The sequence below is a fragment of the Pipistrellus hanaki genome (assembly GCF_964339955.1).
Source record: "Pipistrellus hanaki genome assembly, chromosome: 15".
Classification (NCBI taxonomy): Eukaryota; Metazoa; Chordata; class Mammalia; order Chiroptera; family Vespertilionidae; genus Pipistrellus; species Pipistrellus hanaki.
This window is the reverse complement of record NC_140517.1, coordinates 31414044-31558222: the sequence shown is the minus strand read 5'-3', so window position 1 is coordinate 31558222 and position 144179 is coordinate 31414044. Positions and strand designations below refer to the sequence as shown.

Genomic DNA, 144179 nt, shown 5'->3' with positions numbered 1-144179 from the left:
CACACCATTCTCTGTGGTAACTACAATATTATTGTCTGGATGTATAAATTTCATTTTTATCTCCTACATATGACTGAAATCATATGGTTCTTAGCTTTTTTTGATTGATTTATTTCAGTTAACATAATAATCAGAAGGTAAATTCATGTTGTTCCAAATGCCAGTATTTCATCTTTTCTTATGGCTGAGTACAGTAGTATTCCATTATATATGTATACCACATTTTCTTTTTCCTTAATTATTTAATTGTTGACATTATTGCAGATGCCTCCCATTCTACCTCCTTTGCCCACCTCCTCCAGCCTCTGCCACTCCTTCTTTGTCCTTCACCACACTATTGCCTATACCCACGGTCAAAGCATATATGATCTTTAGCTAATCACTTCACTTTATTTTATCCACACCCCTCTCCCCTGACATATGTTAGTTGGTTTGCTGTATCCATGTCTCATCAGTTCATCAGTTTATTTTGCTCATGAGATTCCACATATTAGTTGTTCTCTGGCTGGCTTATTTTACTTAGCATAATAATATACAGTTTAAAAAATAATATATAGTCTATCCACATTGTCACAAAGGGTGAGAGTTCTGTGTATTATTCCATTGTGTAAATGTACCAAAGAGTTTTTATCTACACATCTACTGATGGGCATTGATCTTGTGAGTTCTGTGTATTATTCCATTGTGTAAATGTACAAAAGAGTTTTTATCTACACATCTACTGATGGGCATTGTCTACAGATCTTGGCTATTGTAAACAACACTGCTACACTGCTATGAACACAGGGGTGCAGATATTATTTCTGATTGGTGTTTTGGGATTCTTAGAATACATACCCAGGAGAGGGATACCTGGGTCAAAAGGCAGTTACACTTTTAATTTTTGGCTATACTAGTCTTCATTCCCATCAGCATTGCAGAAGGGTTCTATCTTTCCCACAACCTCACCAGCACTTGTCCTTTGTTGATTTATTGATAGCCATTCTGATAGGTGTGAGGTAATATCACATTGTAGTTTTAATATGCATCTCTCTGATGATTAGAGACCTTGGTCATTTTTTTCACATGTCTATTGGCCATCAGTATGTGCTCTTTGGAAAAGTGTCTACCAGGTCCTTTGCCTATTTTTTAAAAAAAGGTATTTTATTGATTTTAAATTTTTATTTACTTACAGTGGTGCCTCGCATAAAGAACGCCTTGCACAGCGAACGCTGCACACAACGAACTTCATTTCATGATTCATACAACGAACTTCGTTTCACACAACGAAGTCACCCGAGCTTCCACGACCACTTTGCCCGAGCTTCCACGATCACTGCCGATGTATTGCATCCTTCCGCGCAGGGACTGCAGGCAGTCGTTAGTCACTGCGCTTAACTTAAGCACGTATCGCGGCAATCGTTCTTCATTAAGAATTAAATCACGCACGTATCACGGCAGTCGTCCTTTTAAGTTAAACTCAATATTTTTTTTATATCATGGCTTCTAAAAAAAGCAGGAAGGTGATTTCTGTTGAAATGAAACAGGAAATAATTAGAAGGAGTGAATGTGGGGTAAAACAGTGTGACCTCGTCAAAGAGTTTGGCCTCAGCAAGACCACCATTTTCACCATTTTGACAAATAAGGATGCAATCAAATCAGCCAAAGTAGCCAAAGGAGTATCAAAACTATTTCATGAAAAACATAGGTCTTCAATCCACGAGGAAATGGAGAGGCTATTAGCGATTTGGATTAAGGACAGGCAGGTGAAAGGTGACGTAACAACCCAAGATATTATCTGTCACAAAGCCAAGAGAATTTATGACGATCTAAAGAAAAACGTCCCTGGAAGTAGCAGCAATCAAGATAATGAAGAAGAATTCAAAGCCAGCAGGGGGTGGTTTTTTAGATTTAAGAAAAGGTGTGGAATCCACAGCGTTACTATGCATGGTGAGGCTGGCAGTGCTGACAAGAAAGAAGCAGAAAAGTTCTCTATTAACTTTCAAAAATGTATTAAGGATGAAGGATACTGCCCACAACAAGTGTTCAATGCCGATGAAACGGGTCTTTTCTGGAAAAGAATGCCGAGCAGAACCTTCATTACAAAAGAGGAGAAGAAATTGCCAGGACACAAAGCCATGAAGGACAGACTTACCCTTATGTTTTCGTCTAATGCCAGCGGAGACCTCAAGATCAAACCTCTATTGGTTTATCACTCTGAAAATCCAAGAATTTTCAAGAAAAATAACGTTATTAAGTCCAAACTGCCCGTCCATTGGAAGTCCAATCAAAAAGCCTGGGTGACCCAAGTTATCTTCAAGGAATGGATTCTGGAAACCTTTGCTCCTGCTGTGAAGAAATTCTTGCTGGAAAAAGAACTGCCGCTCAAAGCCCTTCTGATACTTGACAATGCCCCTTCTCACCCAAAAGACCTAGAGGAAATATTGCAGGAAAATTATCCTTTTATCAAGGTGCAGTATTTGCCACCAAACACCACATCCATTCTTCAGCCAATGGATCAGCAAGTTATTGCGAACTTTAAAAAACTCTACACTAGAGCCCTCTTTAATAAGGTGTTTGAAGAATGCGAGTTTGGTGGAGACAATATGACTGTCCGAAAGTTTTGGAAGGAGAAATTTGATGTCCTTATGGCAATACGACTTATACAGAAGGCCTGGGAAGAAGTGTCACAAAGGACCCTCATTTCTGCTTGGAAGATGCTTGTGCCTTCGTGGACCCAGGAAGAAGCAGTAGTTGATGACACAGAAGTGGTGAAGGACATCATCACAGTGGCCCAAAGGTTGGAATTAGAGGTAGAGGAAAAGGATGTAGAGGAGCTTATTGAGGAACACGAAGAAGAGCTGACAACTGAAGAGCTCCAAGCACTTCTGGTCCAGCAACAGGACAATGCTCAAAGGGAAGCGTCATCTGATAACGAGGAGCAACAATCAAACAATCAACCAATCCCAACTGCTGACATCAAGAACATCCTGGTCAAATGGAAAGCAGTTCAGGAGTTTACCAATGCCCACTATCCGGATTCAGCTGAAGCAAACAGGATCAACGATCTTTACTCCGATACTCTTGTCCATTATTTCCGGCAGATGTTGGAGAAAAGAGAAAAACAAACGACTTTGGACAGGTTTTTCATGAAACCATCGGCCAAAAAGCAGAAAATGGATGAAGATGTGCAAGATTCAGTAGACTCTACTTAGTCTGTCTTAAAATTAAAAAAATGTGTGTTTTTTTTTTAAAAAAATTATGTTTTTAGATGTATCTAAATAAAAATAATAACAAAAAATTTATCTTTTTTTATGTCATCTTAGCATATTTTATGCTACAGAACGAATTATTTTTTTTAACATGTATTGTTATGGGAAAACGCGTTTCACATAACGAACTTTTCGCATAACAAACTTGCTCCTGGAACGAATTAAGTTCGTTGTGTGAGGCACCACTGTATTTTCAATTCTCCATCTGATAAATCCATTTAATTTTGTTCTTTTCCTGGAGTTTTCTCCTTTTTTTCATTTGTGGCCTATTTCTTTGTCTCCCTATTTTGAGGGTATATTTATGATCATGTCTATGATTTAGAAAGGACTACCATTACTCCAAGTCTTGTTGGGTAGACCTTTTGTTTTAGGTGTCCTGTGACTCCCAGTGACGCAGTCTCCTTGATTTCTTGAGCTAGATGCTCTAGGAATATCTCTCTTGTGGGTTATTTTGCCTTCCTATTGCAATTGGGTCTTGATAGCTGATGGCATGGCTTTTAATGGCTGGGAATTAAACCCTCATTCTGGCTGTCTATGAGCCTCAATCCTGCCCAAAGTGTTCAGTTTGCTTTGCAAGAGCAGTTTCAAGGTGGCTTGATGGGCTCAGTGGTACAATTGGTAACCCTTCATGTTGGTGTGTATGAGATACCATGTATTCACTGTTTTGTCTGCATGTGCTAGACCTGTATGTTCATAAGAGGGAACTGAGAAAAGATCTATAGTTGGTCTGAGGTTTCTGATGTCAGTCTCATCTGGTCAGTTACTCTGTCTCTGCCCTCCGCCCCTCCCCCCCCCCCGAGGTTGCCTGAAGACTTCCAAAGAGTGTCTTTACAGGGGATCCAGTGTAGCCTAGCTCAGGATAGCAGGCTCTGGGCTTGTAGATAATGCAACAGGCTACCCTAAGGGGATCAAGAGTTGGAGATTTGAGTTTGGCATTGAAGCAGAAAATAATTTCCCCTATTGAGAGCCTACTGGGGATGTGCCTGCAACCAAGGTACATGCCCTTGATTGTAACTGAACCTGGGACCCTTCAGTCCACAGGCCTATGCTCTATCCACTGAGCCAAAATGATTAGGGCTCTCACCTCATTGAATAGACACTTTCTTTATAGTGTCTTTATCTGGTTTTGGGATTAGGATAATACTGGCCTCATGAAAAGAGCTTGGAAGTCTTCCCTCCTCATGAATTTTTTGGGAATACTTTGAGTAGCGTAGGTATTACTTCTTCTTTGAATATTTGGTAAATGTGCCTGTGAAAGCATCAGGTCCAAGAATTTTGTTTGCTGGGAGGTTGGTCTTTTTTATATATTTTTTTTTATTGATTTTTTACAGAGAGGAAGACAGAGGGATAGAGAGTTAGAAACATTGATGAGAGAGAATAATTAACCAGCTGTCTCTTGCACACCCCCTACTGGGGATGTGACCACAACCAAGGTACATACCCTTGACTGGAATCAAACCTGGGACCTTTCAGTCCACAGGCCAACGCTCTATCTACTAAGCCAAACTGGTTTTGGCAGGAGGTTTTTTTAATTTAATTTTATTTTTTGTTACTGCTTCAATTTCAATAGTTGTTATTGGCCTATTCAAGTTTTCTGATTCTTCCTGGTTCAGTTTTGGAAGATTGTATGGTTCTAGGAATTAGTCTATTTTACCAGGTTGTCCAATTAGTTTCTAAAATTCCTTTGTATTTCTGTGGTGTCAGTTGGTACTTTGTCTCTTTTTTAAAATTTTAATAAATATTTATTGTTCAGATTATTACAATAGTCTCTACTTCCCCCCCACACACACACACACACATAGCTTTCCTTCACCCAATTCCCACCCCACCCTGTGCCTTTATCTCCCCCACACTGTCCTCATCCATAGGTGTACAATTTTTGTCCAGTCTCTTCCTGCACTGCCCATACCTTTACCCCTGAGAATTATAAGTCCACTTGCTTTCTCTGCCCCTGATTCTATTATATTTACCAGTTTATTCTGTTCCTCAGATTTTTAATTAACTTGATTTTGGGGATCATTTGTTGATAGATATGTATTTGTTGTTCATAATTTTTATCTTTTCTTTTTTCTTTTTCCTCTTCTTAAAGAATACATTTCAGCATTTCATATACTACTGTTTTAGTGGTGGTGAACTCCTTTAGCTTTTTCTTATCTGTGAAGCTCTTTATCTGAACTTCCATTCTGAATGATAACTTTGCTGGTTAGAATAATCTTGGTTATAGATTTTTGCTATTCATCACTTTAAATATTTCTTGCTACTCCCTTCTGGCCTGCATAGTTTCTGTTGAGAAATCAGCTGAAAACCATATGGGTGTTCCCTTGTAGGTAATTAACTGTTTTTCTCTTGCTGCTTTTTAATATTTTCTCTTTGTCTTTTGCCCTTGGCATTTTAATTATGATCTGTGTGTGGTCCTCCTTGGATTCCTTTTGTTTGGGGTTCTGTGCACTTCCTGTAAGTCTATTTCTTTCACCAGGTGGGGAAAGGTTTCAGTCATTATTTCTTCAAATATGTTTTCAGTAACTTGCTCTCTCTCTTCTGGCACCCCCATAATTCTGATGTCGGTACACTTGAAGTTGTACTAGAGGCTTCTTACACTATCTTCAACTTTTTGGATTCTTTTTTCTTTTTGTTTTTCTGGTTGAGTGTTTTTTGCTTCTTTGTATTTCAAATCTTTGACTTGATTCTTGTGTTCCTCGGTCTGATGTTGGGTCTCTGTAAAATATTTTTTTTTTATTTTAGTCGGTGTATGTTTAATTTCTAGTTCTTCCTTTTTCATATGCTCGAGGGTGTGGCTAAATTTATTGGCCTTTTCTAGGAAAATCTTGAAAAACCTTCTAACCGTGGTTTTGAACTCAATATCCAGACATTTGTTTTCCTCCATTTCTTTCATTTGTGATCTGTTACTTTGTCTCCACATTTTTGCTGCTTCCCTGAGTTGGTAGGGTAGCGTTGTGTGCAAGGTTTTCTATATGTCCCAATGGGTCAGCCTCCTCAGTCACTTGAGGTGGATACTCTTGATGCACCACTTTGTGAACTTTGTACAGTCTTGTTGTAGTTAAGTCTTGATTGTTGTTGGTATCACTGGGAGGAATTGACCTCCAGGCCAATTGGCTATGAGTATCAGCTGTGTCTACGTCAGAAGACCTGTGCTGGTAACAGCCTTATAGGACAGACTTGAAAAATTGCAAAATCCTCTGTGCTCAGCTTGCATGGGGTGGAGTCTCAAGGATGAGCAGACAGTTTTGGCTTCTCATCAGTCCTGCCCTTATACGTACGCCTCCAGACCTCTGCCTTCCAGGGCTTCCCTGAGTTTCCATCTGATAGTCCAGCTTACTCCAGGCTTTCCAAGAACAGGGGTTCAGTGCAGTCGGAACTGGGGGTCAATGTAGTCAGGAGCTTTCAACTCCCTTCCACTAGGGAGAACTAGCAACAACCACAACTGTCAGTCTTTTCTGCATGCATAATCCTCCAGACCCCTTCCCACCACAGCTCCTCTGAGTCTCCAAGTCTCTTTGTGCCTTTCTCTCTGACAATTCAGACTCCCCAGTCTGAGCCTGGGTCCATGGGATTTTGGCCAGAACTGGGGTTCAGTGCACTCAGGAGCTTCCTTCTCTCTACCACCAGAGAAAGCCCGCCAGACACTCAGCCACTCTTCCTCTTTGTTTGCATGTCTCCATACCTCAGTCCTTTGCAGCTCCTCTGATTATCCATGTGCTTTCCTCTTTCCTTTCAGTTGTAGAATTTCCACTCAGCCAGCTTTTCTGTGGTTCTGGATGATGTCCATTCTGTCTTTTAGTTGTAGTTTTGAAATTGTTGTGGGAAGCAGCAGTTAAGGTGTTTACTTATGTCACCATCTTGGTTTCTCTTGCCTCTTTCATTTCTGATTTTATTTATTTGGGTCCTCTCTTTGTATTTTTGTGAGTCTGGCTAAAGATTCCTCAATATTTTTTATCTTTTTAAAGAACAACTCTTGATTTTAAAATCATTTTTATAGACTCTCATTTGTTTTCTCTCTGATCTTCATTATTTCCTTTATATGATTCCTCTGGACATTTCTTGTTCTTTTCCTACTTCATTTAGGTGTAGGGTTAGATTATATATTTGAGATTTTTCTTGGTCCTTGAGATAGGCCTGTAATTATATAAACTTTCCTCTCTGGAGTGCTTTCACTGTATCCTACTGATTTTTGTTTTCTGTGTGTTCATTTTCTTTTTTTTTTTTTCTAGGTAACTTTTGTTTTCTTTTTTGAGCTTCTTGGTAACCCATTCATTGTTTAATAGCATGGTATTTAGCCTCCATACGTTCAAGTCTTTTGAGGTGTTGTTGGTTTTTTTATAGTAGGTGATTTCTAGTTTTATGCAATTATGATTCAAGAAGATGCTTGATATGATTTTAATATTCTTTGTTGTGGGGTCGAACCCTAGGTTCAAAATAAGACCACCAGAGGCTCATAATTTATTTAAAAAAACAAACAAGGATTTATTGAACTGGCCAGGTCAGCTGTAAGAGTACCACACGCAGGCAGACCCTACGCGACTGCGAGGCTTTAGGGGCAGGTAGTTATTTTTAAAGATTCTGAAAAGGAAAACCCTCATTCTACAACAAACTGTTGTTTGGAATTTTCTGATGTCTTCCTAGATAAAATGTTGCTTTCTAGTTTGCTTTAGCCCATTTGAAGAATGATGAAGATAAACTTAGCTGTCTGACCTTGCAGGCCAGAGACCAGATATACCCACAGTCTCAATACCATGCCAGGTGCATTTTTTAATTGGATAGAACAGCATTGTTTTCGAGGCCAGCATCAAGATAACCACTAAGTTTACATAGGGCTGGCTCTTTAATGAAAAAGAAAGTTCTGCCTGTAACCTTGTACAGAACATGAACTCATCCTCCCTAGGCCCATTGCGCGATGAACAAAGCAAGTAAATGAAGGTCAAAGTCAGAATAGTAGGGTTAAAATTCAAACAGTAGTTTTTACCCAAGTATGATTGCTACCATATTTCATTCTTGAACTTGTTAAAACTTTTTTGCATCCTAACATGTGGTCTATCTTTGAGAATGTTCCATGTGCACTTGAAGAAATGTATATTCTGCTTCTTTAGGATGAAATGTTCTATAGATATCAATTAACTCTATCTGATCCACTTTGTCCTTCACGTTTGCTGTTTCCTTGTTGATTTATTTTTATTTATTTATTTATTTATTTATTTATTTATTTATTTTACTGGAAGATTCATACAGTGATGACAATGGGGTGTTAAAATCCCCTACTATGACTATATTTTTACTTTATTCCATTCTTATCTAATTTTAATTATTTCCTTTCTCCTGCTGACTTTGGGCTGCTTTGTTCTTTTTCTAGTTATTTAAGATGTAATGTTAGGTTGTTCACTTGAGATTTTTCTTATTCTTGTGATAGACCTGTAATGATATAAACTTCTCATATTACTGTTTTTCCTGCATTCTAAAAGTTTTGCTATGTAGTATTGTCATTCTCATTTGTCTCTCTCTATATTTTTTTTATAAATTCTTTTTTTTAATATATTTTATTGATTTTATACAGAGAGGAAGGGAGAGAGATAGAGAGTTAGAAACATCGATGTGAGAGAGTCATCGATCCGCTGCCTCCTGCACACCCCCCACTGGGGATATGCCCGCAACCAAGGTACATGCCCTTGACCGGAATCGAACCCGGGACTCTTCAGTCCCCAAGCCGACGCTCTATCCATTGAGCCAAACTGGTCCCGGATCTCTCTCTATATTTTGATCTCATCTTTTCTTTCTTTTTTTACACAGTGATTTTTTTTAGTACTATGTTGTTTAATCTTCACATATTTAATGCTTTTATTTTTTTACTTATCTTTTTCAGTTGACTTCTAATTTTAAAATATTGAGGTCAAAGAATATGCTGGGTATGACTCCAATCTTCTTAAATTTGTTGATGCTAGTTTTGTGACAAAATGTGTTATATATACTTGAGAATGTTTTCCCTGTGCACTAGAGAAGAATGTATAATCTGATGTTTGGAAATAAAATGTCAATTATGTCCATTTGATCTAATGTGTCATTTAAAGCCACTGTTTCTTTTTTAAAATACATCTTTTAAATTTTTTTACAGAGATGAAGGGAGAGGGAGAGAGAGTTAAAAACACCGATGAGAGAGAAACAGCAATCAGCTGCCTGGTGCACACCCGTACTGGGGATGCGCCTGCAACCAAGGTATGTGACCTTGATTGGAATCAAACCTGTATCTACTGACCCAATCCAGTTAAGGTAAGGCCAATAATATTTATTGATTTTCTGTTTGGATGATCCAGCTATAGCTGTCAATGGAGTGTTTCAGTTCCTTAGTATGATTGTGTTTTTGTCTGTTTCTCTCTTTAAATCTGTTAGTATTTGTTTTATATGTTTCAGTGCTCCCTTATTGGTGCACATATATTGAGAAATGTTAGGTCTTCTTGATGTAGTGTTCCCTTTATAAAATGTCCATATTTTATTCCTTGTCTCTTTTCTTATCTTAAAATTGATTTTGTCAGGTATAAGTGTGGCCACACCTGCTTTTCTGTGAATGCTATTTGCTTGGAGAATGATTTTGTACCCTTTCACTTTAAGTGTGTCTGTCTTTATATCTTAAATATCTCCAGAAGCCAGCATATGTCTTTTTTTTTTTTTAACAATCTGCTACTCTGTTCCTCTTTACTGGTTAATTTAGTTATTTAATATATTTTATTTATTGATTTTTTACAGAGAGGAAGAGAGAGGGATAGAGAGTTAGAAACATCGATGAGAGAAAATCATTGATCATCTGCCTCTTGCACACCCCCTACTGGGGATGTGCTCACAACCCAGGTACATGCCCTTGACCGGAATTGAACCCGGGACCTTTCAGTCTGCAGGCTGATGCTCTATCCATTGAGCCAAACAAGTTTCGGGGGTTAATTTAGTTATTTAAAATTTAGGATAATTATTGATGTATGAGGATCTCTTTTGGCCATTTTATCTTTTGTTTTCTGGTAACTATGTACTCCATTGGTTCTTTTCATTTGTAATTGTGTCTGTTATTTTTGTTTGGGGGTATTCTATATATACTCTCTTTCTCTTAAAAATCTGTGTTTTATTGTTTTTTATTTTAGAAAGAGGGAGCTGTAGAGAGAGGAACAGATTTGCTGCCTTTTTCACACCCCCTACTGAGGATTGAGCGCACAACCTGGGCATGTTCCATGATAAGAAATCAAATTATGACCTTCTGGTTCATGGGTCACTGCTGAACCACTAAGCCACACCAGCTGGGCTCTTTTCTTTAAGTTATGCATCTCAATGTTGGTTTATGTGTGTGTGGTTACCATTAGGTTCATAAAAAACAAAGTTTTATATATACAGTGGTCCTTTTTCTTTTGAATGTATCTGATATGTATTTTTCTTTGCAAATTGAGACCTCTACCTCTTCCCTTTTATGTTTCTGTTGTCATTATCCCTATTTATGCTGTTTGTTGGTGAACTTACTCATAGCCCAATACCTTTAGTTATCTGTTTCAGATAGAATAAGCTCCTTAGGTACTTTCTGCAATGAAGGTCTTCTGTATATTTAAAAAAAAATCTTCATTTTTACTTTATAGCTAAGGGATGACTTTGCTGGATATATTATTTTTTGCTGGTAATTTCTCTCTAGTAGTTTGAGTATTTTATTCTACTCTCTTCTAGGTTGCAGAGTTTCTGCTAAGAAGTCTGATGGTAATGTAATGAACTTTTCTTTACATCTTGCTTTCTTCTTTTTTCTGGCTGCTTTGGGAATTCTTTGTCATTAATTTTGTAAGTTTTAATACAATGTGCCTTGGATAAGGACTTTCAGATTGAGATAATTAGGTGTTCTTTCTGCTTCTTGTATTTCAGGGCCTAGCTATTTTCATAGGTTTGGGAAGTTCTCATCAACTATTTTTTTAATAAGCTCTCTGTTCCCTTCTACCTCTCTTCTTCTGGTATGCCTAGTATTCTCATATTGCTCTTTCTAATGGAGTCAGATAGTTCTCATAGAGTTCTCTCATTTGTTTTAATACTCAAGTCTCTATTTTCTTCTGCATAATTTCCATATTTCTATCTTTAACATCACTAAATATTTCCTCCATTTGATTAGCTTTATATCCTATGCTCACTAGTTCATTCCTGATCTCTTCTATTGAGTTGTTCATCCCAGGAACTGGTTTGGCTCTTAAAGTCTTAATCTCTTTGGTAAAGTACTTATTTTGTTCATTGATTTTGTTTCTGAGTTCATTAAACTGCTTATTTGTGTTTTCTTGCATCTTGTTGATTTTTTTTAATAACTTCAATTTTGAATTCTGTCATTCAAATCACATATTTTTTATACTTTAAATTTATTTTTCAGAAAATTTTCTTTTCTTTCTGAACTGCCTCTTTAACTTGATTATTCATATTTATTGGATTTCTTTTCTCATCTAGGCATTTATGAATGAGTCGCACTTCTCTAATACAGTGGTCGCCAGCCAGTGGTCCATGGAACACTGGTGATCCATGAGGTCTGAAATATTGGTGACCACTGCTCTAATATGCCAGGGCCAGCCTGACAGGTTGAACCAGGCTGAGGTAGGAAGGTAGGAATTGAGAAAGAAAGAAAGACAGGAGAGCGGAGTCGGGAGAACTACAGGTCATCGAAGGACTGCAGCAGCTTTATTAACTGCGTAATGCCTTTTATACACAAACACTTGAATAGGAAGTCTGTCAAAAGTAATGTACTTTTTGATCTTCTTAATTTCTAGGGGAGAGACAGAGTAGAAAGACAAATTCTTGCTACAGTAAATCTCAGTAAATAGTTACAGACTTCTTGGCAAGCCATGAAAAGTTGCTCTCATTCTACTGATAGAAGCCCTCCAAACAAGTCTGGGAAAACTGTGTGGGTAGGGGGCTAGCCTCGCTAGCCCCTTCTAGTGCAAGGACTGTGTCAGCTTACACCTGGTCTCCAACATATCCCCCTTTTTTGTTTCTTTAGGCTACTAATAAAAGTAAAATTTAAACATTAATAATAAAGCTCTAATATCAAAACAATTGCAAACAATGCCAATACAAAACTGAATTACATACATGTTATCATTTTAAAACTTGAATGTCATGAGCAAAACTTTAGCTATTAAATAATAACAAAACAATAAGAAAGAAATTAAAACTATGGGTATGTTAACATTTTTAGTTACTAAATGAAAGAAAGTCTCTTGCTGCTGGTGTATATTTACTTAGAGTCCTTGGACTTGGCTGCACAAGATTTTGCAGACTGGCAGTTAACAGATGCTAGTATGAGTAGGAACATGGTTGAAGAAGTAGCTTCAACTTCTTGCTTTTCTACAATCTGCTGCATTTCAGTTGTTAACTTCTTCAGATATCTCTATGTTGGTACCTCAATCCCTTGTGTAGCTTTCGGTTTTCTTCTTCCACTCTGTTGTCATTAGGTCAGTTCTTAGTCCTTCTGAGTGAATGGACACAGGAGCTTGTCTGAGTCCATTGTGGTGACACACATAATGCTCTGGCACCCGAATTGGCTGCATTGCTCCTTATGGAAACATAAAATACAACCTCTTCCCCACATTATTATTGAATCTGACAAAACTCTTTTCTTGTTTATGCTTCCTTTCACCTAGCTGACTCAGTGGAGGCTATTGTACAGGAGGCCTGATGCCTTTCACCTGCATCACAATTTAAAAAAAAATTAAGTATTAAAAAGCATAACTGAGCTTCTCTTGAGGTGACACAAAACATATATCTCCCCTTTTTTGTTTATTAGTAAATGATTTTAAGAGTACAATTGGCTCTTTCTTCAATTGAGTGATAGTTATTTTGCTAGATTTGATTAGGTTTAAGTCCTCGAGGATTTACCCCTAAAGTTGGTATAGGAAGGTAGATAATATACTGAGGACATTGCTTCTAATAAAAATGGAAATTGTCATTCTCAAATGATAATTTAAAGACTGAAAATTAAATGAAAAGTTCTTATGAATTAGTGTGCCCTATAGAAGCTGTTTTAATAATTTTTGCTATACTTACCATATAAGTACTATTACTATAGGTTGATGGACTCCATAGTAAAGTCTGTTAAGGTATAAATAAGAGCTTGTATTTCTACTGAAATATAAGGGGTTTGAAGGATCTCTTCTCTTCTGCTGCAGTAGATCTAGCCTTTTCAGAACTGGATCTATCTTTAAAAATGGTTAATGCCTGAGGTATAACATTTCTTTTAATGTGGTAGTTCATACTATTCTCTGTGTTAGAAATAAAGCAAGCCCCTAAGCCAGGGTTCCCAGTAGAATATAAAATATTAAATATTTTTACTTTTATGTAGAAGGGTGGGTACACATGATCTGAAAGTATGTACACCAACTTTCCTTGCCCTTCATCCTGGGCAACCTGTAGCAATATACAGCTGCTGACTGCCAGCATGGCAAGGATTCTTCACTATTTTTTATTTCTGGACTATTTCTCCTCTGCTCTTGTGGGCCACTGCCTATTCTGTGGCTGGAAAAGTTCTATCAGGTCCTGTCTGGGATCCGTTGTTGCAGGAATCTACATGGGCTTTTCTGGAAATATACAAACATATTCTCAATCAGCGGTTAATAAAGAAATCTTTTCTATAAATTAGACTTGGGATCATTTTGATTTTTGTCTAAATGATTTTCTTTTGGCTTATTTTGACACTATAAGATTCTATGGGTGTCTTGTTATTAGTATTATAAATGAAAATTAATATTTGAATAAAATTTTTAAAATAATTAAGGCTTGATGTAATTTACTTACAGGATATTTCTTTTAAGATATTATTCTATTAATCTCCTTTTTTGTATTATTATGAGGCTTTTGTAAAATTTTTAATGTAATCTTGATAACCTTTTACTTTTAATTTTTGTATATAAATATGGCTGCTTTGGATTTATTGTATATTAGGTAATTTTAGTATGAGATGAACTATCAATAAAGTTTTGTTAAATTTTAGAAACAATTTTTTGTCTAGTATAATTAAGTTTTTATAAATACTTATTTCAATTTGGTAATTTAAATTAATCTGAAATAAACCTTAATTTATTTATTAATTTTATTTGTCTTAGATTATAGACAATAAACGATATTAAATTTCTGCTATTAATATTTAATTTTATATAAAACTTATTAAAGAGGAAAAACAAATTATTTATCTTAGTTTAAAAGGCTAAACATATAGACTTTTAATTATAATTCCTATAATATTTGAAGGAAACCTCTTAATTTTCTTCTAAGAATAATTTTAAGGCTATAAAGAGTTTCATTTAAGAATTTTTGTCTGTCTTTTTATAATATGTAACCTTATAGGACTTTAGTCTAAAGGTCAAGCTTACAGGCAACTAGCTAGTTATATTACAAGTACTTTTATAGTAAGGCTGACTACTATTGGGTCGGCAAGTAAGTAATTGCGGGTTTCACACACATATGGCTTCAGTTGAATTTTTAGGTTTGCAGACGTAGTACAAATGTAAAACACATTTTGTTATTTGATAGTTGGCTATTCAGCTGTTAATCAGTAAAAAAAGTTTTTTGATCTGTTTTGTAGTTTTCGTTTGGCGTTCGTTGAAAAATGGAAAATCAAAAGGAACATTTTCGTCATATTTTGCTTTTTTATTTCCGCAAAGGGAAAACACATCGCAAGCTCATAAAAAGTTATGTGCTGTTTATGGTGACGAAGCCTTAAAAGAACGGCAGTGTCAAAATTGGTTTGCCAAATTTCGTTCTGGTGATTTTTCACTCAAAGATGAAAAACGCTCTGGTCGTCCAGTTGAAGTTGATGACGCCCTAATCAAAGCAATAATCAATTCGGACTGTCACAGTACAACACGTGAGATTGCAGAGAAGCTTCATGTATCACATACATGCATTGAAAATCACTTAAAACAACTTGGCTATGTTCAAAAACTCGATACACGGGTTCCTCACGAACTGAAAGAATCACAGTTAATGCAACGCATTAGCAGCTGCGATTTGCTAAAGAAACGTAATGAAAATGGTCCATTTTTAAAACGACTGATAACTGGCGATGAAAAATGGGTTGTTTACAACAATATCAAGCGGAAAAGATCGTGGAGCAGGCCAGGTGAACCAACTCAAACAACATCAAAAGCTGATATTCATCAAAAGAAGGTTTTGTTATCAGTTTGGTGGGATTACAAAGGAATTGTCTACTTTGAACTCTTACCACCCAACCGAACGATCAATTCTGATGTCTACATTGAACAACTAATGAAATTAAACAATGCAGTTGAAGAAAAGCGGCCCGAATTGACAAATCGAAAAGGTGTTGTATTCCATCATGACAATGCAAGGCCACACACATCTTTGGTCACTCGGCAAAAATTAATGGAGCTTGGTTGGGATGTTTTGCCACATCCACCATATAGTCCTGACCTTGCACCATCTGATTACTTTTTGTTTCAATCTTTACAAAACTCCTTGAATGGTAAAAATTTCAATAATGATGATGTCAAATCGTACCTGATTCAGTTTTTTGCTAATAAAAACCAGAAGTTTTTTGAACATGGGAATAATTTACTTTTAAATATACCATTTTAATAACAATCTTAGTTTACACTGTAAATATTACTGAAAGAGAATTCAAAATTTTTAAATTTCTTCTTTTTATAAAAATTATAATTGATAGATGCTCCCTTCCTCCAGTTGATGGACAGACGTAAACCCCACCTGGAACCAGACATTCCTGAGCTCTGAGCCACCAATCAGTAGCTGCCAAATACCCTAAGCCCTGATTTCTAAGTCCTAGGTCCATAATCACCAATCAGCATGTGCTGAGTGCCCTAACCCCCACCCCTTATCCTTAAAGGGGCTTGTACCCCCAGCGCTCACTCTCTTCCGCCCCCCTCTCTGTGGAAGCAGCCAGCAGGGGTACTCTTCTTTCCAACAAAGCCTGTGTGTGTCCTGCCATCCTGGTCTCTGGTTAACTTCTCTATTTAACTATCATGATGGTGCTGAACTTGGGTGAACATCGATGATCCTTTGTGATCCTGCTTGGTGGCAGGTTCCATAGTTGATTGGCCTGTTCAGAACACCTCTGGAACCCTGCCATACCAGGACACGTGGGAATCTCAGCACTTCCTTACTGGTAGGCCTCAGAGACCTCCTCTCTCCCCCATCCCGATTCCCTTGACCTGGAAGGGCCTCAGAGTTTTCTCGTCTATTCGGCTAAGTGTTGTACATTCTACGTTCACATTCTACGTTTTACGTTATACAAAAGCTCAGGCGCCTGGCTAGGGAAAACCCTGTTCTACTCCATGGGAAAGGTTTCAGGGTGATGACCTTGGGACCTTTTCTTGTCTCTTTATCTACAGGTTGGCTAGGGGGAAAAGAAGGACGCTTCTTATTCCCTCTCCAACTTCTCAGTGGCCCTTTCCACTCCGGTCAAGGGAACCTCTCAATCCAGACGCCCCTAAGGTGTCTTCTCGCCAATCTCTCGACCCTTGGTCTTTCTGGCTTCATTGAACCAAAAAAGCTAATTTAAAACGGCACCTTGGATTCCAATATCCTTCGCCAAACCACCCAGCAAAACGGCATTCTGATATCCTTGATAATTTTGCCACTGGACAAGGAAGCCTCAGAAATTCCTACGAACAGGCTGCCCCTCTCCCTCTCACCCTGCTCTCCCATCTCGCTTTACTCCTCATGTTCCTCTATCAGCTGGAAATCCTCTCTACACTCTCAAACCTGTTCTAAAACCTCTTTCTCCTTACAACCTTAAACCTGTCCCTCTCTAACTAAGCACTTTTTCCCAGGTCACGCCGGCCCCTGAGTTTGGGAGTCCTTGACGGATTCCGGGAGTAGTTTTAACATTTTTTTCCCTTCAGCTGCGGTGGCCACGGAGCCAGAAAGCAGCAGCATTTGCAGGCCTCTCCCTGTGCAGCTCCTCCTAGTCCCGCCTTTGTAGTGTGGGGCATTCCTACCTGAGAATACTAAACACGCCCACCTTCCCCTGGGCTCTCCGCCTAATCTCTGCTCTTGTGGCCTCCAGCAAAGGTATTCACAAGTGGTTGAATTCTCTTCTCACTCTCTGATCTTTCTCAAATTTTACCAGCAGCTGCCTTCTCCCCAGTCTCTGAGAATTCTAATCCTAAAAACCTGAACTCCAAACAGCTAAATGTGATTTTCATGTGGCCACCGCCACCTTAGCATGGCGAGTTCCACCCCGTTTCCTCCAGTTTCCATGGGGCCACCGCCATCTTGGTGCAACAAGCCCCGCCCCTCTCCAACACATGGTCTCAGGTAGATGGCCGCCATTTTAAACCAGTAAGTCCCACCTCTGCAGGCCCCGCCTGGTATGGCCATCCACCTCCGCCCTCCCCCTCCACCTCTTCCTCCTCCTGAGTCTACATTCCATTCTCTAGGACACATGTGTCAAACACAAGGCCCGCGGGCCAAATCCAGCCCTCCAGGCCTTGCAATGTGGCCCGCACCGCGCTGTCATCACTGCACTCCGCTGTCAGTTTATGACATTGTCAGTTTATGACTGTTTAGGAAACCATTCGGCCCGCGATTTAGGCTGGATTTTAGATTTTGGCCCCTTCTCTGATTGAGTTCGACACCCCTACTCTAGGAGGTCCAGCCTCACAGATTGAGAGGCATCTCAGGTTTCTTTTTCCACTGACTGACCACCTTTAGTCCCCTACATAGGCCACAACTTCAGGTCCCAAACCCCTCAAAAAGACCTCGTTAACCTGACCTTTCAGGTATTTAATAATAGAGACAAGGAGACCCAAATCCAACAACAAAGTGAGATCAGGCCAAGGCTGAGGCCCATTAGCAGGCCTTCCAGCTCCTAGCCACCACTCTCACGAACCCCAAACGAAGTGCCAGTTCTCCCTCGGGTAAATCAGAGGCTAAGCCTCCTCCGGGCCCATGCTTCACATGCAGCATGGAAGGACACTGAGCCAAGTCCTGCTCAAACCTGAGATCCCAAGGTGCGGAAGGGAAGGCCACTGGAAATCAGACTGTCATCTGGCCCTCTGGTCTGGCCTCAGCCAGTCCATCATGGCCACCCTCTGGATCCAGTTTGGAGCTCCCAGACCTCCTGGGACTGGCCACTGAAGAAGCTGCCCAGACCCGGACAGGGCCCCACAGACTTACATCACCAGGACAGAGCCTCGGGTAACGACTGTGGTGGCAGGTAAGCCGATCTCCTTTTTAATTGACACTAGGGCCACTCATTCTTCCCTCTGAATTTGCTGGGACCTTGTCCCCTCTTCAGTCTCTATTCTGGGGGTTGACAGATAAGTCTCACATCCATTAGCCACCTCAAATTCCCCACTCACTCTTTACCTCCGTGCCCTGCCAGGGCTACCATGTATCCCCTCATAAAACTCAGTTTTCCTAAACCTCAGTCACCTACCTCAGTTTCACTCTCTCAATCCAAAAGGCCAAACCATTTCTTGGACTGTAAGCACCTTATCTCCTCTATCTCTAGGAAGAATGCAGGCAGTTTAAAAACTCAAGTGGCTAGAGGCCTGGCTAGCCTACAAACGGATGTGGAATCTGTTCCCTCTCTCCCCCCAACCTAAGCCTTTTAGAAATACTTAATGGAAGGTCTGAGGCATGGTTATGCATTCTTGAAGGACATAGAAGGAAGGTTTGAAGGCTAATTGAAATTGTGAAGGTTTTTGTGAAGGTTTGTGCATGTGATGAGATGGAGAAGAGAAGGAAAAAGAGACATGAAAGAAAGAAAAGAAAGAAAGAAAGGAAGAAAGGAAGGAAGGAAGGAAGGAAGGAAGGAAGGAAGGAAGGAAGGAAGGAAGGAAGGAAGGAAGGGTAAGGTACTCTTAGCAAGAAAGTGCAGCTTCAGTCTCCAAGCCTGGCAGGACAAGGTTGCTGGATACTTCTTAAGCTAAACCAGACTATTCACAGTCTCTGACCTCTTATCCAACCATCCAGGTCCCTGGCTTTCACTACTCCCACTTTCACTGCAATACAGTCTCAATCACTTATCTGTCACCTCTTATTGGTAGTGCCATGGTGACTACTCTCTCAGCTTGGAGTGCAGAACTAGAAAAAAGAGTCTCATACCCTTTAGACCACCTCTTCTCCTTACACCTATCAGCTTGTCTCTATTATCAGGGATTTTTCTTTCTCTGTGGGGAAAACTCATACATCTGTCTTGTCTCCCCATCAGCTGGACAGGAACCTGTACTCTCATCTATCTCTCACCCAACTTAGATGCAGCCTCAATAATCAGTCTTTACCTGCTGGAAACCAAATCAGTTTCTCTAAAAAAGAGATGTTGACAGGAAGCCAGGAAGGCTGGTCAACAACCTTAATTGCTCTAACCTTTAGTTGAGATATTGTTAGCTGAAGCAGAATCTACCTTGTTTGTCCCATGTAAGTTTCTGTTATTTCCTGCCTAAGGGCTACATGTACATTTCTGTTTGTTACCTAAGATGTTTTCCCCAAAGCCTCAATAAAAGGGGATGGCAGGGCAAGAGCAGGTAGTAGTTCTCCCACTAGAGTTGGACTACCGCCTGGCCCCACATATAACCAAATTGGATTTCTTCAAGTCTCTTTTCATTTGTGTGTGGCCCTTCTCCAGAAGCTGAACCCTGAATTGGAACTCTTTCTATGTGGGCCATGAAAGAGAGTCCTATATTTACCTGTCCCCGTATCCATCATATCTGACACAAAAGAGAAGTCTAGATTATCCCTCTGCTTCTAACCCTTGACATCACAGCAGGAATAGAAACTGCCATAGGGAGCTTAACCATTGCTCTACCTATTTTGAAACCCTGTTTCAGGAACTACAAGAAACACGTGGATGCCCAGCAAGGGGCAAAACTGGAAAAACAAGAACCTACTTCCAAAAGTAACCCATTCTCCCCTTTCATATCACTAGTACTCTTTCCCCCCTAAAAATAACATCTAGGTCTCAGTAATCTTTCAGCTCTAGATCTGTCTCCCACTCACCTGGGCAATTTTGCCCCAGGGGTTCAGAGACAGTCACCTGTTTGGCCAGGCCTTACCCAGAGACCTCCAAGAATGCTTGTTAGAACCCTACACGTCTCAGAGGCATACAGCTGGCATCGACTGGTAGGATTTCTCCATCATTGGATCCCAAATTTTTCTCTCCTAGCTAAGCCCTTATACCAGGTCTCCTCACCCTCCTTCATTCGCCAAGCTTTCTTTAACTCCAGGACACCCCTCTGGTGTCTGTCTCTCTCTAGCCATGGGGGGTCTTCACCCAGCCCCTAGGGCCAGCCCTCACCCCCACAGCCTACCTGTCCTGACAGCTTGATCTCACAGTTTGGGGACTGCGGCCCTGCCTCAGGGTTCTGGCTGCAGCTGCCATTCTTATGAAGGAGGCCCAGAAGATCCACCTCCAGCAACCCTTACAGGTCTTCTCCACCCATAGACTATACGATTTTCTGTCATACCGACCCTGATCTCTCCTTGCTCCCTCTCGCATGCAGGAACTCCATCTCCTATTCCTCAAGAGTCCTGACATCTTCCTAACCCAGCTCCTAGCCCGGAACTCAGCCACTCTCCTTCCTGCTGCCTCTACCCAAACTGCAGTAAGCACTCCTGCCCTGAGGTCATCAGAGGCCCTCACTCAACCTCGGGTGGGACTCTCAGATTCCTCTATATAATCCTGATTTAACTCTGTTTGTGAATGGAAGCTTGTGTCTAGACCCCCAGGAACATCGGAAAGCCTCCTACACGATTGTAACACTCAAGTGGACCCTGGAGATGGCCTTCATCCCTCTTCACCTCGCCCACACTGAAAAAGGCAGTCACGAGTGCCTGCTCTTCCTGCTCCACATGTTCAGCTGCCTCACTCCGGGGAAGAATGCACCTCAACTTTCCTACCCATCAAATGAAGGGAACACCTCCCACGACAGGACTGGCAGGTAGACTTCACCCATATGCCTCCCCACAAGAAGACCAAATATCTGCTCACCATGGCAGACACCCTGACAGAATAGACAGAGGCCTTCCCTACCTGCAAGGAAACTACTGAGGTTGTAGCTGAGATCTTGATAACACACATAATCTCTGGTATCTTCTAGAAACTGCACATACCCTACCATCCACATTCATCGGTTTCTTGCAGAACAGAATGCAGGCGTTCGCCAACCAGAGGTGGGAAAGATATAACTGGCACTGAATTCAGAACTAAGCACCAGAATCTTTGAGATCCCAGGTAGATGCCCCTAAAAGACAATGCCCCCTCACAGCTGGAAGTAGCTACGGAAGACTGACCTTCACCCGCTGACCTTGCCCGGACTTTCTATTTTTAAAAAATATTACCAGAAGCCTGGAATAATAAATCCTCCCTTCCTCCAGTTGATGGACAGATGTAAACCCCACCTGAGGCCAGACATTCCTGAGCTCTGAACTACCAATCAGTACCAGCCAAATATCCTAAGCCCCCAATTCCTAAGTCCTTAGGTCCTTAATCACAAATCAGCATGTGCTGAGTGCCCTAAGCCCCGCCCCCTATCCTTAAAGGTGCTTGTACACCCAGCACTCACTCTCTTCCACCCCACTCTGTGGAAGCAGCCGGCAGGGGTACTCTTCTCTCCAATAAAGCCTGTGTGTGTCCTGCAATCCCAGTCTCTGACTACCTTCTCTATTTATTCTATCAATAATTATACTTTAAAATATCCTCTTAGGCTTGTTTGTATATATAGAGGGATTATGGGCTTATTTAAAGGGAGGAGGTTGGCCTTGTTATTTCAAGATGGTGGCCACAAGCCATGTGGCCAGAGGGGCAGCTGCTCAATTTGTTCTTTTAAAAAATAGTCAAATTTATATTGTAGACAAAACTTTCACTAGCTTTTTCTGGTCTTTATTAGAATTGTTTATAAAAATATTGACTTTTTATTTAGCTGAAAAACTTGATTATAATTTAATAAGCTAATTTATTTAACTAATTAAAGTAGGTATCTTTATTTAAAATAAAGCAAATTTATGTTTGATTTCACAAGCTGCAAAATGTTGCCCTGCCTCTAGCTTAATGTAGGCAGCTACATAAAGTTAGGCAGTAAATGATGGCTTCTAATCTATTCTTAGATTTTACTTGGATTTAATTATTTAAACATTGGTTTCTTATGTAACTTAATTTATATGAGACTGATTATATTTTAAAAGGCTAATATAAAGTAACTTAAGTAGTTATCTTTTATTAAAATAAAGTATATTTATTCAGTAAAACTTATAGGTCTGATACTTTATTGGTCTGATCTACAAGCATGGCTTTTGTCTTTCTTGAAATTCTACTGCTGTTGAAAAATTTGGCTATATTTAAGAAATATATTGTTTTTGCCCTACTTATATGTATAAGTAAAATATATTAATTTTTATTTGATAAAACTTTTCATGTAACTCCAAGTATTATTCAGTTTAATTAAAAAATATTTCTTTTAAGAGAAAATAGACTTGAAAAACATTTTGGGGCCCATAAAATGTCTAAAAGTCACTCTCAGTCTTGAAATAACTTGGAAAGATTAAACATTTATTTTAAAGAATATCAATTACATTTAAACTGGATCATAGAATTAATCCTCTTTTTAAAATCAGACCAATAATTAATATATTTTGAATTCCTAATTATTAAAGAAAACACATTTTATTTTCTTAAAAGTAAGTTCTTATCCTTTAAGTATTTAATTACCACAACTCTATAATTTCTCCTAATTTAATTTGTACTTTGAACTTTCAAAGCTGGCAAGTCAAATATATTTAATACGTCCTAGATAAATAACACTTTTTATTTCTAAGAAAAATACAAGACATAATTGATTAATAGATTTAATTCTGTGCTCTAGGTTTTCTTTATGAGGCAAATTTAAACTTTAATTTTTATTTGCCAGTGGCTCAGGAAAACTAGGTTTTGTTTATTCTAATGTAAATTACCACATTTTTCAAAGATGCTTCTTGGCAGGACACTAATATTTCCTGTCTGCTGGGGGAAGGGCATCTACCCCTTCCCCTATTAACAAAGGGCATAGCCAGTTACCTGAGCTACTTAGATCTTTATAATTAATACATTATTTATTTATCTATATTTTAGCAATTTCTTTGAGATTCTAGTCATTTATAATTATTTTAAAGCATTTCTATGACAGACACAAATTTACTTGTTTTCTTGAAGGCCTTAAAAGTTACCTTTTTAACAAGGTTTATTAGCATTTTAAAAACTACTCTTTATTATAGAAATTCAAATCCTGTTGTTGGAATTAGCTTGAATTTCTTCCAAGCAGACTTTTTCGATGTTTTTCTCAGGAAAAAGAACCAGCTCTGGGTTTTTCATTTCTGTAGCCCTTGTAAAGAGTTAAGTCCAGTTCAAGACCTATTTAATATCCGAAATTGAACGCATGCACATTTTGTCTTACACTAGCTTTCTCTTTACACGTGTGCAGAATCCCAGATGCATTTCTAAATTTTTAAAACTTTTCATGGTGAGCCGAAACCGGTTTGGCTCAGTGGTAGAGCGTCGGTCTGTGGACTGAAGGGTCCCAGGTTCGATTCCGGTCAAGGGTATATACCTAAGTTGCGGGCACATCCCCGGTGGGGGGTGTGCAAGAGGCAGCTGGTCGATGTTTCTCTCATCGACGTTTCTAGCTCTCTATCTCTCTCCCTTCCTTTCTGTAAGAAATCAATAAAATATATTTTTTTAAAAAAACTTTTCATGGTGAGAAAAAAAAACTTTTAATTTAATATACTAGGAGAGTGGGCTTCTATATTGGATGGCCAAGTGTCTCTCCTTTCCCCTACATCCTGCTTACTTCAGGGGAAGCATTAGCAACAGATCTGGCTGAATTTCTTTTCATGCTTAAAAGATAGACAAATCTCAAATTTTTTTTCTTTCTTTTTGGCTTTCTGAAGTAATAACTTCACAGAATTTGGCCAAGATTTGCATGTCACTGTGAGTTCTCTTATAATTTTTAAACAAGGCATTAAGTAATTTTATTGCAAGTAACTTTATTGTGCAAGAGCAGATAGCCCTGCCCTCTCCTGCCACCTTTGAATTTCTCTGTACCAGAGGCAGTTTTAGCAGTGGAGTTCCACTTATAATAGATTTTAAATTCCATACACAAACCAAGATTCTAATTTGAACAATAAACAACATTATTTTGTTATCATATAGACTTCAACATTTGCCTCTAAAGAGCACTTTCACTTTGTCCCTTGCTTTACTCCCAACTATCAAAAAATTTCTCCTCCCTTACCTTATCCAGTGCACTCTTTATCCGGAGGAGTTTCTCATCGTCTGCTTCCCAAGTCCTCAGGTCCCTGGATTCTGGAGCCAATTGCCAGGGCTAGCCTGACAGGTTGAACCAGGCTGAGGTAGGGAGGTGGGAATTGAGAAAGAAAGAAAGAAAGACAGGAGAGTGGTGTTGGTAGGACTAAAGGTCATCAAAGGACTGCAGCAGCTTTATTAACTGTGTAATGCCTTTTATACACAAACACTTGAATAGGAAGATTGTCAAGAGGATTGTACTTTTTGTTCCTCTTAATCTAAGGGAGAGACAAATTCTTGGTACAGCAAATCTCAGTACTTACAGACTTCTTGGAAAGCCGTGAAAGATTGCTCTCATTCTACTGATAGTAGCCATCCACACAAGTCTGGGAAAGCCTTGCTAACCCCTTTGAGTGCAAGGACCCTGTCAGCTTACGCCTAGTCTCCAACACTAGTAGACTAATAAAATGAAGCCTTTCTATTGTTTGCCAGGTGGTGGCACTGAATCACAAGTTTTTTTTAGTGTTCTTGCCCTCCTCTAGCTTTTCATATCACGGAGTGATGGAAAATGGCCTGTGTTCCCTGCAAAGGTAGGTGCATTCTCTGTGATCAAGTCATTTTTGTCCTGGATGTCCAAGGGGAACGTGTTGAGTGATGGGATTTCAAATCAGTGAAATCCCAGTGCTGTCCTTCTTACCAGTTGCCCCAGGTAGTGCAGCCTTGATGTTTGGGGGTGGAGTGAACTTGGGTAACACATCTGCCTCCTTTGTAGCTTCGCCCCTCTCAGCAATACCTTTACAATATCCTCCCTGCTTCTCTGCCTGACACCAGGATTAGTTGCAGAGTGTATCCTTTGTTTGCTCAAGAAAATAGTGTGTCTGTAGCATTCAGATTACATCCTTTTCAAGTTGTCATAAAGGTTGAGGGGAGGAGAGTATTAGGAGGATAAGGGAAAGTGGCCAGGCTCTAAGGTTTAGTTTCTCCATCTGAAATGTCAATTGCCAAGTAATCATGGCAACACCTCTGTGGTTTGTTGCTGCTCAGGTCACTAGGTTCAGCAGGAATTCTCATTAAATAACTTTGCTCTTCTTGGCTTAAGAGAGTGCCCTCCACTACCTAATTCTTCCTCTTTCAAGCTGAGCCTCACTGTGAGTTCCAAGCTGCACTGTTGAGTCTGTGGGTCCTTAAGGTCTTCTCCCTTCTTGCTTCCCCAGTTCACTCCCACTTGCCTACCTTTAGATGTTTCATTCACAGATCTCTCAGACATGTTTGTGCATTGAGCTTGGAATCCTTTGTTGAATTATAGCTGATCAAATTTTTGAAACTTTAAGGGGAGCGACCAAGGGAATCTCTCACACTTCCATTTCTCTGACCAGAGATTTTATATTTCCACCATTCCTTCTAAATTGACATTCTATACAGCATGGATTATAGATTTTTATTTTGTCACTGGATTATTCAGTGGTTTTAAACATCTGTTACACCCATGACACATATTTTTATTTTATTTTATTGGTTTTAGAGGGGAAGGAAGAGAAAGAGAAACATTGATGTAAGAGTGAAACATTGATCAGCTACCTCCTGCACACCTTCTAGTGGGGATTGAGCCTGCAACATGGGCATGTGCTCTGACTGGAAATCGAATCTGCAACCTTTTGATCCACTGGACAATGCCTAATCAAATGAACCACACCAGCAAGGGCTAATGACATATTTTGATGCTGACTGTCCCATATTTGGCCAGTGGTAACTTTTTCATACTAAAATTGTGAACTTGTATCATATTTCAATCATTTTTTGAGCACTTCCTTTTTTATTTAATAACATTGTCTTTTTAAATTTTATTTTATTGTTTAAAGTATTACCAATAGTAGTACATGTCTCTCTTTTTTTCCCCATTGACCTTCCTCCAGCCTCCCGGCACATGCCCTCACCACCACCACAACCCCCAGTGTCTTGTGTCCATTGGTTATGCATGCATACAAGTCCTTCAGTTGATCTATTACCTCCCCCTCCCCCCAAAAAAATCCACAGCCTTGCTACTGTAATTGGAAGCCATTTCAATGCTTCTCTGCCTTTGTATCTATCATTTTATTCATCAGGTTATAATGTGTTTTTATTATCCATAAATGAGTGAGATCATGAGGTATTTTTCTTTCACTGTCTGGCTTATTTCACTTAACAAAATGCTCTCCAGTTCCATACATCCTGCTGCAAATGGTAACAATTACTTCTTTTTTATATCAGTAGTATTCCATTGTGTAGATTTACCATAGTTTTCTAATCCACTCATCTGCTGATGGGCAGTTAAGCTGTTTCCAAATCTTAGCTATTGTAAATTGTGTTTCTATGAACATAGGGGTGCATATATCCGTTCTGATTGGTGTTTCTGACTTCTTTGGATATATTTCCTAGAAGTGGGATTACTGGGTCAAATGGCAGTTTCATTTTTAAATTTTTGAGGGGACGCCATACTGTTTTCCACAATGGCTGCACCAATCTGCATTTCCACAAACAGTGAAGGAGGATTCATGAGTTCCCTTTAAATGTTGGAAATTCAACTCTTATCAGAGATAACATTGGCAAATATGTTTTCCCATGCAGTGGGCTTTCTTGTTGTTTTGTTGATGGTTTCTTTTGATGTAGAGAAGCTTTTCATTTTGATGTAGTCCCATTTGTTTATTTTCTCCTTAGTCTCTTTTGCCACAGGATCTGTGTCTGTAAAGATATTATTATGACATATGTCTGCTATTTTACTGGCTGTGGAATCTTATATGATTTTTATGGTTTCCCATCTTATAGTCAAGTCCTTTAGCCATTTTGAGTTTGTTTTTGTGTATGGTGTAAGTTGGTAATCCTAGTTTCATTTTTTTACATGTATCAGACCAAATTCCCCAGAACTATTTATTGAAGAAACTGTTTTGGCTCTATTGTATGCTCTTGCCTCCTTTGTCAAATATTAATTGAGTATAATGGTTTGGGTCAATTTCTGGGTCCTCCATTCCATTCCATTGGTCTATATGTCTGTCCTTGTGCTAGTACCAGACAGTTTTGAGAACCATGGCTTGCTAATATAGTTTGATGTCTGGTATTGTGATCCCTCCAACTTTGTTCTTCTTTCTCAGGTTAGCTGTGGTAATTCAGGATCTTTTTTTTTTTTTTATTCCAAATGAATTTTTGGAAAGTTTGTTCTATATCTTTGAAATATGCCTTTGGTACCCTGTTTCCATGAAAATTAGACAGTGTCTTATATTAATTTTTGCTCCCAAAGATGCGCTAGGTCTTATTTTCAGGGGATGTCTTATTTTTCCATGAAGAAGAATACGGTACACATTTATTGTTAAATGAAAATAAAGGAAATTTATTACCTGTATACGGTACGGTAGTACAGTAGTTGTCAACACAAACCAGACAAACTGTGAATCCTACAGTATCAAGAATGTACTCATTTATTCAATGACAATCATGTCATTATCTTCTGGAACATCATCATAACAATCCAATTCCTGAATTTCCTGGTGGATTTCTTGTGACTCCATTTCTTTCAGAATCAGTGGACCAAATCTCTCATGTTTAGCCTAGGGGGACCTTATTTTTGGGGGATGCCTTACATTTCACTCAGAAGGAAACCTGTAAGTAGGTCTTATTTTCAGAGGATGTCTTATTTTTGGGGAAATGCGGTATTTTAATAAGTATTGCATTGAATCTATAGATTGTTTTAGGTAGTATGGGCATTTTAATGATGTTGATTGTACCAATCCATGAACATGGTATGTTCTTCCTTTTGTTTATGTCTCTTCTTTCAATGTCCTGTAATTTTCCAAGCACAGGTCTTTTACATCCTTGGATAAATTTATTCCTAGGTATATTAATTTTTTTGGTGCAATGGTAAATGGGGATTTATCAGATGGAGAATTTTTTTGGTGCAATGGTAAATGGGGATTTATCAGATGGAGAATTTTTTTGGTGCAATGGTAAATGGGGATTTTTTCCCCTCTTTCTGGTTGTTCATTATTGGTATATAAAAAGGCCATAGATTTCTGACTGTTAATTTTGTATCCTGCTACATTGCCAAATTCACTCAATTTTTTAATGGAGTCTTTGGGGTTTTCTATGTAGGGTATCATGTGATCTGAGAATATGGAGAGTTTTACTTCTTCTTTTCCAATTTGTATGCCTTTTATTTCTTCTTCTTATCTGATCACTATGGCTAGTACTTCTAGTACTATATTGAACAGGAGTGGTGAAAGTGGACATCCTTGTCTTGTTCCTGTTCTTAGGGAAATGCTATAGTTTTTGCCCATTGAGTATGATGTTGGCTATAGGATTGTCATATAGGGCTTTTATTATGTTGAGGTATGATCCCTCTATTCACACTTTGCTGAGAGTTTTTATCAAAAAAGGGTGTTGTGTCCTAATTGGTTTGGTTCAGTGAATAGAGTGTTTGCCTGCAGACTAAGAGGTCCAGGTCGATTCTGGTCATCTACCTTGGTTGCAGGCACATCCCAAGTAGGAGTTGTGCAAGAGGCAGCTGATAGATATGTCTTTCTCATTGATGTTTCTAACTCTCTGTCCCTCTCTCTTCCTCTCTGTAAAAAATCAATAAAATATATTTAAGAAAAAAAAGAAAGGGTGTTGGATTTTGTCCAATGCTTTTTCTGCATCAATTGATATGATTATGTGATTTTTGTCTCTCAGTTTGTTTATGTGATTTATCACATTTATTGATTTGTGGCTATTGTACTATCCTTGCAGCCCTGGAATAAATCCCTCTTGGTCATGGTGTATGACCTTTCTAATATATTGCTGAATTTGATTTGCTAATATTTTGTTGAGGATTTTAGCATCTATGTTCATCAAGAATATTGGCCTGTAGTTTTCTTTTTTTGTGGTATCTTTACCTGGTTTTGGAATTAGGATAATTCTAGTTCCATAGAAATCTTGGAAGTGTGCCTTCCTCTTGAATTTTTTTAAATAGTCTGAGGAGGATAGGTTTTAGTTCTTCTTTGGATGCTTGATACAACTCCCCTGTAAAGCCAGGGCTTTTGTTTGCTGGAAGATTTTTTTTAAATAAATCTTTATTGTTCAGATTATTACAATTGTTTCTCCTTTTCCCCACTCCTCCCATAGCTCTCCTCCATCAGGTCCCCACTCCACCCTCTGCCCTTACCTCCTCCCCTTTTCCCCCGCTGTCCTCATTCATAGGTATATGATTTTTGTCCAGTCTCTTCCCGTACCTCCCACACAGACACCCTTTCCTCCTCAGAATTATCAATCCCCTCCCATTCTATGCCCCTGATTCTATTATATTCACCAGTTTATTCTGTTCCTCAGATTTTTAATTCACTTGACTTTTAGATTCACTTGTTGATAGGTATGTATTTGTTGTTTACAATTTTTGTCTTTACTTTTTTCTCTTTTAAAAGAACGCCTTTTATCATTTCATATAATACTGGTTTGGTGGTGATGTACTCCTTTAGCTTTTTCTGATCTGTGAAACTTTTTTTCTGCCCTTCAATTCTGAATGATAACTTTGCTGGGTAGAGTACTCTTGGTTGTAGTTTCTTGCTCTTCATCACTTTGAATATTTCTTGCCACTCCCGTCTGGCCTTCATAGTTTTGTTTTTTGTTTTTTGTTTTTGTTTTTTCTTTTTTTTAAAATCAATCTTTATTGTTCATATTATTACAAAGGTTCCTCATTTCTTCCCCCCTCCACCAGGTTCCCACCCCAACCTCTGCCCCCTCCCCATCCCCCATTGTCCTCATCCATAGATGCACAGTTTATGTTCAGTCTCTTCCTCCCTCCCTTTCCCCGATAGTAAATCCCTTTTCAGATAGTAAATCAGTTACTTAGCATTTTCTCATATCAATAATACCTCCACATGGCCTTCATAGTTTTGGTTGAAAAATCAGCTGATAATCATATGGGTGCTTCCTTATAGGTAACTAACTGTTTTTCTCTTGCTGCTTTTATTATTCTCTCTTTGTCTTTTGCCCTTGGCATTTTAATTATGATGTGGATGGGTTGGGAACCTGGTGGAAGGGGGAAGAAATGAGGAACCTTTGTAATAATATGAACAATAAAGATTGATTTTTAAAAAAAATATGATGTGTCTTGGCGTGGTTCTCTTTGGATTCCTTTTGTTCGGGGTCCTGTGCACTTCCTGGAATTGTAAGACTATTTCTTTCACCAGATGAGGGAAGGTTTCAGTCATTATTTCTTCAAATAGGTTTTCAGTAACTTGCTCTCTATCTTCTTCTGGCACCCCCCATAATTCTGATGTTGGTAAGCTTGAAGTTGTCTTAGAAGCCTCTTACACTACCTTCAACTTTCTGGATTCTCTTCTCTTCTTGCTTCTCCAGAAGAGTGTCCTTTGCCTCTTTGTATTCCAAATTTTTGACCTGATTCTTGCGTTCTTCTAGTCTGCTGTTGGGTCTCTGTATGATATTTTTTATTTCAGTCAGTGTATTTTTAATTTCTAGTTGGTTTAATTTCTTTTTCATATCCTCGAGGGTCTGGTTAAATTTACCGGCCTTTTCTAGGAAATTCTTGAAAAACCTTATAACCGTGGTTTTGAACTCTATATCCAGTCTTTTCTTCTCCTCCATTTCTTTTGTTTGAGATCTCCTTCGTTTTCTCAGCATTTTCGCTATTTATGCAAAAGCAGCTGTATGAAGTCTGGACAGGTTTGTAGAATGTGCGGGGCAGGGCCTCAAGATGGGACAGGGGTTTTAGGACGTCACTAAGCTGGTGCATGACAAACAGTGATGGCTGCCATCAACCATCTCTGCCTTTCAGCATTTCCAATCCCCATGTCTCTGCGCTCCAGGGCAGTAACCAATGATTGCTGCGTGCACCTCTAGGCTTTTCAGCTTTTCAGCGCTTCTACTCCTTTCTCTTTCAGCCAGCTTTCCCATGGTTTGGGGTGATAGACATTTTGTTTTAGTTGTAGTTTTGAAATTTTTGTGCAAGGCGGCAGATTAGTTGTTCAACTACGCCACCATCTTGTTTTGTTTTTTGTGTTTTTTTTAAAGAATTTTTGATTGCTGTTTCAAATTCTTTGGTAGTTATCAGCCTATTCAGGTTTTTTATTCTTCTTGGTTGAGTTTTGGGAGCTTGTATTTTTCTAGGAATATTCCATTTCATCTAGGTTGTTCATTTTGTTGTCCATTTCATCTAGGTTGTTCATTTTTTCATAAATGTTTGTATTTCTGTGGGATCAGTTATTTCAACTCTTTCATATCTGAATTTGTTTATTTGGGTCCTCTCTCTTTGCTTCTTGGTGACCCTGGTTCATCAATCTTGTTTTTCCTTTCAAAGAACCAGCTCTTGATTTTGTTGATCTTTTGTATTGGTTTTTTTGGTCTCTATGTTTTTTATCTCTGCTCTGATCTTTATTTTTTCCCTCCTTCTGTTTATGCTGGGCTTTTCTTGTTGCTCTCTTTCTAATTTATTACCATTGTTTAGATAATTTATTACCATTGTTTAGATAATTTATTAATTGTAGTGTTAGATAATTTATTACCATTGTTTCTTGTTTTTTGAGGTAGGCTTGTAGAGCTATGAACTTCCCTCTCAAAACTGCTTTTGCTGTGTCCCAAAGATTTTGGATTGTTGTGTTTTCATTGTTGTTTGTTGCCATGATGCTTTTTATTTCTTCTTTGTTCTCACTGATAACCCAGTCATCGTTTAACCCTTTGCACTCCGCTGTCCCCTCTGAGGGGACATCAGAATTCTAGCATATCACTCGGATGTCCCCTCTCAGGGGGGACATTGCAGTTTATTAGTGATTACGGGGAATTGAGTTAATTCAACGCACGTTTCCGCCGCAAAGTAGCATTGAGTAGCTGGTAGCCAATGTCCAGAATGGTTCGGAGTGCAAAGGGTTAATATCATGCTATTTAGCCTCCAGGTGTTTAATTTTTTAAAATTATTTTTATTGTAGTTGATTTCTAATTTTATGCCACTGTGATCTAAGAAGATATTTGATATTTTTATCTTCTTGAATTTGAAGAGACATTACCTGTGACCCAAAATATAGTGTTTCTTTGTAAATGATCCATGTGCACTTGAAAATAATGTATATTCTGTGGCTTTGGGGTGAAATGTTCTAAAGATGTCAATTAAGTCCATCTGATTTAGTGAGTCATTTAGGATTGATGTTTATTTGCTGATTTTTTGTTTGGATGATTTGTCCAATTGTGATAGTGGGGTATTAAAGTCCCCTACTATGACTGTATTGCTCTCAATCTCTCCTTTGATATCCTCCAGAAGTTTATTTATGTATTTGGGTGCGTATATGTTGTATTGGGTGCTTATATGTTTACCAGAGTTATATCTTCTTGTTGGATTTCTCCCCTTAATATTATAAAGTGGCCTTCCTTATCTGTTATGTTCTCCATTTTGAGATCTAATTTGTCAGATATAAGTATTGCTACCCCAGCTTTTTTTTTTTTTTTTTTTTTTTTTTTTTCATGTCCATTCGCCTGAAAAACCCCATCCCTTCACCATCAATCTATGAGTCCTTTTTTTCTGAGGTGGGTTTCCTATAGACAGCAGATATACGAGTCATGCTACCCTATGCCTTTTGATTGGGGCATTTAATCCATTTACATTTAAAGTTATTATTGATAGGTACTTGTCACCATTTTTATTCTTTACCTTTGTGTTCCTTCTTCATTTCCCAGTTCTTTTTACAGCAGACCCTTTAGCATTTCTTGCATTGCTGGTTTGGTGGTAATAAACTACCTTAGTCCTTTTTTGTCTATGAAGCTCCTGATTTCACCCTCAATTTTGATTGATAGCCTTGATGGGTACAGTATTCTTGGATTCAGACCCTTTTTTTTGCATGACTTTGTATATTTCATTCTATTCCCTTCTGGCCTGATGTGTTGCTGTTGAGAAATCAGTCCATTGTCTGTTGAGGGATCCTTTGTACATAACTTTCTGTCTCTCTCTGACCACTTTTAAGATTCATACTTTGTAGTTGGAGCTTGGCAATCCTACCTAACAAAAGTGTAATATGCAAATTAACCATTACGCCACTCAAGCCACGCCAACCAGCCAATCAGAGCAAGTATGCAAATTAACCCCAACCAAGATGGCTGCAGCCACAGAGAGCAGTTGAGAAACTTGGGTTTCCCCAGCAACGGAAACCAAGCTTTCTGCCTGCCTTAGCCAGCCTAGGCCTCCACTAAAGTATACAAAGTTTCAATTATAGAAGATAAATCCCAAGAAAAATGGCAGCATCAATGGAGCTGGAAAGAGCAGGCTAGGGTTGTCCCCGGCAATGGAGAAGCAAAGCTTTCCACCTGCCCTGGCCGGCCTAAGCCTCCACTCAAGGCTACAAAGTTTCAAGTATAGAAGATACATAAAACCAAACAGAAATGGCAGCAGCCAGAGTGAGCAGGGGGCTTGACACTTCTCCAGGCTACATTTCTTTTGTAGAAGGTAAATAAATTCCAGATACCAGGGCCTCCACTTGGGTCACCAGGGGGTATGGCTGGCCTGAAAACCACCACAGGCTCCTCGCTCAGCCACCCCATGCCCCAAGGGAACACCACCCTGATCTGGGACAACCTTAAGGACAAATCAGCTGTCCCACACCCATGCACCAGGCCTCTATCCTATCTAATAAAGAGTAATACCGGTATGCAGATTGACCATCACTCCAACACACAATATTGCCAGAAACCAATCATTGTCTCACTAATAGAAAGAGGCTGGTCAACCTCGAAACTCTGAAAGGTCAGAGCCAACCACTCCCTATCTAATTGAGACAATGGTAATTGAGGCAACTTCCCTATCTTGTAATCATGTAAATCCTTACTGATATGATAATCTGCTTATTACCTGCCTAAGGGATATGGGTGTTTTCCAAAGCTGCTTAAGGGTAATGGGTGTATCCCGTAGCCTCAATAAAAGGGATAGCAAGGCCATAGACAAGTGGTAGTCTTCCCACTAGAGGTTGACTCCCGCCTGGCCCCCCATTTTCCCAAATTAACTCTTTTCTAGTCTCAGACAATTTTAATGTGTGGCCTTCTCCAGAAGCCGGACCCTGGGTGGGCCCTGAACCAAGTGGGTCGTGTTAAGGGATCCCACACAATATGGTTGCCCCTATGTGGTCAAAGATCCTGCCCCTATATGGACACAAGATGGCCACCACAAAATGGCCAGCAGAGGAGGGCATTTGGGAGGCACCAAACCTGCAAAGGAAGGAAGTTGAGAGGGACCAGGTCTGCAAGGCAGGGCAGTTAGGGGTGACGAGGCCGGCAGAGGAGGGAAGTTGGGGGCAAACAGGCTGGCAGGAGATCAATTATACATCAATCAGGCTGGCATGGGAGTGGTTAGGGCCAATCAGGAAGGCAGACAGGTGAGCAGTTGGGAGCCAGCAGTTCTGGATTGTGAGAGGGATGTCCAACTTCCCATTTAACATCCTTCAAGGGGTCCTCCAGAATGGAGAGGGTGCAGGCCCCCCACCCCATGCAAGAATTTCATGCACAGGGCCTCTAGTTTAATTATAATGTGCTTTGGCATCAGTCTTTTGGGGTTCATCTTATTTGCAACTCAGTGAATAGAGTGTTGGCCTGTGGACTGAGAGGTCCCAGGTTCTTAGACTTGTGTGATTTTTTTCTTCCCTATATCATTATTTCTTCAAACAGGTTTTCTATTCCTTGTACAGTTTCCTATCCTTTTGGCACCCCTGTTTTGAGGATGTTGTTGTTTTGTGTTGTCTCAAAGTTCCTGTAGGCTCTCTTCCTGTTTTTTAAGTTTTTTTTTTTTTCTTTCTAGATGCTGCTCTGCTTGGGTATTTTTTCCTACCTTGTCTTCTAGCACACTGTTGTGGTCCTCTGTTTCTTCTAGTCTACTGTTGATGCTTTCTATTGAGTTCTTTATTGTAATGATGTAATTTTTTCATTTCCTCTTGGTTCTTCATTTGCTTTTGGTTGTCACACATATTGTTTAATTTCTCTCCCATTCTTTTCAGCAACATTATTACCATTTCTCTGAATTTGTTCTCTGATAAATTGCTTGCTTCCATTTCGTTTACTCCCTTTTCTTTCATAAGTGGGGTGTTTCTCTGTCTCCCCATGATCTCTCTTCTCCAGGTGTCTGGTTAAGTAGTGCTCTCTCTTCTGAGTTTATTTAAAGGCTTAAAATACAACACAACAAGATATAATGCACAAGGCACTGAACACAAATGCATTCATGATACTAATAACCCCAAATAAAGGTTACCACCAGAGAAAAGAGAATTAGGGGATAAGAAAAAAAAAATGCAAAACTGATATTGATAAAAGGAAAAAAAAGTAAGAGGGAAAAGAAGGAGGAGAAAAAATGGGTGGAAAAGACTATTTATATGGATGAAAACTCTAATAGAACAACAACTAATCCCCCCCCAAAATGCAAACAACAAACACCCACAGAAGAATGCAAACTACAAATAGCAACTAATAACAAGCAAGGAGAGGAAAAACAGAAGCAAAAACAAACAAACAGAAAGAGAAATAATCTCAAAAACAAAACAAAACAACCTAATCAACATTCAAGCAAACATCAACAATAGGACAGAAAGAAAGCAAGGCAAAACAAAACAAAATAAAACAAAAAACATATAACAACAACAACAAAGCAAACAGAAAACAAAAAAGGGAAGAGAAAATAAAATTTGGATAGTGAAGAAAAAGAAGAGAGAGGTGTGTGTGGATTTGAGGCAGAGGATTTGAAATTAGATATAAAAGTAGAATGACTTTTTAATGGGGGCTAAAAAGAAGGAATAGGGAAAATATAAAGCAGGAATAGTGTAAGAGAAACAGGACAACAAAGGAGGAAAAGTGAGGAAGAGAGTGTTGCCATAAAGATAAAGTTGAGATAGAGTAAAATGATGCTAAAGGAAAAATGAAAATAGAATGTAGAACACTCATCCCAAAATTAAATGACATTTTAAAAAGGTAAAATAATTGTAGTAATAATACTGATTAACAATAAAAATATAATAATTAAAAAGGTAAAATCAAGTGAGGGAAAAAAAAGATTGGTTTCTAAAGTAAAAAATGAAAAAATAAAAATGTGCAGTAGTGAAGGGCATTCACTACCTGTACTGTTATGTTTGGCACACCTGTTTCCGTCAGGTAGTCAGGACAGTATTGAAGTTCCCTGCTTTCCAATGCTCCTATGTGTTGTAAGCCACAATTCTGATTTTAAAGAAGGCAGTATTTCTTTATTTCTTAAACTGCCTTTATTTGTGTTTACACAAGAGTCAATTTGTGATTCAACCTCTGGATGGCAGCATTTCTGGATTAATATCCGAGGCTATAAATCTTTTCTAGCCAGTATTTCAATTTTGTTTTCCCTGTCACACTTAACTGGTTTGGTAGAATGGACTGCCCCAGAGCTGGTTCTCTGATCACCACTCCCCACTCTGATCCCCAGGTTCCACAAAAACAACTTTCCCCTGCAGTCTCTATAGAGCGTCCCCAATTGGGTGTTTTTTAAGTTTTTTTTCTAGATGCTTAGTAATCAAAAGCAAGGATTTAAAGAGAAAAAAATATCCAGAGTAAGTGCATGAACTAGTGACTTTTACCCTTTGCAACTGCGCACAACTCTGTGAATGTCTCTGTGCACGTCTTTTTTTCCCCTGGCACAGTGTAGTCGATTTACTGGTAAAACTTCAAGCTGCCTTTTTTGTGCCCAGTCCAGGTATGGATTAATTTTTAGAGTTTCCTTCTGCTAGCAGCCTTGTGGGTCCCCTTTCACATTTGTGGATCACACTGGCCCCAATGGCCATGAATTTTGTGGGCACAGACTTCTCCCTAACCTTTAGATCCCACTGCCATGTGTTTCTCTCTCCAGCCTGGATCACAGATCACCTTTCTGTAGGTGAAATCTGACCTTTCTGTGAGAAGGTGCAGAGCTTGTCAGAGTCCATGTATTCATACTACTTGAGATCCAGTGTTCTTGGGTTTGCAGCTGGTCCCTAGGTGTTTTGGTTGAGCACTTTCTTATTTCCTGCTCCCATAAAATGTTCCAATCCCATTTGTTTTCCTCTGTTCAACACTGGTATATAGAGCCCTGTTTCTTTAGATATTAGTTTGTGTAATCTTATTGCTAATGGAATGTCATTGCTTCTATGTCTTCCCCACTACATAACTCTATGTATTTCTATATTAATATGTATATATATAATATATATTAAGTAATATATATTATTAAATAATATTTTATATATATATATATATATATATATATATATATATATATATATATACCATGCCATTATGTGATCCAACACTATTGAGATAATTCTAGCCTCCTTCTTTCTTCTCTGGTAATGTTAAACTTGGCTCCCATCAGATCTACTTACTCCACAGATATGTACTTCTTTGATTCAAAAATACACAGTTTCAGAATTGCTAATCTATATCATTATCTAAATCAATTCTGATCATTGAAGTTAATTTATTTTCAGGGATTTTTTCTGTCTTAGCCTGAAGGAATATGGTCACATTGCCTTCACAAGTTTCCTCTGTTAATTCTTTTTTTCTCTCCTTTGGTGTGGGACAAATTTTTGCTTTTGCTTATATTCCAGTTTAAGGCCTCTTCTTTATTTATTGACTTTTAAAATATGTATTACATTGACATGATCCCTAAAGTAAAAAGTAAACAAAAAGATATATTCAGAAGTGTCACTTCTTTTATTCCTAGTACTAAAATGTCCTATATATTTGGGCTTTCTGTTCTCTTCCCCTAGTCTCTCCATGCACGAGTGCCACATCATTTTGATTAACAGATCTTTTAGTATTTTAAAATTTCTGGTAGGTCTAGTATCTCTATGTGCTTTTTTGTGTGTGTGTGTGTGTGTGTGTGTTAGCCTGGCTTTTCCTGTGTAAAACATATACTATTGCCTTTTCCAGTTTGGCTCAGTGGTTAGAGTGCCAGCCTGTGGAGCAAAGGATTCTGGGTTAAATTCCTGGTCAAGGGCACATACATCAGTTGCAAGTTTGATTCCTGGCTCCAGTCAGGGTGTATATGGGAGGCAACCAATTGATGTGTCTATCTCATGTTCTCTCTCTCTCTCTCTCTCTCTCTCTCTCTCTCTCTCTCTCTCTCTCTCTTTCTCCCCTCTCCCTCTACTTCCTCCATTACACTGTCTGAAAAAAATTAATGGAAAAATATCCTCATATGAGGATTAAAAACCCACAAAAACCTGTACTCTTAATGAAACGGCTAAATTGTGCCCTTCTTGACACCTTTTCTCCTCATGGCTCTTACCAGTATCTGAAGTTTTCATAGTTAGGTACCCACTGGTTGTCTGATATACAGATGTTCCTGGATATTGGGATCCTTACTGTTAAGTAGCATATTTTTGAAGATTAGAGCACTCTGTGACACACTGGAGCTATGTATTAAGCACCAGCCCTTTGTATACATTTTTTCCATTAACTATTCTGATAGGTGTTTAGTCATATCACATTGTGGTTTTAACTTTTCTATTTTTTATAATTAATGAACTTGTGCATCTTTTGACATATTTATTAGCCACTTGAATACCTTTTTTAAGTGGTTATTTGAGAACTTTCAAAATGGTGGCAGAGTAGGTGGGTCTTATATTCACCTTCTCCCAGGACCAACTAGGAAATACAACTACTGTAAATAAAAAAAGCCACCCTAAATAACTAACTAAACTGCTGGAAGCTACCCATTGTCTACACTATCATGAAAGTGCAGCAGGGAACACAGAAGGCTGATGGACCTTGGGCATTAGCAAGGGCTAAAAGTTATGACACCAGTTGTTCTGTCAAGACAATGGTGGCTCAAGGCAACCCCCCTAACCTGATAATCTTTTACTGTTTACCAAACTTTACCATTCTATGCTTGTTTGTTTTGATAAAGGGAAAATGTGAATTCTAGTAAATAAAAGCAAAGGGGTCATAAAACACAGAGAGCTTCACCACTAGAGTGAAGTCTCTGCCTGGCTCCCCCAATGCCTTCTAAATTCATATTTCTTGTATAGTGTATCCATTTATGCACAGCCCCTTCTCCAGATCCTGAATCCTCACTGCAAAAGGCTGCTGCATTAAACACTGGCTGAAGAGGAGTCTTATAACCAAGGATTTACAGAAGCCACATCAAGACTGGTAAGGAGGCAGAGACATGAAAAGGGCTGGTCCTGCTCCAAAGGTCAGTAGCTGGGGTTCCAAAGGGATATCTCAGCTGTGGGAGGTTCCCCCTGAGATGTGTGGAGCCTCAACCTCAGTTGGACCCCATAGATCAGAACACCAGAGCTGGGAAGATGTGTCCACATAACATCCATCTGCAAAAAGCAGAAGGGTTTGTCTGCCAAGGAGATTGAATCTGCTGGAGACAAATGGTAAAAACTGAAAATTTTGTTCACATACACTCACACTGGGCTCTGGCATAGGGAGAGCAGTGTAGATATGTCTTCTGATGAGAATCTGGGGTCTGAGGCATTGGTAAACAGCTGCCAGGATCTCTGTATTGAGTCATTTTTCCAATACTGTAGTCACCATCCTTCTTGGGCAAGGCAATCCCCTCTGAGTGTTATCAACTACAGGGAATGAAATTACCCCAATTTCTATAATCCTTCTCATGCTACCCTGCAGATTTTAAGCTCTATTGAGGATTCAGAGGCATAGGCCAGGGTGCAAAAGTTTAGACAGACTCAGGGGGTGTTAGTGACTGGCTTTAGGGTGGGGCCATTTGCTCCACTTTCCTGTGAATTTGAGTGGCAATTCCCCTTCATGGAAGACCCAATAGAACCACCCTCTTGGATTCCAGCAGACCTACCCTCTGGGCTCCAGCAAACCAACCCACCTTAGTAGAGGCTCCACTCTACTAAAGGTCAGACTAAAATCCAGAATAGACAGTCATGGGGCTCTGGGTTGGGGAATAACATCCACCATTTTCCCTGAAGGCTCACAATAGATCAACTAGTCCCACCCTCCCATTTTTCCCCAGAGGCTCTTTTCAGTGATTGAGACTAATAGACAAGCAGGAGGTGGAGGAGGATCCCAGGGTGCCATGGCACATTTACTGACATGCCCCCTATACCCAGTACTGGTAAAAGTCAGTCTTGGAGTACAAATTGACCTTTCCCATGCATAGCTAAACCTAGCTGAGGCGACCCCTAATTTTACAGTTAAAACATAGGTTTAGGCCTATATTCACTGTATAAGACTACCCCCCACTTCAAAGAGGCAGACATAAACTATGGGTTACATGTAGCTTCAAACAAGTTGCAGAGGGGCAGGCACAGCCAGCACCTCACATTGGTCTGCACCAGAGTCCTTCCCAAAGGCTCAGAACCAAACACACAAAGTGGCCACCTTCAAATAACACCAAAGTAGGATCCAACAAACTTCAAAAACAGCATATACAGAGGTCTAGAAGATGGTGGCATAGGTAAACACTACTAAACGGCTGCTGAACACAACAAGTTAAAAAAAAAAAAAAAAAAACCTATAAAACAAATGTCTATCTCCCAAAAACCAAACGAAAGCTGTCTGAGAGGAAGCCCTACAGCTAGACTGAAAGAGAAAGATATGAATCCAGGGCACAAGCGCTGAAAAACTGAGGTAAGGTGAGGGGTGAGGATGCGATAAGGGCTGGTGGTGAATCCAGGATGGCAGAGGGCAGTGCTTTCTTCAACCTGAAGAGATGCATGCTTTCTTCAACCTGAAGAGATGCATGCTTTCTTCAGCCCCATCTCTCTGAAATCCAGTTTCTGGGGAGAGGCTAGACTGTCTGCCATTGGGCCAGAAAATGAGGCTGGTTTGCCTGCAGAGCTGAGGTGGTTTGCTGTGCTGTGGTAGAAGAAGCGGGGAGACACAGGGACGTCATCTGAGAGGCAGTAGACAGCAGCCATTGCTGTTGGCTACGCCCCAGACTAGTGACACCCTGAGACTCCACCCTGAGACACCGCCCCTCACATCCAAGCTCCAAGCAGTGGACGTTGCATATGAATGGCCCTCTCTGTTGCAGTTTAGCAAAATTGCAACCTGGGGCAAACAGATCCAAGGAGGACAGGACTGTGGTTCATGCTGTAGCTCCTGCAACAGTACTGGCCTTAGATGGTAGCTGAACGGCACTTCATTGAGATCCAGAAACCTGAGTTCTAGTGCTCAGTTTCAATTTTTCACACCCATAAGTGACACATTTGGGAGACAGTCTCGATGAGCACCAAAGCCTCACTGAAACAAGTGTGTCTCCAGCACAGCAGTTCTTCCTTTATGGACACAGCAGGTCTTCACAGGCAATTGGCCTGGAGGTCAATTCCTCCCAGTGTACCAACAGCAAATAAGGCTTAATTACACCAAGACTTTGCACTAAGCCCACAAAGGGATATAGCAGAAGCGACCACCTCAGGTGATTGGGGAAGCTGAGCTACTGACCCCTATAAGTCACAGACCACACAAAGTCACTTCATCAATACAGAGAGGCAGCCAAAATGAGAAGACACAGAAGCATGAAACTAATGGGAGAGATGGAGGAGAGTAAACTACTGGATGACACAGTTCAGAATCACATTTATAAGCTTACTCAAGAATCTTCTAAAAACCTTTGAGAAACTTGATGAGACCTCCAAGAAGCTTGGTGAGACCTTTAAGGACCTTAAAGAGAATACCCCCCCCCAAAAAAATGGAAAAGGAAAAGCCAGATATTAAGCATACAAAGTCTGAAATAAAGAATATACCGAAACTCAACTATAGATCAACATACCCCAAGAATCAAACCAAAGATCTGGAATATAAGAAAGCAAAAATCACCCAACCAGAGAGGCAAAAAGAAAGAATCCAAAAGTGTGAGGATGGCTTAAAGCATACCAACATCTGGATTTTTACGGTTCCAGAAGAAGAGAGACGGCAGGATATTGAAGGCCTATTGGAAGAAATAATGACAGAAAACTTTCCCTACCTGATGAGAGAAATTGATCTACAAGTTCAGGAAGCACACAAGACCCCAAACAAGAGGAATCCAAAGAGGAACACACCAAGACACATCATAATTAAGATGCCAAGGGCAAAAGACAAAGAGTAAGTCTTACAAGCAGCAAGAGAAAAGCAACTAGTTACCTACAAGGGAGTACCCATACGACTGTCAACTGATTTTCAACAGAAACTATGCAGGCCAGAAGGGAGTGGTAAGAAATATTCAAAATGATGAACAACAAGAACCTACAACCAAGACTACTCTACCCAGAAAAGCTAGCATTCAGAATTGAATGTCAGATAAAGAGCTTCACAGACAAGTAAAAGTTAAAGGAGTTCATCAACACCAAACCAGGATTACATGAAATGCTGAAGAGTATTCTTTAAGAAGAGGAAGAAGAAGAAAAAGGTAAAGGTAAAAAATTGTGAACAACAAAATGGCATTAAATACATACCTACCAACAAGCAAATCTAAAAATCAAGAGAATAAAAAAAAATCAGAAGAACAAAATGGACTGGTGAATATAATAGAATAAGGGACATAGAAAGGGATTTGACTAACAATTCACAGGGGAAAAGGGATATGAGGGATGCAGGAAGAGATTGGACAAAAATCTTTCACCTATGGATGAAGACAGTGGCGGGGGTAAGGGTGTGGGGTGGGGTTGGGAATCAGGTAAAGGGGAGCTAAGAGGGGGGGGAACACCTGTAATAATCTGAACAATAAAGATTTAAATAAAAGAGATCATAATAAAAAATAAAATAAAATAAACAGCATATACAATGGGAGATTTTAGCAGCAACTATATTCTGATAAGGTAAATTCAATTATTTTGTTATTTTTAATTTTTAATTTATTTATTTTTATATTTCTTTTTTATTTCCTTTATTTTTCTTATTTATTTTTATTTTTCTTACCCTTTTCTCGTCTCATTCTTTTTTCCATTTATTTCATTTTTTTCATTTTCTTATTATTTTTTGTTTCTTATTCTTTTCCCCCCTCCCTTTTTTTATGTCAGCACCTTTACAACAGCTTTCATAATATGATCAGGGGTTGGCCTACAGTCAGCCAGCCTAAGGGGTTCATCCTATATACAGAGGAGCCAATAGTAATGAAGTACCAACTACAACAGGAAAGCCCACATAACACACATGAGGAACATTCCTAAAACATCCAGCTCAGGAGATAAAAGAGATTAGGTCCTACAGGACATCTAGTATATAATGCCACCCCTCAAAGACTATGATTCATAGATAAATCTAATACATATAAACAAAAACAAAGATACAGCTAAAATGGGGAAATAAAGAAATGACCCAAATGAGAAAATGGGAGTAATCTCCAGAAAAAGCTAAATGAAATGAAGGCAAGCAATTTATCAGATAAAGAGTTCAGAGTAATGGCTATAAGGATTTTCAAAGAACTTAGTATAAACTACAACAGCATGAAAAAGAACATAAAAACCATGCAAAATAAAATCATAAATTAAGAATACCATATCTGACATTAACAGTACACTGAAAAGAATAAAAAGTAGGTTGGGTGTAGCAGAGGATCGAATCAGAGTAGCCCAAAAATTAATTGAAATATTAAATGTAATGTATAAGGTATAATGGAATTTTGTGATAACATGAAGTGAAAAAACATCTGCTTCTTATAACTACCAGAAAGGAAAAAGAGTGAGCAATATGTTGAGAACCTATTTTAAGGAAAGTTTATTGAAACTTTTCTAACCTACTGAAGGAAAGACATATAAGTCCAGGAAGTGCAGAGAGTCCTAAACAAGAAGAACCTAAAGAGGCCCTTATCAAGGCAGATCATCACTGAAATTGTAAAGACAAAGTGACAATATTAAAAGCAGCAAAAGAAATCAGTTAATTACCTACAAAATAACTTCCAGCCGAAACCAGTTTGGCTCAGCGGTAGAGCGTCGGTCTGCGGACTGAAAGGTCCCAGGTTCGATTCCAGTCAAGGGCATGTACATTGGTTGTGGGCACATCCCCGGTAGGGAGTGTGCAAAAGGCAGCTGGTCAATGTTTCTCTCTCATCTACGTTTCTAGCTCTCTATCTCTCTCCCTTCCTCTCTGTAAAAAAATCAATAAAATATATTTTTAAAAAAGAAGAAGAAAAAAAAAAAAGAACTTCCATAGCACTGTTAGCTGATTTCTCAACAGAAACATTTCAGGCCAGAGGGGACTAACATAAAATATTTTAAAGTGATGAAAAACAACTACTACAACCTAGACTACTTTACCCAGCAGGCTAGCATATAAAATTGAAGGAGAAATAAAGAACTTCCCAGACAAAAAAAAAAAAAAAAAAAAAAAAAAAGCTAGCCGAAGCCAGTTTGGCTCAGTGGTAGAGCGTCGGTCTGCAGACTGAAAGGTCCCAGGTTCGATTCCGGTCAGGGGCATGTACATTTGTTGCGGGCACATCCCCGGTAGGGGGTGTGCAAGAGGCAGCTGGTCGATGTTTCTCTCTCATCGACGTTTCTAGCTCTCTATCTCTCTCCCTTCCTCCTCTCTGTGAAATATCAATAAAATATATTTTTTAAAAAAGCTAAACAATTTGGCTACCACCAAACCAGTATTGCAAGAAATGTTAAATGGCCTGCTTAAATAAGAGAAGGAGGAAAAGAAGGAAGAGGAGAAGCAGGAGGAGGAAGAAAAGGAGGAGGAGAAGGAAGAAGAGGAGGAGGAGGAGGAGGAGGAGGAGGAGGAGGAGGAGGAGGAGGAGGAGAGAGGAAGAGGAGGAGGAGGAGGAGAAGGAGGAGAAGGAGGAGGAGGAGGAGGAAGAGGAGGAAGAGGAGCAAAAAATAAAGAACAGTTAAAAGAATAAAATGGCAATAACATGTACCCACCAATGATCACTTTAAATGAAAATGGATTAAATGCTCTGATAAAAAAAAATATATATAAGATAGCTGAATGGATAAGAAAGCAAGACCCATTTATATCCTGTCTTACCGAAGACCCACCTCAGAACAAAATACACACACACTAAAAGTAAAGGAATAGAAAAAGATATTTCATGTAGGTGGAAAGTAAAAGTAAAGCTGAATAGCAAAGCTTATAAAGGACAAAGTAGACTTTAAAACAAAGGCTAAAGAGCCAAATGAGGGCACTACATAATGATAAAGGGAGCAATCCAACAAGAGTATATAAATCTGTTAAATATTTTTACACCCAAAAAAGGAGCACCTAAATATGTAATGCAAATCTTGATGGACATTAAAGAAAAGATCAACAGAAAAACAGTGATAATAGGGGATTTTAATACCCCATTGATACCAATGGGTAGATCACAAAATCAACAAGGAAATGGTAGCATTATATAAAAAACTAAATCAAATGAATTTGATTTCTTTAGAGTAGTTCATCCCAAATTAGCAGAATATACATTCTTTTCAAGTGCACATAGAACATGGATAGACCACATGTTAGAAACAAAAAGAATCTTAATAAATTTAAGAAGATTGAAATGACATCAAGCATCTTCTCTGACCATAATGGTATGAACCTAGCAAAATTCACAAAGTCTTGGAGGCTGATTAACATGTTACCTTGAAACAAATGAAAATGAGACCACAACAACAAAAAATCTGTAGAAAATATCAAAGCAGTCCTAAGAGGGAAATTCATAGCATTAAAGTCCTCCCTTAAGAAATAAGAAAAAAACTCAAATAAGCAATCCAACTTTATACTTAAAATAAATGGTAAGGGGTTGAGGGGGAAGCCCTAAAATGAATAGAAGAAAATAGAGATCAGAGTAGAAATAAATAAAAATATAGTCTAAAAAAATACCAAAAATCAATAAAAGCAAGAGCTGGTTCTTTGAGAGGTTAAAGCTTAAACCACAATGATCAAGTAAAAAACCACACTCATCAAGTAAAAAAGGAAGAAGACACAAATAAATAAAAACAGAAATAAAAGAAATAACAACTGACACTGAAAAAATACAAAGAATTATAAGAAAATACTATCAATAACTATAAGCCAAAAAATTGCACAATCTTGAAGAAATTCTTAGAAACATACAATCTTCCAAAAGTGAATCAGGAAAAATCAGAAAACATGAACAGACAAATACTATTACAATTGATTAAATAAATAAGTCTCATTACAAATGAAAGTACTTAACTGGATGGCATCACAAGTGAATTTTATCAAATATTCAAAAAAATAACTAACACCCATCCTTCTCAAACTATTTTTAAAAATTCAAGAAGGAAAACTCCAAGCTCATTTTACAAAGCCAGCATTATCCAATTCCAAATCCAGATAAAGATATCACAAAGAAATAAAATATAGACCAATATTCCTGATGAACATAGATGCTAAAATCTTCAACAAAACATTTAATAAACCGGGTCCAGCAATACACTAATGATATACAACCCAGTTGATGTTGCTCACTAGTTGAGCATTGAGCTATGAACCAGGAGGTATGGATTGATTGTTGGTCAGGGCACATGCCCAGGTTGTTGGCTCAATCATTGATGTTTTTATCTCTCTCTCCCTCTCTCTTCCTCTCTGAAATCTATAAAAAAAAAATGAGTTATCAGAAATAGAAACAAAGAAAAAATTGCATTGTTTATTAAACAACAAAATTAGGTACCTAGGAATAAATTGATCAAGATGATAAATGATAAATTTTCAAATTAGAGGACACTGAAGAAAAAGAGAAAGATACAAATAAATGGAAGTACATACCATGTTTATGGATTAGATGAGCATCATTAAAATGTCCATACCACCCCCAAAAAATCTATAGATTCAATGCAATTTCAATTAAAATAACAATGGCATATTTCACAGGTCTAAAACATTTCAAAATTTTATATGGAACAAAAAAATACCCCAAGTAGGCTCAGCTATCTTAAAAAAGAAAAGTTGGAGGTATCATAATACCAGAAATAAAAGTTTATTACAATACCATTATGATCAAAACAGCCAGTACTAGCATAAGAGCAGGCAGATAGATCAATGGAATAGAACAGAGATCCCAGAAATCACCCCATGCCTACATGATCAATTAACATTTGACAAAGGAGGTAAGAATATACACTGGGATAAAGACAGTCTCATCAATGGTGTTGGAAAATTTAGACAGGTACATGCAAAAAATGAAACAGAATAAACTCAAAATGATAAAAGATTAAATCACAAAACCATAAAAATCCTAGAGAAAAAACAAACAAACATAGGCAGTAAAATCTCAGAAGTCTCTCAGAGCAATATCTTGGTCAACATGTCTCCTCAGACAAGGAAAATATAGAAATAAATAAATAAACGGGACTACATAAAACTAAAAAGCTTATACATAGCAAAAGAAACAATCAACAGAATGAAAAGAGAACATTGTATGAGAAAACATTTTCCAATGATACATATGGCAAGACGTTAGTTAATCTCCACGTTATATAAAGAATTTATCCAACTCAACAGCAGGAAGACAAACAATCCATTTCAAAAATGAGCAAAGGACCTGAATAGACATTTCTCCAATAGGGACATACAGATGGCCAATAAACATAGGAAAAATTACTCAAGGTCGCTAACCATCAGAGGGATGCAAATTAAAAACCACAATGAGATATTACCTCACACCTGTCAGAATGGCTACAATCAATAAATAGCAAGTGCTAGCAAGTATGTGGAAAAAAGGGAACCCTAGCACACAACCTGGGCATGTGCCCTGACCAAGAATCAAACCCTGACCTCCTAATTCATATGTCAATGCTCAACCATGGAGTAATGCCAACTGAGCTATTGTTTATCCCTTTTTTAAAACAAATGAAGATAAACAAGAATAAGAAACAATTTATGAGATATTAGAGCTGATCATGTCACCTTTTCCAATATATTGTTACATTGCTCAGGTTAGAAAACCTAAATCTAGATACCTAATTAAATCACAACAGATCAAGTCCTTGGATATTCCTTGTAGATCATTTTATGTTTTATAATCATTTTAATAAACTAATAAATTCAATTTACTAAAATATATTTGAAATGCTTACAAATATCTTAATTGATTCTGATCTAGATTTTACATTTTAGGGGCTATCTTCATCTATTAAAATAATGCATTATAGAATGATCTAGAAAGACTTTGTTAAAGTTACCTATTATTTCTTGTTGCCTGCAAAACTATTGATTCTGGTTTTAAAAACAAGATCATAATTAAATTTAAATGTTTTCCTTTGTTGCCGAAACCGGTTTGGCTCAGTGGTAGAGTGTTGGTCTGTGGACTGAAAGGTCCCGGGTTCGATTCCGGACAAGGGCATGTACTTTGGTTGCGGGCACATCCCCCATGGTGGGTGTGCAGGAGGCGGCTGGTCGATGTTTCTCTCTCATCGACGTTTCTGGCTCTCTCTCTCTCTCTCTCTCTCTCTCTCTCTCTCTCTCTCTCTCTCCCTTTCTGTCTGTAAAAAATCAATAAAATATATTTAAAAAATAAAAAAATAAAAATAAATGATTTCCTTTGTTGATAGATCTGTACAAGTTTTTTTTAATAGTATCTTAAGTCAACTTTGATTATTTAGGCTTAATCCAACAAGTTATTATATCTCATCATTTTGTGGGTCAGGAATTTGGACAGGGGCTCAGTTGATCAATTTTTTTCCTCTTCTATATAGCAATGACTGAGGTCACTCAATGGCATTCTACTGGTGGCTGATCTGAAGGATCCAAAACTATTTCACTCAACTCTCTGGTGTCCTGGTGGGCATGGCTGGAAGACTGGGCATTTCTCTCTCTCAATGTATTCTCAGGATTTTTTCAACAGAAGTAGCCAGACTTTTTAATAGTTCAGGGTCTGAACTTGAGAGAATATGCCAATATTAGTAAATAAAATAAAATATACCAGTAAGTCTGGGTCCAGAAACTGGCACTCCACTATATTCTTCTGGTCAAAGTCAAAGTCTGATAAAATTAAAGAGGAAAGGTTGTAAATTCCACCGCTTAAAGGGAGAAATATCAATGAATTTACAGTAATATTACTCTGCCACAGTATTATATCACCATAAAGGCCCGATGCATGAAATTTGTGCAAGAGTAGGCCATCCTTCCCCTGGCTGCCAACACCGGCTTCCCTCTGGCACCCAGAACCTGGCAGGCACCTGAGACCCAGGCTTCCCTTGCAGCCTCAGATCTTGGGGAGATCATCAGGAAGAACATCCAGTCTAATTAGCATATTATGCTTTTATTGTTACAGATTTTACAAATCTAAATTGTAACACAGAGCAGTTAGCAGCATATTGTCCAATATAATACAAGTAGGAAAATGATGGGTTAAAGGTAAGTGTGTTTCCCACATTTTTTATATTAAGATCAGTTTTAAGAATGAATGTGAAGTTTATCAGATTTGAGTAATAATAGAATACATTAAATGACATTTTTAATAATGCTTCTCATTATTAAGGTATTACAATATTGACCCATTGCCCCACCATCTTCCCACTCATGCCCTCACTCCCCTGTTGTTTGTGTCCATTGGTTAGAACTATATGCTTGCATAGAAGTCCTTTGGTTGACTTCTTACCCCTACCTTCCCTCTGAGGTTTGATGGTCTGATCAATGCTTCTGTTTCTGGATCTGTTTCTGTTCATCAGTTTATGTTGTTCATTATATTCCATAAATGATATGTGATATTTATCTTTCTCTGACAGGCTTATTTTACTTAGTATCATGCACTCCAGTTCCATCCATGCTGTTGCAAATGGTAAGAATTCCTAATTTTTTTTTACTGCAGCATAGTATAGATGTGTAGATTGTGTAGATGTACCACCATTTTTTAATCCATTCATCTGCTGATAGGCACACTGTTTCCAAATCTTAGCTATGGTAAATTGTTCCACTATGAACATAGGGGTTCATATATCCTGTCTGATTAGTGTTTCTCCTCTCAGCACAGTGCAGTCTAGGCAGAAGCCCTGAATGCCCTCTCTGGCCATCATGACTGTGGACCCAGATCTAGAGTCCCCTGTCACCAGCAGTCCTATGGACCTCCTTTCCACAGACAGACACTGTGCCTGATCGAAGGGATGTGGCCTCTGTGCTGTGAGGTTTCCCTCTGACCCTCTGGACTCACAGGTCTTGCAGTTCTCCCCAGCCCAGGTTTCTGATTTTACCATTCTCCAGGTGTCCTCTGCCCTTTCTGGTTGTGAATTGCTCACCAGCTGTATCTACTTCACCAATTTGAGGTGGATGTTATTTGATTTAGTTGCTTGTTCTATCTGCTCCAGGACAAGCCTTAGGACACATCCATCTATTCCACCTCCATTTTCAGAGATTTTTTTTTTCTAAATTACCATATTTAAAAAATTCTATAAAAATGCATATACCAAGATGATTGCATGTATGAAGCAAAAGGAATTACTACATTAATAAGGTTTCTACACTACAGGACTGAGACTTTCTTATAGTTTTACATTATGAATTTTCAGATGATGGGTTAGGTGTGAATGCTGTCTAAAGGCCTTCTTACATTCCTTGCACTCATAGGGTTTCTCCCCAGAATGAATTCTCAGATGTTGAATAAGTGATGAATTAAGTCTAAAGGACTTCCTACATTCCTTACATTCAAAGGGTTTCTCCCCAGTATGAATGCTCTGATGTAAAGTGAGTTTTTGGCGCAATCTAAAGGATTTCCCACACTCCTTACACTTATAGGGTTTCTCACCAATATGAATACTCTGATGTTGTGTAAGTTGTGAGAGGAGTCTGAAGGTCTTCCCACATTCCTTACAGTCATAGGGCTTAACACCAATATGGATGCTCTGATGTGAAATAAGTTGTGAGTAACGACTAAAAGCCTTCCAACATTCTTTACATTCATAAGGTTTCTCCCCCGTATGAATTCTGTGATGAAGAATAAGATGATAACCACGACTAAAGGTCTTTCCACATTCCTTACATTCATAGGGTTTCTCACCAGTATGAATTCTCTGGTGGAGTGTTAGTTGTTGTCGCACTCTAAAAGCCTTCCCACATTCCTTACATTCATAAGGTTTCTCACCAGTATGAAGTTTGTGATGTATTCTAAGGCCAGAGCCACACAAAAAGGCCTTCCCACATTCTTTACATTCATAGAGTTTGTCAGCAGTATTAAGCTTCTGATGTCGAGTAAGGTGGGCATACTGTCTAAAGGCCTTTCCACATTCTGTACATACATAGGGTTTCTCACCAGTATGAATCCTCTGATGAAGAGTAAGTTGTCCACGCACTCTGAAAGCCTTCCCACATACCTTACAATCATATGGCTTCTGACTAGTATGAATTTTCTGATGTACTCTAAGATCTGGACCAGATATGAAAGATTCTCCACATTCCTTACATTCATAGAGTTTTTCAACTGTATGAAGTCTCTGATGTCGATTAAGGTGGGCAGTCTGTCTAAAGGCCATCCCACATTCCTTACATTCATAGGGCTTTTCACCAGTGTGAATTCTGTGATGAAAAGTAAGTTGTTGGCGTACTCTAAAGGCCTTCCCACATTCTTTACATTCATAGGGTTTCTTAACAAATTGAATTCTCTGATGTGGAGTAAGAGATGTATGATTCTGGTTAGAGGACACTTTTTGAGATGTTATTTTCACTTCTCCAAAATATCCCTCTTGTCCTTTAAACATTTTTTTTGACTCACAATTATATTTTAAAATTAGGTTCTTAAGGCCATGTGTGTTAATTCTTTCCATTATTTTCCACTGGACCAAGTTTATTTCATTAATGTCATTTTCTGAAGATAACCTCTTGGTTTCATATCTGGTCTCCAAATCTGAAAGAAAACAAGAGAACAAACATATAGTTCTTTTTTCTGAAAGTAATAAAATTTCTACAGAAAAAAAAGACAAAATAATGCCGAATGAAATTCTAAAACTACTATAAAATTTGAGAGGGAAAAAACATAAGGGAATACCAGGGAAAAAAAAAAGGAGTTCATGAAAGATTGGGTATTAGTTATAGGCATGCCTCGTTTTATTGTACATCCCATTATTGTGCTTCACAAATACTATGTTCTTTACAAATTGGAGGCCTGTGGCAATCCTACATTAACCAAGTCTATCAGCACCATTTTCCCAAAAGCATTTGTTCACTTCATGTCTCTGTCCTATTCTGGTTATTAATTCTTTCAATATTTCAAACTTTTTTTGTTGTTGTTATATTTGTTATGATGATCTATGATCATCGATCTTTGAAATTACTCTCCACCTGCAAAAAGATTATAATATACTCAATGTGGTCTGAAACCAAATTCACAATATCTCTGAGATATGCCTGTAAACATTTTAAGTCAGTGGTTCTCAAATTGATATATAAATTAGAATCACTAGGGTACTTATTACAAATGTTCAGGTTTAGATACAACCTAAATCTCTTGCATAAGATTCTACAGTCCTGGGCAATCCTATTTCAATATTCTCCATATGATTCAGATGAAAATAAAAGAAAAATTCATACTTAACTTTTTTTTCAACAATTTTACTTATTCTTAGATTAAAATAAAACCCACTGTGATTAAAATGCCCTTGCTTATAACACATTATCTCAGCACTGTCCTCTTCACTGCTACTTGGAGAGACCAACTGAGATCGTAGAGCATGTCCCAACTTACTTTTCATCTTTTAGGACTTTTCAATTTGATATATCTCCCACAATTCTTCTGATTTGGGCTTTTTGTATGATAGCTTCTTCTCATCCTGAGCTCTTAGATTAAAAGTCACTTACTTTAAGCCTAGCTCTACTGACAGCAGTTAAATTGATGTTTTGGGTTGGTTGGGTTTTTTTGCTTTTGTTTTTTTGTTACATATCTGTCCAATTATATAGGTATATATTTTTAAAATCTCTATATTGAAATGATATAGTTATTAATTTTTCAAAATGTTATTCTGCTTATTTTCTTACCCTTAAACCTCTTTAAGGGCAAAAAACACAATCTCTACTTTACTCTTCATTAAAAAATAAATTCAGCCCTAGCAGTTTGGCTCAGTGGATAAAAGCATCAACCTGTGGACTGAAGGGTCCTGAGTTCAATTCTGATGGGCACTTACCTCAGTGGCAGGCTACTCACTGGCCCTGGCCCTGGACGGAACTCATGGAGGAGGCAACCAATCGATGTGTCTCTCTTACATAAGAGTTTTTTCTCTGTCTCTCCCTCTCCCTTCCACTCTCTAAAAATCAATGGGAAAAATATCCTCAGGTGAGGATTAAAAAGATAAAATAAAAATAAATTCATAACACATAATAGGTTTCACTCATTTAATTCCCATATAGTTCTCTGTCTCTAATCTGGCTTTAGTATATTTACTATACTAGAGGACCAGTACATGAAATTAGTGCACTCAAGGGGTCCCTCAGCTTGGCCTCTGCTTGCTTGCAGTTGAAGAGCCCTCAGAACTGTCAGTTGGACATCCTTAGCACTCACCAGCCATGAGCCCGGCTTCTGCTGAGCAGCACTCCCTTTGTGGGAGCACATTGACCAACAGGGGGCAGCTCTTGCATTGAGCGTCTACCCCTGGTGGTCAATGCACATCATAGTGACTGGTTGTTCCACAGTTTGGTCAATTTGCATATTAGCCTTTTATTACATAGGATATCTTACCATAATGATTAAGTATTTATTTTATTCATTCAAAGTAGTCCAGTTAAATATATAAATGGAAAATGGTGATCGTATACTCTTATGTATCCTATCACTGTACCCTTAACTATGCAGTATTCTCTATAATGCTCATTCCTTCCTTCATATAACTATGAGTTACTTTTTTTGTGTGTCCACATACAAAAATGGTACTGATGATTTATACTTACTTAATCTTCCTTTAGGCCTATTCTATTAATCATGCATTTTACAAAGGTTCGTTTTATTCTTTTATCCCCAAGCTATGAGTTACTTTTTCTTTGTTTCTCATATTAAAAAGATTCTGAGGAGTTCTACTTATTTAATTTTCCCTTAAGCATATTCTATTACTCAACCATTTTACAAATTCTCAACGGTTCTGTTCCTTTATCCCCTTGCTCAGGTCTTCTGCCTTCCATTCCCTCAGAGGCAAGGTCATTCATGTATTTCCTAGAAATGTGATTTTTCAGACAGAAGTAAATGTTTATACCTTACTGAAGTTCTCATGAAATCCTTAGCAAAAGAAAAAAAAAGGAATATATGTTGGGAACTCACTAATAGGGACAAAAGGTTTTGCAGTTTCTGGAGTGTAAAATACTTGCTAACAAAGGTCACATTGAATACAGACTAGTATATGCCCAACCAAGAGGAGAAAAAAGCCATAAGAAAATTTAGATAATGAATGAATTGTGTATGAGAGAAAAATGATGACTTTTACAATTATGATAATACTAGAGCCCTGGTGCACAAAATTCATGCACAGGATGGGGGTCCCTCAGCCTGGTCTGCACCTCTCACAATCCAGGATCTCAGGAGATGATCAACTGCTGGTTTAGGCCTGATCCTGCACTGGCAGCTGGACTTCCCTTTCTCAATCTGGGACTACTAGCTCCTAACTGTTCACCTGCCTGCCTGCCTGCCTGATCACTCCTAACCACTCACCTGCCTGCCTGATCGCCCCTAACTGCCTCTGCTTCAGCCCACACATCTAGGATCCAGGCTTCGCTCCCTCTGGCTGGCCACAGGCACTTGAAACCCAGGCTTCCTTCCCTCTGGTTGGCTGCAGGTACTTGGGAAGGACATCCGAAATGATGTCTAGAATGATGTCTGAAAGACATCTGGTCTATCTGTTCTAATTAGCATATTACCCTTTTATTAGTATAGATGGTCTATATAAAAACGTTGAAATCATATAGACTTTTTTACTAAAACTAGAAATAACAGAATTTTTAACAGTAAGTCCACTTAAAATTTTAGAAGTCTATATTAAATAACTCTTAGATCAACATGGGAATAAAATACAAAATAGTATTTTTGTATTTTAAAACTAATGATAATAATCTTTAAAAACCTACTTTGTATCTATAATTTTAACCACAATGCATATAAGGGAATTAAAAAACACGAATAAAAATTTTAAATAATTGAAAATCCTCAAAAAATTAGGAAAATAATAAATGAATGCAAAGTACAAAAGGCATTAACTGTATAAAAGCAGAATTAGGTTAGAAAAAAACTAATACATAAAACAAAAACAAGTCAGAAAATAAGATAAACCATTAATTCATATAATGAAAACAGAAAGAAAGCACAGACACTGAAATAAGAAATGGCAATTAAAATAATCATGAATACAGACAGAAAATACTTGAAAAGGGAGTGCTGACCAATACATTTTAAAACATAGCTAAGATATTTCCTTTTAAATATATTTTATTGATTTTTTACAGAGAGAAAGGGAGAGGGAATTAGAAACATCGATAAGAGAGAAACATTAGAACAACGGTATGTGCCATTGACTGGAAATGAACCCAGGCGTCCTTGGTCCATAGGCAAATGCTCTGCCCACTGCGCCAAACCTGCTAGGGTCAGATTTCCTCAAGAAACTAGTATACTCCTGCTGAAACCGGTTTGGCTCCATGGATAGAGCGTCGACTTGGGGACTGAAGGGCCCCGGGTTCGATTCCGGTCAAGGGCATGTACCTTGGTTGCGGGCATATCCCCAGTAGGGGGTGTGCAAGAGGCAGCTGATCGATGACTCTCTCTCATCGATGTTTCTAACTCTCTATCTCTCTCCCTTCCTCTCTGTACAAAATCAATAAAATATATGTATTAAAGAGAGAGAGAGAGAGAGAGAGAGAGAGAGAGAGAGAGAGAGAGAGAGAGAGAAACATTAATCAGCTGCCTCCTGCACATGTCCTACTGGGAATGTGCCTGCAATCAAGGCACATGATTGCCCTTGACCAGAATCGAACCTGGGACCCTTCAGTCCACAGGCTGACGCTCTATCCACTGATCCAAACCGGTTAGGGCTAAAATAATATTTCTAAAAATATATAATTTACCAATCTCAACACAGAAGAGATATAATGTTAAAACAGATTATTTCCATAAAGCATGGGGAATATGGTCAGACTTACCTTTTCCTATGAAAACAGCATTATAAAGGTTACTAAAACCTTAAAAATAGGTCATCCAAATTCTACTTATGATAATAAAGAAAGAAAATGACTTTTAAACTATTTTCATGAAGTGATACTACACTAAATAAAGACTATTCATGAAAAGGAAACTACATTCCAACTTTCTAAAAACTAATGTAAAAATTCTAAACATTTAATAAAAGAGCACCCTGAAAGAACCAGTGTTCTATATTTAAAGTGGTCTTATATGGGGAAAGCTATTAAGACAATTGAACTTATCAATAGAGCTGATGAGGAATAAAGATCACAAAACCTATCCCAAATATGCTGAAAATGGTGTTTAAATAAAGAGCTACTATTGATTTTTTTAAATTAAAAAAGCTCAATAAAACAGGAATGATTACTTAGCTAAAATGATAATATATATTATCTTAACTAGAAGGAAGCTTAAAAAATAATTAGTCAACACACTTACTATCCAGAAAAAGTTAGAGGTAAAATAATTTAGGAGGTAAGATGTGGCAGAGAACACTTGTTGGAAAACCAAGATGGTAGTATAGGTAAACTCGCTTCCCACAACCACACCAAAGTGACAACTAAAATACAGAACCACTGTCATTCAAAACTGCCTGAAATTTAGCTTAATAGAAGTCCTACAACTACAGAAGTAAAGAAGAAAGAAAAGACTGCCCTTTGGTAGGAGGGGCAGAGGTGTGGAATGGGTTGGTCCAACACCTCTTGTTTTTCTGAATCAAGAGGGTTATCTCCAAGGCCTCCCATGAGAAGCAGGGGGTCCTATCCATATACCAAATATTCAATAAATATATATCTATCCAGGATTCCAGAGCTGGAAAGAGAAGTCCCTGTAACTTCAACCTGTAAAAACCAGCAGGGATTGTGGCTGAATGACCTGGAGGCTGCTGGAGTCCCAGATGTTCCTCTTATAGGGCCCGAGCACGAACTTACATGGTCTTGTTACATTTGAACTTTAGCACTGAGAGGAAGTTTTGGGAGAATTCAGGGACATACAAGGAGGAACTGGATTGCCTGGCATCAGGGCAAGAACACAGGGGGGTGGCTTTCTCCCAGACAGGAGTGCTCGTAGGAATCATTGTTCCTGTGATGGGACCTCCCTTGTCACAGAGCTGACTGGCAGCCATACTTGGGTTTCCAACAGTGTGAGCCACACTGTTTTCTCTTCCCTGGTTATTCCCTGAGACCCCACCCAATTCAGCTTGCAGCCCCATCCAAGCTGTTTGCAGCTGCTTTTCCATACGAATGGGCTGTCTTGGCTCATAGTTCAGACTTTGCTAAAATATCTTAAACAGGCAACAGCAAGAAACCTATCAATTAAAGGCCCAAGACCTGGCATTAATACCAGCCTGCCTTGCTTCATAGCTGGGCCTCAGTTGGGCATTTCCTAGCCAAATAAAAGTAGCAGCCATCTGAAGATCTCTGTGTAACTTCTGTCAGGTGGTCCCGTGCAGTGGCTGACTTTGCACTGTCCCTGGAGGCCCCAGAGCCAGTACACCTGGTGGAAAAACCATATCAGATTAAACTCTACACATCCATAAGTGACATACTCATGGGTTAGACTCAGTGAGCACCAAAGCCTTACCAAAGCAAATCCTGCTCCATAGGGGTATCTGCTGCACAGCAGAGCTCTTCCATTGTAGACACAGCTGAATCTTACAGCCAGTTGGTCTGGAGGTAAACTCTTCCAAATGACACCAACAGCAATCAAAGCTCAACAACAAGAAGACTGCACTCAGCCCACACAGGAGAGCGCCTAGAGTGCCCAGGTCAGTTGACTGGGAGACTGAGCCACTGGGCCTACAGCACAACTATTGTCTACTCTACCAATCCAGGAAATATAACATTTCTACCTAATACATAGAAACAAACACAGAAAAGCAGCCAAAATGTAGAAACAAATACTAGTATGTTACAAAAAATATAATGGAAGCAAGAAAACTAGTGGATACAGAGTTCAAAACAATGGTTATTAGATTAATCTAAGATCTTAATGAGAGCTTCAATGGAATTAATGAAAGCATTAAGGGACTTAGTGAGACTTTCAAGGACCTTAGTGAGAAAATCAAAGACATGAAAAAGAACCAGTCAGAAATTAAGCATACACTAACTGAAATAAAGAATAATTTGCATGATTCAAGAGAATCAAATCAACAATCTGGAATATGAGGCAGCAAAAAACACCCAATCAGAAGAGCAAAAAGGATAAAGAATCCAAAAATATGAAGATAGTATAAGGGGCCTCTAGGACAACTTCAAGTGTACCACCATTAAATTATGAGGGTGTCAGAGAGCAAGATATTGAAAACCTATTTATAGAAATAATGACAGAAAACTTTCTCTACCTGGTGAAAGAAATAGACTTACAAGTCCAGGAAGTGCAGGGTCCCAAACAATAGAAATCCAAAGAGAACCACCCCAAGGCACATCATAATTAAAATGCCAAAGATTAAAGATAAAGAGAGAATATTAAAAACAGCAAGAGAAAAGCAGTTACCTATAAAGGAGTACCTATACAACTGTCAGCTGGTTTTTCAACAGAAATTTTGCAGGCAATAAAGGAATGGCAAGAAATACTCAAAGTAATGAATAGGAAGGACATACAACCAAGATTACTCTGCCCAAAGATATCCTTTAGAACAGCAGTTGCCAACCTTTTGGACCTCACGGACCACCAGTGGTCTGTTGATGACTGCTGCTCCAAAGGTTTCTTAAACCAACAGTCACCAACCTTTTGGACTTCCACAGACCACCGGGTCTCGACCACTGCTTTAGAATAAGGTCAGATAAAGAGCTTCCCAGACAAGAAAAACATAAAGGAGTTCATCATTACCAAACCAGTATTACATGAAATGTTGAAGGGTACTCTTTAAGAAAAGGAAGAAGAAAAAGATAAAAAATATGAACAATCAAAGGCAATAAATATATATCTATCAATAATTGAATCTAAAAATCAAAATAAATGAACAAGAAACCTAATGAACAAAAAGTGATCACTGGCAGCCATATCTGGGTTTCAAATAAGATATCTGATGAACAAAATAAACATTAACATAGTATCAGAGGTATGGAAATTAACAGAGTGACAACTCTAAGAGAGAAGGAGGGTTGGGGCTGGTAAAGATTTATCAAAGTTCTTATATGCATATATGCATTACCTATAGACACAGACAATAGGGTGGTGAAGGTTGGGGGCAGGGCAGGAACTCGGTGGAGTGGGACAATCAGGGAGAAAAAGCAGGACATCAGTAATACTCTCAACAATAGGTTTAAAATTTTTAAATTAAAAAGAAATAAATACTTGTTAAAACAAAAAGCTAACAACAAAAATGGTGGCAGAATACATGGAAGCTACAATCACCACCTCTTAGAACCAAACTGGATTCACAACTCAACTACTGAACAATCAACCTCGATGAATAACCAACTGAGGAGGAGCTGAATAGAATTCTTATAACCAGGGACTTATAGAAGCCAAATTGATACTGGTAGAAAGGGCAGAGATGCAAAAGGGCTGGCCCTGTTCTCACAGGCCACAGCTGAGATTCTAGAGGGATTTCTCAGCTGCAAAGTTCCCCCTGAAAAGTGTAGGATCTGAACCCTACAGCAGGCTCCTCAGCCCAGAGCACCAGAGCTAGGAAGAAGCAACCACATACCATCTGGCTGTAAAAATCAGCAGGGATTCAGTTCACTAGAAAGAGATAAGAGTTTGCTAGAAACATAGGTGCCCTCTTAAAGGGCCAACACACAAAATCTTGTTCAGAGCTACTCACCCTGGAATCCAGTGGGAAAAGGGAAGAACACAGGATAGTTGTGTGGAAAGAGACAGCTTTGTAGCTCTAGAAAGAGAGCTGAAAGGATAAACACCAAGGAATCTGTGCTGAGTTCCTCTCCCACATCACAGATGACATCTTTTGTGATGGAGCACTCTTTTCCTATGGCCTCAGAAGGTAGCCCCACTACCCTTTTCTTTCTTTCTTTTTTCTTTTTAAAAATAAATCTTTATTGTTCACATTATTACAGGTGTTCCTCTCCTCCCCACTCCCCCGTTAGCTCCCCTCCATCCGATTCCCAACCCCACCCACACCCTGACCCTCACCACTGTCTTCATCCCTAGGTGCAAGATTTTTGTCCAATCTCTTCCTACCACCCCTGAGAATTCTTAGACCAATCTCTTTTATGTCCCTTATTCTATTATATTCACCAGTCCATTTTGTTCTTCAGATTGTTTTTTATTCTCTTGATTTTTAGATTCACTTGTTGGTAGGTATGTATTTAATGCCTTTTTGTTGTTCATAATTTTTTTTTAACCTTTACCACCTTCTTCTTCTTCTTCTTCTTCTTCTTCTTCTTCTTCTTCTTCTTCTTCTTCTTCTTCTTCTTCTTCAAGAATACCTTCAACATTTCATGTAATCCTGGTTTGGTGTTGATGAACTCCTTTAACTTTTATTTGTCTGTGAAGTTCTTTATCTGACATTCAATTCTGAATGATAGCTTTTCTGGGTAGAGTAATCTTGGTTGTAGTTTCTTGTTGTTCATCATTTTGAATATTTCTTACCACTCCCTTCTGGCCTGCATAGTTTCTGTTGAGAAATCAGCTGACAGTCATATTGGGTACTCTCTTGTAGGTAACTAGTTGTTTTTCTCTTGCTGCTTGTAAGATTCTCTCTTTGTCTTTTGCCCTTGGCATCTTAATTATGATGTGTCTTGGTGTGGCCCTCTTTGGATTCCTCTTGTTTGGGGTCTTGTGTGCTTCCTAAACTTGTAGGTCTATTTCTTTCACCAAGTAGGGAAGTTTTCTGTCATTATTTCTTCTATTAAGCCTTCAATATCCTGCCTTCTCTCTTCTTCTGGTACCCCAAAAATCCAGATGTTGGTACGTTTTAAACCTTCCCGAAGGCTCCTTACGCTATCCTCACACTTTTGGATTCTTTTTTCTTTTTGCCTCTCTGGTTGGGTGATTTTTACTTTCTTATACCTTTGGTTTGATTCTTGGAGCATGTTGATCCATAGTTGAGTTTCTGTATATTCTTTATTTCAGACTGTGTATGCTAAATTTCTGGCTTGTTCTTTTCCTTTTTTTTTTTTTTTTTTTTTTATATTCTCTTTAAGGTCCTTAAAGGTCTCACCAAGCTTTTTGGAAGTCTCATCAAGTTTCTCAAAGGTTTTTAGAAGATTCTTGAGTAACCTTATAAATGTGATTCTAAACTCTGTGTTGTCCAGTAGTTTACTCTCCTCCATCTCTCCCATTTGTGCTATGCTTCTGTGTCTCCTTATTTTGGCTGCCTCCCTGTGTTGATGGAGTGGTTTTGTGTGGTCGGTGACCTATAGGGGTCAGTAGCTCAGCTTCCCCAATCACCTGAGGTGGTCGCTTTTGCTATATCCCTTTGTGGGCTTAGTGCAAAGTCTTGGTGTAATTAAGCCTTGATTGCTGTTGGTACACTGGGAGGAATTGACCTCCAGGCCAATTGTCTGTGAGGACCTGCTGTGTCTATAAAGGAAGAACTGCTGTACTGGAAACACGCCTTGTTTCAGTGGGGCTTTGGTGCTCACTGAGACTGTCTCACAAATGTGTCACTTATGGGTGTGAAGGATTGAAACTGAGCACCAGGACTCTGGTTTCTGGGTCTCAATGAGGTGCAGTTCAGCTACTGTCTGAGGCCAGTACTGTTGCAGAAGTTACAGCGTGAACCACAGTCCTGTCCTCCTTGGATCTGTTTGCCCCAGGTTGCAATTTTGCTAAACTGCAACAGAGAGGGCCATTCATATGCAACGTCCACTGCTTGGAGCTTGGATGTGAGGGGCAGAGTCTTAGGGTGGATTCTCAGGGCGTCACTAGGCTGGGGCGTGGCCAACAGCAATGGCTGCCCATCTGCTGCCTCTCCAATAGGATCCCGCTTCTCCCTGGGTCTCGCACCACAGCACAGCAAACAATCTCAGCTCTGCAAGCAAGCCAGCCTCACTTTCTGACCTGATGGCAGACAGTCTAACCTCTCGCCAGAGACTGGATTTCAGAGAGATCGGGCACTTGTCTCTCTTCGGGTTGAAGAAAGCACTGCCCTCCACCAGCCTGGATCCACCGCCAGCCCTTATCAAGTCCTCGCCCCCCTACCTCAGTTTTTCAGCGCTTGCGCCCTGGTTTCTCCTCCTTTGTTTCAGTCTAGTTGTAGGGCTTTCAATCAGCCAGCTTTTGTTTGGTTTTTGGGAGAACGACGTTTGTTTTATAGTTGTTTTTGAACCTGTTATGCATGGCAGCCGTTTAGGTGTATTTACCTACGCTGCCATCTTCGTTCCTCCCCACTACTTTTTGAACTCCCTGTCACCCCATCCTGCGAAGCTCACACCCTGCTGAGAAGTCAGCTTACTGGGCACGGGTGTAGACGTCTGGGGAGACTAAAAAGGTGTCAATGACTGAGTTGTGTGGCTCTGGGATAAGGGCCACTTCACAAAACATCCACTTCCTATCTTTTCCTAAAGCTGACTGGTGCTCCCCCTCAAGGGAGTTTCACTAGTCTCAGCCTTGCAACACCTGGTGACCCCACACTGCTGAACCCAGGCTCTCTGCAAAATCTACAACACACCAAATGGTATTGCTCTAGGATGGGAACATCCTTTATATGCCCAACTGGTGTAGAACTTCCCCTAACACAACCAAATCTTACTCTATTTGTTCCTGGTAATCTCTACTGGCCTCACTCTAATAACTCTCTGAGACCCTACCTCACAGCAAAGTTCTCTGAGCATCCAGCTGGTGGCTGCTAGACTTTGGTATAACCTGGGGGTTTTATTGAGAAGGACTTAGACCCAGCACAGAACTAAGTCTGCAATCTGTATCAATTTGGTGAACAACACTCACCCTCTACCTAGTAACTCCTAAGAACCTTCCTCTTGCAACTTGAATACCATCAGAGGCTCTGAGTCTATCCGGCAGCCAAGTCTAACAGGCAGCCAGCTGGCGGATGTGGATCTTGGGATACTTGGACCTTTTTGCTGACCTGCTCCAAGATTCGACGCAAGTGCAAGTGGCCTTAGTGAAAAACTTGGTCCTTTCCATGCACATGCAAAGGAAGCCACAAACTGTGAATCACTTTGTAGCTCCATAAAGGTGTCCAAGGTGAATCAGTGGCAGTTTCTGACATTGACCTGCATCAAAGTCCCTATTAACAGACCCTCTGAACCAACATGTACCAATTGGCCAACTTCAGACAACAACAGAGCAGAATCCAATTAGTTTCAAAAGTGGCATATCTGAAGAAAGATCTCAGCAGACATCAGACCCAGTTGAGGCACATTCCACTTCATTTTTTGTCAGCACCTTCACAGCAGCTCATACACTGTGGCCAAAGCCAATCATGACAGTCCACCTAAGGTCTAATCTTATGTACAAATGGGCCAATAGCAATCAAGACTCAATTACTGTCAGTCCCCTCAACCTCCACCGCCACTGCCCCTCTGTCAGACGGTCCTTCTAGGAAGGAAGTAAGGTAGCAGGCAGCCGGATTGGCAGCTGATGGGGCAGCCAGTGTTCCTGTGCACTCAGCTGAGGCACCTGTGACTCCATAGGGTCAGCTTGAGACACCCTTGTGCTCCAAGGGCACTTCCACTGCTGCACCAAGAGAATACCCATCTGCTGGACTTGGAATTCCTGAAGAACTGTTTTGTGAAAAGCTGGCAATAATTTCTTTAAACCCTATCTTTTTCCTTTTTGTTGCATTGCAGAACATCTAGAAAACATGAACAATGTTAGTAATGAAGAATTTTACTGCCATTTCCTCAATGAGGACTTTACTGCCAAGGACATGCTGAACTAAAAAAGTTAATAAAGTCTCTTCTTCCAATGATAAGAATGTCTTCTATTTTACAGACCTGGGAAATATTCTGAAGAAACATATGAAATGGTTAAAAGCTCTTCCTTGGGACACCCCCTTTTATGCAGTCAAATGCAATGACAGCAGAACATAGTGAAGACCCTAGCTGCCATCAGGAAGGGATTTGACTGTGCTGGCAAGACTGAAATATTGTACAATTGGTACCGACACTTGGGATGCCTCCAGAGAGAATGATATATGCAAATCCTTTTTCTTTTTTTTTTCTTTTTTTTTTTTTTTAAGTATCTCAGATTTGCTCTAGCTGGTTTGGCCCCGTGGATTAAGAGTCAACCTGCAGACTAAAAGGTCCCAGGTTCAATTCCAGTCAAGGGCACATGCCCAGGTTGTGGGCTCGATCCCCAGTAGGGGGGCATGCAGAAGACAGCAAATAGATGATTATCATCATTGATATTTCTATTCTCTCCCTTCCTCACTCCGAAATCAATAAAACATATTTTTAAAAGTATTTCAGATTAAATATGCTGTTAATTGTGGAGTCCAGATGATGACTTTCAATAGTGAAGGCAAGTTGATTAAAGTTGCCAGGCAAAACATCTACAGGCAAAGATGATCATGCGGATTGCCACTGATGGTTCCAAAGTGGTCTGTTGTCTCAGTGTTAAATTTGGTGCCACACTGGAAACCAATAGATTTCTTTTGGGATGGGCAAAAGATGTCATTGTTGTCAGTTTCCACATGGGAAGTGGCTGTACCAATTCTGAGAACTTCATGCAGGCCATCTCTGATGCCCAGTGTGTCTTTGACATGGGAGCTGAGGTTGGTTTCAACATGCATCTGCTTGATATTGGTGGTGACTTTCCTGGACCTGAGGATGCAAAGCTTAAATTTGAAGCGATTGCCAGTGTATTCAACCCAGCCATTAACAAGTCAGATTCAGGAGTAACACTCATAGCTAAGGCAGAAAGATACTATGTTGCATCAGCTTTCACACTTGCAGTTAATATTGGGGGAAAAACACACACAGAGAGACACACAAACACAAAACAAAACAAAAACTGGTATTAAAGAAACAAACAGGCTCTGATAACAATGATGAGAAAAACTCCTTATGTATTATGTGAAATAATGGAATATATGAATATTTAGTTGCATTCTATATGATGATCATGCACATGTGAAGCCCCTTTTGCAGAAGAGGCCAAACCAGATAAGAAGTATTGTCATCCAGCATATGGGGATCAACATGTGACATCCTTGATCACATTGTGGAGCATTTTGGCTTGCCTGAGATGCATGTGGAAAACTGGCTGCTCTTTAAAAACTGGGTGCTTACATTGTTGCTTCTATTTCTACTTTCAATGGATTCCAGAGGCTGGCTGATTACTCTGTGATGTCAGGACCAACATGGCAACTGATGTAGCAAGACCAGAACCATGACTTCCACCTGAGGTGGAGGAGCAGGACATCAACACTCTGCCTATTTTTTGTGCCTGGGAGAGTGGAATAAAATTCCAACCAGCAGCCTGTGCTTCAGTTTGTACAATATTAATATGTAGATGCCATTACTGTAGATGTTATGTGAGTATAGCTTGCCTTAATGGATTTTGGGGGGACCATTTAACTTAATCATTGCTAGTTTTTAACTGTCTTTGTAAGTAGTATTGGCACATATGGAACAATGTGGAAGGCCTAGGCAATGGGGTCACACTAATCTGTGTTCCTATGGAAACTATTTGAATATATGCTTTATATGAATTTTTATTGAATTTTCAAACGTGCTACTACAAAGTGCCCCTCAACTGCTAAGCAAGCATTTTTAGCTTGTACATTGGTAGAACAAGCCAAAGCTTAGTATTGTGACCTGTTTTAACAATAAAGTACCTAGAAAATAAACAAACAAATAAATAAAAACTCAATTACAATAGGAGGATGCACATACTCCACACAAGGAACATTCTGGAACATCCAGTTCATATGATCAAGAAGGCTGTGCCATTGTATCCCATAAAACATCTACTACAAAATGCCACCCTATCAAGAATGAAAAGCAAAGCAGATCTATTTGAGGTAGCAATATAAATATCTGACAAAATAGACTTTAAAAGAAAGGCTATAATAAGAGAAAAAGAAGAACAATCCATAATGATAAAGGGAGCAATCAAAAAAAAAAAAAAAGATTTAACCCTTGTTAACATCTATGCAACTTAAAAAAGGAGTACCTAGATATATATATAAAGAAATTCTTGAGAGATCAACAGTAATACAGTGATAATAGGGAATTTTAACACCCAATTTACATCAATGAATAGCTCTTCCAGACAAAACCAACAAGGAAACAGTGGCCTTAAATGATACACTACAACAGATGACTTTAAGTGGCAACTATTTTATTGTTGTTAATCCTCACCTAAGATATATTTCCATTAATTTTTAAAGAGAGTGGAAGAGAGAGAGAGAGAGAGAGAGAGAGAGAGAGAGAGAGAGAGAGAGAGAGAGAGAGACAACAATGTGAAAAAGACACATTTATTGGTTGCTTCCCTCACATACCCCAACTGGCCAAGGGAACAAACCTACAACCCAGGTACATAATCTTGACTGGGAATTGAACCTGTTAGTGGGCTGATGCTCTAACCACTTAGCAATACCAGCAAAGGCAATTTATTTAATATCTTCAGAGCATTTCACCCCAAAACATAATACACATTTTTTGACCTTGCACATGGAACATTTTCTAGGATAGACCACATATTAGTAAACAAAAAAGTCTCAATAAATTTTAAGAAGATTGAAATTATATAAAGCATCTTCTCTGATCATAATGATATAAAACAAAAAATCAATCACAAGAAAAAACTAAAAATCACCCAAAGAAATAAAGGCTAAATAGAATGAATCCTTACTAAACAATGAATCATTAACAAGTTCAAGGAAGGAATCAAAAGATACCTTGAAAGAAATAAAAATGAGAGCACAGCCCCAAATCTATATAATATACTATAAGTAGGCCTAAGAGGAAAATTCATAGCATTAAAGGTCTACCTCAAGAAACAAGGAAAATCTCAAAATCAAACAAACATCTAATTTTACACTTAAAGAAACTATAAAAAGAACAACAAAGTCAAAAATGAGTAGAAGATAGGTAATAATACAGATCATAGCAAAATTAACAAAATGGCCAAAAATGGGTCATGGATTCAATTCCTGATTAAGGGCATATACCTCAGTTTTATCACTGGCCCCAGCATGGGTATACAGGGGAGAGGTCAATCAAGGTTGTTTTTTTTTGTTGTTGTTGTTCTGTTTTGTTTTTTTCTCTCTCTCTCCTCCCTCCTTTCCACTCTCTCTAAAACTCAATAGAAAAAATATCAATGAGAATACTATATATTAAAAAAAGCCTAATATGCTAAGTGTCGGGTTGTCCAGTAATCTGTTCAATTAATCAAAGCCAAGGTAACAAACCTGCAACCCATCCTATCTAATAAAAGCGTAATATGCAAATTGACCATCACTCCAACACACAAGATGGCTGCTCCTTTGTGGATACAAGATGGCCTGCAGGGGAGGGCAGTTGGGGGCAATAAGGCCTGCAGGAGAGGGCAATTAGGGGTGACTGGGCTGGCAGAGGAGGGCAGTTGGGGGTGACCAGGCCTGAAGGGGAGGACAGTTGGGGGGACCAGGCCTGCATGGGAGGGCTATTGGGAGGTGACCAGGCCATCAGGGGAGCGCAGTTGGGGGCAACCAGGCCAGCAGAGGAGAGCAGTTAGGGGGGACCAGGCTGGCAAGGGAGGGCAGTTAGGGGTGACCAGGACAACAGGGGAGAACTGTTGGGGGTGACCAGGCCTGCAGGAGAGGACAGTTAGGGGCAATTGGGCCATCAGGGAAGCTGTTATGCATTGATAAGGCTTGCAGGGGAGTAGTTAGGCTGTCAGACAGAAGCAGTTAGGGTCAATCAGGCAGGCAGGCAGACAAGTGGTTGAGGGCCAGCAGTCCTGGATTGTGAGAGGGATTCCTGACTGTGGAATTGGGCCTAAATGGGCAGTCAGGCATCTCTCGAGGGATACCAGTTTGGAGACAGTGCAGGCTAGGCTGAGGGACACCCCCCTCACCGTGCACAAATTTCATGTACTTGGCCTCTAGTATGCTAATGATATATTAAGTGAACTAAATGTTCAACCGCTCGCTATGACATGCACTGACCACCAGGGGGCAGTCAACTGGCCAACCATTCACTATGATGTGCACTGACTACCAAGGGGCAGATACTCTGACAGGTAGGTTAGCTTGCTGCTGGGGTCCAGGCGATCAGGACTAAGCAAGACAAATGCAAGAAGATTTGGAAGCAGCCCAAGTGCCCATTAGTAGATCAGTGGATAAAGATGTGGTACATTTACACAATGGAATACTAAGTAATTGTAAAAAAGAAGAAACTTTATCTTTTGTGACAGCATGGATGGACCTGGAGAGTATTATGCTAAGCAAAATAAGCCAGTCAGAGAAAGACTTATAAATGGAATCTAATGAACAAACAAAAAAAGAAAAGACTCATAGGTTCAGAAAACAGACTAATAGTGTCAGTGGGGTGGGGGAGGGAATGGGGCTGGGTGCAAGGGGTAAAACAGATTAGCAAAAAACAACAACAACAACAACAAAAACTTCAAGCTTATAAACAATAGTATGGTGATTACAGGAGGGAAAGGGAATTGGGACTGTAGAAGAGGGTAAAAGAGGGATAATTGGTGATGAAATGAGACTTAATTTTGGATAATGAACATGCAATATAATATGCAGATGAGGTATTATAGAATTGTACACTTGAAACCTATATAATTTTATTAACCAAACTAGGAGCCCAGAACATGAAATCACGTGGCTCCGCCCACCCACCTGCAGCCCTGCCTTGACATCTGAACCTATCCACACAGAGCTCCAGTGTACCTGGCCCAGCTCCCAAACCCTCTGGCTTTCTCTGGCCACTTCAAGCCCAGGCCTCAGTCCCTCGAGTCTCTTCCAGCTGGTGCCATCTTCTCTGGGCACCTCCCCACTTCCACCCAGTGTCCCTAGCAACACCCCATCATGGTGCTGGAGGAGAGTGTGAAAGCCTCCCACCTGCTACGCTGTGCTCCTTCCCCTGGCAGGTGGGCTGCGGGTCATTCCGAGTGCAAGCAGTGGATGGTGAAGGACTAGTGAGGAGGGCGCTATGGGCTCTCACCTCTGCCCTCCCCAGCATGGATGGTCTTGCCTCCTCCAGGTGCCTCCCCACTTCCACCCTGTCTCCAGAGCAATGCCCCAACTAATATGCTAATGACCTGGTTGTTACCCGACCATATTAGTTCTTTACTAGTATAGATGTCACCCCAATAAATTGAATAAAAAAGTAAAATAGCAACCAAAAAAAGGAATTTTAAAGGAGGTACTCCTATTTGCAGATGATATAACTATATAACTTGAAAACTTAACAGTTTAAATAATATAAATAGTAACAGAATAAAGTAAAGTAATAGGATATAAAATTAAAATTTAAAATAAGCTTTTATATATATTTAACAATCTATACTAATAAAAGGGTAATATGTTGGACTGGGTGACCAGCCATCTTCCAGACGTCTGACTTCCTTCTGGGCAAAGCCACAATGATGGGGACCAAGACAGAGGGGGTTAGAGGTGATCAGGCAAGCAGGGGAGCAGTTAGGTGGTGATCAGGCAGGCAGGGGAGTGGTTAGGAGCCAGCGTTCCCAGATTGTGAGAGGGATGTCAGATTGCCAGTTTAGGTCCAATTCCCTGAGGGGTCCCAGATTGGAGAGGGTACAGGCCGCGCTGAGGGACACCACCCCACTGTGCACAAATTTCATGCACCAGGCCTCTAATAAAATATAATGGAGATATAAAGATCCCAGACATGATAGTAACAAAAAGAGTACATTTAAAATATATAACCTTTGGGAGTGAAATTCTGAAACATTCTTGATGCATTTGGCAATAGATTTTTCCAAATCACAAGAGGGAGATTACTCTGCCCAAGGTGAGCATGGCTTACCAAGAGTGTTGATTTTGTAAAATCGAGCAGTTGTGGATAGTATTGCTAACAACAGGTATATACTGTGTTCAATATGGCTGGGTATATTGAATCCTCCAGATTATTTCCCTTAGGCCAGATAGCAACTACTATTGTCTGTTTCCAGACTAGGCAATACTCATGGGGGCTAGCGCATGGAAGAAAGGCCAGTGTCTGACCATGTCCTGGGGTTATAGCCACATCTACAGGTACAACTGACAAGGCACTCCTGCCTCACAAGTTAATCCAGTTTTAACTTTTTTCCCCTGAAAGTATCTAATTTAATGAATTAATATGTAAACCCATGAGTAGCTATGAGAAAAGAATGAAATTATGAAAATAACTGGTCATAAATACGCTGCTGAAAATCACAGCTATTAAAAATTAAGTGTTGGTTCCCATTTGACCAAGGCAGCCATCATGCTTGCTGCTCCTGCATTCTCTCCTCCTTTTTTCCTACCTTCCACTACAGGTAGGAGCTGTATGGAGCTGCCTCTGGCATGCCAGAGTCATCACTTGCCAGAGCATGATACCCATAAAAAAATGAGGTGATGGAATTAAACCACCCCCAATCACTGGAATATTTGGAATCTCCTTGAAAATTGGTATCGTTGGATTGCCAAATGTTGGTAATCTACCTTCTTCAATATATTAATCATAGTCAGGCTTCAGGAGAAAATTTCTCATTCTGCAATATAGGTCCTCATCTAAAGACCAGCAAGCAAAATCTCTACCTTTCTAAATGTAGTGTATATTGCTAGTCTTGTAAAAGCAGCTCACATTGGACAGGCCTGGGATATGCCATTTTATCTCATATTAGTGATGGTAATGGAATCTTTCATCTAACACTTGCTTTTGAAGATGATGAATTCACATATGTTGAAGGAAGTGTAGTTCCTATTAGAGACACAGAAATAATAAATGAAAAGCTGCAGCTTAAACACGAGGAAATGATTGGGCCCATTATAAACTAGAAAAAGTGGCTGTGAGAGGAGGAGATACAAAACTAAAACCAGGAGAATCCAAGATGGCTGCTCGGGTAGGCACCTAGCCACAGCCGCACGCAACAATTTCAATAAAATACAACTAAAATATAAAATGGACATTACCCAGAACTACAGGAAAGTCGACTGACTGGAAATTCTACAACTAGAAGCAAGGAGAAAACCAGAAGGAGGAGCGGAGGAGCTGTAAAAGCCCAAGGTACGGAGACACGCGGCGCGCGCGGAGAGGACGGAGCCGGAGAGGAGGGAGGCCGAGTGCCTGGCTGGCGTTCCCTAGCAGGAAGGAGATAAACACTCCGACTGTGCTGGGTCCCCGACTGCTCTGAACCCCAGTTCTAGGCCAGACCCTGGGGACCCAGGCTCACCCATAGGGAGCTGGGCTGTAAGGCGGAACCTGGGGAAGCGGCGAAAGGAGGTCCCAGAGGCGCTCACACTGCACGCAGAGAAGGGCCGGCCGGCTGTGACGTAGGACTGCCCTGGCGGGAAGGAGACAGGGGCTCCAGACTGCTCTGAATGCCACCTCCAACTCCACTTCCAACTGAACTGAACCCCAGTTTCGGGCCCATTGCGGGAGAGCATAGACAGTTTGGCAGCAGGCGAAAATCGAGGGCACCTTTCTCTCAGAGGTGCTTGCAACAAGTACTGAAGGACCCTGAGTCTCAGGAGTCGCATAGGGCGGGGCTGATGGAAGCCAAGGCTGTAGGCTCCACCCTGAAACCCCGCCCCATCAGGAAAGCTGCCTGCGAAAATGCCTAAACCAAATAGATCACAAACGAAAGAAATGGAGGACAAAAAGCGACTGGATATAGAGTTCAAAACCACACTTATAAGGTTTTTCAAGAGTATCCTAGAAAAGGCAGATAAAATAAATGAGACCTATGAGGATATGAAAAGGGATCAACAAGAAATAAAGAATACATTGTCTGAAATAAAAAATATTCTACAGAGTCCTAAAAACAGAATAGAAGATCGCAAGAATCAAGTCAAAGATTTGGAACATAAAGAGCCAGAAGACACTCCTCTGCAGAAGCTAGAAGGCAAGAGAATCCAGAAAATTGAAGATAATGTAAGAAACCTCTGGGACAACTTCAAACGATCCAACATCAGAATCATGGGGTTCCCAGAAGATGAGAGAGAGCAAGATATCGAAAACATACTGAAAGAAATAGAGACAGAAAACTTCCCCCACCTGGGGAAAGAATTGGACTTACAAGTCCAGGAAGCACACAGAACTCCAAATAAGAGGAATCCAAAGAGGACCACACCAAGACAAATCATAATTAAGATTCCAAGAGCAAAGGACGAAGAGAGAATATTAAAAGCAGCAAGAGCTAAGCAGGTGGTTACCTATAAAGGAGCACCTATACGATTGTCAGCTGATTTCTCAACAGAAACCATGCAGGCCAGACGGGAATGGCAAGAAATATTCAAGGTGATGAATAGCAAGAACCTACAGCCAAAAATACTCTACCCAGCAAAGCTATCACTCAGAATCAAAGGTCAGATAAAGAGCTTCACTAATAAAAAAAAGCTAAAGGAGTTCATCACCACCAAACCAGAATTATATGAATTGCTGAAGGGGGTTCTTTCAGAAGAGAAAGTAAATAAAGATAAAAATTATGAACAACAAATACGTAACTATCAACAAGTGAATCTAAAACCCAAGGAAATTAAAAAGAAAAATCTGATGAACAATATTAACTGTTGAATATAATAGATTCAGAGGTATGGAAGGGGAGTGAACTAATGATTCTTGGGGAAAAGGGGAGAGGGGAATGTGGGAAGAGACTGAACATAAACTGTGCACCTATGGATGAGGACAATGGGGGGTGGGGAAAGGGCAGAGGGTGGGGTGGGATGGGGGGGAAAGGAACACTTGTAATATTATGAACAATAAAAATTTATAAAAAAATAAAATAAAATAAAATAAAACTAAAACCAGCCCAGCTGATGTGGCTCAGTGGTTGAGCATTAACCTATGAACCAGGAAGTCACAGTTTGATTCCCAGTCAGGGCATATGCCCTGGTTGTCAGCTCAACCTCTGCCCCCCATAGCTCCCTATGTTGAGGAGGCTGCCAATTAATTATTTTTCCTCATCATTGATGTTTCTACCTCTCTCTGAAATCAATAAAAACATATAAACAACAATAACAAAACCAAAACCTGAATATGACAATGTTGCAAAGTCAAATCCTGGGTTATAGATTTTTTTAAAAAAAAATCTGTTAATTTCTATCATGATTGGAAAGACAGATTTAAGTGCTGAATAAACATTTATTTATGACTTCAAAACCAACTGTCTACTTGGTTAATCTTTCTGAAAACTATTAATTAGAAAGAAAACAAATTTGGTTGATAAAAATTAAAGAGTGGGTGGACAAGTAGGATCCAAGTGCCTTGGGCATTCCTTTCAGTGGGGCCTTGGAACTCAAGACGCAAGAATTGAAAGCTGAGGAGAGGCAGAAGTATCTGGAAGTAAACATGACACAGAGTGCTTTGCCAAAAATCATTAAGAATGGGTTTGTGCATTCCAACTAGAAGACTTTTTCACTGCAGGCCCAAATGAAATGCCTGCATAGATTTTCAGGAAACGATGAATGTTCCTCAAGCTGCAGTAAAGAATCACAAAAATTTTGAAAAAGGATTCATTATGGCTGAAGTGATGAAATACAATGATTTTAAAAAAGAAGATTCTGAAAACATGGTAAAGACTACTGAAATGTACAGACAACAAGGCAGAAATTATATTGTTGAGGATGGAGATATTATCTTCTTCAAATTAAATACACCTCCGTGGCTTAAAGATGGTGACCAGCAGGAATGTAGGGAGGGAGAGTGTGTGATTGAGTGAGGGAGTGATAGAGGTGTGTGTGTGTGATTGAAATAGGGACAGTTTGACCCTGCAATTCTTCCAGGGGGCTTCCAATCCAGGAAGTCTTAGATGACAAAACCCCGCAGCCACTGCAAACACTCCAGGAGGGACACCAGCAGCACAGAGACCACACCATCTTAAAGAACAGAACTGCCTGAGACTAGAATCAGCCTCACCACCACCCAGTCTGGTCTCAAATCAGGACATTACAGCCGCTCTGGTAGAAGACCTGCTACCACAGCTGCAGACCGAGGGACACCAAGACTCCAGGCACCCAGCTGCAGATTTATTAACTCATCAACACCACCAACCAGACAGGCATTGGAACTGCCCAGGACCCAGCAGCCACTTCAACCAAAATCCTACTACCCCAGCTGCAGACCCGCAGACCCTGAGACCTCCACCTGTAAGGTGCACCGCCTGACAGCAGTAAGTACAGCCTCCCTCTCCCCAGTGCCAGAACCCAGCCCTCTAGAGAGCCAGGCACTCCACTACCTAGGCAGTGCTTGGGAGCCACTGAGAGCCCCAGAGGGTGTGATTCTGAACAGACAAGGGCACGCGGCCCTGCAGTAGAAATTCTGAACTCCCTCTTCCTAAATACCTGCCCACAGATACGCCAGCTGTGCAACTTCAGTGCCAGGGCCCCTTAGAGTGTGTCAGAATCTGCACAGGCAAATGCACCACAAGTTCGCACGCACACTTAGAAAGGGCAGGCACTTCCAAAGTTCAAGCACGCACTTCCAAAGCCAGCAAACTCATGGCCATAGACAAGGGAAGGCACCTGAGCCCATATATCCACAGGCTCCTCTAAGGAGCTGCTCTGAGTGTGATTCTATATGTGATTCTGTACAGACAAGGATGTGCTACCCTGCAGCAGAAATTCTGAAACCCCTATTCCTAAATAACTGCATTCAACCGTGCTGCTCAAACTCAGTGCCAGGCCCCGTCAAAGCACATCAGAACTCTGCACGTGCAAACACACCACCGCAGATGCGAATTTCCAACAGGCAGGCACCCTGAGCCAATCTACAAACTAGTGGTAGCCACTGTGAGCTCTCCCAACAGGCGGTTCCTGGGTATCACTGTGAATCCCCACCGGACACGTGAGATTTCAACTAAGGGTGCAAGAAAGTAAAAATGGGGACACTCCCCTCCATAGCTGCAAACTTCTAGACACCACAGTTGTGCCTCTCAAGATTGCAGGCCTATATCAAGAGAATCCAAATAGCTCAAGTAGGGAGCTACACTAGATTACCAAGCTCTGGAGAACTGAGATATTACACCACTAGCACCATCCCCAAAGGAACCTGGATAGCAAAGCAAGTGGATATATAAATAAAACATTATAAGAAAACATGGGAAGACAAGAAATGCAATCACCAAAGAAAAGAAAAAGATGAAACACCAGAAAGGGAGTTAAATGAAATTGAGGCTAGCAGCTTATCAGAGAAAGAATTCAGAATAATGGTTATAATGATGTTTAAATGGGTGGATGACAAATACATACAACTCAATGAGAATTATAAGGAGCTGAATGAGAATGTCGCCAGCATGAAAAAGAATTAAGAGATGAAGAATGACATAGCTGCAATAAAGAACACAATGGAAGGCTTAAACAGTAGAATAAAAGAGGCTGAGGACTGCATCAGCGAATTAGAAGACAAAGTAGGAAAAAACTCACAAACAGCAGCAACTGGAAAAAGCAAGGGGAGAGCCTAAGAGACCTTTGAGACAACACAAAACAGAATATTCACTTAATAGGGATACCAGGAGGAGAGGAAGAGAAGCAAAGAATAGAAAAACTGTATGAAGAAATAATGACAGAAAACTTTCCTGATATTGACAAGAAAAAAACCATGCAAGTCCAAGAAGTACATAGAATCCCAAACAAGTTGAACCCCAAAATACCAACACCAAGTCACATCATCATTAAATTGGATAACACTAACGACAAAGTAAGAATCTTAAAGGCTGCTTCCAAGCTCCTTCTATGAAGCCAGCATCACCCTAATACCAAAACCAAATAAAGATAGCACAATGAAAGAGAATTACAGGCCAATATCCCTCATGAACATAGATGCCAAAATCCTTAACAAAATTCTTGCAAATTGGATCCAGCAATACATACACAATGACCAACTAGGATTTAATCCAGGGATGCAAAGATGGTACATAATTCTCAAAACAATAAATGTGATGTCACATAAACAAATTGAGAGATAAAAATCAGATAGTCATCTCAATTGATGCATAAAAAGCATTTAATAAAATCCAACACCATTTCTTGATAAAAACTCTCAGCAAGGCGGGAATAGAAGGATCATACCTCAACATAATAAAATCCATAAATGACAAACCACAGCCAACATCATATACAATGTGCAAAAAACTAAAACCATTTCCCCTAAAAACAGGAACAAGGCAGGGATGGCCACTCTTACCACTCCTGTTCAACACAGTGCTAGAAGTTCTAGCCATTGCAATCAGACAAGAAGAAGGGGGAAAAAGGCATTCAAATTGGAAAAGAAGCAAAATTGTCCTTATCCACAGATGACATGATACTGTATATAGAAAACCCCAAAGACTTCAGCAAAAAAATATTAGATTTAATAAATGAATTTGGCATTGTAGCAGGAAACAAGTTAACACCAAGAAATCTATGGCACTTCTATACACCAATAGTGAACTTACAGAAAGAGAGACTAAAAAGGCAATCTCATTTACCATCGCTCCAAAAAATTAAGATACCTAGGAATAAACTTAACTAAGGAGGTAAAAGACCTATACACAGAAAACTACAGGACACTGAAAAAAGAGAAAGAGGAAGATGTAAACAGATGGAAGAACATACCATGTTCATGGATTGATAGAATCAACATAATCAAAATGTACATACTACTCAAAGCAATATATAAATTCAATGTACTTCCCATTAAAATACCAATGGCATATTTCACAGACCAAAATGAATTCTCCAAAATTTCATCTGGAATAAAAAATGACCCTGAATAGCCACAGCAATCCTGGGAAAGAAGAAAAAAAGTAGGTGGGATCTCAATACCAGATTTCAAGCTGTATTACAAAGCCACTTTTCTCAAAACAGCCTGGTACTGGCACAAAAACAGACACATAGATCAATGGAATAGAATAGAGAACCCAGAAATTGACTCAAACCACTATGACCAATTAATAATTGACAAAGAAGGCATGAACATACACTGGAGTCAAGACAATCTCTTCAACAAATGACGCTGGGGGCGGAGCTTGAAGATGGCGACTGAACAGTCGGACTTGTTCTGACTCTGGTCCCAGAACGGATAAAAGTAACATCTGAGTCGCTCAGGGAGGGTTGATTGGCAGCTGAGGGGCAGCAGAGGTTTCAAGGAAGCTAGGCAGCGATCCGCTGGACAGGATTTCCAGCCGGTGGCCAACACAGCCACAGCGGCGGCCGCGGCGGCTGCGGCGGCGGCAGAAGCAGCGGCGGCGGCGGCGCTGTGAGAAAGGAGTGGCTTCTCTGAGGCCTGGAAAGCCCACTGCAGAGAGGTCCATCCAGTAGCTGAGACGCCCGAGTTGGCGCTGGCGCGTGGATTCAAAGGAGTTCTTCGGTCACCCACGGAAAGGTCAGAGTTTGCGGGGAAAGCCTGAGAGATCGCGGTCCCGCGGCGCCGGCAGCCACGGTAGCCGGGGAGTTCCGGCCCCGCCTCCATGGAGCGCCTGCAAAGCTGAGCCCTAAGAAGGCTGCAGCGACATCTAGTGCTGGGTTTGGCATAAGCTTCCCCAGAAGCGGGAATTTTTTTTTATTATTATTTTTTAAAAAAAGCCAGGGGACACGGGACAGAGTGTTAAGAATCGCGGCTGTCCCACCAAGGGCGGAACATCTGGACACCTCGGCGCCTGATCCCCTTCACCCCCTAGCTTCAGAATACTAGGGAAGGACAGCCTAGTTGGGCATATCCGGGGAATTTGCAGGGAGAGAGTGCCTCCCTGGAAACAAGGGATCGGAGCCAGAAGAGATAGTCTGGGAGCCAGCTGGCACCCTGCCAGCTAGAGCCATAGAGAAAGAAGGCCGGAGCAACCAAAAAGACTGGGAGGTCAAACCGGAAACACTGACACCTAAGAGCTGAATTACAAACTGCCCTTTTTTTTTTTTTTCTCTTTTTTTTTTTTCTTTCTTCTTTTTGTCTTTTAATTAATCAAAATTAAATGGACACAAATAACTAACATATAGTCTACTAAAAATTAAGGATTATCTTACAAAACCGAGGTGCAGTGGAAAGCTGGGAACTGCAAGACTGTCTGGTCCGAGAATCAGAAGTGCCAAATACATTAACTGAGGAAGTGAGTGACCAGTACTGGTCATTTTTATGCTAATTTTGCTATTCTTTATTTTATTTTCATTTTTTACATCTTTTATTTAATTTTCATTTTTCATATCTTTTACTTAAGAAACATTTTTTTTTCTTTTTTCCTTACTTGATTTTACCTTTTCAATTATTACATTTTTCAATCTCCATCATCACTATTACTACTGCTATTTTGCAATTTTTTTAAAAAAATTTTTATTTATTTATTTTTCTTTTCTTTTTTTTCTCTCTCTAGTACCATTTTATTTTTTCATTATTTTACATTGGGAGTAACCTTCATTCTATTTTAATCTCTACTATAGCATCATTCAACCCTATCTCAACTCAACCTTTACACTATCACTCTCTTACTAAACTTTACCCTTTAGTCTACAGTTTATCCTATCCCTTTCCGGCTTTAGTTTTTCCTCTATTCTCTCTGTATATCCCCTGCTAGAGCTCTCACTATACTTATAGACCTAAGTTCCAACCCCTGATCCAAGTGTATAAATACCAATCTCTGCACTATATTAACTAGTTAAAAAAAAAAAAAAATCCATTCTCCCCTCTATCCTTTTCGCATTGTATGTGTGAAGGTTGATTATTGTGAATTTTTATGCCTTTTAGTGAAATTGTTATGCTTATTCCTGTATTGTTATTGTTGCTTTGTATTTTTTTTAAATCCTCTGTTTTTGTTTGTTTCTTTTACTTCTGTATATCATAGCCTTACTTAATAATAGTGGATATTGTAGTTTGTATTAATCTCCAAGTATTGTTACTGGCATTGGCTGGGTCCAGAGGTTTTTCTATGGCAATTTTCTCCACATATATATAGTTTGTTTCCCATTTCTCTTTTAGTTTGCTTCTTCTCTCTCTTTCTCTCTCTCTCTCTCCCTCTTCTTTTTTTCCCTGTTTTTCAACTTCATTTTGTCATTACTTTTTTTCTTCTTCTTCTTTTTCTATCTCTTTATCCCTCTTTTTTTTTTAATTTACTTAATTTTTTTTTAATTTTAATTTAATTTTTTTTTAATTTTTCTTTATTTTATTTTTACCTTTATTCCTTCTCTCCTATCCCCTAAGTTGCCTTTCTCTAGTGGTCACCTTTATTAGAGGTTATTAATATTGTAAATACATTCCTGTTAAGTGCCTCTTGTGTTGTACCTGGTAGTGTTGTATTTTGTACCTCAAAATCAACGTAGGAGAAGGAATACCACATAACCAGACATCCTGAAAAGAGAGGCCATGGGGAGACAAAAACATAGTCTGCACGTGAAAGAAAAGCAGGCATCACCAGAAAAGGAAGTAAACGAGCCAGAGGTAAGCAGCCTGCCAGAGCAAGAATTCAGAGTAATGATCATAGCATGGCTAAAAAGAATGGAAGAGAAATTTGACAAAAGCCAAGAAGAAATGAGAAAGAACCATGAGGAAATGAAGAAGAGCCATGAGGAACTGAAGAAGAACCAAGAAGAAATGAAAAGTGACATCGCTACCATGAAGAACTCAATAGAAAGCATCAAGAGTAGACTAGATGAAGCAGAGGACCGCATCAGTGAGCTAGAAGATAAGATGGAAAAAAATACCCAAGTAGAGCAACTTCTAGAAAAAAAGATTAAAAAGCAGGAGGAGAGCCTACGGGAGCTTTGGGACAAAACAAAACAAAATAATATTCGAATAATAGGGGTTCCAGAAGGAAAGGAAACTGAGGTAGACATGGAAAAAGTATTTCAAGAAATAATGACAGAAAACTTTCCAGAAATAGAAAAGAAAAAACCCACACAAATCCAAGATGCCCGCAGAGTCCCAAGCAAAATGAATCCCAGAAGACAGACTCCAAGGCACATTATAATTAAATTGGCAAACAACAAGGACAAAGTAAGAATCTTAAAAGCAGCCAGAGAGAGACAGAAAGTTACATACAAAGGAACCCCCATCAGACTAGCAACTGATTTCTCAACAGAAACTTATCAGGCCAGAAGGGAATGGGATGAAATATACAAAGTCATGCAAAGGAAGGGTCTGAATCCAAGAATACTGTACCCAGCAAGGCTATCAATCAGAATTGAAGGGGAAATCAGGAGCTTCACAGACAAAAAAAGACTGAAGGAATTTATCTCCACCAAACCAGCAATGCAAGAAATGCTAAAGGGTCTACTGTAAAAATAAAGAAATAAGAAGTGAAGAAGGAACACGGGTATAGAATAAAAATGGCGTCAAATGAGTACCTATCAATAATAACCTTAAATGTAAATGGATTAAATGCTCCAATCAAAAGACATAGGGTAACAGATTGGATAAGAAAACAAGACCCATACATCTGTTGTCTACAAGAAACCCACCTCAGAAAAAGAGATGTACACAGACTGAGGGTGAAGGGATGGAAAAAAGTTTTCCAGGCAAATGGAAATGAAAAAAAAGCTGGGGTAGCAATACTTATATCTGACAAATTAGATCTCAGAGTGAAGGACATAACAAGAGATAATGAAGGCCACTTCATAATACTAAAGGGAACAATCCAACAAGAAGAAATAACCCTGGTAAATATATATGCACCCAATACAGGAGCACCCAAATACATTAAAAAACTCCTGGAGGACATTAAGGGAGAGATTAATAGCAATACAATCATAGTAGGAGATTTTAATACCCCACTGTCACCCTTCGACAAATCATCTAAACAAAAAATCAGCAAAGAAATATCAATCCTAAATGACTCACTAGACCAGATGGAATTAATTGACATCTTCAGGACACTCCACCCCAAAGCCACAGAATATACATTCTTCTCAAGCGCACATGGGACATTCTCAAAGATAGACCACATTTTGGGACATAGGCAAAGTCTCTTCAAATTCAAGAAGATAGAAATCATATCAAGTATCTTCTCAGACCATAATGGCATAAAACTGGAAATTAACTACAATAAAAATAATCCAAAGAAATCAAACACATGGAGACTAAACAGCTTGCTATTAAACAAGGACTGGGTTACCAGAGAAATCAAGGAAGAAATTAAAAACATCCTGGAAACAAATGACAATGAAAGCACAACAATCCAAAATCTTTGGGACACAAGCAAAAGCAGTTTTGAGAGGGAAGTTCATATCCTTACAAGCCTATTGCAAAAAACTAGAAAAAATAGTAACAGATGATCTAACTCTACAACTCAAAGAGTTAGAAAAGGAGCAACAAGAAAAACCCAGTGTAAGCAGAAGGAAGGAAATAAAAAAATCAGAGCAGAGATAAACGACATAGAGACCAAAAAAACAATACATAAGATCAACAAAACCAAGAGCTGGTTCTTTGAAAGAATAAACAAGATAGATGGACCTCTAGCCAGGCTAACCAAGAAACAAAGAGAGAGGACCCAAATAAACAAAATCAGAAATGAAAGAGGTGAAATAACAACAGACCCCACCGAAATACAACGGATTGTTACAAAATACTACGAACAACTCTATTCCAACAAACTGAACAACCTGGAGGAAATGGACATATTCCTAGAAAAATACAAACTTCCAAAACTCAATCAGGAAGAATCTAAAAATCTCAATAGACCAGTGACTTGGGAAGAAATTGAAACAGTCATCAAAAAGCTTCCAGCAAACAAAAGCCCAGGGCCAGATGTCTTCACAGGAGAGTTTTACCAAACATTCAAGGAAGAACTAAAACCTATCCTCCTCAGACTATTCCAAAAAATTCAAGAGGAAGGAACACTTCCAAACTCCTTCTATGAAGCCAGCATCACCCTAATACCAAAACCCGATAAAGACAACTCAATGAAAGAGAATTACAGGCCAATATCCCTCATGAACATAGATGCCAAAATCCTCAACAAAATTCTAGCAAATCGGCTCCAGCAGAGCATCACAAAGATCATACACCATGACCAAGTAGGATTTATTCCAGGAATGCAAGGTTGGTACAATATCCGCAAATCAATAAACGTGATACATCACATAAACAAGTTGAAAGATAAAAATCATATAGTCATATCAATTGTTGCAGAAAAAGCATTTGATAAAATCCAACACCCTTTCCTGATAAAAACTCTTAACAAGGTGGGAGTACAAGGATCATACCTCAACGTAATAAAAGCTATATATGATAAACCCACAGCCAACATCATACTCAATGGGCAAAAACTAAAACCATTCCCTCTAAGAACAGGAACAAGACAGGGATGCCCACTATCGCCACTCCTCTTTGACATAGTACTGGAAGTACTAGCCATTGCAATTAGACAAGAGGAGGAAATAAAAGGCATCCAAATTGGAAAAGAAGAAGTAAAGTTATCCTTATTTGCAGACGACATGATATTGTATATAAAAAACCCAAAAGACTCCATTAAAAAACTAATTGGCTTAATAAATGAATTTGGCAATGTAGCAGGATACAAAATTAACACCAAGAAATCTATGGCATTTCTATACACCAACAGTGAGTTTATAGAAACAGAGACTAAAAAAGCAATTCCATTTACCATCGCACCAAAAAAATTAAGATACCTAGGAATAAACTTAACTAAGGAAGTAAAGGACCTATACGCAGAAAACTACACGACACTGAAAAAAGAAATAGAGGAAGATGTAAACAGATGGAAGAACATACCATGTTCATGGATTGGTAGAATCAACATCATCAAAATGTCCATACTTCCTAAAGCAATCTATAAGTTCAATGCACTCCCCATTAAAATACCAACAGAATATTTCACTGACCTAGAAAGAACTCTCCAAAAGTTCATTTGGAACAATAAAAGACCCCGAATAGCCACAGCAATCCTGAGAAAGAAGAGTAAAGTAGGAGGTATCTCAATACCAGACTTCAAACTGTATTACAAAGCCACTGTTCTCAAAACAGCCTGGTACTGGCACAAAAACAGACATATAGATCAATGGAATCGAATCGAGAACCCAGATATCAACCCAAATCACTATGCTCAATTAATATTTGACAAAGGAGGCACTAATATACAATGGAGTCAAGACAGTCTCTTCAATAAATGGTGTTGGGAAAATTGGACAGATACATGCAAAAGAATGAAACTAGATCACCAACTTACACCATACACAAAAATAAACTCAAAATGGATACAGGACTTAAACATCAGACGGGAAACCATAAAAATACTTGAAGCATCCACAGGCAACAAAATCTCAGACGTATGCCAAAAAAACTTCTTCACTGATACTACCCCTAGTGCAATGGAAGCTAAAGAGAAAATAAACAAATGGGACTACATCAAAATAAAAAGCTTTTTTACAGCAAAAGAAACCATCAACAAAACAACAAGAAAGCCCACTGTGTGGGAGAACATATTTGCAAATGTTACCACTGATAAAGGTTTATCTCCAACATCTACAAACAGCTTATACAACTAAATAAAAGGAAGATGAATGATCCAATTAAAAAATGGGCAATGGACCTAAATAGAATATTTTCAAAAGAAGACAGAAGGAAGGCCAAAAAGCACATGAAAACATGCTCAAAGTCACTAATTATCCGAGAGATGCAAATCAAAACAACAATGCGGTACCATCTCACACCTGTCAGAATGGCCAACATCAACAAAACAACAAACGACAAGTGTTGGCGAGGTTGCGGAGAAAAAGGAACCCTCGTGCACTGCTGGTGGGAATGTAGACTGGTGCAACCACTGTGGAGAACAGTGTGGAGTTTCCTCAAAAAACTGAAAATGGAACTCCCATTTGACCCAGTAATCCCACTCCTAGGAATATATCCCAAGAAACTAGAAACACCAATCAGAAAGGATATATGCACCCCTATGTTCATAGCAGCACAATCTACAATAGCCAGAATTTGGAAACAGCCTAAGTGTCCGTCAGCAGATGATTGGATCCAAAAACTATGGTACATCTACACAATGGAATACTATGCTGCCATAAAAAAGAAGGATTTCTCATCATTTGCAGCATCCTGGATGGAATTGGAGAACATCATGCTGAGTGAAATAAGCCAATCAATGAAAGAGAAACACCACATGACCTCACTCATTTGTGGATAATAAAGAACATTATAAACTGATGAACCATAAGATAGATATAGAGACAGTATATCAACAAGTAGACTGTCAAGTTACAGCGGGGACGGGAGGAAGATCTGGGGGAGATAATAGATCAACCGAAGGACTTGTATACATGCATATAAGTGCAACCAATGGACACAAAACTCTGGGGAGGGAGGGGATTTGTGGGAGGGAGGGAGGGGGTCAAAAAAAATCAATAAAATATATTTTTAAAAAAATGACGCTGGAAAAATTTGACAGATATTTGCAAAAAATGTAACTAGATCACCAACTTTCACCACATGCAAAAATAAACTCAAAATGAATAAAGAACTTAAACATAAGCCTGGTACCCATAAAAATACTAGTGGAATCCACAGGCAACAAAATATTAGACAAATGCTGAAAGAACTTCTTCACTGATACTGCTCCTAGGGCAATGGAAGCTAAAGAGAAAATAAACAAATGGGACTACATAAAAATAAAAAGCTTTTGCACAGTAAAGAAAACTATCAATAAAACAACAGGAAAGCCCACTGCAGGAGAGAACATATTTGCCAATGATATCAACGATAAGGGTTTAATCTCCAACATTTACAGAGAACTCATACAACTTAACAAAAAAGAAGATAAACAACCCAATCAAAAAATTGGCAACTGAAGAAGAACAAAGATGGTGGCGTAGGTAAACACACCTAAGCAGCTGCCATGCACAACAATTTAAAAAATACAACTATAAAACAAAATGTCTATCACTCTAAACCCAAGGGAAAGCTGGCTGAAAGGAAGCCCTACAACTAGACTGAAAGAGAAAGAGGAGAATTCAGGGCACAAGAGCTGAAAAACTAAGGGGGGGGGGGGCGGTGGCGCAGACGCGATACAGGCTGGCGGCGGATCCTGGCTGGCGGAGAGCATTGCTTTCTTCAACTTGAAGAGAGACAAGCTCCCAATTGCTCTGAAATCCAGTTTCTGGGGAGAGGCTAGACTGTCTGCCATCGGGTTGGAAAGTGAGGGTAGCTGGCTTGCAGAGCTTCATGCAAGAATATTTGTTTCCTGTGCTGTGGTGCAAGACCTGGGGAGACGGGGAGACGCGGACAGAGAGGCTCGGAGAGGCAGCTGATGGATAGCCATTGTTGTTGGCCACGCCACAGCCTAGTGACACCCTGAGACTCCAACTTGAGACTCCACCTCGCAAAACCTAAAACATACCCAAGCTCCAAGCAGGGGATTTTGCATGTGAATAGCCCTCTCACTTGCAGTTTAATCTAGCAAAGGAGGAGGGGACTATGGTTCTCACTATAGCTCCAGCAGGGTGGCCTCAGACAATATCTGAACTACACCCCATTGGAGATCCAGAAGCCAGTGTTCCTAGTGCTCAGTTTTAACCCCTCACACCCATAAGTGACACATTCGGGAGATGGTCTCAGTGACCACCAAAGCCCCACTGAAATAAGGCATGTCTCCAGCACAGCAGTTCTCCCTTTATAGACACAGCATGTCCTCACAGACAATTGGCCTGGAGTCAATTCCTCCAACAGCAATCAAGGCTTAATTACACCAAGACTTTGCACTAAGCCCACAAAGGAAAATAACAAAAGTGACCACCTCAGGTGATTGGGGAAGCTGAGCTACATAACCCTATAGGTCACTGACCACACAAAGCCATTCCATCAATACAGCCAAAATGAGGAGACACAGAAGCATGACACGAATGGGAGAGATGGAGGAAAGTAAACTACTGGACGACACAGATTTCAGAATCACATTTATAAGGTTACTCAAGAATCTTCTAAAAACCTTTGAGAAACTTGATGAGACCTCCAACAAGCTTTCTAAGACCATCAATGAACTTAATGAGAATACAAAAAAAAAAAAAAAAAAAAAAAAAAAGGAAAAGGAAAAGGACCAGCCAGAAATTAAGCATACACAGTCTGGAATAAAGAATACACAGAAACTCAACTATAGATCAACATGCCCCAAGAATCAAACCAAATATCTGGAATATAAGGAAGCAAAAATCACCCAACCAGAGAGGCAAACAGAAAGAAGAATCCAAAAGTGTGAGGATAGGATAAGGAGTCTCTTAGAAGGCTTAAAGCGTACGAACATCCGGATTTTTAGGGTTCCAGAAGAAGAGAGAGGGCAGGATATTGAAGGCATATTGAAATAAATAATAACAGAAAACTTTCCCTACCTGGTGAAAGAAACAGACCTACAAGTTCAGGAAGCGCACAAGACCCCAAACAAGAGGAATCCAAAGAGGGCCACACCAACACACATCATAATTAAAATGCCAAGGGAAAAAGACAAAGAGAGAATCTTACAAGCAGCAAGAGAAAAACAACTACCGTGTTTCCCCGAAAATAAGACCTAGCGCATGGAAAGATAAGACATGCCCTGAAAATAAGACCTAGCGCAACTTTGGGAGAAAAAATTAATATAGGACACTGTCTTATTTTCAGGGAAACAGGGTAGTTACCTACAAGGGAGTACCCATATGATTGTCAGCTGATTTCTCAACAGAAACTACGCAGACCAGAAGGGAGTGGTAAGAAATATTCAAAATGATGAACAACAAGAACCTACAACTAAGATTACTCTACCCAGAAAAGCTATCATTCAGAATTGAATGTCAGATAAAGAGCTTCACAGACAAGTAAAAGTTAAAGGAGTTCATCAACACCAAACCAGGATTACATGAAATGCTGAAGAGTATTCTTTAAGAAGAGGAAGAAGAAGAAAAAGGTAAAGGTAAAAAATTGTGAACAGCAAAAAGGCATTAAATACATACCTACCAACAAGTGAATCTAAAAATCAAGTGAATAAAAAATCTGAAGAACAAAACAGACTGGTGAATACAATAGAATCAGGGACATAGAAAGAAATTGGACTAAGAATTCTCAGGGGTAGGGGGTCTGAGGTGTGCAGAAAGAGACTGGACAAAAATCTTACACCTATGAATTAAGACAGTGGCGGGGTACAAGATGGGGTTGGGAATCAGGTAAAGGGGAGCTATTTTTTTATTTTTTTATTATTTTTTTTCACATTATCCATTTTATTTTATTTTTTTTAAATCAATCTTTATTGTTCATATTATTACAAAGGTTCCTCATTTCTTCCCCCCTCCACCAGGTTCCCACCCCACCCTCCGCCCCCTCCCCATCACCCATTGTCCTCATCCATAGGTGCAGTTTATGTTCAGTCTCTTCCTCCCTCCCTTTCCCCGCTAGTAAATCCCTTTTCAGATAGTAAATCAGTTACTTAGCATTTTCTCATATCAATAATACCTCCACATGCCCAATGATACATTTCACACAAAAGACATTTCCAAATAGGTCAACCAGCCTCATCCAGGCCCCACCCAAGGCACTCACAGATCAACACCCCAGCCCAGCTATACTAACTCAACACATCCAGATCTAAGCCTTCATCACTTGATTCAGCAGACCCTCAAATTCCCACAAAAGTTTCCAGCCATGTCTGAGAGGCAGCCGTGGGGCAGGGTCAGGCGAGGAGCGAGCTGTTACGGGCCTGGCTGCTCCGGGCCTGGCCTCTGTTGCTCTGGTTCGTTCCACAACCAGCTGCTCCGGGTCTGGTCACTGCCACTCCCAACCTAGTTGCTCTGGACTTGGCTGCTGCTGCTCCGGGCCTGGCCGCACCTGACCCGGCTGCTCCGGGCCTGGCCGCTCCCAGCCTGGCAGCCGCTGCTCTGGACCTGGCCGCTCCCAGCCTGGCAGCTGCTGCTTCGGGCCTGGCCACACCAGACCCGGCTGCTCCGAGCCTGGCCGCTCCCAGCCTGGCAGCCGCTGCTCCGGGCCTGGCCGCACCCGACCCGGCTGCTCCGGGCCTGGCCGCACCCAGCCTGGCAGCCGCTGCTCCGGGCCTGGCCGCTCCCAGCCTGGCAGCTGCTGCTCCGGGCCTGGCCACACCAGACCCAGCTGCTCCGGGCCTGGCCGCTCCCAGCCTGGCAGCCGCTGCTTCGGGCCTGGCCGCTCCCAGCCTGGCAACCGCTGCTTCGGGCCTGGCCGCACCAGACCCGGCTGCTCCAGGTCTGGCCGCTCCCAGCCTGGCAGCTGCTGCTCCGGGCCTGGCCGCTCCCAGCCTGGCAGCTGCTGCTCCGGGCCTGGCCATTCCCAGCCTGGCAGCTGCTGCTCCGGGCCTGGCTGCACCAGACCCGGCTGCTCCGGGCCTGGCCACTCCCAGCCTGGCAGCTGCTGCTCCGGGCCTGGCCGCACCCGACCCGGCTGCTCTCAGCCTGGCTGCCCCGGGCCTGGCCGCTCCAAGTCTGGCCGCTCCCAGCCTGGATGCTCCGGACTTGGCTACTGCTGTTCTGGGCCTGGCTGCTCCCAACCCGGCTGCTCTGGGCCCGGCTTCTCCGGGCTCGGCCACTCCGGGTCTGGGTGTTCCTGGACTGGCGACCCTGGGCTTGGCTGCCTCCGCCTCAGAGGCTGCCACTGCCCCAGGTCTGGCTGCTCCAGTGCTGGCTGTTGTTGCTCTGGTTCTGGCTGCTGCTGCTCTGGGGCCTGGCTGTTGCTGCTCCAGGCCCGGTTGCCACTGCCTTGTGCCTGGGCACTCTAGGCCTGGCCGCCGCTGTTCCAACATTCTGTCCTTTTTTTTTTTTTCTTTTTTTTTTAAACGCATATATGTTACAATGTTGGCTGGTGAGTTGAGTTCTGACTTAGTCTTTGATTTTTCAAGATCTTCTTTGTATTCTTTCTTAAGTAATTTTACTATCTTTTGCTCTCACTTGATTTCTTCACATTGAGAACTTCTTTGGTTTCTTCCTCCTTGTCCTGGGAGCTCAGCAGGTTGGCCTGTGGCACCCCTTTGTTCTCCTCAGGCTCCCGCGCTGCTCCAGCCTGTTGCCGGGGTAGGCGCCGCCCAGGAAGCAGCCCACGGCCTTGGCTTCGTTGCCCGTGCTCAGAGGTCGAAGGCTCATGGGCACACACCCCCCTGGGGGCCCCGGCGCCCGGTTTCCTGCCGGCGCCCAGCTGGCCGGTGTCCGGCAGGGGCTCCTGCTCCCTGTCGCATTCCTCCAGTCTGGAGCTTTTTTTTTCTCCTTCCCGCTAGGGGAGTCTAGGATCAGAGTCAACAGACTGTCCACTGCGTGCAGTGTGCGCGACTGGGGGCTCCGCTTTTCGCCACTCCCCTGGGATTCCGCCTCACAGCCCCATCTCCCCCTGCTCGAACCTGGGTCCCCAGGGATTGGCCCAGAACTGGGGTTCAGAGCAGTCCGGACTGAGGCTCAGCGCCGCCAGAGGCCCTGTTCCTTCCGGCTAGGGTAATCCAGCATCAGAGTCAACATTCAGTCCTCTGCGCACAATGTGCGTGGGACTCCGGGGGCCCTGCTTTTCGCTGCTCGCCTGGGATTCCGCCTCACAGCCCCGTCTCCCCCTGCCGGAGCCTGGGTCCCCAGGGTCTGGCCCATAACTGGGGCTCAGCGCTGCCGGTTCAGGGGCTCAGCCCAGGCTGGGGGTTTTATTTCCTTCCTGCTAGGGAACGCCAGGCAGCACCCAGCCCTCTCCTCCTCTCCGGCTGCGACTTCTCCGCGCACGTGCGTGCGAGCGCGCAGCATGTCTCCGTACCTTAGGCTTTTTTTCAGCTCCTCTGATTTTCCTTCTGGTTTTCTCTTTCCTTCTTGTTGTAGAATTTTCAGTCAGTCGACTACCTGTAGCTCTGGGCGATGTCCACTCTACATTTTAGTTGTATTCCATTGAAATTGTTGTGTGCTGCTGCGGTTAGGTGTCTACCCGAGCAGCCATCTTGGATCCTCTCTCGGAGGGGAGCTATTGGGGGTAGGGCAGAACACCTGTAATAATAATAATCTGAACAATACTTATTATTTATTTTTAAAAATGGGCAACTGATCTAAATAGACACTTTTCGAAAGAAGACAGAAGGAAGGCCAAGAGATATATGAAAACCTGCTCAAAGTCACTAATCATCAGAGAGATGCAAATCAAAAACAACAATGCAGTACCATCTCACACCTGTCAGAATGGCTAACAACAAAAAAATCAACAAACAAAAAGTGTTGGCGAGGATGCGGAGAAAAAGGAATTCTTTTGCACTGCTGGTGGGAATACAAACTGGTACAGCCACTGTGGAGAACAGTATGGAATTTCCTCAAAAAACTAAAAATGGAACTCCCATTTGACCCAGTGATCCCACTGCTAGGAATATATCCCAAGAAACTAGAAACACGAATCAGAAAGGATATATGTATCCCAATGTTCATAGCAGCACAACTCACCATCGGTAAGATTTGGAAACAACCCAAATGCCCATCAGCAGATGAGTGGATTAAAAAACTGTGGTATATCTACACAATGGAATACTATGCTGTGGTAAAAAAAAAAAAAAAAAAAAAGGAGCTTCTACTATTTGCAACAACATGGATGGAGATGGAGAGCATTATGCTAAGTGAAATAATCCAGGCAGAGAAAGATAAATATCATATGATCTCACTCATTTGTGGAATATAATGAATGGCATAGACTGATGAACAAGAACAGACCCAGAGACTGACTAACGTTGATCAGAACCTCAAACCCCAGGGAAGGAGGGGGTCAGTAGGGGAAAGGGGAACATGCAATGAGCCTAATCAATGGAGACAGACAAGAGGGGGATGGGGCACGAATCGGGGGTGGGAGGGTAATGGGGGAATAAGTACACATATAAAATAATAATAATAATAAATAAAAGTAAATATTTAAAATAATTATTATTATTTTAAAATTTTTTTAAATATTAAAAAAATTGTGAGGTAACCAGAACCCCAAGAATGCCTGAGAACATCTCTCTTGCCATGCTAGCAGTCATCAGCTATACAGTAATATATCCTGGGGTAAATAGTGAAGTATTTTGGATTTATGTTCCTGACCCCTCATGGGTAAGAGTCCTTATATAGGCTGATCCCCTGCCTAATGTAGTCACCAATAATACCAAACACCTTGGTCATCCAGGAGTACCATGCATGGGGCAAGGAAGTATAATTACACAGGGGCCTCCACCCAGCTTCCCTTTTGTATGACACAAAATCAAACCATTGCTCCTTTGTATGTAAAATTAAAGAGAGGTTTTTGGCTTGTGTGGACACCAAATAAAGGGACTATCACTACTTGCTCCTGAGAGAGGTGTAGAAAATGTAATTAAGACCTTGTATAAATAAAATGAAATTTGCATCCAGTTTCAAATGGAATTGCCATTACCTAGAGCAAAGAATATCCTTACATGATATTATTCTACAATGTCATTATAAATTTTCCCAGATTTGTGTTATCCCCATTACATATAACAGTACCTCGCACCCTTGGGAATCAATAAAAAATCATCTTTTTGGTGCTTAGAGACAAAGGTAACACATCTCTCTCTCTCTCTCTCTTTTTTTAATGTATTTTATTGATTTTTTTACAGAGAGGCAGAGAGAGGGATAGAGAGTTAGGAATATAGATGAGAGAGAATCATCGATCAGCTGTCTCTTGCACACCCCCTACTGGGGATGTGCCTGCAACTAAGGTACATGCCCTTGACCAGAATTGAACCTGAGACCTTTCAGTCCGCAGGCCAATGCTCTATCCACTGAGCCAAACCGGTTTTGGCACATCTCTTGATATTTTAGAATTACAACAGCATAATGTACAATTATCCCAAACAAACTTACAAATTAATTCTTTGAATGTCTGGCAGCAATTTAAAAAGGACATGAAAGGATTTAATCCCTTCCACTATGTAGAGGGCCCCCTAAGAAGGCACCTGAGCATTCTATATTTGCACCTCTTGCCATTTAGCCAAGAGTGATCCTCTTCTCACAGTCCAAAACTGTTGCCTGAGCTTTCTGTTCATACTGAGGTTGAAGCCTCATGATGGCTGGTGCATGCACTGTCTCTTGCCCAGTGGGGTAAACTGGGCCCTCCCTGGAGAAGAAACCTGGATTTCACAAGATATGTAAGGGGATCCCAAGGCAGATGCTGGGCATAGAGGCCATGGAGGCGTAGGCTACCAAGAGACAGAATTGAACCTCACATCACCCTGCTTGGCCCCAGAGGATGGCTGGTTAGCCAGAGACGGGTAAGGTTCCTCAGGAAAGGAATAAACTAAGACAAGCACAGTCAAAGAGGGGCCATCAGGAGAGAACTTGGGGGTCAACAGAGGTGGGGCACAGACTTTCACCCCCCCCCAACTTTGCAGGAGCCTGAACCCTCACCCCTGCTAAGGGAGGTCTCCTGCCCCCATGGCTGCTTAGCTTCCCATGCCCAGCTCAAATCAGGACCCAGGTAACAGACAGAGATTGGTTGACAGCAGCTGCCCTCTCACTACAAGACTTGAGATGTCTTGTACCCATGATGTGGGGAACTGGGGTTTTTTATATCTAAATCCAGCCTACCACCAGCAATGCTCAGGGCGTACTCAAGAAGGCAAATAATCCTTTCCACTAATATTTATGTCTAGTGTTCCATTCCCAGTCAAGGGTAAAATAAGATGGTTGTTAGAGTATTAAATTTGACAGTAAAATAGTAGTCAAGTTTTCAGGCTAATTGAAATTGGCTAATTAAAATAAGTGAATATTCTAGAAAAATCAATTGTACTGGAAAAAAGGTGTACCAAAAGTGTTAACTAAAATTTTTATTGGTAGTTCATCTCATGGTAAAATTGCATAACACGTAATGAACCTAAAGCAGTCACATTTTAGTGCAAAAAATTAAAATTTAAAAGCTATCAAGATTACATTATAAAATTTCCAAAAGCCTCCTAATATTTAAATCAAAAAATGGGAGGGGGTAGTAGAAGAATATCTTGTAAGAAAAAATATTCTGTAAGGAAAAAAAAAATGAAAAAGGATAGCAAATCAAATTTATAGAAAAGATTCTTTTATTAACTTTTGGTTGAGAATATGTTTGTATATTTTCAGAAAACAACTCCAAGACCATGTAGATTCCTGCAACAGAGAGGAATTGATAGGAGTTCTCCAGCCATGAAGACAGAAGAGAAACAGTCCAGAGATGGAAGACACTGACAATGCCTTGCCATACTAGCAGTCAGCAGCTCTGTGTCACTGCAGGTTGCCCAGAACCAAACCAGAGAGGGTCAGACCTGCATTACTACCATCCACAACTGACATGTACACATAAGGGACCTGCAGTTCCACCATTCAGAACTGAAATATCATTGCTGACATGTACATATAAGGAACTGTTTGACATAGAATTTGGAACTCAAAAGAACTTTTGGTCCAGAAAGAAACTCACTAAAGACTGATTCATTTGCCTCTCAGCATAAGCATTATTGCTTGTCTCATTTTCAGTTCTTATAAGTGTATTTCTAGTATCATATGAGCTCACTCATCTAGGGGAAATGATGAACAACATAGACTGATGAACAAGAACAGCATCGATCAGACTGTTGAACCTCAGACGGAAGGTAGGGGAGGGTGGAGATAAGGGAGAGAGATCAACCAAAGGACTTGTATGCATGCATATGAGCCTAACCAGTGGTCACGGACAACACGGGGGTGGGGGCATGTATGGGGAGGAGTTTGGAATAGGAATGGGGGGGATGAGGACAAATATGTGATACCTTAATCAATAAAGTAATTTAAAAAAATAAATACACTTCTGCAATAAAAAAAAAAAGAAAGAAAATTGTTAGTACTCAGGTAAATATACAATTTTCAAAAGGCATATTTTTTTCAGAAAATTAATCTTCCTTACTAGTATGTTCCCTCTTTAATTCTAAATGTATAAAATTATTTCAGAAAACTAAATTTTCTGAAAAATGAAGAGATAAACAAAGTTGGAGGTGATGGAAATCTTTTAAAAATAGAATTATTCATATTTGTTTCAAAGTTAAAATACTGTGGCCCTGTCTAGTGTTTCTAAGTAGTTAGAGTGTTGGCCCATGCAGTGAAGTGTCTTGGGTTCCATTCCCAGTCAAGGGCATATATCTGAGATGCAGGTTCATTCTCAGTCCCCGTAGGGGCACATGTGGGAAGCAACCAATCGAAGTATCTCTCTTACATCTATGTTTCTCTCTCTATCTCTCTCTCCCTCCTTTCTACTTTCTCTAAAGATTTAAAAATTTTAAATACTGTGTACCTCTGATGAAGTGAAAGTCCACTACTGCGAACTTTTTGCTTTTCACATGATTAAGGCGCCCCTCCAAATTGTAGAAGCTTTTCAGGAACCATATTATTCTCATAATACTTCATTAATCTCCATCATGAGTATTCTATATCCATAAGTATTCTGCACTCATATTGCAAGTTTCATTTTTTGTTTGACTTAAAAATAGAAATAAGACTCTACATAATGTATGTGGTGTAGATAAAAAGTTAAACACAAAACAATAAAAGGAAGGTTTGAACACATCAAAAGTATTAGCAAATATATACATATATATTTGAACTGGAGACCCAGTGCATGAAATTTGTGCATGGGGTGGGAGGTGTCCCTCAGTCCAGCCTGCACCCTCTCCAATCTGGGACCCCTCGAGGGATGTTAGACCCAGTGGGGTCAGGTCTAAATGGGCAGCCGGACATCCCTCTCACAATTCAGGACTGATGGCTCCCAACTGCTCACCTGCCTGCCTTCCTGATTGCCCCTAATCGCTTCTGCCTGCCAGCCTTATAACCCCCTAACCACTCCCATGCCAGTCTGATCACCCCCTAACCACTCCCATGCCAGCCTGATTGATGTCTAACTGCTCCCCTGCCAGCCTGTTTGCCCCCAATTTCCTTCTCTGATGGCCTGGCCACCCCTAACTGCCCTCCCCTGCATGGCTGATCACCTCCAACTGCCCTCCCTTGCAGACCTGGTCCCTCTCAACTGCCTTCCTTGCAGGCCTGGTGCCTCCCAACTACCCTCCCCTGCTGGCCATCTTATGGTGGCCATCTTGTGTCCATATAGGGGCAGGATCTTTGACCACATGGGGTAAGCCATCTTGTGTGTTAGAGTGATGGTCAATCTGCATATTTCTCTTTTATTAGATAGGATAAAGGCCTGGTGCATGGGTGGGGGCCAGCTGATTTGCCCTGAAGGGTGTCCCGGATCAGGGTGGGGGTTCCCTTGGGGTGTGGGGTGGCCTGGGCAAGGGGCCCGTGGTGGTTTGCAGGCCTGCCACACACCCTGGCAACCCAAGCGAAGGCCCTGGTATCTGGAATTTATTTACCTTCTACAATTGAAACTTTGTAGCCTGGAGCGGAGCAAGCCTCTTCCTTGCTCTGTGGCTGTCACCATTTCTGTTTGGATTTGTTACCTTCTATAATTAAAACTTTGTATCTTTGAGTGAAGGCCTAGGCCAGCTAGCACAGGTGGAAAGCTTGGTTCCCTCCGTTGCTGGGGGAAACCCTAGCCTGTTCTCTCCAGCTCCGTGGCTGTGGCCATTTTTCTTGGGATTTATTCTATAATTGAAACTTTGTATCCTTGAGTGGAGGCCTAGGCCAACCAGTGTGTGTGGAAAGCTTGGCTTCCTCTATTGCCTGGGAAACCCAAGCCTCTCTACTGCTCTGTGAGGCTGCAGCCATCTTGGTTGGGGTTAATTTGTATACTTGCTCTGATTGTCTTGCGGGCGTAGCTTGTGGTGTAGTGGAGTGATGGTTAATTTGCATATTACTCTTTTATTAGATAGAATGTTGAGAGTTAAAATAATACTTTTACAGTAACTCATTTTTATACATTAATAAAACCAAATAACAGTCCCAATTCTGTTGGATCAAAGAATTTCCATTCTATGATAGATTGCTGATGGGAATACAGAAAAAACTTAACCCCTTCTTTAAATCAGCTTAAAAAATATAAATATGAAAAATCACAAGTGCAATTTCCCCTTTGCATGGAGAAAACCAGCTTTTATTAAATGGAAAATGCCTCATAAGTCACCTGGACTTATTACCTACTTAGTTTAATTGGGCATTTTATTTTTAACCACCTTGCTTTTAGGGACTATAATAAGTCTAACCAAAAATAATCTAACAAGATGATCTGATCATAAATTCCTTACTGGGAAGGTCATGTTGGGTAACTACACCTCATTCCTATAACTTTTAGTGAAAGGATTTTAAGAAAGCTCTGTCCATTGCTCATCTTGTGTGTCTAGGTTAACACACCTTTGAAATGGCAGAAGTATCCACTTCCAGAGCCTTCAAGGGAATGCATAATCTTAACTATCCTATACCTTGCTTTCTCCAACCTTCATGTAATCGTCCTTACATTCCCTCCTTAATTCTAAATGTATAAAAGAAACTGCAAAACTCATTCTCTGAAGCTTTTGAGATCTTCTTGCTTCCCACCATTATTGTCAGTTTGGGCTCAAATAAACTCATAAAAATTCTCAAAAGGTTGGACTTTGCTTATATTGACACTTTATTGATAATTTGTTGACACAAGAAGGTCTGGATATAAATTTGGGTAATAGATACATTATTTGTATTTCAATATGGGGGACAATGTACAAAGATCTGAAAATAACAAAACCTGACATTCAAGGAACTATACTTCTGAGAACCAATTTTAATCACATCCTTAAGAAGCCTACACCGAGCAATCTTCACATTCTAGTTATGATCATCTTTCTTATTTCTCTGAGAAAATATCAATGATAAAATATGTTGTCTTCTTTCCACCACCCTGACCACCTTACCTGTATTCTTGAGTACATTTCCCCCCATTTATTCTCCCTTGATTCCAGATTCTATATCCTTCATCCACCCCCCACTTCAAAGACACTGCTCTCACAATTATGTTTTCTCTACTGCATGAATTTCCCCCACCTATAGAAGCATTCCCATGAGCACAAAAACATATTCTAAATTTCCTACCGTAAATTACACAACTTATAACCCATATTTCCCAGCTTTCCTTCATAAATAATTCCTCCAAAGTGTTGTCTTATATTCATTCTTATCATTTTTCTTTAGCTACTCTTCTTACATTAGTCATTCCAATCACATTTGTCACCCTGACTCCACTAAAATCACTCTTGAGAAGGTCACCAACATTTTCCATCTTGTCAGACCTGGGGTAAATTCTCAGTCCTCATTTTCTATTCTTCAAATTTTGAAACATTTTCTTTTGTTTTTATTTTATATCAGAGGCTGTTCCTTTTTCATCTCCTTTGCTGCCCCTCTTTCAAAAATCAAAATGTTGGAGTGTTCCATGAATCAATCATCAGGCCATTTCTTATCTGCTTTCTTCTATCAGCATGCATTCCTTAGGTTATCACATTCAGACCCATGAATTTAAAATCCGATAATAAAGTAAAAACACCCAGTTCAACTCTCCCTGAATTCCAGGTATACATGTTCAATTGCCTACTCAACATCTCAAACTGAAAGAATAATAGACATTTCAAACTTAAAATATCCAAATAGAAACTCTTAATATCTATCTTCCAATTTGCTTTTCCTATCTTCCCCACATAGTTATTTAACACCCTTAGTTGCTCCTTTGATATCACTCCATTTTTAATCCCGTTACTAAGTTCTTTTTGTATATTCGAATAACAGCTTTTTTTTTAATGTCATCTGCATATTGTATTGTGTGTTTACCACCCCAAGTCAAGTCTCCTTTCATCACCATCTTTAATAGCTTCTTACTACTTCCTATCATTGCCTTTCTTTTCCAAACTACCATTACTTCTAGTCTAAACAGCTAAAATTGCCTTTACAATGGTACTTCCAGCTTTTGTACTCCACCAAAGGGATCATTTTATTTTATTTTTTGTTTTTTATTAAGGTTTTATATGTGTACATATCTTACCTTTGGCCCCCACCCCACTCCCATACATGCCCTCACCTCCCAGTGTTTTGCATCCATTAGTTATGCTTATATGCATGCACACAAGTCCTTCCATTGATCTCTTCTTTATCCCATCTCTCCCTAACATTCCTGCTGTAATTTGACAGTCTGTTTGATGCTTTACTGCCTCTGTATCTATCTTTTTGTTCTACAGTTTATAGTGTCCTTAATTATCCATAAATGAGTGAGATCATGTGGTATTTTTCTTTCATTGATTGGCTTAGTTCACTTAGCATAATGTTCTCCAGTTCTATCCAGGTTACTGCAAATAGTAAGAATTCTTTCTTTTTTATGGCAGCATTGTATTCCATTGTATAGATGTGCCATAGTTTTCTGATCCAGGCATCTGCTGACAGGCACCTAGGCTGTTTCCAAATCTTAGCTATTGCAAATTGTGCTGCTATGAACATAGGGGTGCATATATCCTTTCTGATTGGTGTTTCCAGTTTCTTAGGATATATTCTTAGGAGTAGGATAACTGGGTCAAATGGGGAGTTCCATTTTTCATTTTTTTGAGGAAGCTCCATACTGTTCTCCACAGTGGCTGTACCAGTCTACATTCCCACCAGCAGTGCATGAGGATTCCTTTTTCTCTGCATCCTCACCAGCACCTGTAATTTGTTGATTTGTTGATATTAGCCATTCTGACAGGTGTGAGATGGTACCTCATTGTCATTTTGATTTGCATCTCTCCAATAATTAGTGACTTTGAGCATGTTTTCATGTGTCTCTTAGCCTTCCTTCTGTCTTCTTTCAAAAATATTCTATTTTGGGTCATTTATCTTCCTTTTATTAAATTGTATAAGTTGCCTGTAGATGTTAGAGATTAAGCCTCTATCAGTAATAACATTTTCAAATATGTTCTCCAAATATGGGCTTTCTTGTTGTTTTGTTGATGGTTTCTTTTGCTAAGCAAAAGCTTTTTATTTTGATGTAGTCCCATTTGTTCATTTTCTCTTTATCTTCCATTGCCCTAGGAGCAGTATCAGAGAAGAACTTCTGTAGATGTTGGAGATTTAGTTTCCACTTATCATGTAAGTTGGTGATCTAGTTTCATTTTTTGCATGTATCTGTCCGATTTTCCCAATACCATTTCCTGAAGAGACTGTCTTGACTTCATACCTCCTCTGTCAAATGTTAATTGAGCATAGTGGTTTGGTTTGATATATGGATTCTCAATTCTATTCCATTGGTCTATATGTCTGTTCTTATGCTAGTACCAGGCTGTTTTGAGAACAGTGGCTTTGTAATACAGCTTGAAATCTGGTATTGAGATCCCACCTACTTTATTCTTCTTTCTCAGGATTGCTGTGGCTATTTGGAGACTTTTTTTATTCCAAATGAATTTTTGGAGCGTTCTTTCTAGGTCAGTAAAATATGCCGTTGGTATTTTAATGGGGAGTGCATTGACTCTATAAATTGCTTTGGGTAGTATGGACATTTTGATTATATTGATTCTATCAATCCATGAACATGGTATGTTCTTCCATCTGTTTACATCTTCCTCTTTCTCTTTTTTCAGTGTCCTGTAGTTTTCTGCGTATAGGTCTTTTACCTCCTTAGTTAAGTTTATTCCTAGGTATCTTAATTTTTTTTGGTGTGATGGTAAATGGGATTGCTTTTTTAGTCTTTCTGTAAGTTCATTATTTGTATATAGAAATGCCATAGATTTCTTGGTGTTAATTTTGTATTCAAAGGGATCATTTTAGAATACAAAGCACATTATAGCTTCCAATTTATCTTAATGATTATGTTATATGGCCCTTGCCTAACTCTGATCTCATCTCTTATTACTTTCCTTTCCTTTTCCACCTGTTTTAGTCAGAATTGATTTCTTATTAGTACTCAAACATATAAAGCTAATTTCTTCCTTAGGCCTCCTTTATCTCCTTTGAACGTTCTCTTAGAGAGTCACGTGGCTTCAGTTTTACTTCATATCTATCTTTATATATTAACTCCTCAAAAAAGCCTTTCCCCATTTGTCCACCTTTCTGTATGCATTTCATATTTCAATAAAACTTAAAGAAAGAAAGAAACAAAAAAAGAGAAAAAACGATCTTGTTTAAGATGTCTAACAATGAGTCAACAATTGTTATTTTAGCTAAATGTTTCCTAACTAAGCTGATATTTCTTATTCACTTGGAACCTCTGCATTTTACTGTGTGTGTTTTTGTTTTGTTAGTATTAATAGTTGTAAGTCTCATTTAATTACCTAAATATGAATAAGAAAACAAGTTGAAATTGAGGGGAGAAAACAAAACAAAACATGTTTTTCTTTCCTTTGGTAGAAAGTAAACTAGAAGATATATTATTATAAATAGGGCACTTAAATGGCCCTATTGTTATAAAATATTAACTTTTAGCCTAAAATGAGTCTCTTTAGCTAGAGAACTGAATATATGAAGGGCAACATACAAAATGGTAACATATATATGTCTTTATTTAAAGAAATTTAAGAATATTTTTTTAACAAGAGGTTCAAAGGAGATAAAAATAGAGGTAGAAGCTACACCATAGAATCACTCTCCCTATAGTCTATCAAATTCATGTTTCTTCCTTATATAAAGGTAGATAGAATGGTTGTCAACAGAAAACAAAGAAAGCACCTCTCTATCCCTCACCCCTTTTCAAGGGCAGGAAAACTGGAGGGGGAAAAAAAAGAATAGTAAATAAGATAAAGAAGTAGTTCTATTAGTATCCGCAGCTAAGATCTTAATACAGTCTCAGATCTTTTTTCTTCAGGCCATGAACCTTTAAAGAGGACTTTCTAAACATCAGAAGGGTGTGCCTCTTCCCTAAGTAGCTGAGTAGTTTTCTCTAGTAATGGGTTCTCTTACCCAATTGGTTCTTACTCACCTAAATGTAATATTCTTCCTTTCCTCATAACTTTCCAGGGCTCTTTTCCTTCCTCCAATAAGGAAATCACATCTGGTTTAGAAATGAAGCTTCCTGGTTAGAAGAAAAAATATGTGAAGTGATATTATATAAAAAAAAAATAAATTCAAAATTACTTTGATTTAGCCTTGATTAAATTTGTCTACAAGTCAAATGGCAAGTAATGAAGGGTCTGATTAATATACCCAGAAATAACTCTTTGTCTTATAAGACAAAGAGTGGCAAGATGGTTTAAAAACATTTATATTGGGGAAATTCCAAGATGACAGCACAGTAGTCAGAGGCTTCTGCTTGTTTGTAACATCAAATGGGACTTGCAGCTAAACTGCAGAGCAATTGGCTTGAAAAACCAGTTAAAGTGTAGCTGACCTGGAATATTGAGAGCAGGGTGCACAGAGGAGACACCGAGAGGGTGAGCCAACTCCCATAGCTCAGAAGGAATTTTGCAGCAGCAGAGCCCCTTTCCCTGGGAGTCTGGGATCTCAGCCCCACTCAAAGATCCCCAATCCAGAGCATCAGGCGGTGGGAATCAGTTAGGAATAGTCCAATGGGGAGAAACAGCCCCCACCATCTCAGGAAAAGTACAATTTCTTTGGTACACCAGCCAGGGAAGTTCACTCTGATCTTTATCTGCAGGAGTGGCCACACAGAAGCCCATGGCCAGCTGAAGGGTCTGATCAATATACCCAGAAATAACTGAAGGGTCCTCTATTAAATGGAAGAACTTTGGGCAGAGAGCCAGATGGGGGCTGAACAAGTGTGTCTTGGGAAAGAGGAGTGATCTTGCCCATCTAGAGTACACAGGTGATGCCCTTACCCACACCTACAGAACTGCTGAGTTTGCCCTGTCCTAATGTTATCTAAAACAAAGGGGAGCAGTGCTGGGCTAGAAGTTTGCACCTGTAATGCTTAGTTTGACCATACAGAGGATTCAAACATTTGGTCCATTTGGAGTCTGGATGGTGGCCTCATCCCATGGAGGCTAGCCATGCAGAAAGATGGGAATACCAAGAAAGGCTGCTTTTTAAAATTTATATTATATCCCCTCCTACTTGGTGGGGCAGCAAGGTGGAGCCAGGGAACCAGGCAGAACTGAGGCATTAATATTGGGTCTCTGTTCAAGAGATAAACAGGCATATGTTGGGCCTTTTGGCTACATTACAGAGAACCAGAACCAAACTCCCCATTGAGGTCAGCCAAATCAACCTTGGTAAGAAGAAGTCAAACTCTCCCCTTCTCCCCTCCCCCCACCCAAGTTACAGACACTACCCCTAACATAAGTCTGTTAAAGCAACCCAGCCCGATACTGAATAAACCCACTCACTGCAATTCTGAGGGGGAGGGAGAGTAGCTCAGAGCAGGAATTCAAGATACAAAACCAAAACAGAGGCCCTGCACACCGAACTTCTTGGGGCTTCACCCTATTGAGTTTCAGTCAGATTGCCAAGGGCCAGGCAAGAACAATGACATTGGCAGCACCAGAAAACCTCCCAGGGGACCAGGACCAGCACACCAAGTGGCCAAATTTGGACAACATTGGAGCAAAATCCAGTGAGCTCCCCAAGTAGCAGATCTAAAGAATGATTGCAGCAGGCACAAAAATCTAAGGAGGAAAACCCCATTATTTTTCTTTAACATTTTCTACATTTTTTGTTATATTTCATTTATAGTTCTTTGTCCTTCTTTCTTTCTTATCTCTTATTAGAGGCCCAGTGCACAAAATTCGTGCATGGGAGTTAAGGGAGCATCTCTCTCAGCCTGGCTTGCACCCTCTCTAATCTGGGATCCCTGTGGGATAAGGCCCAAACTGACAGTCGAACATCCCTCTCACAATCTGAAACTGCTGGCTCCTAAATGCTCACCTGCCTGCCTGCTTGCCCCTAACTGCGTTTGCCTGACAGCCTGATCATCCCTTAACCTTGCCCCTGCTGGCCAGATTGACAACTACTCCCCTGGCGACCTGTTCACTCTCAACTGCCCTCTCCTGCAGGCCCAATTACCCCAACTCCCCTCTCCTGCTATCATGGTTGCCCCCAACTGCCCTTTCTGCTGGCCAGATTGCCCCTAACTGCCCTCACCTGCTGGCCATCTTGTGGCAGCCATCTTGTGTTGGCCATATTGTGACTATATGAGATTAGCCATCTTGTGATGACGTGAGGGCTTCACATGAGGGTGCAAGGACGACCTAGGCTTTTTTATCTCCTTAGTTTTTCCTCTGTATGTTTTCTTTTATTTTTTTTTTTTCATTTTTTCTTTTCTATTCAATACTTTTTAAAATAAATCTTTATGGTTAAGATTATTACAATTCTTTCTCCTTTCCGTCCCCCCTCCTCCCATAGCTCCCCTCCTTCTGGTCCCCACTCCACTCTCTACCCTTATCTCCTCCCCCCCTCCCCCGCTGTCCTCATCCATAAGTATATGATTTTTGTCTAGTCTCTTCCCATACCTCCCACACAGACACCCCTTTCCTCCTGAGAATTATCAATCCCCTCCATTCTATGCCCCTGATTCTATTATATTCACCAGTTTATTCTATTCCTCAGACTTTTAATTCACTTGACTTTTAGATTCACTTGTTAATAGGTATGTATTTATTGTTCATAATTTTTATCTTTACTTTTTTCTGCTTTTCCCTCTTTTTAAAGAACACCTTTTAGCATTTCATATAATACTGGTTTGGTGGTGATGTACTCCTTTAGCTTTTTCTGATCTGTGAAGCTCTTTATCTGCCCTTAAATTCTGAATAACTTTGCTGGGTAGAGTAATCTTGGTTGTAGGTTCTTGCTCTTCATCACTTTGAATATTTCTTGCCACTCCCGTCTGGCCTTCATAGTTTTGGTTGAGAAATCAGCTGATAATCGTATGGGTGCTCCCTTATAGGTAACTAACTGTTTTTCTCTTGCTGCTTGTAATATTCTTTCTCTTTTGCTCTTGGTATTTTAATTATGATGTGTCTTGGTGTGGTCCTCTTTGGATTCCTTTTGTTTGGGGTTCTGTGCATTTCCTGGACTTGTAAGTCTATTTCTTTCACCAGGTGGGGGAAGTTTTCGGTCATTATTTCTTCAAATAGGTTTTAAGTGTCTTGCTCTCTCTCTTCTGGAACCCCCATAATTCTGACGTTGGTACACTTGAAGTTGTCCCAGTGGTTTCTTACACTATCTTCAACTTTCTGGATTCTCTTCTCTTCTTGTTTCTCCAGAAGAGTGATTTTGCCTCTTTGTATTCCAAATCTTTGAACTGATTCTTGCGTTCTTTTAATCTGCTATTGAGTCTCTGTATAATATTTTTTATTTCAGTCAGTATGTTTAATTTCTAGTTGGTTTAATTTCTTTTTCATATCCTCAAGAGTATCGTTCAATTTATCGGCCTTTTCTAGGAAATTCTTGAAAAACCTTATAACCGTGGTTTTTAACTCTGTTCTCCTCCATTTCTTTTGAGATCTCCTTTTCTTGGCATTTGCTGCTTCCCTGAGTTGGTAGGGTAGCTTTGTAGGCCTGGGTGTTCTATATGGTTCGATGGATCAGCCTCCCAGTTGTCTGATGTGGACACTCTTGGTGCACCCCTTTGTGAACTGTGTGTACACCCTTATTGTACTTAAGTCTTGATTGTTGTTGGTGTCACTGGGAGGAATTGACCTCCAGGCCAATTGGCTGTGAGAACTTGCTGTGTCTATAATGGAAGAATTGCTGTTCTGGAGACACGTTTATGTAGGAGGACTTGTTCCCATAGGGCTTTGGTGCTCACTGAGTCTGTCTCTTAAATGTGTCCCTTATGAGAGTAGTTGAAATCTAGTGTTGTCTCACACCAAACACTAGATACACTAGTTTCCAGATCTCTAATGGGGTGCAGTTCAGCTACTATCTGAGGCTACCCTGCAGGAGCTACAGTGAGAACCACAGTCCTCTCCTCCCTGCTTGGAGCTTAGAGGCTTTGGAGCTGTCTGCACCAGGTTGCAAGTTTGCTAGGTTAAACTGCAATAGAGAAGGCCATTCATATGCAAAAGCCGCTGCTTGGAGCTTAGGTGTGTTTATAGATTGTGCGGGGCAGAGTCTCAGGGTGGAATCTCAGGGTGTCTCTGGGCTAGGGCCTGGCAAACAGCGGTGGCTGCCAGTCAGCCATCTCTGCCTCTCCGACTGTGTCCCCGCATCTTGCGCCCCAGCACAGCAAACAATTATTATTGCATGCAGCTCTGCAAGCAAGCCACCCTCACTTTCCAACCCGATACAGACAGTCTAGGTTCTCCCAAGAAACTGGATTTCAGAGAGATTGGAAGCTTGTCTCTCTTCAGGTTGAAGAAAGCAACGCCCTCCACCAGCCAGGATCTGCCACCTAACCATATCGTGATCGTGCCCCTGTACCTCAGTTTTTCAGCTCTTGTGCCCTGAATGCTCCTTTCTCTTTCAGTTGTAGAGCTTACACTCAACCAGATTTCTGGTGGTTCTGGGTGATAGATGTTTTGTCTTTTAGTTGTAGTTTTGAAATGGTTGTGCACAGCAGCAGTTTAGGTGTGTTTACCTAAGCCGCCATCTTGGATCTCCAGATTAACGACTCTCTATTCAATATTTTGATTCATTATTATTACCTTTTTAAATTTTATTATTTCATTTATTATGTTCATTTCTTATTTATTCTTATTCATTTTCTTTTCTCTCCCCTTTTTCTTTCATATACTCTTATTTTATTTCTTTCTGCCTTCTCTAATCTTTTTTATGTTTTTAAATTGATCTGAGAGAGAAAGGAGAGAGAAAAACATCAATGTGAGAAACATGGATCAGTTGCCTCCCATTCACATCCCAACTTGGAATCAAACCTGCAACGTAGGTATGTTTCCTTACTGGGAATCAAACCCTCTACTTTTTGGTGCACATGATGATGCTCCAAACAACTGAGAAACCTGGCCAGGGCCCTTCTCTAGTTTTCTGGTCTCTTGTATTTTAGTATTATTTTTTCTTTGTTATTATTTTGTTGTTTTGGTTGGTTGGTTTTTTCCCATGTTAATTTCCATTTGCTCTTATATTATCTTATTTTGTTTTATCAGCATCTGTGTAACAGATGGCATGAAGTGCTCAGCATTGGGGCTCAAATTCAGCCAGCCTGAGAGCTGAGCTCATCCGTGAAAGAAACAACAGCAATCAAGACTCAATTACAACATGCGATCTCACATAACCTGCACAGGGATATTCCTAGAGCATTAGCTCTGAAGATAAAGGAGAGTACACCATTGGGTACCACAAGATACCCACTAAGGAAACCTACCCCAACTCTGTGGGTGATATCAGCCCTATCCAATACACAGAAACACAAAGAAACAGCCAAATGAGAAGATAAAGGAACGGGTCCCAAATAAAAGACAGAAGGAATCGCCACTAAAAAGAGCTAAATGAAATAGAAGCAAGCAATTTATCAAAAACAGAGTATAAAGTAATAATTTTAAGAATACTCAACATCATGCCGAAACCGGTTTGGCTCAATGGATAAAGCATTGGCTTGGGGACTGAGAAGTCCCGGGTTCAATTCCAGTCAAGAGCATGTACCTTGGTTGCGGGCATATCCCCGGTAGGGGGTGTGAAAGAGGCAGCTGATCGATGACTCTCTCTTATCGATGTCTCTAGCTCTCTATCTCTCTCCCTTCCTCTCTGTACAAAATCAATAAAATACATTGGAAGGAATAAATAGTACATCCGAGTAAGCAAAAGATTAAGTCAGCAAATTAGAAGACAGAAAATAATCACTCCATCAGAGCACCAAAAACAAAACAAAAAAATTAAAAATCATATGGATAGTTTAAGGGAATTCAGGACAACATGAAACATAAAAACATCCACATTATAGAGGTAATAGAGGGAGAAGAATGTGAACAAGAGATAGAGAACCAGTTTTAAGAAATAATGACAGAAAACATTTCTAACCTGGTGAAGGATAAAATAATGCCAATTTAGGAAGCACAGAGAGTCCCAATAAAAATGAACCCAAAGACCCTCACAAAGACACATCACAATTAAAATGGCAAATGTTAAAAACAAAGAGAGAAACTTAAAAGCCTCAAGAGAAAGGCAGTCATTTATATACAAGGGAGTTCCTATAAGGCTATCAGCTGATTTCTCAACAGAAACATTATAGGCCAGAAGGAAATAGTACAATTTATACAGAGTAATGAAAAGCAAGGATCTGAAACCAAGACTACTCTATCTAGCAAGGCTATCATTGAAAACTGAAGATGAAGTAAACAGCTTCCCTGGCAAAAAAAAAAAAAAAAAAAACCTAAAGTAATTTATTACCACCAAACCACTATTGTTAAAAAATGTTAAAGGGACTGCTTGTAAGAAAAAAAGAGAGAGGAACAAAGGCATTAAAAAAAGGCAATAAGTAAGTACCTATCAGTAATAACCTTAAATATAAATGGATTAAATGCTCCAATCAAAAGAGATAGGGTAGGCAAGTGAATAATAAAACAGGATATATATATATATATATATATATATATATATATATATATATATATATAAAATAATAAAACAGGATATATATATATATATATATATATATATATATATCCTGTTTTATTATTTTATATATATATATATATTATCTGTAAGAGACCAGATCAGAACAAAAGACTCACAGGATGAATTCTGAATGAGGAAGGAGCAGTTCAGAACATGAAAACAAGGGCTTGCAGTGAGGAGCCTTGGTGGACTGTGCCTGAAAATTTTTACCTTCCATCGGTGTTTGACATAAAAGAGGAGCAAGAGGAGCATATTCTTGGACATCTCAATGCAGACCTTCATTGCATAGAAGTGCACAGCCACACCTTGTTGGAGAGGTGGTTTACAACCATAGGCCAAACTCATATTACTGTAGTCAGATCATCCCAGGCCAAACAGTACCTCAAAATTGGGAGCTTGGCGAGTAGGGACTCCGACTAGTAGGCCCAAGACCTTGAGATGCTGCAACATGTCCTAAGCCAACCGTTGATGGATGACTAATGACAGCCGTCTCTAGAAATCAGCTGCACCCCTCTGCCCTGACTTTGCCAGTCAGGATGACAAGCTCCAGGTCCAGAAAAGCAGCAAAACCACATCCGTGACCCATGGCTGACCTCAGGACTAGTTATATTGCATAATGACCCCTTGCTCTGGTAACAGCCAATCAATCAATGGAGACCACAACTCTGAAAGAACACACCTAGACAACTGCTGAATGTTCTATTGAGATCTTCTCCTGGGACCTTCTCTATAATCTCCACCCTTAAAACCCTTAGGATGGAAAAGCCAGTGTGCTCTTCCTGCTAGAAGCACACCTGTGTCTTTCCCTTTTCCCTTCTCCTTTCCCTCTCCCTTCTCTAGGCAGATTACCATTAGCTTCCTCATTCCCATACTCCTAGGGTCTCTATACCTCTATAATTTGTTTCCTAAACCCATTTCTTCTAGGAATTATCCTATTTAATAAAGGGTAATATGCAAATGGACTGACCATCACTCCAACACACAAGATGGCCTGCAGGGGAGGGCAGTTGTGGGTGACCAGGCCTGTAATGGAGGGCAGTTGTGAGTGATCAGGCCAGCAGGGGAGGGCAGTTATGGGGTATCCTGCCTGCAGGGGAGGGCGATTAGGGGCAACCAGGCTGGCAAGGGAGGGCAGTTAAGTGTGACCAGGCCAAGAGGAGAGAGAAGTTAGGGGTGACCAGGCCAGCAGGAGAGGGCAATTAGGGGCAATTGGGCCAGCAGGGGAGCAGTTAGGGGTTGATCAGGCTGGCAGGGGAGTAGTTAGGGGTGATGAGGTTGGCAGGCAGAAGTGTTTAGGGGCAATCAGGCAGGCAGGCAAGTGTTTGAGAGCCAGCAATCTGGATTGTGAGAGAGGAACAAAGGCATTAACAAAGGCAATCAAAAGAGATAGGGTAAGCAAGAGATTGGAGAGGATGCAGGCTGTGCTGAGGGACACATAAAACCTCCCACCCCCGTGCAAGAATTTCATACACCGGGCCTCTAGTTTTTTTTATAATAATTAATCTATGATTAATCAAATAAATGTTATCTTATTAAAAAGAAAAGACCCAAGATGAAAGTGAAAGCAGGGAGAAAAACCAAGATGGTAGCCTAGAAAAGCACCTAAACTGCCGCCTCGCACAACAATTTTAAAACAACAACTAAAAGACAGAACGGACATCATCCAAAACCACAGGAAAGCTGGCTTAGTGGGAAAATCTACAACTAGAAAGAAGGAGAGAGGCTCATATATCTGGGGAGCCACAAAGCGCTGAGGTAGGGAGATGCTCACACGCAGAGAGGAAGGGCAGCTGAGTGCCTGGCTGGAGGGAGGGGAAAGGAAGCCCCCAGCTGCACTGAACCCCAGTTCCGAATGCACTAAACCCCAACCCCATCCAAAACCCCATGGACCCAGGCTCACATGGGTGGAGTCTGGACTGTAGAGAAAGGCACCCAGCGACTCAGAGACTGGGAGACTCGGAGGAGCTGGGAGCTGCAGCGGGCAGGGTCTACAGTCGTGCGCAAGTGAGTGCGTGCATAGAGGTCTTACCGCAGAGATTACTGTGGCCTTTCCACAGTGGAAGGAGTCAGAAGCTCCAGACTAGAGACCCAACCCAATTCCGGGTGAGCCCCGGGGGCACCCACACTCTTGCAGGGGGAATCTGGACAGTTAGGCAGAAACTCAGGGGAAGTGCAAAAGGCAGAGGTCTGAGGTGCCCGTACAAGGGCAGGGCTGACTGGAAGCCAAGACTGTCGGCTCAGCACTGAGACTCTGCCCAAGCTGAGTATAGAGGCTTTTGCAATTTTTCAAGTCTAATCCTATAAGACTGTCTCCAATACAGAAGGTATCACTGAGTAGAAACAGCTGATCCTCACAGCCAATTGGCCTGAAGGTCAATTCCTCCCAGTGATACCAACAAAAATCAAGACTTAACTACAACAAGGCTGTACACGCAGTCCACAAAGGGGAGCACCAAGAGTGTCTACCTCAGGTAAATGGGGAGGCTGACCCACCAGGCAATATAGAACACCAAACACACAAAGCCATCCTACCAACTCAGGGAAGCAGCGAAAATGCTGAGAAAAGGAAATAGATCTCAAAAGAAAAGAATGGAAGAGAACAAAAGACTGGATATAGAGTTCAAAACCACGGTTATAAGATTTTTCAAGAATTTCCTAGAAAATGCCAAAAATTTAATGAGACCCTCAGGGATATGAAAAAGGACCAACTAGAAATTATACATACACTGACTGAAATAAAAAATATTATACAGAGACCCAACAGCAGACTAGAGAAACACAAGAATCAAGTCAAAGATTTGGAATTCAAAGAGGCAAAGGACACTCCTCTGGAGAAGCAGGAAGAGAAGAGAAGAGAATCCAGAAAGTTGAAGATAGTGTAAGGAGCTTCTGGAACAACTTCAAGTGTACCAACATCAGAATTATGGGGGTGCCAGAAAAAGAGAGAGTGCAAGATACTGAAAACCTATTTGAAGAAATAATGTCAGAAAACGTCCCCACTTGGTGAAAGAAATAGACTTACAAGTCCAAGAAGTGCGAAGAACCCCAAACAAATGGAATCCAAAGAGGACCACACCAAGACACATCATAATTAAAATATCAAGAGCAAAAAACAAAAAGAGAATATTAAAATCAGCAAGATAAAAACAGTTAGTTACCTATAAGGGAGCACAATACGATTATCAGCTTATTTCTATGAAGGCCAGACAGGAGTGGCAAGAAATATTCAAAGTGATGAAGAGCAAAAACCTACAACCAAGATCACTCTACCCAGCAAAGTTATCATTCAGAATTGAAGCGCAGATAAAGAGCTTCACTGATAAGAAAAAGCTAAAGAAGTTCATCATCACCAAACAAGTATTATATGAAATGCTGAAAGGTATTCTTTAAGAAAAGGAAGGAGAAGAAAAAGTTAAAGATAAAAATTATGAACAACAAATACATACCTATCAACAAGTGAATCTAAAAATCAAGTGAATGCAGAAACTGATGAACAGAATAAACTGGTGAATATAATAGAATCAGGGGCAAAGAAAGGGAGTGGATTGATAATTATCAGGGCGAAAAGGTGTGTGGAGGGTGCAGGAAGAGACTGGGTTAAAATCATACACTTATGGATGAGGACAATGGGGGAGGAGGAGAGGTAAGGAAAGAGGTGGGGGGGGGGGGAAACCAGGTGGAAGGGAGCTATGTGGGGAAAAAGGAGAAACAATTGTAATAATCTGAGCAATACAAATTTATTAAATTTGAAAAATAAAATAAAATGAAGGGAGGGAGAAAAATATTCCATGCAAATGGAAACAAACAAAAAAGCTGTGATAGTAATACTAGTACATCTGAAAAAATATACTCCAAAACAAAGACCATAGCAAGAGACATAATACTAAAGGGATCAATGCAACAAGCAGATGTAAACATATATACACCTAATATAGGAGTACTTAAATATGTAAAAACAAAATCTTGGAGGACTTTAAGGGAGAGATCAACAGCAATATAGTAATAGTAGGGGCCTTTAACACCCCATTGACATCACTGGATAAAACAAGGAAATAGTGACCTTAAACAATATACTAGATTACATAGATTTAATTGATATTTACAGATCATTTCATGCCAATGCTGCATAATATATATTATTCTCAAGAGCACATGGAACATTCTCAAACAAAGACCACATGTTGGACACAAATTAAGTCTTAAGAAGTTAAAGAAGACTGATATCATATCAAACATCTTCTCATGTCACAATAGCATGAAACTAGAAATCACCTACAATTAAAAAAATCAACATTCAAACATATGGAAACTAAAAAGCAAGTTATTAAATAGTGTATGGATTACCAAAAAAGATCAAGGAATAAGTGGAAAACTGTCTGAAAACAAATAAAAATGAACACATAGCAACCCAAAAGCAAAAGCAGTCCAGAGAGGAAAGCTCATGGCACTACAGGCCTATCTCAAATAAACAACTAAATTCTACAAGAAAAAAAGAAAAAAACAAAAAACAAAAGAAAAAAAACAAAAAAACTAGAAAAAGAACAAGAAAAGCCTTAAGTAAATAGAAGGAAAGAAATCATAAAGATAACAGAAAAGAAAAAACCAAGAAGGTGACTTAGGTAGACACCTTAACTACTGCCTTGCACAACAATTTCAAAACTACAACTAAAAGACAAAATGGACACCATCCATAACCACAGGAAAGCTGGCTGAGTGGAAATTCTACAACTAGAAGTAAATAGAAAAGCACATTGAGACTCAGAGGAGCTACAAAAGACTGAGGTACGGAGATGTGCATGCACAGAGAGGACTGGCAGCTGAGTGCGTGGCTGGCTTTCAAGCGGGAGGGAGACAGAAGCTCCCAACTGTGTTGAAATCCAGATCTGGGTGAGACTTTGGGAACCCAGACTCATTAGGGAGGAATCTGGACTGTCAGGAAAAGAGAAAAGCACACTAAGACTCAGGAGAGCTGTGGAAAGCAGAGGTCTGAAGGCACACATGTGCAGAGAGGACTGACTGCAGAGTGCATGGCTGGCTTTCTCAAAAGAGAAGGAGACAGAAGCTCCCAACTGCACTAAACTCCAGTTCCAGGAGAGACTCTGGGAACCCAGACTCATTCTGGTGAGAAATTGGACTGTCTGGCAGTGGAAGAAACTTGAAGGTGGCTTTCTCTCAGAGGTCCTTGCAGTGATTTCCAAGGGACACTGAGACCCAGAGGCCTCAAAGGACAGGGCTTAAGGGAAGCCAAGGCTGTCTGCTCTACCCTAAGACTCCACCCATTCCATGCTGAGTACAGAGACTTTTGCAATTTTACAAGTCTTGTCTCATAAGGGTGTTTCCAGCACAGAAGTTCTCCCATGTAGATACAGCTGATCCTCACAGCCAATTGGCCTGGAGGTCAATTCCTCTCAGTGATACCAACAACAATCAGGACTTATCTACAACAAGGCTGTACACACAGTCCACAAAGGGGTGCACCAAGAGTGTCCACCTCAGGTAACTGGGGAGGCCGAGCCACTGGGCCATATAGGACACCTAGCACACAAAGCTACCCTGCCAACTCAGGGAAGCAGCAAAAATGCAGAGACAAAGAAACAGATCACAAATGAAAGAAATGAAGAAAAGCAAACAAGCAGATATAGAGTTCAAAACCACAGTTATAAGGTTTTTCAAGAATTTCCTAGAAAAGGCTGACAAATTTAACGAGACCCTCAAGGATATGAAAAAGGACCAAATAGAAATTAAACATACACTGACTGAAATAAAAAAAAACATTATAAAGAGACCTAACAGCAGACTTGTGGAACACAAGGATCAAGTCAAAGATTTGAAATACTGCCCTGACCGGTTTGGCTCATAGATAGAGCATTGGCCTGCAGACTGAAGGGTCTCAGGTTCGATTTAGTCAAGGGCATGTACCTTGGTTGTGGGCACATCCCCAATAGGGGGTGTGCAGGAGGCAGCTGATCCATGTTTCTCTCATTGATGTTTCTAAATCTCTATTCCTCCCTCTCCCTTCCTCTCTGTAAAAAAAAAAAAATCAATAAAATATATATATTTTTTAAAAAAAAATTTGAAATACAAAGGGCAAAAAACACTCAACTGGAAAAGCAAAAAAAAAAAAGAATCCAAAAAGTTGAAGATAGTGTAAGGAGCCTCTGGGACAACCTCAAATATACCAACATCCAAATTATGGGGGTGCCAGAAGAAGAAAGAGAGCAAGATACTGAAAACCTATTTGAGAAAATAATGACAGAAAACTTCCCCCACCTGGTGAAAGAAATAGAATTATAAGTACAGGAAGCACACAGAACCCCAAACAAAAAGAATCCAAAGAGGACCACACCAAGACATATCATAATTAAAATGCCAAGAGCAAAGGACAAAAAGAGAATATTAAAAGCAGCAAGAGAAAAGCAGGTAGTTACCTATAAAGGAGCACACATACGATTGTCAGCTGATTTCTCAACAGAAACCATGCAGGCCAGACGGGAATGGCAAGAAATATTCAAGGTGATGAATAGCAAGAACCTACAACCAAGATTACCCTACCTAGCCGGGACCGGTTTGGCTCAATGGATAGAGCGTTGGCTTGGGGACTGAAAGGTCCCGGGTTCGATTCTGGTCAAGGGCATGTACCTTGGTTGCGGGCATATCCCCAGTAGGGGGTGTGCAAGAGGCAGCTGATCGATGACTCTCTCTCATCGATGTTTCTGACTCTCTATCTCTCTCCCTTCCTCTCTGTACAAAGAGAGGGAGCTTGTATTTTTCTAAGAATATGTCCATTTCATTTTAAAATATATTTTTTTTAAAAAAAAAAAAAAAAAAAAGGATTACCCTACCTAGCAAAGCTATCATTCAGAATTGAAGGTCAGATAAAGAGCTTCACAGATAAGAAAAAAAACTAAAGGGGTTCATCAATGCCAAACCAGTATTATATGAAAAGCTGAAAGTTATTCTTTAAGAAGAGGAAGAAGAAGAAAGTAAAGATAAAAAATATGAACAACAAATACATATGTATCAACAAACGACAAGTGTTAGTGAGGATGTGGAGAAAAAGGAACCCTCATGCACTGCTGGTGGGAATGCAGACTGGTGCAACCACTGTGGAGAGCAGTGTGGAGTTTCCTCAAAAAACTGAAAAGGAAACTCCCATTTGACCCAGTAATCCCACTTCTAGGAATATATCCCAAGAAACTAGAAACACCAATCAGAAAGGATATTTGCACCCCTATGTTCATAGCAGCACAATCTACAATAGCTAGAATCTGGAAACAGCCTAGGTGCCCATCAGCAGATAATTGGATCCAAAAACCATGGTACATCTACACAATGGAATACTATGCTGCCATAAAAAAGAAGGAATTCTCATCATTTGCAGCAACCTGGATAGAACTAGAGAACATCATGCTGAGTGAAATAAGCCAGTCAATGAAAGAGAAATACCACATGGCCTCACTCATTTATGGATATTAAAGAACATTATAAACTGACAAACCAAAAATCAGATATAAAGACAGTAAAGCAACAAGCAGACTGTAAAATTTCAGCGGGGAGAGTAGGGAAATCTGGGGGAGATAAGAGATCAACTGAAGGACTTGTATACATGCATATAAGTACAACCAATGGACACAAAACTCTGGGGAGGGAGGGTATGTATGGAAGGGGGGGGGCAATGTTAAAATATGTACACAGGTAATTTAATTAAAAAAGAGGCTGTTGATGACATAGCCACATCAAATTCAATGGGCAAAAACTAAAATTGTTTCCCTTAAGATAAGAAACAAGACAGGGATGTCCACTTTTACCATTCTTATTCAACACTAGAGACTCAATGCATAAAATTCATGCACTGGAGGGGTGGGGAGCTCAGCCCAGCCAACACTCTTTCCAATTTGGAACCCCTCAGGGGATGTCCAGCAGTCAGACAGCCCTCTCACAATCTGGGACTGCTGGCTTCCAATCTCTTGCCTGGCTGTCTGCCTGCCTGCCTGATTGCACATAATCTCTTCTGCCTGCCAGCCTGATCCCCCCCTAACCATTTCACTAAAAGCCTGATCAACACCTAACTGTTTGCTGCTGGTCCCATTTCCCCAACTACCCTCCCCTGTGGGACCAATCACCCCCAACTGCCCTCTCCTGCCAGCCTGGTCGCCCCTGACTGCCCTCCCCTTAAAGGCCTAGTTGCGTCCGACTATCCTGCCCTGCCAGCCTGGTCACCCCGAATTGCCCTCCCCTGCAGGCCTGGTCGCCCTTACTTTCCCCCCCACCCCAGCAGGCCTGTCTCCCCAACTGCCCTCCCTGGCAGGCCTGTCCTCCCCAACTGCCCTCCCCTACAGGTCTGGGTTCCTCCCAACTGTCTCCCCTGCAGGCTTGATTTCCCCCAACTGCCCTGCCCTGAAGGCCTGGTCACCCCAACTGTCTCCCCTGCAAGCCTGGTCCCCCCCAACTATCTTCCCTGCAGGCCTGGTTCCCTCCAACTTCCCTCCCCTGCAGGCCTGGTCCCTTCCAACTGCCCTCCCCTGCAGGCCTGGTCACCCCCAACTGCCCTCCCTTGCAGTCCTGGGTCCCCAACTGTCTCTCCTGCAGGCCTGGTTCCCCCCAACTGCCCTGCTTGTAGGCCTGGTCATCCCAAACTGCCTTCCCCTGCATGCTGGTCCCCCCTAACTATTATCCCCTACAGGTCTGGGTCCCCCCTACTGCCCTCCCCTCCAGGGTTGGTGTCCTCCCCTTGGGGCCTGGTCTCCCCCAACTGCCCTCTCTTGTAGGCCTGGTCCCTCCCAAATTCCCTCCCCTGCTGGCCATCTTGTGGTGGCCATCTTGTGTCCACATGGGGGTGGCCATCTTGTGTGTTGGAGTGGCGATCAATTTGCATATTACCTCTTTATTATGTAGGATAGTATTAGAAGTTCTAGTCATATTGATGGGATATGAAGAAATAAAAGGCATCCTAGTTGGAAAGGAGGAAATAAAACTGTCATTGTTCCTAGATGATATGATATTGTACAGAGAAAACCCTAAAGACTCCACCAAAGCCCTAGCTGGTTTGGCTCAGAGGATAAAGCATTGGCCTGTGGACTGAAGGGTCCCAGGTTTGATTCTGGTCAATGGCATATGCCTGGGTTGTGGGTTCGATCCCCAGTAGGGGTTGTGCAAGTGGCAACTAATCAATGATTCTCTCTCATCACTGATGTTTCTCTCTCTCTCTCCCTCTCCCTTCCTCTCTGAAATTAATAAAAAGAAGACTTCACCAAAAAACTACTAGATTTAAGAAATTAATTAGGCAAAGTAGCACGATACAAAATTAATATCCAGAAATTGGTGGTATTTTAAATACAAATAATGAACTCTGAGAAAGAGAAACTAAAATAAATAAATAAATAAATAATCCTGTTTGCCATTGCAATAACAACAAAAATAAAGTACATAATCTACACAATGGAATACTATGCTGTGGTAAAAGAGAAGGAATTTTTACCATTTGCAACAGCGTGGATGGAACTGGAGAGCATTATGCTAAGTGAAATAAGCTTGTCAGAGAAAGATAAATATCACATGATCTCACTCATTTAGGGAATATAATGAACAACATAAACTGATAAACAAAAACAGATCCAGGGACAGAGAAGCATCGATCAGATTGTCAAACCTCAAAGGGAGGGTGGGGATAAGGAGAGAGACTAACCGTAGGCTTGTATGCACGCATATAAGCCTAACCAAAGGACACAGACAATAAGGGAGTGAGAGCATGGGGGGGGAGGGGTGGCCAATGGGGCGATAAGGACACATATGTAATACCTTAATCAATAAAGAAAAAAAATTGTTAAATAAATAAATAAATAAATAAAACTTTAATATGTTTTTCACTAAATAAATAAAAAAATAAAGTACCTAGAAATAAACCAAGGAAATAAAACACCTATACTAAGAAAACTATAGGACATTGAAAAAATAAGTAGAAGATACAAACAAGTGGAAGCATATACCATGTTCATAGATTAGAAGAATTAACATCATTAAAGTGTTCAAACAAACCAAAACAATCAATAGATTGAAATACTATTGAAATACCAATGGTATATTTCACAAAAGTAGAACAAATAATCCAAAAATTTATACAGAATACTAAGACCACAAACAGCCTCAGCAGTCTTGACAAAGAAAAGTAGGAGGTATCACAACACAGGATATCAAACCACCCTATCTAATAAAAGAGTAATATGCAAATTGACCGTACCTCTGCTAAACCCGCAGGCCACACTCAGCAGCCAATCAGGAGCAAGTATGCAAATTAACCCAACCAAGATGGTTGCAGCCACGAAGAGAGCAGGAGGCTTGGGTTTCCCTGGCAATGAAGGAACCCAAGCTTTCCACCTGCCCTGGCCAGCCTAGGCCTCCACTCAAAGCTACATAGTTTTAATTATAGAAGATAAATAAATCCCAACAAAAATGGCATCAGCCACAGAGCTGGAGAGAGAGGAGCCTTGAGTTGCCCCTGGTGATGGAGGAAGCCAAGTTTTGGTCTCCACTTAAGGCTACAAAGTTTCAATTATAGAAGATAAATAAATCCCAGATTCCAGGGCCTCCACTTGGGTTGCTGGGAGGTGTGGCCAACCTGCAAACCACCACAGGCCCCTCACCCAGGCAGCCCCACACACCAAGGCAATCCCCACCCTGATCTGGGACACCTTTCAGGGCAAACCAGCTGGCCCCCACCCATGCACCAGGCCTCTATCTTATCTAACCCTATCTAATAAAAGATTGATATGCAAATTGACCATCACTCAAACACACAAGATAGCTGCCCTCATGTGGATCTGCCTCACCCATGTGAATGTAAGATGACTAGCAGGGAAGGGCTATTGGGAGGAACCAGGTCTGCAAGGGAGGGCAGTTGTGAGTGATCGGGCCAGCAGGGGAGAGCAGTTGGGGGGGGGGGGGGCAGGCCTGCAAGAGAGGGCAGTTAGGGGCAATCAAGCCTGCAGGGTAGGGAAGTTGGGGGTGACTAGGCCTGCAGGGGAGAGTAGTTAGGGGCAAATAGGCCAGCAGGGGAGCAGTTAAGCATCAGTAAGGCTGGCAGGGGAGTGGTTAGGGGGTGATCAGTCTGGCAGGCAGAAGCAGTTAGGGGCAATTGGGAAGATAAGCAGGCGAGCAGTTGGGAGCCAGAAGCCCTGGATTGTTTGAGGGATGTCCCAGATTGGAGAGTGTGCAGGCTGGGCTGAGGGACACACCCACCCATGCATGAATTTTGTGTACCAGGCCTCTAGTCTATCTATATAATAGAGTAGTATGCTAATTAGCTTGGACACCATAACAGTCACAATCACTTAGTAGGTGAAGGGGATGGGACAAGGCCACAGTGGCGGGAGGGGGGATAGGGCCACAGCGATGGGGGACAGGAGCCTGTCATGCCTCCTTTAGAGTTGCAGAATAAATGACAGTCTGGCTCTGGTCCTCTTCCAACAGCCCTCCACAGCAGGTATGGAGTTGTTGAGACACAGGCCAAGCCTGTTGCCACAGGTCCACAGCTTCAGAGACCATCTCTACCAGGCCTCCATGGCTGGGCTGCAGGGTGCCTGAAGCCCAGTACCTATTCAAGACATGAAACAGAGAGGAGGTGTGGGAGGAAATCCAGAGACTGGGATATGGGGGTTCAAGACTCACTTCCTTTAGGCTTTACCCTTCTTGGCCTTGGTCCTTTTCTTTTGGGCCTGGAGAGCAAGCACTGCAGAAGAGAGGGATGGATGAAGGCCAAATGTGTAAGAAACGAGGTGATGCAGGTGAAGGTGGAGACCTAGCATCTGCAAGTGTCTGCGAAAGGCCCCACTGTGGGGCTGCCTGAGGGGCTCCCGGGCAAGAGCCACAGCTTCAGCAAAACAGCTGGCCAGGTGTACAAGGCAGAGTGCACCAGAGGAGGCTTGGGCCAGGGCAGGGGGCCAGCGGGCAGGGATCTGCCTCACTCACGGAGAGGAAGGTTTTGCATTTGCCCCAAGACATGGGTAGTACTAATGGGGAACAAGGTGGAAGGACGCCGAGTGGAGGGGCACTGACCCGGAGACTGAGGCAGGGGTTGAGGGGTGGTGCACTGCGGGATACCCGACCGCTGCAGCAAAAGCTCCCAGCGCTAACCCTGCCTCACCCCAGCTGTACTTGACAGGCAGTGACTCCTGCTTCTGCTTTGGCCCTTTTAAAAGCAAGCCCTAGCCTGCCCTGCCCCACAGAAATCTCAGGGAAGCCCACCACCTACTCCAGAGGGGGGGGGCGGTAAAGAATGGGGCATCCTGGGTGAAGAGGTGCTTGAGAACAAGGCATGGAAGCCTGACGGGGAAGGTTTGTTCTGTTTGCCAGGCGGCTGCCCCTTAGGAAGGGCAGAGAGCATGGCTGTGAGGGCTCCCAGCACACTGAGTCATTTTCGGCAGCCAACTGGAATTGGCCTCAGTTTCCTGGTCTGTAAAATGGCTTAAGCATGTCCCAGTGTCTCCACTGACCTTTGAGGGCCAATTGAGATACTACATAAAGAAGCATCATCATTAAATTGGCAAACACTAACAACAAAGTAAGAATCTTAAAGGCTGTTAGAGAGAGAAAGAAAGTTACCTACAAGGGATCGGCTATTAAAATATCAACTGATTTCTCAACAGAAACATACCAGGCCAGAAGAGAATGGAATGAAATATACAAAATGATGCAAAGCAAAGGGCTGAATCCAAGAATACTATACCCAGCAAGGCAATCATTCAAAATTGAAGGGGGAATCGGGAGTTTCACAGACAAAAAAGGGCTAAGATGTTTATCACTATAAGAAGCCAGCAATGCAAGAAATGCTAAAGAAACTGCTGTAAAAGGAAGAAAGAGAAAGTAAAAAAGAAACACAAACATTAAGGAAAATTATGTCAACAAACATGTATGTGTTAATAATAACATTAAACGTAAATGAATTAAATGCACCAATCAAAAGACATAGGGTAGCTGAATGGATAAGAAAACATGACCCATATATTTGCTGTCTACAAGAGACCCACCTCAGAGCAAAGCATTCACACAGACTGAGAGTAAAGTCATGGAAAAATATTTTTTAGGCAAATGGAAATGAGAAGAAAGCTATGGTTGTGATAATCATTGCTGATAAAATAGACCTCAAAGTAAAGTCCATAACAAGAGATAAGGAAGGCTACTACATAATACTAAAGGGAGCAATTCAACAAGAAGTTATAACTCTGGTAAACATATATGCACCCAATGCAGGAGCACCTGAATACATAAAAAATGTTCTGAAAGATATCAAGGGAGAGATTGAAAACAATACAATCATAGTAGGAGATTTTAATACACCACTGACATCACTGGATAAATCCACTGAACAAAAAAATCAGCAAAGAAACAGCAATTGTAAATGATGTGATAGATCAAATGGACCTAATTGACATCTTCAGAGCATTTCACCCCAAAGCCACAGAATATACGTTCTTCTCAAGTGCACATGGGAGATTTTCAAAAATAGACCATATATTGGGTCACAATCAAAGTCTCCCCAAATTCAAAAAGATTAAAATCATATCAAACATTTTCTCAGATCATAATGGCATAATTTTAGAAATAAACTATAATAAAAACATGACAAAAAACTCAAACACTTGGAATCTGAATAGCATGCTATTAAATAATGATTGGGTGATCAACGAGATCAAAAAAGAAATTAAAAACGTCCTGGAGACTAATGATAATAATACAACAATGCAAATGCTATGGGACACAATGAAAGCAATACTGAGGGAAGTTTATAGCTCTACAGGCCTACCTCAAAAAACAAGAAAAAATGTAATAAATCATCTAACTCAACAACTCAAAGAATTAGAAAGAGAGCAACAAAAAAGCCCACAGTGAGCAGAAGGAAAGACATAATACAGATCAGAGCAGAAATAAATGACATAAAGACAAAAAAAATACAAAAGATCAATAAAACCAAGAACTGGTTCTTTGAAAGGATAAACAAGATTGATGAAGCTCTAACCAGGCTCACCAAGAAGCAAAGACAGAGGACCCAAATAAACAAAATCAGAAATGAAGAGAAGAATAACAATAGACCCCAAAGAAACACAAAGGATTGTTTAAGAAAAATACTATGAACAGCTCTATTGTAACAAACTACACAATCTGAAGGAAATAGAGACATTCCTAGAAAAATGCAACCTTCCAAAACTAACTCAGAAAGATTCTAAAAATCTCAATAGGCTGATAACTATGGAAGAAATTGAAGTCATCAAAAAGCTTCCAGCAAACAAAAGCCCAGGGGAAGACAGCTTCACCATGCAGTTTTACCAAACCTTCAAGAAAAAACTAAAACCTATCCTCCTCAGACTATTCAAAATAATTCAAGAGGAAGGAACACTTCCAAGCTCCTTCTCTGCAAAAACCAGATAAAGATAACACAATGAAAGAGGATTACAGGCCAATATCCGTTATGAATATAGATGCCAAAATCCTCAACAAAATTCTAGCAAATCGAATCCAGCAGTACATCAGAAAGATCATACACCATGACCAAGTAGGATTTATCCCAGGAATGCAAGGATGGTACAATATTTGCAAATCAATAAACATGATACGTCACATAAACAAATTGAAGGATAAAAACTACATAGTCATATCAATTGATGCAGAAAAAGCAGTTGACAAAATCCAATACCACTTCTTGATAAAAACTCTCAGTAAGGTGGGAATAGAAAGATCATTCCTCAACATAATAAAATCCATATTAAAAACCACAGCCAACATCATACACAATGGGCAAAAAACTAAAACCATTTCCCCTAAAAACAGGAACAAGACAGGGATGGCCACTCTCACTACTCCTGTTCAATACAGTGCTAGAAGTACTAGCCATTGCAATCAGACAAGAAAAATAAATAAAAGGCATCCAAATTGTAAAAGAAGAAGTAAAACTCTCCTTATTTGCAGATGACATGATATTCTATATAGAAAACCCTAAAGACTCCATCAAAATTATTAGACTTAATAAATGAATTTGGTAATATAGCAGGATACAAAATTAATGCCAAGAAATCTGTGGCATTTCTATACACCAATAATTAACTTACAGAAAGAGAGACTAAAAAAGAAATCCCATTCACCATCGCACCAAAAAAAAATAATAAATAATAATAATAATAATAATAATAATAAGATACCTAGGAATAAACTTCACTAAGGAAGTAAAAGACCTATATGGAAAAAACTACATAACACTGAAAAAAGAAATAGAGGAAGACATAAACAGATGGAAGAACATACCATGTTCATGGATTGATAGAATCAACATAATCAAAATGTCCATACTACCCAAAGCAATATATAAATTCAATGCACTTCCCATTAAAATACCAATAACAGACCTAGAACTAACTTTCTAAAAATTTATCTGAAATAAAAAGACCCCGAATAGCTGCAGCAATTCTGAGAAAGAACAAAGTAGGTGGGATCTCAATACCAGATACCAAGCTGTATTACAAAGCCCCTGTTCTAAAAACAGTCTGGTACTGGCACAAGATATATAGATCAATGGAATAGAATAGAGAACCCAGAAATTGATCCAAATCACTATGTTCAATTAATATTTGACAAAAGAGGCACAAACATACAATGGAGTCAGGGCAGTCTCTTCAACAAATGGTGATGAGAAAACTGGACAGATACATGCCAAAAAACGAAACTAGATCACCAACTTACACCATACACAAAAATAAACTCAAAATGGATAAAGGACTTAAACATAAGATGGTAAACCATGATAATACTAGAGGAATCAACAGGCAGCAAAATATTAAACATATGCTGAAAGAACTTGTTCACTGATACTACTCCTAGGGCAATGGAAGCTAAAGTGAAAATAAACAAATGGGATTACATCAAAATAAAAAGCTTTTGCACAGCAAAGAAAACCATCAATAAAACAACAGGAAAGCCCATTGCCTGGGAGAACATATTCACTAATGATATCAACAATAAGGGTTTAAGCTCCAACATTTACAGGGAATTCATGCAGCTTAACAAAAAGAACATAAACCACCCAATCAAAAAAATGGGCAACTGATCTAAATAGACACTTTCGAAATAAGACAGAAGGATGGCCAAGACACATATGAAAACCTGCTCAAAGTCACTTATCTTAAGAGAGATGCAAATTAAAACAACAATGTGGTACCATCTCACACCTATCAGAATGGCTATCATCAACAAATCAACAAATGACAAGTGCTGGAGAGGAGGCTGAGAAAAAGGAACCCTCATGCACTGCTGGTGAGAATGCAGACTGGTACAACCACTATGGAAAACAGTATGAACTTTCCTCAAAAAAACAAAAATGGAACTCCCATTTGACCTAGTGACTCCACTTCTAGGAATATAACCCACGAAACTAGAAACACAAGTCAGAAAGGAAATATGCACCCCTATGTTCATTGCAGCACAATTCACCATAGCTAATATCTGGAAACAGCCTAAGTGCCCATCAGCAGATGAGTGGATTAAAAAACTATGGTACATCTACACAATGGAATACTATGCTTCGGTAAAGAAGAAGTTCTTATCATTTGCAACAGCATGGATGGAATTTGAGAGCATTATGTTAAGCAAAATTAGCCAAGCAGAGAAAGATAAACATCACATGGTCTCACTCATTTGTGGAATATAATGAACAATATAAACTGATGAACAAAAATAGATCCAGAGACGGAAACATCAATCAAACTGTCAAACCTCAGGGAAGGTGGGGGTCGATGGGAGTAAGGGGGAGAGACCAACAGAGTGACTGTGTGCATGCATATGGGCCTAATCAATGGACACAGACAACAGGGGGGTGGGACATGAGTGGGGGTGGGGATAATGGGGGAATAGGGACATATATGTAAAAAATAAAAATTAATAAATTAATAAATAAAATTTTTATAAGAAAAATTATATGTTAAATCTAATCTATACAAGTGGTCACCATAACCTTAAGAGAATTTGTTTCATGTGACAAAGATTTTTAAATGAAACTCTTTAGCCTGAAAATTATCATGGAAGGAAATAAAGAGAGGTTTCCTTCAAAAGTCGTAAGGATTGTAATTGAAAGTCAATATATTTGGCCTCTTGAACTAAAGTAAATAATTTGTGTGTTTGCCTCCCTAACAAAGTTTATATAAAGTTACAAAGAGAAATTAACAGCCAGTTTGAAATTGAATTGCCAGGGCCCACACCAAAGAATATCTTTACATGATATTATCCTACAATATCATTATAATTTTTATATTTTACAATAGCATTTTATAACCCCCCGAAAAAAACTTACAAACTAATTCTCTGAATGTTTGGCAACAATTTTAAAAAGGGCATGAAAGGATTTAATCCCTTTCAGAAGGAATTAAGGCACTGGGAAGGCACTGGAGCATTCCATATTGTCCCTTCTTGCCTTTTTGGCCAAGAGGGACCACCCTTTTACAATCAAATTGTCCACAGCTGTTGCCTGAGCTTACTGTTCATGCTGAGGTTGAAGCCTCCTGGTGGCTGGTACCATGGATCTGTCTCTCACCCAATGGTGTGAACTGGCGCTCCCTGGAGAAGAAACCTGAGTCCTCCGAGATATGTGATCAGTGCTGGGGCCCGCCAACAGGCGAGGGGATCCCAAAACAGAAGCTGGGCAAGGAGGCCATGGGGGCAGAGGCTACCAAGGAAACAGAACTGAACCTAAAATCACCCTGCTTGGCCCCAGAGGATGGCTGGTTAGCCAGAGACAGGTAAGATTCCCCGGGGAAGGAACAACATAAGACAGACACAGTCTCAGAGGGGCCATCAGGAGAGAACATGGAGATCAACAGAGGTGAGGCACAGACCCTCACCCCCCAACCTTGCAGGGACCTGAACCCTCACCCCTTCAGAGAGAGGTCCCCTGCCCCTATGGCTGTTACACTTCCCACGCCCAGCTCAGATCAAGACCCAGGTAACAGACAGAGACTTGGCCCAGCTCCGATGGAGACCCAGGTAACAGATAGAGATTTGGTCAACAGCAGCTGCCCTATATCTAAATCGAGCATAGCACCAGGAATGCTGAGGACCTACTCAAGAATGCAATTAATCCTTTCCACTAATATTTATGGGGTAAACTAAGATTGTTGTTAGAGTATTAAATTTGACAGTAAAAGAGTAATCAAGTTTTCAGGTTAATTTAAATTGGTTAATAGAAATAAGTGGACATCCAGAAAATTTAAGTGTATTGGATAAAAAGCTGTTCCTAAAATATTAACTAAAATTTCTATTGCTAGTGCATCTCACATTAAAATTGCTTAACATGAAATGAACCTAAAGCAGTCTTATTTTTGTGCAAAAACTTAAAATTTAAAGTTATCAAGACTGCATTACAAAATTTACAAAAGCATCCATTAAAAAAAGAGGGATAGTAGGGTAATATCATGTAAGGAAAAATACCCTGTAAGTAAATTACATCTAGAAAAATTTTACTATAGAAAATTAATTTTTATTTGTAATGCTTACACCAAGACACCCATGAAAATCATACATGGCGTCAAAATAAGCCAAAGGAAAAACATTTGGGCAAAAATAAAAAGGATCCCAAGTCAATTTTATAGAAAAGATTCCTTGATTAACTTTTGGTTGAGAATATGTTTGTATATTTTCAGAAAACTACTTCAAGACCATGGGGATTCCTGCAACAGAAAAGAGTTGTCAGATCTGCTCTAACTACGAAGACAAGAGGAGAAACAATCCAGAAATGGAAGATACTAATGATGCCTGGCCCAGAACCAAACCAGAGAGGGTGGGACCTGCATTGCCACCATCTGTCCATCATCCAGATATCATTGCTATTATAACATGTACACATAAGGAACTATTTAACATTGAAACGGCCTCAGAACTGTTGGACATTGAAATTGGAACTCAAACGTTTTTTGTTATTATATGTTTATTTCTAGTCTACAGTTGCAAGATTTTTCAAAGAAAAGAAACGGAGGGAAATAGTTATAAAGAACCATTGAACAGACTGTCAAACTATAGCATGAAGGCAAGGGAGGTTGGGGGGGAGGGGCTATAAGAGATCAACGGAAGGACTTATATGCATGCATATAAACATAACCAATGAATAGAAGACATGGTGGTGGGGCAGGTGAAGGCACATGTGGGGGGCAGGGGAGGCTGAGCGGAAGTCAAGGGGGGGGAAAGGAGATATATGTACTACTATGTGTAATGCTTCAAACAATAATATATAGATGATAGATAGATAGATGATAGATAGATAGATAGATAGATAGATAGATAGATAGATAGATGGTGTGTAGTACATTTATACAATGGAATATGATGTGGTTACAAAAAGAAAGAATCTCTTACCTTTTGCAACAGCATGGATGAACTAAAGATTATTATGCTAAGTGAAAAAAGCCAAATAGAGAAAGGCAAATATCATAGGATCTCACTTATATGTGGAATCTAATGAATGAAATAAGCTGATGAACAAAATAGTTCCAGAGGTATGGATGCATGGAACAGATTGACAGATGGCAGAGGGGAGGGGAGTGGCCGGAACAGGAAGAAATCTACCAATGAACATATATGCATAACCCATGAACACAGACAATATGTATGAAGACATTGGGTGGGGCAGGGGCTGGAGGGGAGCAATGTGGAGGGAAATGGGAAACATCTATAATACTGTCAACTATAAAAATAAATAAGTAAATAAAAAGCATTCATATTAAATTATAAAATAAACTGAATGAAAGGCCTTATTTTAATTTATATTTCATACAAGTACTTCTTCTTGAGAGTCTATAATACTTGAGAGAATAGAATGCCTGGGTTCATATTTTGCCTTTGCCATATTCCATTTGTGTGGTCTTGGACAAGTCCCTTGCTTTATTTTCAGCTATTAAAAAAGGATAATAACAGTGTCTGTCTTACACAATTGTTGTGAAGGTTATTAATTTATATTTATAAATGAACTTTGCCTACAACAAATGTACTAAGCACTATATATATATTTCATTAGTTACTATTTATTGTTATTGCTATTTTGTTGAGAGAAAAGTAAGAAGCTTCCTGAGACATTTATTGTTATTAGGGTATTCATACAATATTAAGTGCAAAGTTCTTGGATATTTAACATTCAGTCATAAAAGTAGGTAAAAATGAATATGTTTGTTTAATAACAAAAGGAATACATTCTTCTGAATTGTAAATAATCATAAATTGGTGCAACTTACCACTACAAAAATTATGTATTCTTTTAATAGCCAGAGGGGGAAAAAACAAGAATCAAAGTGTAGCTATTTTCCTGATAAGTATATCAACAAATAAAATACAAACAAAATACATATAACAATTCTAAGTCCAAATACAAAGTGAAGCCTGATTTCTTTTACACTTATGAAGGTCTTTTGCACCCAGATTTCAAATCTAGTCCCCTCATCATTAAGGAAGACCTGAGGGCCACTTAAGTATGGGAAAGATGAATATACTTAATGAAGGTGCTACCTTCCAAACAAGTAAAACAAGCATGTCAAATTCAAAGGCTAAGATGGGCCAAATTAACAAGGTTTAAGTTTATGTGGGCCACAAAACAACAAAAATTGTAGGTCTATTTCGATAGAGACATGCTGAATACAAAGGGCTGAAATAAATGAGTAATTGTTAACATTAAATAATAGAACATTTTAGTAAAAATTAATATTTTTTCTTGAACATTAACTTATCAGACACTGAATAACTGCACAAATAAGTGTAATGCAAATAAACCTGTTTTTTCTTGTTCTCTGAAAGCAAAATATTTCCTGTTGTGCACACCAAACAATTCAGTACAAGACTAAATGACATGGCAATCAACTGCTAAAATATTCACTGCTACTATTAGTGGAAAGAAATGGTGCACCTATGTATAAGGCGCATAAGGGAAATGAATGCAACATGATTATAGTAATCAGTAATTAGTGAACATTGTAGTTTGTTATTAATAATTATGTATAACAGGATACTGTAAAAATTAAGTTATGAGATTGTTATTAAAACATTTCTTACATACCATTATGTTGGCTGGGCCACAAAAATATTCACTGTGGGCCGCATGCAGCCTGCAGGCCACGAGTTTGAAATGCTTGAAGTAAAAGGTCAAACCATTCCCTTGAGAACAGGGAATAGAAATTGAGATAATTTGTTGAAAGATATTGCTCAAGTTTCCAAAAAAGGAAGCTGGCATTCAGAGAAGAATCTGTATTACTGGAGGCAGATAACCTTACCCAATGAGACTAAATTGCTGTAGTTCTCCAACATCACATCTCTATACAAGTCCCTCTGTTGCAAGTCCAGGTATTCCCACTCCTCCTGAGAGAAGACTATGGACACATCATTGAATATCACTGACCCCTGAAATGACAAAACATATAAAATAATTAAAATTAAAGAAATTTTATTTAAAGATGGAAGGAGAAAAGATGGAAGATAAACTGCAGAAAATGGACCAAGCAAGCAAATAGGCTTGGCTAGAAGCCTGTGAGATAATGAGTTAGAAGCAGCATGGCTGTGTTCTTGAAGGATTCTGTTGCTACAGCTATAACTTCTTATATACTCTGGCATACCTTAATTATTGAGACATGTCTGGGAAAGAAAAAAACAAACAATCATTTTTCCAATTAAATGAAAGATTGTATATAAGCCTACACCTGCTATATGCATATCTTAATTATTCAAACATGTCTGGGAAAGAAAAAATCAGTTTTCCAATTAAATGAAATATTGTATATAAGCCTTCTGCCTGCTATATGCCCCATTCATGAATTCTCAAGAAATGTGAGTCCTTCTACTTTTCTTCTTTAAGAGAAGACTTTTAAAAAATGTTCCTCTACAATATCTGTTAGAAAAGATTTAAATACAATTAAAGAATTTCTTCCAAGTTCATTGTTTAACCCAATCATAAGTGTTTTGCTATTAATGGCGATTCTTTAATAAACTTAAAATAAATTCATTGTCAATAGTTTATGCAATGGATATATGAGACTTAATCTTCTTCCATACTTAAATATCTACACAAAATAGTCACAATCCTCAATTTTGAGAGTTACACGATCTTCTTAGCTACCATTATTTTTCCATCCCTTACTGTATGCATTTTTTGTTCCTGAGTTAGAAGATACCAGTTACTGATGTAGAATCTGGATACTGGTGATCCAGATTCACAAAGATGTGCTTTCTAGACAAGCACATCCTATTCAACTACAAATGGAATTCTGTTCCTGGTGTACAACTCTTAAGAGATTCCCAGAGAAGATTCATTATCTCTGCATGTAAGACCCAACCACATTATTAGCCAGTCCTAAAAGCTTCACAAAGTATGAGATCTTATGATATACTGAGGCTGAGGCCAACCAATAGCAAACCTCATATACTTGGAAAACAGAAGTATGGAAAAGGTCAGTTTTCCCAAGAGTAGTCAAATGTGCCTATCCTCTCTTATCATCTCACTAGATATGGTCAAACATCTCCCTCAAAGGATTTCATTTCTGCTCCATAGCATTTCTTAGCAGGAGACTGAGCACATATAGTGATGCTGAATGATTTGTTCAATTAATACATAAACAATAACTGGGGAAAAAGAGGACTCATGGGATAGGTATTACACTATTTAGCCTCATCCCTCACTGATTTTGGAGGAAATGAAAGAAGGTTCTTAAGTAGGCAGTTTTGGGATAAATATATGTTCATAGGATCTTAATATAACAATATTTCTAGAAAGAGAAAGAAAAAGTAACTTACATGAGCCATAGTTTAGAAATTCAAGAACTGGCCGAAGCCGGTTTGGCTCAGTGGAAGAGCGTCCGCCTGGGGACTGGGGGGTCCCGGGTTCGATTCCGGTCAAGGGCATGTACATTGGTTGCAGGCACGTTCCCAGTGGGGGGTGTGCAAGAGGCAGTTGGTCAATGTTTCTCTCTCATTGACGTTTCTAGCTCTCTGTCTCCCTCAATTCCTCTCTATGTAAAATCAATAAAATATATTTTTTTAAAAAAAGAAATTCAAGAACTGGACAGTATTCCTTTGGGTTTACTTGCCTAGAGAATCAAGAGTTCACAGAAACCAGAGCTAGGAGGAGGAAAAGGCGGCCACGAGGTCATATAAGTCTCAGAAATCCCCCTTTAACCTCCCCAACACAAACACACATACTGTACACACAGATTTGAGGGAGTCTGAACTAATCTAATCCCTAGTCATAAATTCCAGGGCTGACAAAAGGCCACTTCCTCTAAAGCAGAATCTCTTTCAATGCTTGGATTCATTTGGTACGAAGAGACATTCATAAGGACCAACTCTGACAGTCATTACCACTATCAAATCGCTGTACTGGCAGCCCTGCCTGCCTGCTGCCAGAACTTCCAGAATCTTCTGGACTCCTCAATATTTTTAATCAGAAGCATCCACATTGCTTTCCTGAATGACTTCATCTTTCTTAAAACAAAGGTTAAAAAAAAAAAAAAAAAAAAAAGTTATGGGTTCATGCTCCCTGCAGGTAGATAATAGCATATTTATTTATCAAGACTTTCTTGTGATTGGTTATATATATATATATATATATATATATATATATATATATATATATACACACACACACACACACATTAGCTATCCTCAGGATTATATGCAATATAGTAATTATCCTATCTATGCAGTGAATCAGAAAATTCACACTAGAAAAAGTAAAATCGCTTGTAGAAATTTAGTTAGTAAGTAGCAAAGTTTATTTTTCTAAGCACAAAACCAGTTCTCATTCAACAGTAGCTCTTGCCTCAGAATTGCTAGTTCCAATTAGAGAAAGATGAGCATGTATGACTCACTAAAAAGTAGGAATACATCAAATCACCAAAGATATTAAATATCACGTCAAGATAATTGATGCTCATATCAGCAAGTTTGTGGTGAAATTAACATTCTAACCTACAAGGATGTAAATTTAAAAGCATGTACAAGAAATATTTAAACCATGCAAACTCTCTGACTCAGAAACTCTATTTTGGGATTGAAGGAAATAATTATATAGGGTGTCTCCCAAAAATGTATATACACTTTGCATAACTATTAAGGCATTGTTCTTTACAATACACTTTATTTTCAAAATTGAGCTATCAGCTGTTAAAGTGTGTATACATTTTTGGGAGACACCCTGTACATGCACATAAATATGCAAACCTGTTGACAAAAATTATTCATAAAGCATCCATTAAGTGAAAAAACTTGCCACTTAAAAATGATGGTGTAGGTCTTTAATTGGAAAGATAAAAATGTTTACTAGTTATTGTAGAGTGAAGAATGCTGGTAACAACAGTTGTAGGTAGTGTGATTCTGTATGGCAGGACACACACACACAGATACACATGTATGCGCATTATATTCACTAAATGCTACACATTAGAAAATATTCAAGAAATGTAATCTTTAAAAAAATAAAATGGGTATTATGACTATATTTGTAAATTATACCTATATCAGCATATTGAGGTATTAACAGGTATCAAACATTAAGAAAAATCTATAGCCCAGCCAGTATGGCTCAGTGATTTAACATAAACACAGGAACCAAAAGATCCCAGATTCAATTCTGGGTCAGGGTCATGCCTATGTTGCTGGCTCAATCCCCAGGAGAGGGCATGCAGAAGGCAGCCCATTGATGATGTTTTTCTCATCAATGTTTCTATTCCCTCTCCCTTCCTCTCTTTCTAAAAGTCAATGAAAACATTTTTTTTTAAATAAAAATCTGCAAAAATTTTATTTTTTTTTAATAGAAATCTGGAGAGAAACCAAGATGGTGGCATAAAGTAAACACCTAAATGCAGCCTATCACAACAATTTTAAAATTACAACTGGAAAACAGAGCAAACATCACCCTGAACCACCAGAAGGCTGGCTGAGTGGGAAGCTCTACCATCTAGGAAGGGAAGAGAAAGGACACTGAGCTTCAGGAGCTGTGGAGGTGCAGAGATCTGTGTGCGAGGAAAGGGAGGCCACCAAATACACTGCTGGCTTACTCGGGGTGCACTGAGAGGGTGGGTAGCTAATGCGCAGCTAGCTTTCTTGTTCGAGAGGAAAACAAAACCTCCCTATTGCACTGATAGCCAGCTCCAGGCAGAGAGAAATTAGACTGTCAGACAGCGGGCAAAGCTCTCTCAGAGGTGCACATGTCCAGCACCCATTACTACAGAACTCAGAAACAGGACCCTCTTAGGGCAGGGCTGATGGGAAACAAAAGCTTGTCTGTGCCACTGTGAGACTCCGCCCCATCCAAGTGGAGCGCAGAAGCCCTCCCAGTGGCTAGCTTTCTTGATTGGGAGAAAAACAAAATCTCCCAACAGCCAACTCTGATCCAGGAAGAAACTGACTGTCAGGGAGCAGGCAAAACTCAAGAATAGCCTTCCCCCAAGGGGTATGTGCACCAGCAGCCAGTGTTGTGGGACTTGGCGAATAGGACCCTCTTAAAGCGGGGCTGATGGGAAACCAAAGCTGGTCTGTGCCACCCTGAGACTCCGCCCCATCCAAGATGAGCACAGAAGCCCTACTAGATGAGATACTGCTTGGAGATCAACTCTCCCCAGTGATACCAACAACAAGCAAGGCTTAACAACAAGACTGCACACACAGCCCACAAAGGTAACTGGGAAGGCTGAGCTACTGGGCCCTGCTAAGACACCTAACACACAAAGCTACCCTACCAACTCAGGAAAGCAGCGAAAAGGCAGATAAGAGGCAGGCCACAAAGGAAGGAAATGGAGAAAAGCAAAAGAATGGACCTAGAGTTCAAAATCACAGTTATAAGGTTTTTCAAGAGTTTCCTAGAAAAGGCCGATAAACTAAATGAGACCTTTGAGGATATGAAAAGGGATCAACTAGAAATAAAGCATACACTGACTGAAATAAAAAATATTATACAGAGTCCTAAAAACAGACTGGAAGAACACAAGAATCAAGTTAAAGGTTTGGAACACAAAGAGCTAGAGGACACTCCTCTGCAGAAGCAAGAAGAGTAGAGAATACAGAAAGTTGAAGATAGTATAAGAAGCCTCTGGGACAACTTTAAGCAAACCAACATCAGAATTATGGGAGTCCCAGAAGAAGAGAGCAAGATACTGAAAACCTATTGTAAGAAATAGTGACAGAAAACTTCCCCCACCTGGTGAAAGAAATAGACTTACAAGTCCAGGAAGCACACAGAACCCCAAACAAAAGGAATCCAAAGAGGACCACACCAAGACATAGCGTAATTAAAATTCCAAGAGCAAAAGACAAAGAGAGAGTATTAAAAGCAGCAAGAGAAAAGAAGTTAGTTACCTATAAGGGAGCACCTTTACGATTATCAGCTGATTTCTCAATAGAAACTAAGCAAGCCAGATGGGAATGACAAGAAATATTCAAAGTGGTGAAGATTACTCTACAACCAAGATTACACTACCCAGCAAAGCTATCACTCAGAATTGAAGGCCAGATAAAGAGCTTCACACACACACACACACACACACACACACACACACACAATAGCTAAAGGAGTTCATCACCACCAAACCAGAATTATATGAAATTCTGAAAAGTATCCTTTAAGAAGAGGAAGAAGATAAAGATAAAAATTATGAACAATAAATACACAACTATCAACAAGTGAATCTAAAAAACAAGGGAATTAAAAAATCTGATGAACAGTATTAACTGGTGAATATAATAGAATCAGAGGTATAGAAAGGGAGTGGACTGATGATTCTCAGGTAAAAGTGGAGGGGTGTGTGGGAAGAGACTGAACAAAAATTGTACACCTGTGGATGAGGACAGTGGGGGGTGGGGAAAGGGCAGAGGGTGGGGTAGGAACCTGGTGGAGGGAAGCAATGGAGAGAAAAAAGAGGAAAATTGTAATAATCTGAACAATAAAGATTTATTAAAAATAAATAAATAAATAAATGCAAAAAATGCTTATTTCAACATTAGAATACTTTTATTTATTTATTGACTTAAGAGAGAGAGATTAATTTTTTGCTCCATCTATTTACGCATTAATTGGTTGACTCTTGTAAGTATTTATGTGCCCTAAACAGAAATCAAACCCACCACCTTGGTACTTCAGGATAACACTCTAACCAAATGAGCTACTCAGCCAGGGCCTCCATGTTGTAATCTTAATTTTCTTTTTGCTTACATTGCTTCATTTTATATGATCATATATACCCCTGAAACATATTTTTTAAATTTTACAAATAGGAAGCTTTTCTTCAAATAGGTAGACTTACTTTACTAAAATACCTTGAACTTGCCGAAGCCAGTTTGGCTCAGTGGTAGAGCGTCGGTCTGCAGACTGAAAGGTCCCAGGTTCGATTCCGGTCAAGGGCATGTGCATTGGTTGCAGGCACATCCCCAGTAGGGGGCGTGCAAGAGACAGCTGATCAATGACTCTCATTGATGCTTCTAACTCTCTATCTCTCTCCCTTCCTCTCTGTATAAAATCAATAATATATATATATATTTTTTTTAAAATCATCACCTGAGGATTTGTTTATTGATTTTATTTTTTATTATCTATACTAATAAAAGGATAATATGCTAATTAGACCAGACATCCTTCCAGACAAAGCTACAGTGGTGGGGGCTAACCAGAGTTGGTTAGGGGAGACCAGGCTAACAGGGGAGCACTTACAGGGCAACCAGGCCTGCAGGGGCCAGTTAGGGGGTGACCAGGCTGGCAGGATGGCAATTAGGGGTGATCAGGCAGGCAGGCAGGCAGGCAAGTGGTTAGGAGCCAGCTGTGCCAGATTGTGAGAGGGATGTCCTGGATTGGAAAGGGTACAGGCTTGGCTGAAGGACCATACCCCCCATGCATGAATTCTGTGTACTGGGCCTCTATTTTTTAATATATTTTAAATTTTATTTTAGAGACAGAGAGATAGAGATATCAATGATGAGAGAGAATCATCAATTGGCTACCTCCTGCATGCCCACACTGGGGATCGAGGACACAACTTGGGTATGTGCCTTGACCCAAAATCAAACCATGACCTCCTGGTTCACAGGTCGAAACTCAATCACTGAGCAACATCAGCTGGGCTGTTTATTGATTTTGAGAGAGAGAGAGAGAAACATCTATGTGAGAAACAACAATCAGTTGCCTCCCATTCGCACCTTGATCAGGGATTGAACCTGCAACCTTTGTGTACAGGATGATGCTCCGACCATTGAGCACTCCATCTGGGGCACCTCTCATAACTTCTTGATCTTGCTTCTGAACTTTTAATTTTAGCCATGATGCCTTCCAAAGAGTAAATGAATCTTCCTGTTCTTTGATCTCACTTTGGATCAAAGTTATAAGAAAAACTGTGAATATATAAAACTTATTGTATAAATCCATTTACCTCCACAGAAACCCCATGTGTTTGGTTTTTATGTGTGGGGTGGAGTTTGGTAGAAAAATGATTATAACTTTTTATTTTTAATTACAATTGACATTCAACATTATTTTATACAAGAGGGTCGGTGTACTGATTTGTGCACTGGTGTGATCCCTCAGCCTAGCCTTTGCCCTCTCACAATCCGGGACCCCTTGGGGAATGTGGAATTGCTGCTCCTGCCTGCCTCTCCCATTTATCCCAGACCTGCTGCACTTGCCACAGCTTGACCCAGTCAGTCCTGTCAGGGGGAGGCTCGTGCTGCCTGCATCTAGCACCCATTGGTCAGCTGAGCATGCTCCTACTGTGGGAGTGCATTAACCTCCAGGGGGCAGCTCCTGTGTTGAGTGTCTGTCCCCTGGTGGTCAGTGCACATAATAGTGACCAGTCAACCAGTCGTTTGGTCACTTAAGCTTTTATATATATACTAAAGGCCCAGTGCACAAAATTTGTGCATGGGGGCGGGTGTCTCTCAGCCCAGCCTGTATCCTCTCCAATATGGGACCTCTCAAGGGATATCTGATGGCCCAATTAGGCCTGATCCCAATAGGATCGAGCCTAAATGGACAGTCAGACATCCCTCTCACAATCCAGGACTGCTGGCTCCCAAGTGCTCCCCTGCCTGCCTTCATGATCACCCCCTAACCACTCCCCTGTCAGCCTTATTGATGCCTAACTACTCCCCTGCCAGACTGTTTGCCCCCAATTGCTCTCCCCTGCAGGCCTAGGTCCCCCAAAACTGCCCTTCCCTTCAGGCCCAGTCTCGCCAACTTTCCTCCTCTGCCAGCCTGGTCACCCCTAACTGCCCTTCTCTGTAGGCCTGGTCACCCTCAACTGCTCTCCCCTGCAGGATTGATCCCCCACAACTGCCCTCCCCTGCCAGCCTGGTCACCCCCAACTGCCCTCCTCTGCAGGCCTGGTCACCCCCAACTGCTCTCTCCTGCAGGCCTGGTCACCCACAACTGCCCTCCCCTGCTGGCCATATTGTGGTGGCCATCTTGTGTCCATATGGGGGCAGCCAACTTTGACCACATGGGGGCAGCCATCTTGAGTGCTGGAGTGATGGTCAATTTGCATATTACTCTTTTATTAGATAGCATTATTAACTATACTAGAGGCCTAGTGCAAGAAATTTGTGCATGGGACAGGGGCGGGGGGGCGGGGGGGGAAGCGTTCCTCAGCCTGGCCTGCACTTCTCCAATCTAAGACCCCTCAGGTGATGTTTGACATCTGGCAGTTGAATATCCCTCTCACAAACCATGACAACTGGCTCCTAACCACTTGCCTGCTGATCGCTCCTAACCCCTCTGTCTGCCGGCCTGATCACCCCTACCTTGCCCACCTGATCACTCCCACCTTGCCCCCCTGCCAACCTGATCACCCTTACATTGCTCTCCTGTTGGCCTGATTGCCCTACCTTTCCCCCTTGCCAGCCTAAACACCCTTAACTTCTCTGCCTGCCAACCTGATCACCCCTAACTTCCTCTGCCTCAGCCCTCACCACTATGGCTTTGTCCAGAAGGAAGTTGGACATCTGGAAGAGAGCTGGTCGACCCAGTCTAATTAGCATATTACCCTCTTATTAGTATAGATAGATTATATAGGATAGGATTGCTTAAATTGGGGGGGAGGGGGGAGCCTTTTTCAGCAGGAAGAAATGCTCTTGGCAGATATAATCCCTATATCTGGACTGAAAGCCAGCCATATGCACTATACTGCCAAACTGGTCATTAAAAAAATTGAATCAGCCGAAACCGGTTTGGCTCAGTGGATTAAGCATTGGTCTGCAGACTGAAAGGTCCCAGGTTCGATTCTGGTCAGGGACATGTACATTGGTTGCAGGCACATCTCCAGTAGGGGGTGTGCAGGAGGCAGCTGGTCGATGTTTCTAGTCCTCTATCCTCTCTCTTCCTCTCTGTAAAAAATCAATAAAATATATATATTTTTCAAAAAATTGAATCAATTTCTTACACCATACATCAAACAACTTTTGCCCTTAAAACCCCTCCACGGCCCTTACTTTAGGTTCTGCCTTCACAGTTTACCCAAAGTAGGTTCTGATTGGTCAGTTTCTATGCTAGTCAGCGTCAAAAACTCCACCTCCTAGGCAGCCATTGGCTCCTCGCACTTTATCCAGATTTAGTTGATTGGTCAATTTCTATGCCAGTCAGCATCAAAAGCCCCACCTCCTAGGCAGCCATTGGCTCCTCGTAATTCACCCAGATTTGGTTCTGATTGGTCTGTTTCTATGCCAGTCGGCATCAAAAGCTCCACCTCCTAGGCAGTCATTGGCTCCTTGCAATTTACCCAGATTTTGGTTCTGATTGGTTGGTTTCTATGCCAGTAAGCATCTTTTGGCCTGATCATAGATACAGGGCTGATCAGCAGCCGTCCCAGGCTGCTGGAAAGCAGGCTTAACTGCTGACCTTTGGGAGAGAGAGAGAGGCTTGGCTGCTGATCACCCCTGCCTCTCTCTCCAAGAAATCGCAGTTCAGTCCACTCACCTGCTGCACACTCAGCCTAGTATTCAGTCAAACCTTCAGTTGTTTTGGATATTACAACCCTGGTTCTTTATATATGGAGAGATTCCCTATGCTGTAGTAATTTATACTTCTTTTTCTTTTTTAATTTATACTTTTTAATCCCTTCAATTTTTCACCCAGCCTCACAGGTTTTTTGTTGTTTTTTTTTTGTTTGTTTTTTGTTTTTGTTTTAATATATTTTATTGATTTTTTTACAGAGAGAAAGGGAGAGGGATAGAGAGTCAGAAACGTCAATGAGAGAGAAACATTGATCAGCTGCCTCCTGCACACTCCCCATTGGGGATGTGCCCACAGCCAATGTACATGCCCTTGACCAGAATCAAACCCAGGACCCTTCAGTCCGCAGGCTGACACTCTATCTACTGAGCCAAACCGGTTTCAGCCTCACAAGGTATTGATATTATTTTATCACAATGTGCAGTGCATGCTAAAATCCGATATCTCCTACTCAGGATCTTCCAAGCCATGCCATCCGACTTTTGTCTTTCTTCCCCCCAACCCCCAAAGAACTCAGCACATTCACTGATACTTGTTCAAGTCCCTCGGGTCCTACAGTTTTCATAGTCTCCCTTTTTTTAGGGAAAGAAATCCTACCCAAAGCAATACAGGCTATAGACAGTGCCCCTATGACAAATGCTATGGTCAGTCAATATAGGATGTTGTTGGTTCCTCTGCCCTTCAAGTGTACCAAGAGGTCATTATCTACCTGGAAGAGTTTGTTTCTGAGCCACTGAGTTCTCCAAGTAGTTCCAGGCAGTTGAGCTGAAGGGCTGAAGGGTCCCAGCAGCTGGAAACCTGCAGGGGAGGGGCTTCAGCTAGAGTCAACTCACTTTTCCCCTGACTTCTTCAATGACCTTCCTCACACTTATCTTAGTCTAATTCCTATTGAGGTTTATCCACCTTCATAAATAGTAAGCAACTTAAGGATAGCAACCATGTCACTTTAGTCACTGTATTTCCCCCAAGTACTAGCACAAGATCTGGCATATTGTATGTTATACATGTCTGATAACTCAACCTAGAGATTCCATTTCTAGGAATTTATTCTTAGGAAATATTTGTAAAAGTATACAAAGAGATATATGTAAGGAAGTTTATCAAAGAATAATTTATAACCAAAAGTCAAAATACCTAATATAGGCAACAACCTAAATAATGTTCCTCTATATGATGGCATATTGTGAAATATTAATGATGATGATACTGGTTTATATTAATTAATGAAGGAAAATACCCACAATAAATTTCCAAGTATGACAGGCAGACTAAAAGTATACACAATGTTGGGAGGTGGCTGACTCTCATATATGAAAAACACAGGCTTTGTTATCAGGATCCAGGACATGAATCTAAGGTCTGACAATTATCAACTTGGAGATATTTGTTACTGGAAAGGGGACTTGGCCCTGAATGGGTTTGCCTATGGCCAGCCAGTAGTCTGTGGGTTCTTGACTTTGTGCAGGAAAATTTCCACAACATAAGTCCAGGAGAATTTTAGAGGTTGTATATTAAAGCTGGGGACAGTGAAACAAGGAAGGGCTGAGTCAATGAGTCAGGCTGGGCAGCTTTGACTCACTAAGAAGTTAGAGAAGCCCTTGCTTTGGCTCAGTAGGTAGAGCATTGAACCATGGGCTGAAGAGTCCCAGGTTTGGTTCCAGTAAAAGGCATGTACCTGGATTGCAGACTGGATCCCCAGCCCTGGTCAGAGTGCATGTGGGAAGTAACCAATGGATGTTTCTCTTTTGCATGGATGTTTCTCTCTGTGTGTGTCTCCCTCTTTTCCTTCTACTCTCTCTAACAATCAATGGGAAAGTGTCCTCAAGTGAGGATTCATAAAACAAAAAGTCAGAGAAAAGGGGACCTTGGGGACAGGTTCAGGGGGGTTACCCGGGATGAACTGCTGCTGCCTATTGCTGTCATGGTTGCAAGGCTTCTGGAGTTCCTTAGAGTGTAGGAAATGCATGGCTATGGGGGAAAGGTGAGGGAAGAAAGGGGTGTGCTCCTAGGAGGGAGAGCACATGTTGGGATTTTGGTTTTGAGGGCTCAATGTGTAGGGAGGCTCTCAATAGACTATTCATCAATTTTAAGCTGATATACCAAAATGAGGTTTATTTTTTTAACTTCATTTGTTCTTGGCTATAGTTGGCAAATGGCACTAATCGGATTTCTGCTGCCTGTCTCAAGGAGGGTGATTTAAGCTATTTACCCTCCCTCTGATTGTGGAGAAGTGCAAACCATTTACTCTCAAGTGTCCCTGGCTTACAGAAGATAGAAATTACTAGAGGGCCACAAATGCCTGGCATCTAGATATTTTAGATAGCTGTAAACTGTTGTTTAACTATATGTCCCAGTTTCCTTATTCCACTTGTACTGGCTTATTGGCCTGTCTCACTTTGGACATGTTATTTAATTTTCAATGCCTGTTTCTATCTAAACTATAGGGAGAAAAATAACAGTATCTTTCAGGGATGTTGTTAATGCTAATACCCTATATGATAAATAAGTAATATGCAAATTGACAATCATGCCTTTACACAAGATGGTCACCCTCATGTGGTCACAGGATGGCCGCCACAAGATGGCCAGCAGAGGAGGGAAGTTGTAGGCGATCAGGCCAGCAGGGGAGAGCAGTTAGGTGTGACCAGGCCTGCAGGGGAGGGAAGTTAGGGGTGACCAGGACTGCAGGGGAGGGCAGTTGGGGGCAGCCAGGCTGGCAGGGGAGGGCAGTTGGGGGCAATCGGGCCAGCAGAAGAGCAGTTAGTCATCGATCAGGCTGTCAGGCAAAAGCAGTTAGGGGCAATCAGGCAGGCAGGCAGGTGAGCGGTTAGGAGCCATCAGTCCTAAATTGTGAGAGGAAAGTGTGACTGCCCCCACAGTATCAGGCCTACACCGCAGTTGGACATCCCCTGAGGGGTCCCAGATTGGAGAGGGTGCAGGCTGGGCTGAGCTGAGGCATATCTTCACCCCACCCCACCCCCAGCCAGTGCACAAATTTTATGCACCAGGCCTCCTGTAATACATATAAAATACATATAGCCCAGGCCAGGTAGCTCAATTGGTTAGAGTATTGTCCTGATTTGCCAAGCTTGTGAGTTTGATCCCTGTCAGGGTACATACAAGAATTAACCAAATGAATGTATACATAAGTGAAAAACAAATCAATCTCTCTTGTTCTCTCTCTAAACTCTAATAAAAGTCTTTCAAAGTAAAAATAAAATACATATAATAGCTTATTATAAGCACTTAATAAAATAAAAAAACATTACATGCCCCTTATTCTAATAAAGAAAATATCTTAAATAATATTTAAAATTTTTTGTTATATGTAATAATTTTCTTTAGTAATTTTAATACTAGGATACCCATCAATTTTTGTCCTATAGTAAACTTTCTGAGATTTTCCAAGATTGCTCTTTTTTACAACAAATTTTAAAACTAGGCTTGAGAATATAATTTTTCTTAATTAATAATATTAGCAAAAAAATGCACAAAAATCAAGAAACAGATCAAAGTTCCTCTTGCTCTCCATCCCTAGCATCTCCAAGAGATAGCATTTGGCATTATATAACTCAAGAAATTTTATTTGATAAGACGTCATATTGAACATAGAAATATTTGACCAAGTTCTTCTGTATAATGTCTGAATATTTATCACTTTTTCTCCCATTATTGTAAATTTGTACTTAGACATAAACCTTGAACCAATAAAAAATTTCTATTTCTAAAAGGATAACTTACTTGAGGGAACTCCATGGTTCTCAAACCTGCAAGTGGATCCTCAGAGCTGTAAGTGTGTGTGTCCACACGCACGCGCGCTCCTGAGGATGAAGTGCGGTAGGATTACATCCAAGGTCAGCCTGAGTGACAAGGTCACTTCCAAGATCGGGTCTTTTTGCTGGAAATCTTTCCAAGGCGCTCAGGTATCTGACTGGGGCAATTTCTCTGCACCTGATCTTGTGCAGCTAGAGGGCAGAGATTCAGATTTGACGTTAAGGATCCTAGTCACACAGTCCATGGCCATCTCCGTCACACAAAAAACTTCACCCAATTCAGTCACACAAACACCATCGCCCACTATTTGCGGAATCACTACTGCACATCGTCCTATTGCCACACCTGGCCCCGCGCCCCCACCCACCCACACAGTTACTACTCAGCGGTTCTCAGGCACACTCTGCCCAGCGCAAAGCTCTGCGGTGAGGTCCCGCCTTTCCGATCCTCCTCCGCAGGCTGCAGCGCCTTCCCGACGGAGGGCCAGAGCTAACGCTCCCGCCGGGACTGCTCACCTGGGCTCCAAACCGTTTTCACTGTGATGCCTTCTAGATGCGAGGGCGGGACAACCCCGAGGCGTAAGAGGCCGCACGCAGGGGTTGCTGGGAACTTCTGCTCAGCACTAAATGCGCAGGCGTGACCAACCCCAGGGGGTGGTTAAGTAAGCAGAGACCCTGCGAGGGCGGGGGTCCTGGCTCTTTCCTAAATTGCCGCAGACTCCTTCAAGGCGGGGATAGCTCGTAGTGGGGCCAGCGGAGGAGTTATATGAGTGATCAGGCGCTGTATGTGTCTTTGCGGTGGTTCTGGGTGCGATTTTTTTCACAGGTGTAGCTGATGTGTGTTTGAGAGGTTGCGATAGCGGGATCGGAATGTGGTTTGTGAAGATCTTATGACTGAAAGTGTGTGGGGGGCGGTGTAGAACTGAATGCTGGGGTGGGGGCAGGAGGGCCTCTGAGATAATGGGATTGAGTACAGGAGAATGTGTTTTGGTGAACATGTAATTGACTGAACATTTTTGTGGCGCCGTTTTGATAGATTTGTTTTCCTCTGCAGACCAAGGTGTGTGTGTTAGAGACACAGCCCATCTGATTGTGTGGCGAGTAAGTGCGCTTCTGACGTAATCTTACAGGATTGTGGAAGGATGGCTATCTGGATAGTGGATGTGACCCAGAGCCTCACTCTCCACAAATAGAGAAAAGAATGTTGCATCTAGAAGCATAAATTTCACTGATGGATTTAGTGTGTGTGTGTGTGTGGGGGGGGGGGGGGGGGGGGGGGGGGGGGAGAAGGGAGGTGAAGAGGAGAAGACCCTGATATTTCTGGATAATTATGTATTTGTTTTACATTTAATTATAGTTTCATCATGGGGAAGAATGTGAATAAGCATAACTTTAAAAATAAGTTTTCAAAGGGAATTCCTGCTATGCAATAGTTGATTTTCTTCTGCCTCAGATCCCCTTGAATGGGTGTTCCCTCTTTCTTAGTATTAAGGGGATTTTGTTGGGAAGATTTAGGAAGCCCTAAACTAAGTTGGTTTTTTTTGTGTGTTTTTTAATACA

The 144179-nt window shown here is 40.3% G+C and overlaps 1 protein-coding gene and 2 pseudogenes across 5 annotated transcripts; 2 read left to right on the top strand and 1 right to left on the bottom strand.

Moving 5' to 3' along the window:
• Positions 1-49650: 49650 nt before the first annotated feature.
• On the bottom strand, positions 49651-143193 carry LOC311633042 (uncharacterized protein). 3 transcript variants are annotated; one of them, XM_084905209.1, is made up of 6 exons: positions 142588-142918; positions 130924-130979; positions 130656-130686; positions 129143-129269; positions 101314-101406; positions 49651-52240 (listed from the first exon to the last, which is right to left on the bottom strand). In XM_084905209.1, exons 3-6 carry the CDS (start codon positions 130662-130664, stop codon positions 50883-50885), a joined length of 1587 nt encoding a protein of 528 aa, XP_084761335.1. In that variant the 5' UTR covers positions 130665-130686; positions 130924-130979; positions 142588-142918; the 3' UTR covers positions 49651-50882. The 3 variants fall into 3 exon arrangements, with proteins under 3 accessions (XP_084761335.1, XP_084761334.1, XP_084761336.1); XM_084905208.1 differs by lacking the exons at positions 130656-130686; positions 130924-130979 and adding an exon at positions 143136-143193 and having other exon boundaries at positions 142588-142811; XM_084905210.1 differs by lacking the exons at positions 101314-101406; positions 130656-130686; positions 130924-130979 and adding an exon at positions 143136-143193 and having other exon boundaries at positions 142588-142811.
• Positions 64272-65787, top strand: LOC311610010 (ornithine decarboxylase-like; annotated as a pseudogene). Its single transcript has 2 exons — positions 64272-64625; positions 64871-65787. The product of its transcript is annotated as an ornithine decarboxylase-like (transcript).
• On the top strand, positions 70332-74275 carry LOC311633780 (obg-like ATPase 1; annotated as a pseudogene). The gene is made up of 4 exons: positions 70332-70386; positions 70968-71458; positions 73611-73775; positions 73839-74275. The product of its transcript is annotated as an obg-like ATPase 1 (transcript).
• Positions 143194-144179: the final 986 nt, after the last annotated feature.

Coding starts and splice junctions, on each gene's coding strand:
- LOC311633042 (XM_084905208.1), bottom strand. Junction 101,407..129,142: donor CAGCAATTTAGTCTCATTGG/GTAAGGTTATCT, acceptor TCTTCTAACCAG/GAAGCTTCATTTCTAAACCA. Junction 52,241..101,313: donor AGGAAGAATATTACATTTAG/GTGAGTAAGAAC, acceptor GTTTTCTTTCAG/ATTTGGAGACCAGATATGAA.